This window comes from Monodelphis domestica, chromosome 1, assembly GCF_027887165.1.
Source record: "Monodelphis domestica isolate mMonDom1 chromosome 1, mMonDom1.pri, whole genome shotgun sequence".
In the NCBI taxonomy this organism is placed as follows: Eukaryota; Metazoa; Chordata; class Mammalia; order Didelphimorphia; family Didelphidae; genus Monodelphis; species Monodelphis domestica.
This window is the reverse complement of record NC_077227.1, coordinates 429,381,895-429,526,073: the sequence shown is the minus strand read 5'-3', so window position 1 is coordinate 429,526,073 and position 144,179 is coordinate 429,381,895. Positions and strand designations below refer to the sequence as shown.

The following is a 144,179-nucleotide window of genomic DNA, read 5'->3' as shown; positions in this document are numbered from 1 at the left end:
AGCAGTGATTTGATAGGGAATTATGCCAGCCATGTTTTAGGATCTCCTATCCACAAGTTTTCCTACATCAGTCTTTGCAGGAATTATCAAAAAGTAAGAAACACTGAACTCCACCAAATTAAAATTAAGATTTTGTCTCCAAAAGTTGAATTCTGGTCTTGCTCTTAAGTCATAGCAGAAGGAATTCATGCCAATGCAGTGTTTTTCAAGTTTGATTTTTCTATTTTCAAGAGACATGTCCAATAATTTCAACTTTTACAATCCATTCTTCACACAGTTACCTAACTAATCTGCCTGAATCATGAATTGGGCCAATTCTGTTCCTGCTTTAAAATGTTCAGTGACTCTCTTTGACTTTGAAAGCCCTCTACAATCTGGCTGAAACTTGCCTTTCCAGACTTTGTTTCATTATACTTACTTTCACATACTCTATTTTCCAGCCACAGTTCATTTCTTCCTGTTCTTAGATCTTGTCCAGTCCTCTCTTACCTCCATGTATTTTATAAAATATCCCCTCTGACTGAAATAGACCTCCTCTATGGCTACTGTTGAAATTTTCCTCTTCATTGAAAATCAGTTTCTCCACAAAGTATTCCCTAATCCCTACCCTCAGCTAAAAGTGATTTCTCTTCCCCTGAAATTTTCCCAGAAAACTTCATCTGGTTTGTTCCTTGTTTCATATTCACTTCTCTACATGGCATCTCCCATTCTTTAACAAAAAAAAATTAGAAATGTCTTAAAAGAATATATGGTCATTTATTCCATCTATATATATCAAGAGCCTAGTACAGTGCCATCTATACAGTAGGCACTTTAAAATGTTCAATGAGTGTTGAATCAATCAATCAAGTCAAGACCATTAATTTTATAGATGAGAAAAGAAAGACCCAGAGAGATAAAATAACTTGACTACAGTCACATTGCTAATGACAGCCACTATTAGTCTCCTGATTACCAATCTTTTACTGTTTCACTACACTAGGTGCTCTTAGCTAATTTTTAGAAGGTATACATTGAAAGCTACATTTTAAGGCAGACGTTTATTTTTATGTAAGGAATTTGGACATAAATTGTCTAACCTCTGAAAATTGATGGGGGTAGCCCAGGTCTTGCACACAGCAGGTATATGTGCATCTGCATAATAAGTATTTGCTAAATTATTTTTATTTGAAAATCATAAAATTCACTAAAAGTAAATTAACTCCAAGTCAAAATGTTAAAATGAGTACATGGATATTTTAGGGATGTTTTTATTACAGTGAATTAGAAAATCAATTCTCCTACATTTAACAACATTTAGATTATTTTATCTAAGACAAGCTTATTTACTTCTTGTATTTCTCTTCAATAACATACTTATAATTTTATCTCTCCTCACCACTAAAATGAAAGTTGTTATACAAGGTTTTGTACTTCACTTTATCTCCCAAAGTGGGTGTTACAGTGTTTTGCAGAATATAAGCCCTTTGAGGGAAGAGAATATATTGCTGCACTCAAAGCAACAACTTTAGCATCTGGCACATAATAAATACTTAAATGCTTGTCAATGGATTTTTATTATATGTGCGTCAGTAAATGTTTGATGAATGAATATCATTCAGTAGTAAATCCAGATGCTTGCAAAGTCTGTCAATTAAGTAGTATGACACTTATTATAGTTTGTCTGATGATAAAATCCTAACTTCAATAGATGAATACTGATCTCAGTACTGAAATGGGATTTTTTTTTGTTTTTTTCTTGGATTGGCATGACCAAAGAATTATCACATATTGATGAGCTTCTCTCTGTTCAGGTAGAGTAATCCTGAGAAAACTAGCCCAGTCTGCTACCAATACTGAATTTAAAGCATGGTCTTTAAGAACTCAGTCACCTCTATAACATGAAGAGACATCAGAATAGCATTTTATGGAAAAGCATTGTGATTATTGGCAAGAAAATGATCTGAAGATAATCTGTGACCTAGTGGATTAAAAGTTTTAGGTTACATGAATCTATGTTCTCAAGCATTATACAACTATGAGTGTCATTTGTATTCTATAATATATTTAAGCTTTATAGATTTCTAGAATGTTAAGGTTGAAAAGTGTTAGCATGGTTCTTAGAGACAAAAGCACCATGGATAGCACTTATGCTGTAGTTGCCTGATTCAGCACTGGAGTGGTGGATAGCAGCAGAATAAGACTGTAATGCACAGCCTATAATGCCCACAGGATAACATTACTAGAAATGTCTAAAAATAAGCATAACGTTGTATATTTAAAACAATATGGGTTTCAGGATACAAAATAAACTCACATAAATCATCAGCTTTTCTATATATTTTCAACAAAACCCAGCAGCAAGAATTAGAAAGAGAAACTCCATTTAAAATCACTCTTACAATATAAAATATTTGGGAATCTATCTGCCAAGACAAACTCAGGGATTATATGAACACAATTACAAAATACTTTCCACACAAATAAAACTAGATCTAAACAACTGGAAAAAATTAATTGCTCATTGGGTAGGATGAGCTAATATAATAAAAATGACAATCCTACCTAAATTAATTTACCAAAAAACTTTTTTATAGAATTAGAAAGAATTATAACAAAGTTTATCTGGAAGAACAAAAGATCAAGAATATCACGGGAGATAGTGAAAAAAATGTGAAAGATGGTAGCCTAGCAGTACCAGATCTTAAAGTGTACTCTAAAGCAGTGATCATCAAACCAATCTGGTACTGGCTAAGAGACAGAAGATTGGATCAATGGAATAGAATTGGAGTAAATGACATCAGCAACTTAGTGTTCAATAAACCCAAAGATCCCAGCTTTTGAAACAAGAACCCACTATTTGACAAAAACTGATGGAAAATTGGAAAACAGTATGGGAAAAAGCAGGTACAGATCAACATCTCACACCCTATATCAAGATAAATCAAAGTGGATAAATGACTTAAATATAAATGGAGAAATTATAAGTAAATTAGGGGAACATAGAATAGGGCACCTGCCAGACCTATGAGAAAGGGAAGAATCAAAGACCAAATGAAAGATAGAGATTGTTACAAGATGTAAAATGAATAATTTTGATTATATTAAATTTTAAAAGTTTTTATACAAGCAAAACCAATGCAAACAAAAGTAGAAGGGAAGCAACAGACTGGGAAAAAAATCTTTATAACAAAATTCTCTGACAAAGGTCTAAATTCTCAACTATACAAAGAACTAAGTCAAACTTATGAGAAATCAAATCATTCCCCAATTGACACATGGTCATATGGAATATGAATGATCAAGAGAGACATGAATAGATAGTTTTCAGATGAAGAAATCTAAACTATCAATAAGCATATGAAAATGTTCTAAATCCCTCCTGATTAGAGAAATGCAGATCAAAACAACTCTGAGGTAGCACCTTACATATAGCAGAATGACCAATATGACAGTGAAGGAAAATAATAAATATTGGAGGGGATGTGGCAAAGTTGGGGCACTAATGCACTGCTGCTGGTGGAGTTGTGAATTTATCTGACCATTCTGGAGGGCAATTTGGAATCATACCCAAAAGGCTTTAATACAATGCATACCCTTTGATCCAGCAATACCACTACTGGGTTTATATCCCAAAGAGATTTTTTTTAAGTGAGCAAGGTCCTGTTTGTACAAAAATACAGCTGTGCTTTTCATGGTAGCAAAAAATTGAAAAATGAGGAAATGTCTCTTGATTGGGGAATGGCTGAACAAATTGTGTTATATGGTGGTGATGGAATACTATTGTGCTATAAGGAATGATGAATTGATGGATTTCTACAACTGGAAAGACCTACATGAACACAGTGAAATAAGCAGAACCAAGAAAACATTATACACAGAAACATTGTGGGACAATCAAAGGTAAATTCCTTTGCTACTAATAGCAATGCAATGATCCAGGACGATTCTGTGGGACTTATGAGAACACTATCCACATCTAGAGAAAGAACTATAGGAGTAGAAATACAGAAGAAAACATTTGATTTATTACTTGTTTATATGGGAATGTGATTTGGAGTTTTGGTTTTTAAAAATTGCTCTTTTACAAGTGACTAATATGGAAATGGGTTTGAGTGATAATATGTATGTATAACCTGATGGAGTTGCTTGTCAACTCTGGGAGTGGGGAGGGATGAGGGGAGGGAGAAAACATAAATCATGTAACCATGGAGAAATTTTTTAAAAATAAATAAACAATTTAATGTAAAAAAATTATATGGGGCCTTAGAAATAAATCATTGAGTCCCACTTCATTTCACATACTATGAAACTAAGACCAGAGAGATTAAGTGATTTGTCAAAGGACACAAGATAGTAAGTCACAGAGTTAGGATGAGAATTCATTGCTTACTTAGAATTCTTTCCCCTCCATCCTGGAGTAAGTATGCTGATAGATTTAATTAGTCTGACCAACTTATTTGCCTTTTGGTAATTTAGGTTTAGATGCTAACTGAAGCCAGGTGAAAGTCTAGAAGACAATACTGCACCGTCTGGGCCTTCTGAAGTGAAGTACTGTATTTCTGATATGACTGTGTACTTATGCCTCTTCCCCAATGAGCTTACTCACAGGAGGACAGCCAGAGGATTGTATATGCCTGTATGCCTGTCCAGGGTGCCTGCTGTACAGTCCCTACATGGCAAAAAGTAAGTGCTTCAGCAATGATTGAGTATTTAGTAAGGGCTTTCTTTCAAAGGCAACTTTAACTACATTTATTATTTTTTTATGATATGGCATGACAGAAGGGAAAAGGGAAGAGACCTTAACAGTGAAATCTCAACAGGAAAACCAGCAGAGTAGACTGAAGTAAGCAAAAAAAATAAAATTTAAAACTTCCTAATGCAATAAAAAAATATGCTAGAGTAAAAAAAGTGAGAGTAGAAATTTCTAAGGGAATAAAATAACTCATTTATAACTACAATTAGAATCCTGGAAAAAAAAATGAAATAGCCACAAGAATCCCCAGAAAAGAGAGAAAGCCAAATGGAAAAACTGAAAGAAGAGAAAAGAAGTTATTTTAGAGCTCCTAATTATGTGTGTGTGCGTGCATATTAACCATGGTCATTTTCTACTGGTTTTGTCACAAATTCCTCTTTACTGGTTATCTCTAAGAACCTTTGGTTCTTATTAGTTCACAACTTTCTCCTCTTCTAATGTATGGACACTGACCACTGAGTATCCCATGTGGGTAGTTTGACATTGCTTTATAACTCCCAGTGGTCTGCTCTGTTGCTGGGAGCCATCAAAGACCATACTGTTTAACATGGTACATGTGGAAACCAGGGACTGCAAAGAAGCCTCCAGGAAGGATAGAAACACCCACTGAAACCCCATTAAGTGACTTTCCTTACTTAGTCCCAGGAAAAATAGATGAGAGCAACATGCTTGCAGGGTTAATACAGATATCCCACTCTGTCCCCCCAGGATAATAATAGGAGAGCCCACTTAGAAAATTAAACCTAAGGATTCTTATATACCCACTTGGATAGGACCCTCTTTTCTAAGCATAAAAACTTCTGGAAAATCTATGCTCTGAATTCCCAAACCTATATCTTGGTCATGTTGATTCTCCCCACTGATCTTGCCCTTAGCAACAGTGTTTCGTTGACTATCTTCCTAAGCTTCCTATCTGTTGTTAGGATCTATGGAAACATGTATGTTGAGAATGAAACGGTGTGCCAAGTAGATGCGTGATCATGAGGGTATAAAATAAAACCAGGCCTCAGACAAGGTGGAGCAGTTTATCCTGTGAAACCTGTGCTGTGGGTTGAATGCGGAAGCTATGTCCCATCCATCATTTCGCCAACACAGTCCCACCTATAAGACCCCATCCCCTGTGGGAGACTGGCCCACCCCACAGCACTCTGTGTTGATGCTATTTATTTTATCTCTTGTGAATAAAGTCTTTCTTGTTTTGTTTTTTTTAAATAGGGGCAGCTGGGTAGCTCTGTGGATTGAGAGCCAGGTCTAGAGACAGGAGGTCTTGGGTTCAAATCTAGTCTCAGACACTTCCTAGCTGTATGACCTTGGGCAAGTCACTTAACCCACATTGTCTAGTCCTCACTACTCTTCTGCCTTGAAACCAATATACAATATTGATTCTAAGATGGAGGTAATAAGGGTTATAAATTTAAAAAATATTTTATTAACAATCCCATTTTATTAGCAGTTAGTTCAAGATTATACATTAATTATGATGGTTCTCTTTTCCAATGAAACCAAAAGACTGGTGTAAGAGCACTAGGAAACAGGAGATGGGCTAAACTTTATCTCACTCCCCACCTCATCCCCTTTTCTTCTAAGAAAGGAAGAGATACTTCTCTTTCCCCCAATACAATTCTTCCCATCCCCCCCCATTCCAACATGGGCTGCTCCCTAGGAAGAGACATGGATTCTATTTGAAAATTGGCAAAAGGGGAGAGGGGGTCTTGAAGATAATAAAAGCAAAGAATTATATAAACTTTTCCTTCCCTTTTTAAAATTTTCTATGTAACCTCCCCCACTACCCCATCTCCACTAGACTCTTCTAGGATATATTTGGGGGTCACCAAACTAGAGCCAAAGAGAGAAAGGAAGATGGGGTAGGAAAGTTTTCTAGGGAGAAAATATAGCTAGTTTCACTCAGACTATTAAGAGTCAATTGCCTGAGATCCCACTCCCTAGTTTCCCTTTCCAAGGCCCAAAGGAACAGAACATATAGGAACATACTGGATGCCCATTTGGATCAAAAGACAGAACCAGAAACCATAAATGGAAAGAGGCAATAGGGCAAATTTAGACTTGATTTCAGGCAAAATATCCAAATGATTTGTGACAAGATCTAGGACTGTGATTCTATTAATATATAGAACTCTCAGGGGAAGAAACTACCCCTACCAAAGTAGACTGGCATTTTCACTAAAGCTTACCTTTTTTGTGTCATAATATAGCCTTTTCTTGCTTTATCAGTCTTCTTATGCCTTATATTTCCCCCATGAACTCTGCAATCCAGTGACACTAGCTTCCTTCCTGATCCTAGAACAAGAAACTCTATCTTACAACTCAGTATTTTCACTGACTGGCCTTAATGTCTGGAATACTCTCACTCATCATCTCCACCTACTGGCTTATGTAGTTTCCTTCAGCTCAGAACTAAAACGTCACCATCTACAGCAGTGGTTCTCAACCTTTCTAATGCCGTAACCCTGCAATACAGTTCCTCATGTTGCGGTGACCCTAAACCAAAAAATTATTTTGGTGGCTACTTCAAAACTGTAATTTTGCTACAGTCATGATTCAGAATGTAAATACCTGATATGCATTATGTATTCTCATTGCTACAAATCAAACATAATTTAAACATAGTGATTAATCACAAAACAATATTTAATTATATTTTGAGAAATATTAATCCAGCAGGAGGCAGCCTGAGCACTGGGGCGGGAGGTAAGTCCTGCCTGGGGAGGGGGTCCGCAGATGCTGCCTTCTTCTTCCTGTCATCTCCCTCCGGTTCGAGCTGAGGCTTCACTTTGCTGGGGTTACTCGGCTCCATTATCTGCTCAAGGAGTTATCCGCTCCAGGACTCGTTTTTAACCCCTCCAGAACCAGTGCCCTGGTGCTCTCTCTGGGTCTCTGTTTGAGTCCAGTCTCCAGGCAACAGGGTAAATCCATTGCCCCTCATAGGGGGAGGGCTGCTGATAAGTAACTAATATTAGTACAATGTGCGGGCAGCAGGGTCCCCGTTCTTTCCAAGATCTTGCTGTAAAGTAGCCCAATTTCTCAGCGGCTAAAGCCATTGGAAATATGTATTTTCCAATGGCTTTAGGCAACCCCTATGTTTTGGTCGTTAGACCCCCACCAGAGTCACGACCCACAGGTTGAAAACTGCTGATCTACATGAAGCCTTTCCCAATCCCTCTTTAATTCTAGTGCCTTCCTTCTGTTGATCATTTCCAACTTAATCTGTTGTTTATATGTTGTCTCTCCCTTGACACTATGAGTTCATTGAGAGTAGGGATAGTCATTTGCCTTCCTTTGCCTCTCCAGTGCTTAACAGTACCTGGTACCCAAGCACTCAGTAAATTTATTCACTGTCTGATAGGATAACTACTAACTGACTATTTTGGAAGTCTCTGAAGCCAATTAATCCCTTCTCAGAATAATGTTAAAATATATGAGATTTTCAATTATATTGAAATTCAGTTATCAAAATATTTTACATGCATGAAACCCAGTTTAAGAAACTCTTTCTTAGAAAATTACTTAGACAGAAATAATTTGCCAGGTTTATATGACCAATATGAGTCAGTGGCAGAACTTGAACTCTTTTATTCCTGGTTTCTAGGCTGGTTCCCTATCCACCATGAAATATTACCTCTCTAATAATTTTTGAACAGTTCAAAAGAAGAATGAGTTGCCTAGAAAGATCCATTCCCTCTCCTTTGAGGTCTGCAAGCAAAAGCTGGAAACCACTTGTCCAGAATGTATAGTGGGGATACCTTTAGTATAGGAGTTGTGCTAGCTATCCTTTCAGGTCCCATCCAAACCTCAAACCCTGTGATTCTGAGAAGGAACTAAAAAATACAATGATTCAACAAGAGTTATTAAAAAAAATATGAAAAATATAAAAAGACAACTAAATGGTAAGAACATATGAAATCTCTTTTAAGATATCTCAAAAAGAAGATGAAGATTCTGAAAGAGTAGAATTTCTTTCCAAAAGAAAAAGAAATCACAGACAACCTAATTCCAAAAACGGTAGCCCAAAGGGCATCAATAATTCCTGACTCCATGCATTCTTTCTTATCTTTAGTCTTTATGGAAATGGCCTGTATGTAAAAAGCTGATATCTTTAATAAAAGTGTGACGATACTTGCTTTGGCAGCACATATACTAAAATTGGAAAGCTACAGGCAAAATTAGTATGGCCCTGGCACAAAGACGACATGCAAATTTATGAAACATTCCATATTTTTGGTAGGCCTCCAACTCTGTCACTCTGAATATGCAAAGCCTTCCACCTAATTGACAGTGGCTGGCAATAGCAACTTTCTACTAGAGCTCTACCCAGGGACATACTTGCAGTTGTGTTGCCTAGACCCAAACTAAGATTCAGAGCCTGGAATATCCATGAGGGCAACAACCAGATCATTCTCTAGAATAGAAAAATTAGGGCCTATTGGTAGTTTTCAGCTCTCTGACTTGAAGTGCTCCTATAACCCTTGAAGAAAACAGCACTCCATTCCCAGAGAACACAAAAACAGGGTCCCTGATAATGCAGACCAGTTAACACAGACCCAGATAATACCATACAAGGCCATGATATTCCTTCCATAAGTTAACAAAGCCTGCCTCTCACACAAAGGTCAAATTAAGGATGTAACACTAGAAATATGCATTAACAACAACAAAAAAAGACCCTACACAAATAAACACATATGATGCCAGGGATTTCCAAGACACAAACCCAGACAAGCAGAATAGTTGCAGAACACCCTACAAGCATAATGAAAAATATGGCTTGGCCACAAAGTCAATTAGAATTCCTAGAAGAAATGAAACAAAAGTATTATAAATAATATGAAAAAATTAAAATGTAGAGAATAGAATTGGAAAGTAAATGGAAGCTTTAAAAGAAGGACTTAGAAGGAGAATAAAGCTTAGCAGAGGAGGTATAAAATCTTTCCCTAAAAACAGTCTCTTTATGAAGGGGTAGAGCCAAGATGGCAGAGTAAAGGTAAACCAGCTGAACTTTCTCAACATTCCCCTCCAAACAACTTTAAAATAATGCCTCAAATCACATTTTGGAGCAGCAGAGTCAGCAAAAGGTTAAAGTGAGACATTTTTCTGGCCTAAAAAAACTTAGGAGGTCAACAGGAGGAGTTTATGACACCAGAGTGGAAGCCTGTTTGGATCCTACACACCAAGTGGCAGCAATAGCAACTGCAACAGCAGCTTTGGGAGCTCTCAGCCCAGGGACAAGGGGGTCAAACAATAGGTCAGAAAGAGATCACATGAAACCTTATGCTGGTACTGGGTATAGCTGGCACTAATTGGCAACCCTGTTGCACACATGCAGTTCTGGGTCCCAGTTGTCCCAGTTCCAGGGTGGAGAGGAATCCTAGGGATTAGTCACAAGGGAAAAGAGGGCCCTGGTTATAGTTTTAAGGCAAAAAGAACACTAGCACTTATGGATACAGGGGACTAGAAACCCTTCCTAGGTAAAGACCAGAATGCAAACCAGGAGAGCAGTGACCCCTATTTCTCCCAGGATCACATCACCTTTGAAGCACTAAAAAAAAAAAACATGCAGACCTCCAAAACTAGCTCTGAAAGCAATAGCACAAAAATGCCTTAAACTTGAGAAAGTACCTTTCCTTACTCTCCAGGTGAGAAAAACCCAACTTAACATAAAGTTCAAGAAATAGACTGGGAAAATGAGCCAATAACAAAAAAAAGAATTTGACTAAAAAAGGTTACTGAAATGATAGGGAAGCTCAAGACATAAACTTAGAAGAAGACAATAATGTAAAAACAGCTACAAAAATAGTCTCAAAGAAAAATGTTAATTGTACACAAATCCAACAAGAATGCCTGGAAGAGTTAAATAAAAAGATAATGGTGGTAGAGGAAAAAATGGGGAAAGAAAGGAGAGCAAGAAAATTATGAAAAGAGAATTAGCAACTTGGTAAAAGAGACACACACAAAAATAACAATGAAAATAACTCCTTTAAAATTGGCCTAATTGGGGTGAGAGGGGACAGCTAGGTGGTTCAGTGTAATGATAGCCAGGCCCAGAGATAGGAGATCGTGGGTTCAAATCTGGCATCACACACTTCCTAGCTGTATGACCCTGGGCAAATCATTTAACTTCCATTGCCTGGTCCTTACCACTCTTCTGCCTATTGTTTCTAAAATGGAAGGTAAGGTTTTGTTTTTTTTAATTGGCCTAATGATGAAGAAGAAACAAAAATGTCACTGAAGAAAACAATATAAAAAATTTTGTCATTGAATAAAATAACTTAAAAATTAGAAATGGACAGTGTGAATTTTAAAACTATTCCACCCTAATCAGACCATACTTTAGCAGATCTGATTTAGCTATTTCCTGATCAATAACAATGGAGATACTTGGAATAACAGAATCAGATCTTGGAAACCCACATTCTCCACCTGAATCAGTTTAAAAAGATTTTGAAAGGTCTGCATCAAACTCAAGATTTAATTATCTAAGGAGATGGCCTTCAACAGACATGTGCAAAAAAAAAAAAAGGACAGACCTCTGGGCTGTCCTAAGTCAAGCTAAGTCCTCATTGGTACAGATGAGACACAGAAAAGTGATGTAAAAACATCCATATAAGGCATGTCATGGACTGCCTCTCTCTCTTTCCCTAGAGAGACAACTCTGGCTGGCAGCGTGCTAAGCATTCCGACATCTTGGAGTGTTGGGTGGTGTTTTGCCCTGGAGCTGATTTCAGGTTCGGGCATCTTAGCTGAACCCCTTTGGAGGTCAAGCTGATCCCTTCCTCCTTCATACTCCAAACCCTTACTCCCTTATCTCCTGATCTCCCTGCCCGATACTAATCAGGCAGGGAGAGAGGGAGAGAAAATACCTACTTCTTCTTCTTCCTTCCTCTTAATCTTCTCCACCATCAATTAAAATCACCATAAAATTTGGCAGATGATTTGGGTATTTTATTATTTGGGAATTCCCTTGGTGACCACTTAAATTTAGATTTTATCAGTCTCAACAGGTGGAAACTAATGAATCCATGAGACATCAAGAAACAATAAAACAGGGGGCAGCTGGGTGGCTCAGTGAATTGAGAGTCAGACCCAGAGATGGGAGGTCCTGAGTTCAAATCTGACCTCATACACTCCCTAGCTGTGTGACCCTGGCCAAGTCAATTAACCTCCACTGCAGAGCCCTTACTACTCTTCTGCCTTAGAACCAATAATCAGTATTGATTCTAAGAAAGAAGGTAAGGGTTTAAAATTTAAAAAAGAAAAAGAAACACTAAAATGAAGTCAAAAGAATGAAAAAATAAAAGAAAATGTGTAATAACTCATCAGAAAAACAACTGACCTGCAAATGATATTAATAGGCAGTTTTCAGATGAAGGAATTAAACTATCTATAGTTATATTTTTAAATGCCCTAAGTCATTATTGAGTAGAGAAATGCAAATTAACACAGCACCAAGATATCACCTCACATCTATAAGATTGGCTAATATAACCAAAAAGGAAACTGATAAATATTGGAGGGGATGTGGGGAATTAGGAATATACTGTGAACTGATACAACCATTCTTTTCTTTTTTTTTAATGCTCATCTTTCCATTTTATTTATTCATTTATATTAATTTGGTCAATTTCAAACATTATTCCTTGGTTACAAAAATCATATTCTATTCCTCCCTCCTTTCCCCCCTCCCCTCCCATAGCCAACACACAGTTCCACTGGGTATTACATGTGTCCTTGATCAGAAACCATTTCCATGTTGTTGGTGTTTGCATTAGGATGTTCATTTAGAGTCTACATCCCCAATCATATTCCTTCTACCCATGTAACCAAGCAGTTGTTTTTTGTCTGTATTTCTACTCCCATTGTTTTTTCTTCTGAATGTGGATAGTGTTCTTTCTCATAGATTCCTCCAGGTTGTTCCGGAACACTACATTGCCACTAATGGAGAAGTCCATTACATTCAATTGTACCACTGTGTATCAGTCTCTGTGTACAATGTTCTCCTGGTTCTGCTCCTTTCACTCAGCATCACTTCCTGGAGGTTGTTCCAGTTCCCATGGAATTCCTCCAGTTTATTATTCCTTTGAGCACAATAGTATTCCATCACTAACATATACCATAATTTGTTCAGCCATTCCCAATTGAAGGGCATCCCCTCATTTTCCAATTTTTGTGGCCAAAAGAGAGCAGCTATGAATATTCTTGTACATGTATTTTTCCTTTATTTCTTTGGGGTATAAACCCAGCAGTACTCTGGCTGGATCAAAGGGCAGACAGTTGTTTAGTGCCTGCCCTTTGGGCATAGTTCCAAATTGCCCTCCAGAATGAATTAATGTCCTGACTTTGCCACATCCCCTCCAGCATTCACTACTTTCCATTGCTGTCATGATAGCCAATCTGTTAGGTGTGAGGTGGTACCTCAGAGTTGTTTTGATTTGCATCTCTCTGATTATAAGAGATTTAGAACACTTTTTCATGTGCTTATTAATGGTTTTGATTTCTTTAACTGAAAATTGCCTGATCATGTCCCTTGCCCATTTATCAATTGGAGAATGGCTTGATTTTTTTGTACAACTAATTTAGCTCTTTGTAAATTTGAGTAATTAGACCTTTGTCAGAGGTTTTTGTTATGAAGATTGTTTCCCAATTTGTTATTTCCCTTCTAATTTTGGTTACAATGGTTTTGTTTGTACAAAAACTTTTCAATTTGACTTAATCAGAACTATTTATTTTACATTTTGTGACTCTTTCTAAGTCTTGCTTGGTTTTAAAATCTTTCCCTTCCCAAAGGTCTGACATGTATACTATTTTGTGTTCACCTAATTTATTTATAGTTTCCTTCTTTATGTTAAACTCATTCACCTGTTCTGAGTTTATCTTGGTGTAGGGTGTGAGGTGTTGATTCAAGTCTAATCTCTCCCACACTGTCTTCCAATTTTCCCAGCAGATTTTATCAAATAGTAGATTTTTGTCCCAAAAGTTGGGATCTTTGGGCATGTCATAGACTGTCTGCTGAGGTCACTTACCCCAAGTCTATTACACTAATCCTCCTTTCTGTCTTGTAGCCAGTACCAAATTGTTTTGATGACCACGGCTTTATAGTATAGTTTGAGACCTGGTACTGCAAGGCCACCTTCCTTTTCCTGGACATCCTTGATCTTTTGTTCTTCCAAATGAACTTTATTATGTTTTTTTTTTCTAATTCAGTAAAAAAGTTTTTTTGAAGTTTGATGGGTATGGCACTAAATAAATAAATAAGTTTGAGTAATATAGTCATTTTTATTACTTTAGCTCATCCTACCCATGAGCAGTTAATGTTTTTCAAATTGCTCAGATCTAGTTTTAATTGTGTTGAAAGTGTTTTGTAGTTGTTTCATATAGTTACTGTGTTTGTCTCAGCAGATAAATTCCTAAGTATTTTATATTGTCTAGGGTGATTTTAAATGGAATTTCTCTTTCTAATTCTTGCTGCTGAGATGTGCTGGAGATATATAGAAATGCTGATGACTTATGTGGGTTTATTTTGTATCCTGAAACTTTGCTAAAGTTGTTGATTATTTCCACTAGCTTTTTAGTTGATTCTCTAGGATTCCTTAAGTAGACTATCATGTCATCCACAAAGAGTGATAGCTTGGTCTCTTCATTGCCAATTTTAATACCTTCAATTTCTTTTTCTTTTCTAATTGCTACTGCTAGTGTTTCTAGTACAATGTTAAATAATAGAGGTGATAATGGGCATCCTTGTTTCACTCCTGATCTTACTGGGAATGCATCTAGTTTATCCCCATTGCAGATGATGTCGGCTGATGGTTTTAGATATATACTGTTTATTATTTTTCGGAAAGACCCTTCTATTCCTATACTTTCTAGTGTTTTCAATAGGAATGAGTGTTGTATTTTATCAGAGTTTTTTTCTGTGTCTATTGTGATAATCATGTGATTTTTGTTGGTTTGCATATTGATATGGTCAATTATGTGGATGGTTTTCCTAATATTGAACCATCCTTGCATTTGTGGTATAAATCCCACCTGATCATAGTGAATAACCCTCGTGATGACTTGCTGGAGTCTTTTTGCTAGTATCCTATTTAAGATTTTTATATCTATGTTCATTAAGGAGATTGGTCTGTATTATATTAAATTAATATATTATATTTATAATATTATTATATTACTAATATTTATTGTATAGTTCTATGATATTAATATAATTATATAATATAAATATAATTGATTAATAAAATAGATAATATTATATAATATCAATAATTAATATGTTATATTAAATATTTCTTTCTCTGTTTTTGACCTGCCTGGCTTTGGAATCAGTACCATGTTCGTGTCATAAAAGGAATTTGGTAGAACTCCCTCTTTGCTTATTATGTCAAATAGTTTATATTGTATTGGAATTAGTTGTTCTTTGAATGTTTGACAGAATTCTCTTGTTAATCCATAAGGCCCTGGGGATTTTTTCTTAGGGAATTCTTTGATGGCCTGTTCAATTTCTTTTACTGATATGGGATTATTTAAGAATTCAATTTCTTCTGTTAATCTAGGCAATTTATATTTTTGTAAATATTCATCCATATCACCTAGATAGGCCTATTCATTGCCATATAATTGGGAAAAATAGTTTTTAATGATTGCCTTAATTTCCTCTTCATTGGAGGTGAGCTCTCCCTTTTCATCTATGATACTGTTAATTTGGTTTTCTTCTTTCCTTTTTTAATTAGATTGACCAGTACTTTGTCCATTTTGTTTGTTTTTTCAAAATACCAGCTTCTAGTCTTATTTGTTAGTTCAATAGTTCTATTGGTTTCAATTTTATTAATTTCTCCCTTAATTTTTAGGATCTCTAATTTAGTTTTCTTCTGGGGTTTTTTTATTTGTCCGCTTTCAAGTTTTTTGATTTGCATGTCCAATTCATTGACCTCTGCCCTCCCTAATTTGTTAATATATGAACTCAAGGATATAAATTTTCCCCTGAGTACTGCTTTGGCTGAATCCCATAGATTTTGAAAGGATGTCTCATCATTGTCATTTTCTTCAATTAAATTATTGTTTCTATGATTTGTTCTCTAAATGATTTTGGAGAATCATATTATTTAATTTTCAATTAATTTTTGATTTGGCTCTCCATGTACCCTTACTGATCATTGTTTTTATTGAATTATGATCTGAAAAGGTTGCACTCATTATTTCTGCTTTTCTGCATTTGTTTGCGATGGTTTTATGATGTAGTACATGGTCAATCTTTGTGAATGTACCATGTGCTGCTGAAAAGAAGGTGTATTCCTTTTTGTCCCTATTTATTTTTCCCCAAATATTGATTAACTCTAATTTTTCTAAGATTTCATTCACATCTTTTACCTCTTTCTTATTTATTTTTTGATTTGATTTATCTAAATTTGTTAGTGGTAGGTTCAGGTCTCCCACTAGTATAGTTTTACTATTGATTTCCTCCTTCAATTCCACTACTTTCTCCTTTAGAAATTTGGATGCTATACCATTTGGTGCATACATGTTGATTACTGATATTTCCCCACTGTCTGTACTCCCTTTTATCAGAATGTATTTACCTTCCCTATCCCTTTTAATCAGATCTATTTTTACTTTGGCTTTGTCAGATATCATGATTGCAACTCCTGCCTTCTTTCTATCAGTTGAGGCCCAATAGGTCTTGCTCCAACCTTTAATTCTAACCTTGTAAGTATCTACCCACCTCAGGTGTGTGTCTTGTAGACAATATATGGTAGGATTTTGGATTCTAATCCACTCTCCCATTTGTTTACATTTTATGGGTGAGTTCATCCCATTCACGTTCAAAGTTATGATTGTCACTTGTGAATTCCCTAGCATTTTGATATCCTCTCCTAGTTCTGTCCTTTCTTCTTTTGCTATATTATTTTAAACCAATAGTTTACTTTTAATCAATCCCCCTAATCCCATCCCTTGATATACTTCCCTTTATGGTCCCTCCCTTTTTGTACTCCCTCCTCCCTACCCCCCCCTTAATTTTCCCTTCTCACTTACCCTGTAGGATAAGATAGAATCCAAGACCCTAATGGATCTAGATGCTCTTCCCTCTCAGAACTGATTTCACTGAGAGTAAGGATTAAGTATTACCTATTAGCACTCTCTCCTCTCCTTCTTATAAGATTGTGTGATAAAAAGTATCCTATATATTTTATTTCTTCAAATATCTTTTGGTGCCTTCTTTGATGCACCCCCCCCACCTTTTTTCTTTTTTGCATATCATCTTAAAGCCCTTAATGCCCCAATCTCTTACTGTGAATGATTCTTCTAATTACTATAATAATGAATATAATTTTTGAGAGTTACAAATAACATCACCCCATGTATTAATATATATATTTTGATCTAATTGTAGCCCTTAAAGAAGAGAGTTTGAATAAAAAGAATTTTCCCTTTTCCCTCTCTTTCTTATTTACCTTTTCATGTTTCTCTTGATCTTTGTGTTTGGATACCAAATTTTCCACTTAGTTCTGGTCTTTTCTTTACAAATACTTGGAAATCTTCTATTTTATTGAATGCCCATACTTTCCCCTAGAAGTATATAGTCAGTTTTGATGGATAGGTGATTCTTGGTTGAAGATCCAATTCTCTTGCCTTTCTGAATTTCATATTCCAGGGCTTGTGGTCCCTTAGTATGGAAGCTGCCATATTGATCCTGATTGGTGATCCTTGGTATCTGAATTGTCTCTTTTTGGATTCTTGTAGAATTTTTCTCCTTAGCTTGAAAGCTCTGGAATTTGGCAATTACATTCTTGGGAGTTGTCTTTTGGGGATTTTGTGTAGAGAGTATTCTATGAACTCTTTCAATGTCTATTTTCCTCCTTGTTCAAGAACATCAGGGCAGTTTTCTTGGATGATTTCTTGTAGTATGATGTCAAGATTTCTGTTTATTTCTGGCTATCAGGTAAATCAATGATTCTCAAATTGTCTTGTTGTAATCTGTTTTCTTGATCTGTCATCTTGTCAGTGAAATATTTTATGTTTTCTTCTATTTTGTCAGTCTTTTTAATTTGTTTTATTAATTCTTGCTGTTTTGCAAGATCATTGGTTTCCAGTTGCCCAATTCTGGTCCTTAAGGTTATAATTTTTGGTTTTCTCTTTGAACTATTTCCCACTTTTCTTGCCAGAAGGCTTCCATCTTTTTGATAAGCTCCAATTTAAATTCTTCCAGAGCTTGTGGACAATTTCATTTTTTTAAGGTTTTGGGTTTATTTTAATTTCCTCCTGTATTTCCTCTGTAGCCTGAGTTTTTCCTCCATAAAAATTTTTGAGGGTCAATGCCTTTTTTTTTGTTTTTCTTGGAGGTTATTTGTTGCTCCTGTGCACAATTTGCCATCACTGTGGAGGTTTTTCCTTCCCTTTTTAGTCAGAAATCTGAGTGAGATGGGCAGGCTCTCTGTGTATGGAGTTAAGGAGCAAGGATTTTGCCTGAGGCAAGCTCTTGAAACTCCGCAGCCTCCACTGTTCACTACCCTTCTCTGTGCCACCTTCCTGAGAGCGCCCACGGTCTGCGCTCCCCAGCCCATCTGGGTTTCAGCTGTAGCTGCTCTCAGGGGTTGGTCTTTGGTGGTCTTAGTCAGGTCCCAAGGACCTACAGGTGCCCCTTGCTCACTCTAGAGGTTCCCTTTGCTCACTTGTTAATTCTGGCGTGCGCCATCTCTGACTCTGGCTCTGTAGGTGGGGTGGGGGAGGGTAGATCATCTTACGTTTGGGTGGGCATTTTTTCACCCCCTTACAGTGTGGAAATGCTCAAATCCCAAGTATCTTCAATGCTGCACCCTACTGTAGAGTCCCTTCGTTCTTTTGAATTTGGTTGGGTTTTTTTTTTTTGTCTTTTGAGGTAGTTTATATCAGTGGGTGCTGAGGAGAGGGGGCATCCCACATCTAGACTGCCGCCATGCTTACCCAGAAGTCTGATACAACCATTCTGAAGAGCAATATGGAACCATGTTCAAAGGGCCATAAAACATTGCCCCCAAAATACCACTATTGTGTTTGTTTCCCAAAGGTCTCAGAAATTGAGGGGAAGGATCTATTTGTATGAACATATTTTAGCAGATCTTCTTGTAGAGGCAAAGAATTGGAAATGAGGACATGTTCATCAAGTGGGGAACGGCTGAACAAGTTGTGAAATGTGGTTGTAATAGAATATTATTGTACCATAATAAATGACAAACAGGATGAGTTCTGAAAAATTGGAAAGACTTACATGAACTGATACAAAGTGAAGTAAGCAGAACCAGAACAGTAAAAGAAATATACAATGATCAATTGTGAAGGATCAAACTATTACCAGTAAAACAAGACCCCAAGACTCATGAAAAAAAATGTTATCTACAGAGAAAGGAACTGGTAGAATCTGATTACAGATCAAAGCATGCTTTTTCACTTTATTTCCCTCATGTTTTTTTTATTGTTTATGTAATGTATGTCTTCTGTCATAGCATGGGGTATATGGAAATATGTATTGCTTGAAAGCAGTGGCATAACCTATATCAGTCTAGGTACTGCTTTGGGGAGGGCAATGAGGGAGGGAAAGAATGTGAATCACAAAATATTTGAAAAAAATCATCAAAAATTGTTTTTAAATGTAATTGGGGGGAGAAAAGAAAGTTTTTTATTGTTGACCTGGAAAATAGATCAAGGAAAGATAATTTAACAATTACTGAACTACCTGAAACTTGTGACCAAAAAAAGAGCCTAGATATCATATTGCAAAAAAATTATCAAGGAAAATTGCCCTAATACATTAGATCCAGAGTAAAATAGAAAGCAAAAGAATCCATCAATCACCTCCTGAATGAAATCTCAAAATGAAAACTCCCAGGAATCTTATGGACAAATTCTAGGACTTTCAGGACAAAAGAGAAAATACTTAAAGCAGACAGAATTAAATGATTCAAATATTGTGGAGCCATATTCTGGAACACACAACATTTAACAACTTCCATGTTAAAGGAGTTGGGGGAGCTTGAAATATGATATTCTGAAAAGCAAAACATCTAGTATTACAAATAAAAATTAGCTACTCAGCAAAACTAAGTATAATCCTTTAGAGGGAAGAAAGAATTATGTAATGAAATAAAGTATTTTGAAGCATTCCTGATGAAAAGACCAGAATCAAATAGAAAATCTGCCATTCAAATATAAGACTCAAGAAAAACATGAAAGAGTAATCATAAGGATCCCAATGAGGTTAAATTGTTTTCATTTCTAAATGGGATGATCCATGTAACTCTTTTTTTTTTTTTTTTAAATTTTAATATTATTTTATTTGGTCGTTTTCATACATTATTCACTGGAAACAAAGATCGTTTTCTTTTCCTCCCCTCCCCCCCCCCCCCCCGCCTTTCCCTCTCCCATAGCCGACGCATGATTCCACTGGTTATCACATGTGTTCTTGACTCGAACCCATTTCCCTGTTGTTGGAGTTTGCATTATAGTGTTCATTTAGAGTCTCTCCTCAGTCTTATCTCCTCCAACCCTGTGGTCGAGCAGTTGCTTTTCAGCGGTGTTTTTACTCCCACAGTTTATCCTCTGCTTGTGGGTAGTATTTTTTTTTTTAGATCCCTGCAGATTGTTCAGGGAAATTGCATTGATACTTATGGAGAAGTCCATCACCTTCGATTGTACCACAATGTATCAGTCTCTGTGTATAATGTTTTCCTGGTTCTGCTCCTTTCGCTCTGCATCACTTCCTGGAGGTTGTTCCAGTTCACATGGAATTCCTCCACTTTATTATTCCTTTTAGCACAATAATATTCCATCACCAACATATACCACAATTTGTTTAGCCGATCCATGTAACTCTTAAGAATATTATCATTATTAGGTGTAATGATTAAAATAGCTGAGGCCATAAACTGTAATGATTAAAATAGTGGAAGACTTAAATTGTGACTGCAGAAAATATGGTTTCAAGACAGTGTCTTGTTTTAAATCAAATATAAGGTGGTTGCCAGGGGAAAATTCCCAATTATTTAATATACCCAAGTCAGCTGGGTTTTATAGAGATTTTAATTAATACAAATGAGGAATTAAAGAAAAGGAGAGAGAGAGAAAGAGAAGGAAATAATGAGAAAAAGATAAGCTGACCCAGGCCAGCCCTGGCCAACCCAGGCCCAAGCCCTAAGAGAAAGATCAGTCAGTCTTTATCCACTCACCACAAGCTTTGTCCAAGCAAAGATTCTAGTGTTCAGAGAGACACCAGTTCAGCTTTGGCCAGCTGCCATCTCCAGAGAGAGTTCTTCTGAGACTCCCTTCAAGGCAGTTTTTCCTCTCCTTTTAAAGGGAATTTTCTCCTATGTCTCCTCCCCTAAGTTCTCACATCTACCAATCACAGTAGACGTTTTCCAAAGGACAGACCACTCTTAATTCACACCTAAGAAGGCTTGAACTTTTGATTAAGTTCACACCTGAAAAACCTCTGAGTAAGTTTCTCACCTCTTTGCCTTTTACAAGTTCACAAGTTGCCTACCTTTATAGGTACTTAGCACTCTTTTGTATTAGATCTGAAAATAGGCACAGCTTAAGAACTTTTGCCTTATTATAAGTATGGGTTTAAGTATTTTTCATTGTTCAGCTAGGAGTTTCTTCCTTTAAAGCAGGTTTAAGTAGGGGTGGAGTAGAGGTCTCACATTCCTAATCTAAGTTCCTTCATTGTTTAAAATGGGGAATGGTCTTAACCAAACCTTATGAAGTAGGGTCGGAGAATTTTTATGATTCACATAGGGTAGTCGAAAGTAATTTGTATAGACAGAGAGCATGAATGTGAATTGGTTATGTTAGAATGATCTCTCCCCCCCCCCAAAAATGAAGGAGTAAGAAAGAGGGATACCGTGAAAAAGGGGGAAAGAGAAAGGTTGAGTGAGGAAATTTTTCTCACATAGAGGTAGAAGGTAACTGCATACCCTTTGATCTGGTAATGCCACTACTCATTCTGTATCCCAAAGAGATAATTAAAAAGGGGAAAGGATCTACTTATACAAAAATATCTGTAGCTGTTCTTTTTGTAGCGGCAAAGAATTGGAAACTGAGGGCATGTCCATTGATTGGGGAATGGCTGAACAAATTGGTTGGTAATGGAATACTATTGTGCTATAAGAAATGATCAATTAGAGGATTTCAGAAAAAAAATGGAAAAGATCTGTGGGAACTGGTACAGAGTGAAATAAGCAGACCTCAGAGAATGTTGTATACAACAATAGCAACATTAGATTATCTGTGAAAACTTGGCAACTATCAGCAATGCACTGATCTGGGATTATCCTGGAAGACATGACAGGGAATGCTCTCCACCTTCAGAGGAAGAACTGTTGGAGTTGCCTTTCACATCAATGTATTTTTGGTTTTATTTTTGGGTTTGAGTTATGTTTGACTTTGCTCTTACAACAATGACCAATATAGAAGTTTGTTTTACATGATAATTTAAAAAAAATTTTTTAAAGAGGTAGAGGGGAAAATGGAAGGTTGGCAGGCAATGCTAGAACCTCGCTTTCATTGGAATTGGTTCAAAAACAATTGATTCTATACAGTCTCTGTTATGTATAGAAATCTGTCTTACTGAACAGAAAAAAAGGGAGAAGGGGAGAAGGGAAATGGGGAGGTGATAAAAGGTAGAACAGATTAAGGGAGGCAGTGGTTATAAAGCTCTTTATGGGGCAGCTAGATTGCTAAGTGAACAGAGAGCCATTCTGGGTTCAAATATGACTTAAGAAACTTCCTCACTGTGTGACTCTGGGCAAGTCACTTAACCCCAATTGCCTAGCCCTTACCATTCTTCTACTTTAGAACTGATTCTTAATATCAATTCAAAGGCAGAAGGTAAGGGGTTTTTTATCTATTAAAAAAGATTTTTGAGGAGGGATAGGATAAAAAGAAAATAAGAAACAGAAGAAAACAAGATGTAGAGAAATACACAATAATTGAACTGTGAATGTGAATGGAATGAGTTTAACTATAAACAGAAAGAGAATAGCAAGAATAGCAGAGTGTATTAGAAATAAAAATAGAATCTTTTTTTATAAGAGACACACTTGAAACTAAGACAGAATTAAAATAAGGAGCTGAAGTAGAATCTAATATGTTTCAGCTGAACTAAAAAACTGTAGGAGTAATAACCATCATGATCTGAGATAAAGAAAAAGCAAAAATAGACCTAATTAAAAGGATGATCTTGGAAATGAGATTTTACTAAAAGTTCCATAGACAATGAAGTAATGTAAGACATCATATGATAAGTTTCTTTGATGATAACCTTAGTTTTCAAATATATGCTGAGTATAGAATGAGTCAAATTTTTAAATAAGAGCCATTCCCCAATTGATAAGTGGCAAAAAGATATGAATAGGCAGTTTCTGGAAGAAGAAATCAAATCTATCTATAGTAATATGGAAAAAATGCTCTACATCATGATTAATTAAAGGTAAAAGTAAAACAACTTTGAGGTACCACTTCACACCTATCAGAAATGACAAATGCTAGAGGAGAAGAGGGGGGAAATAGGTACACTAAGGAACTACTGGTGGACTAGTGAATTGGTCCAACCATTCTTAAGAACAGTTTGGAACTCTGCCCAAGGGGCTATAAAATTATGCATACCTTTTGACCCAAAAACACTACTACTAGGTAGGTCCATATTCCAAAGAGATAAAAGGAAAAGGACTTATACACAAAAATATTTATAGCAACTCTTTTTTTTTTGTGGTGACAAGGAATTGGAAATTAAAAGGATACTTGGGATGGTTGAACAAGTTGTGGCATATGATTGTGATAGAGTACAATTGTGCTATGGGAAATGTCAGAGGGTGATTTCAGAAAAATATGACAAAACTTATATGAACTGATGCAAAGTGAAGTGATAAGAACTCAGAAATCAATGTGCACAGTAATAGCAATATGAAACTCTTGGCCACTCTGATCAACACAATGATCCAAGACATTCCAAAGAACTTATGATAAAAAAAAAATGCTATCCGCCTCCATGGAATAAACTGTTGAATTTTGAGTGAAAATTGAAATAGAATTTCCTCATTTTCTTTATTTTTCTTGCTTTTATGAAGTAGGGATGATAAAAACATATGTCTTATATGATTTCACAAGTATAATTGCTACCCTATTGCTTCTCAGTGGACAAGGGAGTGTTGAGTAGGAGGGAGAGAATTTGGTACTCAAAATTTAAAAAGAAATATGTTATATATATATATATTATAATGAAATGTTTAAAATAAATAATAATTTTGAATATATTAAAATAATTTTTAAAAGCTCAAGTAGAATGGATTGAATAAAAGTTAATGACTGCATGAGACAAGAAGAAATATTAAAGGCAAACATTTTTAAAAATGAAAAATGAAATAAAAAATGAAAATTTAAGGTATGTCGTTTCAAAAACAACTGACCTGAAAATAGATTAAAGATAAATAAATAGAGCCATCCAAACTACCTAAGAACCATGGCTCCCAAAATGAGCCTGAATATTATATTTTAAGAAATAATAGGGGGAAACTGGGTAGCTCAGGGGAGTTGAGAGCCAGGCCTACAGATGGAAGATCCTGGGTTCAAATCTGCCTTCAGACATTGCCTAGCTGTGTGACCCTGGGCAAGTCACTTGACTCCCATTGCCTAGCTCCTACCACTCTTCTGCCTTGGAACCAATACACAGTATTGATTCTAAGGTGGAAGGTAAGAGTTTTTGTTTGTTTTTTTAAAAGAAAGAATAGAAGAAACTGCCCAGAATTATTAGAACCAGAGAGCAAAGTAAAAAATTTGTTTAATTCACTGGTCATCTCTTGAAAGAAACCTCCTAAATGAAAACTCCCAAGAACCGAAATCTAGTGCCTCTGAATCAAAGAAAAAAAAAGTTTCAAAGTCAAAAAGAAAAAGTTCAAGTCTTGTGGTGGCACAGTTGGAATTAAACAATATTTAGTAGTTTCTAGTCTGAAGGACTAGAGAACATAGAATATGATATTTGAAAAGGCAAAAGATACAGGTAACCAAAAATAACTTTCACAGAAAACCTGAATATAAGAATATTTTATATTTATATATATATATATATATAAGCATAGAAGAGTTCCAAGTATTCCTGATGAAAAGATTAGACCTGAAAATTAAAATTATGAGAAGGGAACAGCTAATTTTTTGCTGATGATTCTTTCTGTAAAAACAATGGGGAGTGGGGCAGGCATCTAGGTGGCTCAGTGGATTAAGATCCAAGACTTAATCCTTGCTTAAGGAATTAGAGACAAGAGACCTTAAACTCAAATCTGGTCTCAGACACTTCCCGGCAATGTGACCCTGGGCAAGTCACTTAACCTCCAGTGCTTAGCCCTTACCACTCTTCTACTTTGGAACCAATAGACAGTGTTGATTCTAAGACAGAAGGTAAGGGTTTAAAAAAAAATTCTACAACAGGACATCTCCCATCCACATATCACAAGTATACAATAACCTTTGAAGTAAAAATGATTTTGATCAATAATTTTTTATTATTTTGTGAAATAAAATGACAAAGACACCAAAATTTTTTATTATTGTCATGCTGTTCTGTAAAAATCCAAATGGAAGACAGATTTCCTAGAAATGATAAAATTCACCAGATGCTTCTGTTTGGAAATGCCATGCTAGTTTCATTCTTAGTGAAATATTAAAGGGTCTCCTCGAGGAAAATTCTCAAGTGACCCAGCAACCTTTTTAGGAAAAAATAAGTGAATGGAGATGATAAACCTGCACATTGTTAGTAACAATTTGTACAAGAGAAGTAGTCTAGATAATATCATCTGTAACATACATGACCGGAAAGGGATGTGGATCAATAGTAAGGGATAACTGATTGTCAGGGCAGTGTTTCAATGACATTCATAAAATATCAAGACCCATAGGAAGGGCATTCAAAAGTGGACCTTTAATTTTCTCATTTTTGTCAATAAAAATATATCGATTACAAAAACATTGATTTCACTTTCAATGATTCTTCTCTGTCAAAAAAACAAACAAACCACTAACTCCACCCATGTGACAAAAGTATGGGGGTTCGCAAAATAATGCATTGGCCATATTAAGTTCATTTGAATAGATCCTTATGCCTCCCCCCCAACCTCCACCAAACCAGGAAATTCAACATATTATTCATTCTGTGGTCACATTGCACCTCACCTCTCAGCTGGAAAGAGGGAGGTCACTGCATTGATTTGAACTCTGATGTTTCTCAGTATTGTTTTCTTTTACATCATTGTGGTCACTGCGCACATTGTTCTCTTAGGTCTACATCATTTTTCATAAGTTTCCCCAGGTTTCTCTGGTATTCAGATTTGAGATTTCATATATTACAATAACATTCCAATTCATTCATATAACATGCTTCAGTCATTCTCTAACTGATAGACTTATACACACACCCTTTGTTCTGGGTGGGGGAGGTTGACTTTGTTGTTGTTTAAGCACAAAAGAGCAGCAATAATTTTGTACAAATGGGACGTTCCCCTCCCTCAATCCATATTCCCAGGTATGGTATTGCTAAGTCTCAAGTTTAGTGATTTTTCATTAAACTATTAAGTATAATTTGAAAATGCCTTTCAGAATTATTGGTCCAAATCATACTTCCACCAACAGTGCATTAGTACGCTCTATCTTCCCACGGCCTCTCTAATATTAATCATGCTCATCTTTTATCATCTTTGCCTCTCTGTTGGGTGTGAGCTGAAACCTCAAAGCTGCATTTCTTATTAGTGATTTAGAGTATTATTGCATATGACTGAGTTCTTGAAAACTGTCTATGTCCTTTGACTACTTATCTGCTAGTGAAAGCCATTTGTTCCTTTAGATTTACATAAATTCCTTATATATCTTAGATATAGAACTTTTTATTATAAATATTGGTTGGAAGTTTTTCCCCAATTAATACGTTTTTCATTGTTACTACCTTGACTATGCTCATAAAAAAGCTTTTATAATTTTATTTAACCAAAATTGCCTTGTCTGTTACAATGATCTCAAGCCTTTGGTTAAAAATCCTCATTTTGAATCATAATTGTGAAAAGTATCACCTTACATTGTCTTATTATTTACGAATTATCATACCCTTCCCCTTTACCTTGACAAGGCTTCAAGATTTACCTTTAGGAGCTCCCTACAAAAGACTGATCCAAAAGAGGTCATTTTATTTGTTTATTCATGTCTCCATGTGGATGCCTCCAAAAAAATCTCTAAAACAAAATTTGGGTTATAAGATCCTAATTTTAGGGTTGTAAGAGACCTAGGAAGCCATCTAGTCCAAACCTTTCATATTTTAGATGAGGAAACAGAGGCCCACAACAGTTAAGAAGCTTACCATCTTAGAGATAACAAGAGTCAGAGGTAGACTTGAAACCATGTCCTCTGACCAATATGCTTTTCACTATTTATTTGTTTAGGATTTCCGCCTAAACCTGCTAAAAATGCCTTTTCCACCCACAAGGATGCTGAATGTATAATAGAGGCATTTGTATGGGATATTTTTTTTTATTTCCTCTACTCAGAAATTGCTTAAGATACAAGATTCAAATGCACACACGAAAAGTACACTTTATATGAGTATTCTCTTACAACAGTGACCAATATGGAAGTATGTTTTGCATGATAATACATGTATAATCCCAATCAAATTACTTACCATCTCAGAGGAGGGGAGGGAAGAAAGGGAGGGAAACAGTTTGGGTCCTATAATTTCAGAAAATGTAAAAAATTATTATTGTAATTGGGAAAATAAAATTGAATTAAAAAAGAGAAAAGTACACATTACACAAATGCACATTAAATTGCCCCCAGAAGGTCTCCCCTTTGTGAGACTACTAAACAGATATTCCATATTCATCTCGGATCTGCACTGAGAAACTCACAGCAATTGTTATGGAAGATGGGCAAGTTCCACTTCTGCTTGACCTTTATTTTATGGCTTCAGTCCTCCAACTTCCCATTGACCATAATCTTTCCAATGCTCTTCTGGAAATCTTTCTCTGGGGAGCTGGCATTCAATGCTCCATCTTGGGAACTCTTCAACTCAAGATTATCCAAGAGGTAACTCTCAAGACTGCAAATGTCCACTTCGAATTATTGCTAGTTATTGGCTTGTGTTTAGAAAAAGAAACAAAAGCAAAAGGCAGTTAGGAACTCAGCATAAAAGAAATTAGAACCTCAGGCTTGACTGGGCAAGCACATATTTCTCATTGCTAAATGTTTCTGCTTTAAGTCATCCTGCTGCTGGGGAAATCAGGGTGAAGATAAAAGGAATCTTCTTCCCCCTCTCCCATCTTTGCTAGAAGTGTAAATGAGAGAAAAAATGTGGAAAGACCCACCCACAAAGGAAACAGCTGTTACTGTAACCCATCCTTATAGACCTGAGAGTGGGGAAGATTCCTCTGACAAGAATCCAATCTCCTTAACACTCAGTGGTCAATTGTAATCAAAAAGCCCCATTCATTGGAGACCAATCACCATGTGCTCACTACAGCAAGGAGTCAGTGCAGAGGTCCCTAAGCCAGACATCTAAGGAGACATCCAGCTCCCTGAGAGGTTCCTACTTCTGACAAAAGTCCATGACCTGTGGTCTCATCAAGTGGATTCAGGGGTTATCAAAAGGAGCAGAGCTTCTCCTGATTGTTCTTCCTCCATTTGGAGATTATTATAATATATGGTAAAAAGATGCTGATCTAAAACTAATATCTGCCAAAATTCTTTCCAGTTTTTCCAGCAATTCTTGTCAAATAAGACCTTTCTCCAGTAATTTTATGTGCTCATGGGTTTATGGAACATCATATATGATTGCTTCTGAGACTTACTAGATCCATTCCATTGAACTTTTCTGTTTTTTAACTGATACCAAGTATTTTTTATAATTACCTTATAATATTGTTTGAGATCTGATACTATTAGGCCCTTTGTCATTTGTTTGATTTTTTTGTCTCTCGCAATTCTTGAAGGCCTTTTGTTCATTTTGATGGACTTTATAATTTTTATTTTATATTATTATAGTAATAAAGTATTCCCATGGTGGTAAATATACAAATTAGGTAGTGTGTAATTAGAATGTTATCCTAAAAAAACCAATTCCCAGCACCCCACTCTCTTTCTTGTTACATGATTGTATACATGTATACATGATCTTGTTACATGATGATGTAGAGAGGATATAAATTCTGTGGAGTTCCGTCTCCCCCTCTCTTCTCTTCCAGTGGTGGCAGCTGTGGATGCGGGGTTTTTGAGCGGGTAGAAAAAGTTAGTCACATGATTCTATTTTGTTAGATAATAAACTTTATAAAAATAATATTTGAAGTATTGGACATTAAATCCTACAGTAGTATCATATTTATCAAATGGGCATAACCCAACCAAGAGGTAAATCTCTAGATTATCTGTGGAAGGACATGAATTAGAATTGCCCAGGAAGAGAAGGCACAGGTAGGTTGTAGTATGTATCAATGGAGGAAAATTGTGGAAAGACAGTGGTGTTTTAAGATCTAGGGTAAGAAGCAGCTGGGTAGCTTGGTGAATTGAGAGGCAGACCCAGAGATGGGAGGTCCTTGGTTCAAATCTGACCTCAGACACTTCCTAGCTGTGTGACCCTAGGCAATTCACTTGACCCTCATTGCCTAGCCCTTACCTCTCTTCTGCCTTAGAACCAATACATGGTATTTTTTCTAAGATGGAAGGAAAGGGGTTAAAAATTCATTAACAAAAAAAAAAAGATCTAGGAGAGTTCAAACCACCTACAAACATCCCCAGGGGAAAAAAAAAAACTCCAAAAATGCACCAAAAAGAATAATAATAAAGGAAAAACTCCTTCATCTAATCTGAAACTACACACAAAAACTATTCTAATCCCCCAGATTCTTAGAATAAAGACAAGCCTGGAACATAACCATAAAACCAAGGCATGGAAATGTTAAATGATGTGCTCATCACCACCAAGATAGAGTCAGAGGCAAGATTCAAAATGAGGTTTTCTTGACTCCAATTCCAGCTCTCTCTGTTATACCCCCTAATTGTAAGTATCAATATGTTGTGCCCCTCACTTTGAAACTACCCTCCCAACCTTTCATTTTTGTGTTGGTTACCTGGAGAATTACTATCCTAGATCTAAGGCCCTGTGAGTGTCTGTACTACTAAAACTTTAACTTGTGAGCCCCCTTTATTGAATTCTCCTACTTGAAATTCAGCTACTTGAAACAATTCTCCAAGGAAAAACAATTTACTAAAATGCATTGTATAAACAGTAGTAACAAAACATGCCTCTATAAGCTCAGGTCACACATTCCCTCTGTTTTTCAAACCATTTATTTTATTATTATTAGGAAAGAAAGAAGAAATGAAAAAGGAAGAACAAGATCATGGCAGCACACACTTCCAGAATTGCAAGACATCTTTTCTCCTGGTATCTTTGCACAGTCCCACTTGTGTGCAAAATCTCTTATCATCATCTTGGTCCACTGTAAGATGCTACTGCTGATATGGCAAGGGCATGGGATCAAAATCACCTTCCTAAAACCTAGAAGAGGAGCAAGGGAAAAGGTGAGGAGTGATTTCCTTTTAACAAATGATTTCTTCTTCCTCTACAGTTGGTTGTCTTCTTGCAATCAGAGATTCTACCTGTTGACTAAAAGAAATGACTCTCCTCTGGACTAATTCTTTAGAAGGGTATAATACAGAGCTAGGTAGCTTTTTCTAAACCACCAGGCATATAGTTATTAAGTTAGTCAATTAGGAAAAAATAGAAACAAAATAGATATCCATGAACTGAGGAACAGTTAAACAAGTTGTGGTACATGAATGCTTTAAGAAATAATAAATAAAGGGGGCAGCTGGGTAGCTCAGTGGATTGAAAACCAGGCCTAGAGACGGGAGGTCCTAGGTTCAGGCCTCAGACACTTCCCAGCTGTGTGACCCTGAGCAAGTCACTTGACCCCCATTGCCTAGCCCTTACTACGCTTCTGCCTTGGAGCTAATACACAGTATTGACTCCAAGATGGAAGGTAAGGGTTTAAAAAAATAATAATAAATAAGTCTAGTGAAATCTGGGAAGATTTTTTAACTAATGGAAAGAAAAGTATGGAGAAGCAAGGAAACAATATGCCCAGTGACTATAGAAATATTAAGTAGAAAGAACAAATCAATAAAATAATTGAAACTGAATGCCATAAAATTTTAGTAACTAAGATTAATCCTAAAGAAATATGAAAAGGTATCCTCCTTCCCTGCTCTGTAAAGAACTAGGGATATGGAACCCCACAAAATAATGTCACTTTTTTTGATGTGTCAATTAATTTTGCTGAACTGATTTTTTCTTCTTCTCTTTTCTTATTTATTATATGTGGAAGAAAAATCCTCTACTCTGCATTTTGAGCACAAGTCTGCCAGAGATGAATTTATTCATTAAATTATTCTAATTTTAAGCCTCTCTCCTTAGAGAAATTAAAAAACACCAGAGATTCATCCTGTCTTTGAAAACCTGTCTCTGCCACAAGCTATTTGTACCAACAATTTAAAGTATTCCTAAACAAAGACAAAATTCCACAATAAAATAAAGCACAATTACAGAGCTCAGATGAAAGGACAATCAACAGTATTGGGTTGAAACAGAACAACAACTTGATTTTCAGCATATACTGAAGAATCATTTTTCTAAACTATATAATCCACTCAAAGATAGAGACAGGCAATGACATTAATGAGATTTAAATGTTTTTGCTCTAAATCTGCTTAACACCATCATTCATTTTCCAGAAGCTTTGAGTCCTTTAACTTTTACTCTGCTTCCTCACAGAAGATGGCTAGTCCTTTGGGAAGAATAACATCCCATATTTGGAGGCACACAAAACCCCATCTCCTTTGCCTCTTTAGGTAATGAATTACAAAATAATATTAAGAAAGTACTGTTGTCTGAAGTCTTAGATCCTAATGGAATGAGAAGTCTGTATTGGTCTTCCTTTAACTCTCAGCAGCCATACCCTCGTTAAGTTGGTTCCAACTACCAAGCAGGCAATTGAAGCAGGTACTGAAGATTACCTAGAGCTTAATCAGAAATCAAAGAAGCCAGGGTCATTCTTTGCATCCAGGCCATCACCAGTCATCCTGACTTTTGTCTTGCCACTGGACTTTTTAATGACTCTGGAAGATAGCATGAGCTAATGATTTTGTGAAACTCTTACTTAAACTGAATAGCCACCTACAACAACTTGTTCAGCCATTCTCCAATTGATGGACATCCCCTCAGTTTCCAAAGTTTGCTGCCCTAAAAAGAGCTGCTATAAATATTTTTATACAAGAAGGTCCTCTTCTTTATCTTTTATCTCTTGGGGATACAGTCCCCATGTGCTTTTATTTCCAGTTGCCACTTTCTCTACCTGGAGTAGAGATGAGAGAGGAAAAAAAAATCTACATTATTTGCTGTATTCTGGCCTGGAATTCCAAGGAAGGGTAAGAGGTAAGAGAGAAAAGAAAAGTTGAACCTTTTTATAGATCATCTTTATGGGTGCTATTTCTTTTTTTTCCTTCTTTTTATCATTAATAAAAATTATCCACAAATATCCCAGCCCCCTCTCTCCTCCCCACATCACAGAAGGCATCATCTGGGAGACAGATGTGTTCATACAAATTATGTCTTTCATGTTTCCACCTTTCAGTTCACTCTCTAGAAGTAACATTCATAATTTATTCTTCAAGAATTAAATCTGGAGCTGTGTATGATGGTCTCTTCATTCTATTCATTTTGCTGTTTATTATTCTGTGTAGTTCTTTCCAAGTTTTATTAAAATTAGCCTGCTCATCATTTCTTATGGCACAGTAAAATTCCATCACAATCCTATATGACAATTTGTTTAACTATTCCCAATTGATAGGCATCCCCTCAATTTCCAGTTCTTTGCTACCAGGAAGAGGATAAATATGTCAGAACATATATCCTGTTCTTTTTTTCCCCAGATCTCCTTGTTGAGCCTCTAGGATTTTCCACATATACTATCATGTCGTCTGCAAACAGATATAGGAGTTTGTTTGCCACTTTGCTAAGGGCATCATTTCTTTTTTTTAAACCCTTACCTTCCATCTTAGAATCACTATTGTGTATTGGTTCTAAGGCAGAAGAGAGGTAAGGGCTTGGCAATGGGGGTTAAGTGACTTGCCCAGGGTCACACAGCTAGGAAGTGTCTTGAGGCCAGATATGGGCATCATTTCTGACAAGGCTCTGTCTATCTATCTGTCTCCCTTGATTCTTAGTTTCCACTCAACTTTGAGGCAGTCTATAACCCAGGACCAAGTAGAGAATTTCCTTGTGTCCAACAAGAGGATAGAACCCAAGTCTAATTCCAGGGTAACAGCCCTTCTGACAAAGGCTCATGCTTTGTAATCTCATTAAGTAGATAGGGAGGTGGGCCCATAAAACAGAGCCATCATTCCCCTGCTTGTTGAGGACATTATAGTAAGGATTCCTGTATAGATATGAATTAGATCAATAGCCTGTGAGGTCTCTTCCAGTTTTTAGATTCTATATATCTCAGTTTACCCTCAGGTGGGAATTAAATAATCATGTTAATTCCAGTTAAAATAATCTCACATATAGCTATAATGCTTTAAGATAGGTAAATAATAGATGATAGAGATAAATATATATTAAGTACTTCTTATGTCTCAAGCATTGTGCTGAGAAAGGAGAACAAGACTGAGTTCATGTTGAACAAGGAGCTGGATTAGCAAAAGACCTAGTTAGTGACTTCAGCTACCAAAATTGTTTCTAAAGCATTTTGTACCAGGAACTGTTTCTCCTCTTTGATCCAGGACAAAACCAAACCCAGAAAAAACATTCTAGTCATTGTTGATATTTTCCTTGTTGACAGGGTAACACTCACCCAGAAACCTGTAAAAATATGTCGCCATGCTTTGCACAACTGGAACAGCACTCAGAGTAATCTGACTCCATATCCCTTCCATGTTAAGTAAAGTCTGTTTGATTTCCATGGCGGAACCAGGTCTGATTCACTGTCAGTGTTAAGTGCAGGAGCTTCTATTCTTATGGGGGAACACAACACACAAAGGAAAACTAGAAAATTTGGAGGGGAAGTGTGACAAGGGAATCACTTTAAAAGACTGATATATATTAATTTAAGGTCGCCAAGGAATTCAGCTATGTAATTCCTAAATGAAAAACTCAAGTCAGCCGTCAGCCTTTTTTGGAGTTTAATTACAATAGGAGCAAGAAAGGAATTAGAGATAGAGAGAAAGAAAAAGGGAGAGAAGGGAATAGGGCTTAAATACCCCTTCTGTTTAGGCTGGGCCAAAAGGCCCAAGCCCTTAGATAGCTGGGGCAAAGAAAAGAGATCAGTCCCTATCACTCACGTGACCAAAATGGAGAAACAGTTTCAGAGGCCCCCACCTTCAGCTTCCTTCAGCGCAAGCTTCTCCGAGTCCACCGCAATCACCCCGACCAAACTCCTCCACCTCCTCAAGTCTCCAGACCCTCCTATCTTTAAGGAAACCATCCAAGTTCCTCCTCTCAGTTCTCCCATCTACCAATCACTGTTCATCAATTTCCCTGTGCCAATGGAGGCTCTAGCTTAACCCAGGACCGCCCAGAGGTTTCTGGCTTTTGCACATGTCTGTTGAAGGTCATATTTTCAAATGATTAAATCTTTGATCTAGGCTGCAGCCCTTACTCAATCCTGTTAGGACTAAATAGGGTGGAGATTTATTCCAAGTATCTCCATTGTATCAATTCTAAAATCAATCATGATTCAAAGAAATTCCTGTTCTATGCTTAAGCATTGGTCAAAGTCCTTTCCATTGTTCAGCAAAAGGTTTCTGTCCTAAAGTAATCTGAAGAAGGGAAGAGAAGGAACCTCCCATGCCAATGGGGTTCCCATTCCAATAGACTATCAGTAAGAAATTTTCCAAGTATGAAATATCCCAATGGTGAAATTTCCAACATTTATAAGTCTAAGGAATTTTGAGGTTTATAATAGGAAGGAAGGAGAGTATGCAAGTAGCATGATGTGGGAAAAGGTAGGACAGAAATTATTCAGCAGTGTCTGATTCTTCATGACCTCATCATTTGGGGTTCTCTTTGCAAAGATGCTGGAGTGGTTTGCCATTTCCCTATCCAGCTCATTTTACAGACGAGGAAGCTGAGACAAACAGGATGAAGTGACTTGCTCAGGGTCATACAGCTATTAAATGTCTGACACCAGATCTGAACTCAGGAAGAGGAGTCTCCCAGACTCCAGGCTTGACACTATCCATTGCACCACCTATTTGCCCCCTACAAAGCACTTTCTCACAATAATCTTATGCTGTAGATAGTGCAAGTATTATCTCTGTTCTACAAAGGTGGACACTGAGGCCCATCAAGGTAAAGTGATTTGCAGAAGGTTACACAGCTTCATGACTAGGCAAATCATTTAACTTAGCCATAACTAAGTTATTTAAAGCTGAAATTATCCTGTTTTGCAAAATTCGAATTTTCAAGGAAGCAGAAGCCAGGGAGTCAGGGGATGTTAGTATTTTGAAGGTGCTCCCTCTTACATGTTGCATGCAAATGTCATTGCTCAAAGGGAGAAAGAAGAGACATTTCTAGTCTCTTTTCTCCCTACTCATCTCCAAAGGAAACTATTTCCTGCCGGGGGGAGGGGAAGCAGGAGGTTGGGGCCAGAAGCTTGCCTTTCTCTTCTGTTCCTAGGCTAGAATTATATCTACCTGCTCTCTTAAATAGTATGTCTAAGTGATGTGGTTTTCAGAGTCAATCTAACTTCTGACTGCTATTTCATGATAGGGGAAAGGAAGAGCCCAAATTTATATCCAAGGTTTGACTCCTTTCCCACTATAATGAAAATACAGAACCCTAAGTCACAAAACCCATTTATCCAAATAGGTGACAAAATTGAAACCAAAGAAAGTATACATAGAAGTATACCAGATAATACCAAGTAAAGGAATTTTCCTATTGGGAGTGAGGAAATGTAGCTCGACTGAGAAAGTTCTAGATCTCAGTCAAGGAGAAGCTGCCCCAAATCTCCAGTGTAGCAAGCTGGGAACAGACATGATGGAGACTGGCAACATCTCTCACATAGGCTTCTCCTGAGAATTTTTTCCTTCTCCAAACTGAAGTGGGATTGGCATTGTCTCTCTCAAAGCTGGAGCCAAGAAGCACCTGAAGCCTGAAGAGACTTAGTCAAGTCAAGGCAGCCTTAGAGAAACCTAGAAGAATCTTTAGCTTTGGACAACTCTGCCCTGCTCCAACCTACTCTCTTCCCTCTCCTCCCCCATTCCAACCCTCACATAGGATAAGGCATTTATCTCCACCATTAAAGAGAGAATTCCACAGCAATGGGCCGTGGGACTACAGTTATATTAGCATTCAAATATTTTACATGAAGAAGCTTCTTTCCTCAAGGAAGGGAATCAGATTTCTTTTTGACAGATACAAAAAGCCCTAGTTCATTTGTCTCTTCCATAATGCTGCCCAGAGTCAGCAATTGGTGCTTACCAAAGGAATGGAGATCATATGTGCTTTGAAGAATCTTGAAGCTGGCCTGGGCTCTGTATAATTTTCATAAAATCCAAGATTTAAAAAATTTTGAGAGAAATTTTAGGAAAAGAAGCTTGTTAGCTCCTTGAATCAAGAAAGTGAATTGTTGGGAGAAAGTGCCATAAAGAAACCTCCACTGCATCAGAAGATCCAGAATGAACTTTAGGGTGTAATTGATTGAATTGAAGGGGGTTGAACACATTTATTCTGAATGTAAACTCTTATGCCAAAGGGGATTGCCCCCTAATTGGCTTTTTGTCAATGCACCTAGCAAACATTGGTTTTGCTCTCTCTCTTCTATTTCCCTTTTATCTCCAACTATTTTGGTTTCCTCTTGAAAAGTGCAATGTTGTATATACCTTTAGCTAGAAGATCTTTAGAGGTATAAACTAGTTATAATAAATGATTCATTGGGGAGACTAATCTCCCAAAGAATCACAGGGGAGATTGTGAAGATAGGATTAATTCTTCCCCTTGTCTATTTTTAGCTAAACAAATCAAGAACTTAAAGTGCCCCTACTTGACACAAAGTAAGAAAGTTCACAAGTTACTTACTAGAGTAAGTACACACCTCCAAGGGTCACTGCCCCCCCCTTGGGCAGTGCTAGACAAATTGAAAGACTGTGATGGGTTCCCATAAAGTGGGGGAGCAACAGGAAGTGACACAGAGAAAACTGCTTTAAAAAAGCCAGCTCGACTTCTGGTCAAGATGGCGGCTTAGAGAAAGCTAAAGTTCAGATCTCCGGAAACCCTTCCCTACCGAACTCAAACTATATGCTTCTAAGGCACTGAAATTCAAAATGAACAACAGCACAGACCCCGGGAATCCTCCTCCTGGACCTGGACCTGGATCAAAAGGTACGGCCCCCCCAAAAGTCAGAACACGAGATCACTCGGACCTAAGGGGTAGGCAGAAGGAAGGTCCCAGGACCCATCCCCCCAACCCAGAGTGCTGAGTCCGAGGCAGCAGAGGGAACCTCAGAGCCTCAGGGCGGGCTATCCTGAAGGCCCTCTGAGGTATCACCTCACACCTAGCAGATTGACTAACATGATAGCAAAGGAAAGTAATGAATGCTGGAGGGGATGTGGCAAAGTTGGGACATTAATTCATTGCTGGTGGAGTTGTGAACTGATCCAACCATTCTGGAGGGCAATTTGGAACTATGCCCAAAGGGCACTAAAAGACTGTCTGCCCTTTGATCCAGCCATAGCACTGCTGGGTTTATACCCCAAAGAGATAATGGAGAAAAAGACTTGTACAAAAATATTCATAGCTGCAATCTTTGTGGTGGCCAAAAACTGGAAAACGAGGGGATGCCCTTCAATTGGGGAATGGCTGAACAAGTTGTGGTATATGTTGGTGATGGAATACTATTGTGCTAAAAGGAATAATAAAGTGGAGGAGTTCCATGGAGACTGGAACAACCTCCAGGAAGTGATGCAGAGCGAAAGGAGCAGAACCAGGAGAACATTGTGCACAGAGACTGATACACTGTGGTATAATTGAACGTAATGGACTTCTCCATTAGTGGTGATGTAATGTCCCTGAACAATCTGCAGGGATCTAGGAGAAAAAACACCATTCATAAGCAGAGGACAAACTGTGGGAGTAGAAACACCAAGGAAAAGCAACTGCCTGACTACAGCGGTTGAGGGGACACTGTGTATTGGTTCCAAGGCAGAAGAGTGGTAAGGACTAGGCAATGGGGGTCAAGTGACTTGCCCAGGGTCACACAGCTGGGAAGTGTCTGAGGCCAGATTTGAACCTAGGACCTCCCATAAACAAACACTCTAATGCAAATACTAACAACATGGCAATGGGTTTGAATCAAGAACACATGTGATACCCAGTGGAATCACGCGTCGGCTATGGGGGATGGGGGGAGAAAAGAAAATGATCTTTGTCTTTAATGAATAATGCTTGGAAATGATCAAATAAAATATTACAAAATTAAAAAAAAAAAGCCAGCTCAAGGATTCAGTCATTCACTTTGCATTGGTGAGCTGGACTAGAAGAGGAGACTCTTTTCCTGGATCCAAATTGGCTTGTGGTGGTGAGTGTAGTGATTCCTTCCTTGATTCTTCAGGGAGGAGACTTTCTCTTTTCTTTGGTGCTTTGGTGGGACCCTTCAGCTCGAGATCTGATGAGATTCTTGGTGGTCTTAGCTTTGTGTGCACTGAAGGTTCTTGGTGGATTCTTCAGCGTATCCTGTTTCTTCGGATTTTGGCTTCCTAATTAAGACTTTGGATTCTGGTGAGATTCACTTTCAGATTCACATTTGCAGTCTGGAAACATTAGGATTAAACTTAGGGTATTTGTAGCTATGTAGTGCTTTCTGTCTCTTTATATTTTTCCACTTTCACTTTTTCCACCTCTCTGTAAATAAAGCTACTAAAAGTAATTTTGACTTAAGCTGTAATATTTTTAAATTGGTGACCACAATATTAATTTAGAACTCTCATATTTAGCATAAAACCTAAATTTAAATTCTTAAATTCCAATGAGGGACAAAATTATTCCAAAACTAAAAATTCCAGTTATAGAATATCAGAGCTGGAAGGTATCATAGCACTTTGGAAGAACAGGATTCATAGATGCATAGAATTTTAACTTTGGAAGGGACCTAAATACAACTCATAACCAGAAGGAATCCTCACTATAATATAGTTGGGAAGGCAAAGGAATAAACATTTATATAGTGTGTCATTTGATCTTCACAGCAATCTAGGGAGGTAGGTTCTATTATTATCTGCATTTTTCCAAATGAGAAAACTGGGATAAACAGAGGTTTAATGACTTGCCCAGGGTCACATAGCTAGTAAAAAAGTGTCTGAGATGTGATTTGAACGCAGGTCTTCCTGACTCCAGATCCAGTCCTCTGTCCAATGTGACACCTGGCTGCCTTACACTTGATAGTCATATAGTATTTGCTTGAAGACTTTTGTTGAGGGGGATCTTACTATAGCCCACCTCTTGCAGAAGCCTTCAACATTGAGGCATCAGTTCTGTTGCCTCTTTAACTTTAAGAACTTTAAGAATCAATATTGTTAGTAACCTAATCTCAAGTACTTCAACTGCCTTGAATGAAGACCAAATTAATGAATCTCCCTTAAATAAAACACTTAATTAAGAAATGGTGCATATTTAATTCCCCCCAGAAGGCTGAATCTATAGTCAGATCATAAGTAGTAGTTAGGGTGGTCAAGCTGAAAGTGGGAATATTTTTTCTTTTAACCAAAGAGAGAAATATCTAACTAAATATCCCTTTTATTTACCATTGATCAGACTTAAAGTAGGGTCATTAGTTTTGAGAAATATCTTCTCCTAGAGTGTGCCTACCTTAATATTGATCATTTTTTTAAACCCTTACCTTCCATCTTAGAATGCTCAGAAGAGCAGTAAGGGCTAGGCAATTGGGGTTAAGTGACTTTCCCAGGGTCACACAACTAGGAAGTATCTGATGACAGATTTTAACTCAGAACCTTCCATCTCTGGGCCACTAAGCCACTCAGCTGCCCCCAACATTGATCTTTTTGTTTAGTAATTCTAAAAATTCCAAATGAAAATGCCTTTTCACCCTTCCATTGTTATGGAATTTCATCCCCCTTTCCTTCAATTACTATTAAAAGTGATTTGGGGTAAGGAGTGTAGGATTTTTTTTTCTTTTTGGGGAGAAGGAACTTTGCTGGTTAAAAATTCTCCCAAACGAGAAGTTTGCTCATTTATCCACTTATATTTCTCTGACAGAACTGGCTAAAATGCAAAATCATTTTGTCCCAGGTAGCTAAGTGGCTCAGTGGATTGAGAGCCAGGCCTGGAAATGAGAGGTCCTGAGTTCAAAACTGACCTCAGATACATCTTAGTTATATGACCCTGGGCAAGTCACTTACCTAGTACGTAGCCCTTAAAGCTCTTTTGCCTTGGAACTGATACTTAGTATTGATTCTAAGACAGAAGGCAAGGGTTTTTATGTAATTTGTGTTTTCTTCTACACTTCTGGGGTAGTCCATTGCACTTTGGAGCAGCTCTAAATCTTAGAAAGGTTTTCCTGATGTTATTTACCCAAAATTGTTTGCATGTTGTCTTCCTTATTAGAATGAGAGCTTCTTGGAGGCAGGGACACACTTTTGAGTTGTACCCCCATTCCTTAGCCCACTCCTTAGTAAATAGTAAATACTTAATAAACACTTGTTGATTGGTTACCCAATTAGAAGTCTAAAATTCCTTCTTTACCACTTTGAACCATTGCTACTGATGGGAGCCATCTGGGGCTGATCCTCTTTATTTTTAATTAAAAAACAAAACCAATTCATCTTCAGTCTTAGAATCAATACTAAGTGTCCATGCCAAGGCAGAAGGGCAGTAATGGTCAGACTATTGAGGTTAAGTGATTTTGTTCAGGGTCACACAGCTAGAAAGAATGTGGCGGCCACAGCTGAACCCAGGTCCCCTAACTCCAGGCCTGGCTCTCTATTCACTGAGCCACCTAGTCACCCCCAAGCCCTTTCTTTGATAGACAGATAGATACATAGAAATATAGACAAATATAAATATAGAAAGACTAACAGGTAGAGAGTTGTTGTTCAGTGGTATCAGATTCTTAGTGACCCTATTTGAATTTTTTTGGCAAAGACACTAGAGTGGTTTGCCATTTCCTTCTCCAGCTCATTTTATGGATGAGGAAACTGGGGTGAACATATTAAGTGACTTGTCCAAGGTCACAAAGCTGATACGTGATTGTGGCCAGATCTGAATTCATGAACATGAGTCTTTCTGATTCCAAGCCAAGTGCTCTATCCAATGCACCACACAGATGACCTGGCTAACCCTCTTCTACCTGATAGCCTCTTAAATACTTGAAGACAGCTATTGGTTGGGGAGCTGGGTGGCTCACTGGATACAGTGTCAGGCCTGGAAACAGGAGGTCCTGAGGTCAAATCTGACCTCAAACACTTCCTAATTGTTTGACCCTGGCCAAGTCACTTAACCCCAATTGGCTCGTCATTATCACTCTTCTACCTTAGAACCAATAATCAGTATCAATTCTAAGAGAGAAGGTATAAAACAAAGAAATGGATATGTTGAATTTTTAAAATAAATCTATCAATATTTTAAGCATTCTGAACAAAAAGACAAAATTTTGTTAAAGGTTTAAAAAAAAAAAGGGAGAGAGCCCCACTGGTGAGTGAGTCAACATACATTTATGAGCACTTCTGTGTGCCAGCTGCTGTACTAAGCTCTGCCCAGGGAGACAAGGCTAATAAGTTTGGGGCCTGGATTTAGATTGGATTCTTCCTGGCTCCAAGATCAACATTTTATCTATACATAGAACCACCTGGCTGCCCCCCTCTGGACGTCTTCTATCTTATCAATGTCCTTTCCATGCCGTGCTGCCCAGAACTGACCTTGAGATCGCAGCTGTGGTTTGACCAAGGCCAAGGCCAGGGAGATGATCACTTCCTTGATCCAGGTTGCCCTGCTGCTCCCCATTAGATGAGCTGTTTTGGCTACCACATCATGCAGTTAACATGCACACTGACCCTTCAGGCCATTAAAACCCCCAGACCTTTTATCTCATCTCACACTTCGTAGGTTGAGCTTTTTTAACACAAGCAAAAGACATTCAATTGACTCCTATAAAATATTAATTTCCTTCTGATATCCTAGTCTGTCAAGTTATATGTTAGCTGTTCCTCCCAGCTTTGGAGTCATTTGCAAATTTGATCAGCATGTCACCTATATCTTTACTCAAGTCATTCAATGATAAAAATATTAAATAGTTCAGACCATATACAGAATCCTGGGGTCTCCACTGGAGGCCTCCTTCTAGTTTGGCATTAATTTTTAAATGATTGCTCTTTGAGAAGCACTATATATAACCAGGACCAAATCTATCTAATTGTATCAGTGTCTAGCCACATTTCTCAGTCATGTTCACATAAATGATATGAGATGGCTTATCAAATGCTGTGTAAAAAAAAATCTAGTTAAACTATTTTTATAAAAATCGCCTGGCCCACTAGTTCAGAAGCTTTGTCTAAAAGGAAGCAAGATTAATCGGACAATTTTTTTCAATAGTCAACAGCGTCTTTTATTCTGTACATCATGAACTGATCTCTCAATTTCCTATTTCATAGAAAACAGTTATGTACATTGAATTTAGCATATTCTAAGTTGAGGACCTGCTTACTTCCAAGATAAAGGGAAATTCTTCTCAGCGCCATAGATTTATCCAGGAGGCCAGGTCATCTGACGGCCTCCAAGCACATGGACATGAATATGTAAGACTGCTTGTCCCCCATCTGTACCTTCATTGATAACCATCCGGTATCCCTTCTTCAGGCCCACCTCAGAGGCACATTTCTTGCCAACAATGATTAAGTGTCCAATAAGACTTTCATCACAATCCTCTGCTTCCAACATGCAGGCAATGGGTTTCTTTGGTACCACTAGAAAATGAGTTGGGGCTTGGGGGCAAGAATCATGGAAAGCAAAACACGAATCATCCTCAAAAATTATGTTGGCTGGGATTTCCCTTCGAATTATTTTCACAAAGATTGAATCTTTCCGTCTGGAGACCAAATTTGTGTAGTCCTCTTCCATCTCTGAAAGTCTCTGTTGACCAGCTCCAAGAGGCTGAGTTAGGAAGAGAAAATGGAAAAAAGCAGCCACAGGGGCAGCAGAAAATGTACCTGTTCTTGATGAAGTCATAATGGCCTTTTGTGATCACTGCTTACTCTTCTAGATGTTCAAAAACCATCTGCCTCCACTTTGATGTATCCTAGAATTTTACTTTGAATCAAAAAATCAACCTCACTGGCTTGGAGTTTTCAAGATTGCATTCCTTCTCCTTTTTAAAGACCTAGTCAACATTGATCCTTCTCCAGTCCTGTTGTTCTCCTCCAAAGGTCTTTCAAATATCATTGCCTGTGGCATCGACAACCTATTGAAGCTCTTTTTGGAAATGTCAGACTCCAAATCAAATATATCCAGGTACAAAAATGGTGCCAAATCCCCTCTCTTCCTCTACCCCACCTTCAATGTGCTTGCTTAGGGATGAGCTGAAGGAGCAAATCTCAAATACTATGGGCCTGTAGCCCAACTAAGCAGCCCTTCCCAAGAGACAAGTCCCTACCCCAGAGTTCCCCTTCCCTCAGGCCTGAAGGTCCACCCCTCTTCCACATAATAGAGCAGCAGAGGATGTAGAACTGACCCCTCTGCTAAGTCAGGATGTAGCTAGTTTCTTCCATTATTCTTTTGTCAGGTTCTTGCCTCAAGCCAACTGGGGAACTAAGTATCCCGCCATATATCAAGGTGCCCTGGAACTTTCTACCTGAGAGCAGATGGATCCTCTAGGAAATGTAGCCTATTCTTTGAGAAGCCCCTTGGAAAAAAGTGGACCCATCCTGAAACAATCATAGGAGGTACTCTCTAGTTCCAAGACTTGCTTTCCCAAGATATGCACACTTTTTACACACGTATACACATCCTCCACTCTTTCAGGATAATTAATCATGGGCATGAATACAAGGCTAGCTGCCCTCTTCCCACAGCAACCCTTCTAAGAATGTAGCTTGTATTTGGTCTCAAAGAATCAGGGAGCAGTCTGCGTGCCTTGATTATGAACAACAATGGGCAGGACTTCAAACATGTCTAAATGACAACTAGTGTTCACTAGACATGCTGGAAATGGTTGTGAGGTCTTGTAGTTGCCTATTACACTGAAGACTTCTTGCTCTGGGCCAGCAGAGACTAGTTACTCATCTATTTCCTTGAGAAACCAAAGAAGCCAGCCCATCCACCATACTCCCCTTTCTGCCCCACTTAGGGAAGTGATGATGAACCTTTTAGAGACTGAGTGCCCAAACTGTACCCTCATGCCACATGTGAGTTATCTCCTTACAGGGGAAGGAAGAAGTGCTTCCATTGGGCTGCTGGGCAGAAGGGTTGGGGGGATGAGAGAAATGTCCTCAGGCCTGGTAGAGAGGAAGAAGGGAGCACATGCGCCATAGGTTCACCAACATAGTCTTGGGGCCTCCACTTCTCCCCTACCTGGCTCATTTATACTCGTGGCATTGCTCCCCTTATGCAGAAGGGCAGTCTTCCCCCAAGGATCACAAAACTAATCCAAGCTGGAAGGGAACTGAGAGACTATTTAATCCATAGGACCTGAAGCAGGAATGTCCCCTACAACATCTGGCATATGGTCATCCAGCCTCTACCGAGAATACTTTCAGTGATAGAAAATCCATCCTCTCCTAAACAGCCCATTCAATTTTCAATGGTCTTAATTGTTAGATGTGTAATGGTTTGAGGGCTGTCCTCTGCTACCACTGACCCATACTGGCTGTGTGACTCTGGGTGAGATGTTTTAATTTAATTAAAATTAATTTAAAAAATTTAAATTGAAGAATAGATCCTAACCTGCATTGGTAAAATACCAGTGAAATCACAATTCCCATACCAAAAAAAAAAGTGTTAAGTTTATCCTCATATTGAGTCTCTGCAATTTTCTCTGATTGCTTCTAACTTTGCTTCCTGGCATCCAGCAAAACTAGTTTAATATTTTCTTGATCAAGATATCCCTTGTAACTTTTTCATAAAATCATAGACTACCACAATTGTGAGAGACCCACCTCACAGAACATTTATTCCAACTTTTAAAAGCCATGATATCAATGATATAAAGCTGAAGAGGCCTTTGAGGGCATTGGGTCTAACCATATCCAACATCCTAAAACTGAAGAAACTTCAGGTCCAAAGAAGTTGTGACTTGTCCAGGGTCATGTATCTTGTAAGTGCTTGAGACAGGATTGAAACATCCGTCTCCTGACTCCAAGTCCAGCATTCTATCCACTGCACCGCATTACTTTTGCAAAACTCTTAACACATCCCCAACAAATGGTTCTCCAGGCTCTCTGTAAATAAATACCTCCAGTGAAAATCTAAGTGTCCATCTTTCTTCTATTAAATATTCGTCCCCTTCTCCAATCCTCAGGTACACACAGAGACATTCATTTCCCCTTTGTCCATTCCTACCCTCTTCTCCTTGACCAGCATAGACAGCCTCATATCTATAATGATAGCAATAATGGATAACAACAACATCTACTTAGTGCTTTAAGGCTGACAACATAATTTACAAATATTATTTCATTTTTATTCTCATAACAATCCTGGGAGATAGTGAAATAGTTACTACACTGAGTTTACTACACATGTGAACACTCAGTGTCCCTTAGTAATATAAGGCCAATGGACACTCCTATTGGGACCAGTGGGAGATCAGGCCTCCAAGCAATGTTGGTAAATAGGTAAAAGGATTTATTGATAATAAATCCAATGGATTAAGAAGGAGGATTAAGGAACAGGGTTTCCCTAACTCTAAAAAATCTCACTAGCCTCCCCTTCTACATTTCCTGCATGGAAAATTCTTCGTTTTTCTTGAAGCTCTTTAAGCCCTTACCTATCTCTGGCAAAAATCCCCAAGCCTCACTGTCTATATGTGACTCTAATTAATCCTCCTTGTTGGGTTTCATAAGATGTAACAATCTTTGGCTGGCCAAGGAATGAACTCTTGATGACTGAGTTCAACCCAGTTGGGTCAAGCCCCGAGCTTGGCCTCAGGCCCTCACACCAGCATGGTCTCTTGATCAGATCAGGCTAGTTGTTATAAGGATCTTCTTTCAATGTAATCTTCTTCGTGAGGAAAGGTACCCAGCAGGCATAAACACTTCCCTTCAACTTCACAATATATTTTATAACGGTAGGAACAACAGAGATCAGCTACCTCCTCTCCACTCAGCTCCAGGACCAAGAAGTAAAAAGCCTTTTCAGTTGGTTGGTGTCCCTTCAAATCCTCTCTGGATTCCAGAATCTGCTGTCATCAGGTTCCTAGAATGCGGCCAAACCAACTTCTGCAAAACCAACCTCTTACTTATATTTCAAGCCATTTCTCTCTTTCCTTTATTCCCACTACAATAGGTGCTATTATTATCTCAAATGTACAGCATAAGGAAAATAAGGCCAATAAAAGTTAGTAAAAGTCTAAGGCTGCATTCAAACTTCATCAGTTCTGAAGGCAAGTGGCATTTTCCATCATGAGTCTCTGGGATTGCACTGGATTGTTCAATTGCTGAGAAAAACTAGGCCACTCACAGTTGTTCATCAAAAAATGTTATTACTACTGTATAAAATGTTCTGATTCTGCTCACTTCATCTTGCATCAGTTCATGTAAGTCTTTCTATGATTTTCCAAAATCAACTTGCTTGTCATTCTTATTGCAAAATATTATTTCATTACAATCATATACCACAATTTGTTCAGTCAATCCCTAATTGATGGACAACCTCTTAATTTCCAATTCTTTGCTACCACAAAAAGAGTTGCAGTAGATATTTTTGTACAAATAGGTCTCTTTTTAAAAAAAAAAAATCTCTAGGATACAGACCTAGTAGTGGTGTTGCTGGGTTAAAGTTTTAGAGCCTTTTTCATTTTCTTCTTTTTGTTGTGTGTTTGAGATCTTTTCCACAAAATGACTAATGTAGAAAATCATTTTATAGGAGTGCACATGTAAAATCTGTATCAGGTTGCTTATCTCATAGTGAAGACGTGGGAAGGAGTGAAAAAGGGAGGATGGGAAGGAGGGAGAGGATTTGGAATTTAAATTTTAAAAAATACAATGTTAAAAATTGTTTTTATATAAAATTGGAGAAAAATAATTTTTTAAAAGCATCTAAGGCCCAATTTGAACTTGGGTCTTCCTGATCCCAGCCACTATTTGCCACTTTGCCCTCCAAGATCCCCCTAATTAAAAAAAAGAGTTCTCTGTTCACTTACAACCCCATCCCTTCCCCCCATAGTCCTGAGATTAGTTCAAATTGTACCAAGTGTCTTCCCATAGGCTCCTTATCAGAGCTGTTTTGGGGTCAGGAGAGGTCCTCTCAAATTTTTCTAGAGTACCTTTCTCCTTCATTGCCATCACTCACTACCACCAAATCCTAGAATTTTAGGGGGCTCAACAGCTCCAGCTCTGAAATTCCATCCATATTTGAAAAAAAGACCATTCTTTCTATATCTGAAAAAAGGATCCTTATTGCCACATTCCTGGCAAGTCATCATCCAGACTTTTCTTGAAGACTTCCAGTAAGGGGGAACCCTATAGGATTATAGCATCACAGATTTAGAATTGACAGCAACTTAGAGGTCCCTTATTTTATAGATAAGGAAACTAAAGCACACAAAGTAACTTCTCCCAGATCACACAGCGAGTAAGTACCTGAGGAGTCACCTGAACCCTGATCTTCCTGATGGCAAGTCCAGTTCCTTATCTACCACAATAGTGGTCTCAAACTCAAATTGAAACAGGACCACAAACTCATACTTAAATATTCCCATAAGCCACATGTGGACTCAGAAAACCAGATGTTAACATTATCTGTGTTTTACTGTTTTGTTTTTATTTATTTTGTTAAATATTTTCCAATTACATTTTATTCCAGTTCAGTAAACACTTGGGAGAGTCATGCATCACATGGACCACGTCAGACCCCTTTGCTTTACATCAAGCTGCCTCTCCCACTACCTCCTAAGTCAGCAGCTTTCATTCCCCTTGTGAAAAGTGCTCATCATTAGAGTTTTTTTTCTAACTCTTTATTAAGTCTAAAATTGCCTGTTTTCAACTTCCATCCACTATTCCTAGTTCTGTCTTAGGGGGCTGAACAGAACAAGTCTAAACTCTCTTCCAGGTGATCTTGAAGACTACTATCACATCCCTCTTGAGACTTCCCTTCTTTCCATTAAGCCTCCTCATTTCTTTCACCTATGACTTGGACTCAAAATTCTTTACCTTTGTGGTTGCCATCTCCTGGATTCTTCCCAACTTAGCACTATTCTTTCTTTTCTTTCTTTTTTTTTTAAACCCTTACCTTCCATCTTGGAGTCAATACTGTGTATTGGTTCCAAGACAGAAGAGTGGTAAGGGCTAGGCAATGGGGGTCAAGTGACTTGCCCAGGGTCACACAGCTAGGAATTGTCTGAGGTCAGATTTGAACCTAGGACCTCCCATCTCTAGGACTGGCTCTCAATCCACTGAGCAACCCAACTGCCCCCAGCACTATCCTTTCTAAAGTGTGATGCCTAGAACTGAACACAATCTTTAAGACATTCTCTGTTAGGAATATTTTGGCAGTTCTGTGAAAGATAGATTGGATACAGTAGAGAATGGATTGAAAGCTTACATAAGGCATTGTTTCACATTTATTGTGATCTATAAGGGACTTTGGATCACAGAATTTTGAGAGAAGTGACTTAAAACCATAGTCTTGACAATTAGTGCTAGAAAGGATATTGGAGATCATCTAGTACAAAAATAAAAGAAATTAATTTTGTAGATAAAGATGGAAGGATAAATTGTGAAGTAACTTTCCAGGAGTTATTTGTAGTGACAGAACTTGAACCGAATTCTTACAAAATCATTCTCACAGGACCTCAGTTAGAAGGCATCTCAAAAACCATCTAGTCTAACCAAGAACCATCTTTAAAATATTGTTGACAGCTTCTGCTGGAAGACACCTACAATCCCTTTCGTTTTTATTTTGTTCAAAAACTGGGAAATTGGGAGTCTGAAATCTCTGCCACTTTCAAACATTGCTCAAAAGTCTGCTCTCTTAGTTGAGTAAGTGTGAGCCACTGAGATGGGCCATAAGCCTGCTCAAGAGATTTGGTGTCTGAAGTACAGTGAGCACCATACACTGAGGAGGTGGGAATTAGATCCTGCTGTGGGGAGAATGACTGAGGGCACCAATAAAAATATGACGTGAGTATACGTAGGCTATTTCCTGCTGTGGCAGGAATCACAGGAAGGCCCCCAAAGCCTTCCCCTTCCCAAAGCCATAGTGCCTACAATTCATCTCCTTCTTCTGTTTAAAGCTTCAGAATCAAAGAAGCTCAAAACTGGATTCCTCTCTGTCAGGAGAACCACTGGATGACTGGATGATAGAAAATAAAAGAGATCAAGGTACTGAAAAAGGATTGAGAGGATGTAGAAAAATAGTTAAACTATCTAGGCTACTCCCAGCTTTGCCTAGAGATGGCCATTGCTCTGGAATTGGGATCAAGATGCCAATAAATGGTAAGGAATAGGATTTTCTCTCCTCTTCTCAAAACACAGAGGAGATGGAATGACTATTTGAAAGCAAACAGCGGATGTGGAATAAGGATTGCTTCATAACCACACAGATCTGTGCAAATAAACAAAGACAATGAAGAGCAGCCCTGGATGGAAGATAGGAATCTGACCAACTAGTGCCCCTATAGAGTTTGATTATTCATTTGACTCCTCAGGACCTCCCCCCAGCCCCATCTACTTTGTTAATAATGTGAAATGAATTTTGTATAATCCAATCTGGCACAACTTGGTTCTGTCTTGTTATAGCTTAAGGATCTGGCATCCTATTTTGTTCCTTGTTTTACATGTGTTTGTTTCTGCTAATAGTTATTAAACGTGTGTGTATACACACATATGCCCAGATCTATGTAATGGGGGAGACTGGCCAAAGCGGGTATAATCCTTGTAGCATGGATCATATGTTCTGCAGAGCATCAATCCCTGGCAAGGTTTGCTTCCAAAAGTACAGGATGAAAGTCAGTCTTTTACCTCTCTGATGACTCAGAGCTTTCAGAATCTCTGTTTCCTGTTGGTTTACTGTATGGAAATGAAAAACCTTTTAATTGGCTATCGAGCCAGAACTGACAGCACATATACAAAGGGCAAGAACAGATGAAATTGAGAGACTGAGCACTCTCTCTTCTCTCTCACACAGACATACACTTATCAGCAATTATCTCTGCTTTAAAAAGCTTATTAATCAGTTATTAATGATAACAAGGAGATCCCCACTGATCAAAATTATATTGGAGTGCCAAGCACAGTGGAGAGAGCACCAGCATGGAGTCAGAAGGATCTGGTTTCAAATGTGACCTCAGATGCTTCCTGGCTGAGTGACCCTGTGCAAATCACTTAACTCTGATTGTCTAGCTCTGGTGCTCTTCTGTCTTAGAATTAATACTAAAATGGGGGAAGATGGGTGGCTCAGAGGATTGAGAGCCAGGTGTAGAGGCAGGAGGTCCTGGGTTCAAATCTGGCCTCAGACACTTCCTAGCTGTGTGACCCTGGACAAGTCACTTGACCCCCATTGCCTAGCCCTTACCGCTCTTCTGCCTTAGAACCAATACACAGTGTTGATTCTAAGACAGAAAGTAAGGGTTAAAAAAAAGAGTTAATACTAAAACAAAAGGTAAGGGTTTCAAAAAGAAGAACCTCAAAGTACACCCCTCTGGAATCCTGAAAAGAGGAGATACAAACTTGCTTTGGGAACTCAACCTACCAGTGGAGTTAGGTTTGGGAGAGAAAGTCTAGAGCCTCAATATGCTACATAGATTTTTAAAATGAATTTGATTCTTGAATTCACAGAGAATGCAAACGAGAGGTTCAAGCAAAGACAACTCTAGATCAGAATGCACTACATACAAATAGTCCATTCAACAGAGGATGACAAGCTGACAATATCTGTAAAGCTGAGTTATGGTGCAGAGCTCAGAAATTTGGCAACAGGATAGAGGTTGGCAAAGAAGTGGGCAGAGAGGAAGGTGAGGGTGAGGGTGGAAAGGGGCAAGTCAAGTGAGGAGGCATGTTGTAAGCAGGAGGAGGAAGTGGTTTAGCAAACCCACTCAAGCCTCCTCCATCAGCTGCAAGAAGAGCAGATAAGACAAATGGGGCCCCATAAAATGAAGGGAGGACATTGTCATTAGTGGACTATCCCAACTCTCAGGAAGAGCAGGAGCTCCCAGTGGAAGACAGGATGAAGGAGAGGAGCCCACGAAGGAGCCTGAGCGAATGTGGGAGCTGCAAGGAGCAAGAGAGAATGTCTTTCTTCCTCTATATTCACATGAAAGAGATAAATGTGACTCCTGAGTTAGCACTAAGCTTTTGGTATAATTCAATTATTTCTATTAAATGCTTACTCTATGCAGAGCTCTGGGAGAGGTTCAAAGGTTACAGAAGTCTAGAGAAAGAACTGATGGCATGTAAATGCAATACGAAACATACTATTTCACTTTATTTTCATTTTTTTTTAAATATGTGCCTTCTACAACATGACCAAGATGGAAATATTTTGCATGATATCACATTTATCATATATCACATGATATCAGATATCGGATATCACATGATATCATATTTATAACCTATATCAAATTGCTTACTGCCACATGGAGTGGGAAGGGGAGGGAGAGAAAGAGAATTCGCAATTCAAAATTTTAGAAAACTAATGTTAAAAATTCTTTTTACATGTAATTGGAAAAAATAAAATACTGATTTTTAAAAAATGCTCAATGATAAAGCACCCATGTGCCAGGCACTGTGCTAAATGCTGGGAATACAAAAAAAGGCAAAAGATAGTCATTTCCCTTGAAGATTTCATAGTCTAATGGTAAAGGTCAAACCCTTTTAAGGTCTTCCACAGTCTGGCACTTACTATACTTTATCTTTCTAGCCATGCTACTCTCCAGTGTGCAGTCCATGCTACCCAAAAAACCCCAAACCCCCCCTTACCTTCCTTCTTAGAATCAATACTATATATTTTTGGTTCCAAAGCAGAAGAGTGGTAAGAGGTAGGCAATGGGGGTCAAGTGACTTGCCCAGGGTCACACAGCAAGGAACTGCCTGAGGTCAAATTTGAACCCAGGACCTCCTGTCTCTAGGCCTGGCTCTCAATCCACTGAGCCACTCACTTCCCCCAGCCCATGCCTTTTTTTTGCTGCTGTTCAGTTGTTTGGTTATGTCCCACTCCTTGCAATCCTGTGGACCATATAGCACACCAGGCCCTTCTGTCTGCTCCAAAAGTCTATCCAAGCTTGACACTTGTATCCATCTCTTCCTCCACTGTCCCCTTCTCTTTTTGTCTTCAATCTTTCCTAACATTATGCTGTAGCCCATATAAAATATTCATGCCTTTACCTTTTCTCTAGAAGATCCCAACTCCCCTTCTTCACCTGTTGAGCTCCTATACTCATCCTTTAAAGCTCAATTCAAATGCCTCCTCCAAGAAGCCTTCCCTGTTTCCCCTAGCCCAGTGTTGACGAAGACTTTCAAGTTCATGTGCTCAAACTACAACTTGAAGCTGCCTGTGAGCCCCCTGCATCACCCTAGAGAGGGGAAAGAGGAAACGCTTGCTTTGGGTGGCTGGACAGAGGGAGGGGTATGCCAAAAAACGTCCTCCTAGACTAGACTTCTACACTTTGCAAGGTAAGGACTTCTGCAACCTTTGAACCTCTCCCAGAGCTCTGCATAGAGTAAGCATTTAATAGAAATAATTGAATTGTACCAAAAGCTTAGTGCTAACTCAGGAGTCACATTTATCTCTTTTTGCATTGGGAAAGAATTAGAAAGTGAGGGGATGTTTCTCATTTGGGGAATGGCAGAACAAGTTACGGTATATGATGGTAATGGAACACTATTTTGCTATAAGAAATAAACAAGACGATTTCAAAAAAAGCCTGGAAAGACTTACATGAGCTGATGCAAAGTGAAATGAGCAGAACCAGGAGAACATTGTGCACAATAATAGCAATATTATACAATGATCAGTTGTAAATGACATCTATTCTCAGCAATGCAATGATCTAAGACAATTCTGAAGGACTTAGGAAAAACGCTCTCCATTACCATCATATACCATACCTTGTTCAGTCTGAAAACTGCCTGGTCATATCCTCTGGCCACTGATCAATTAAGGAATGACTTGCATTTTTGTGAATTTGATTTATCACCGAATTTTTAAGGAGAGCTGAGAAAGGACCAAATCTATACTTAAGAAATGTGATTTCAGAAGCATGAGGAAGATGAATTTGAAGGGGACATATGCATATCTGAGATAAAAGTAAAGTTAGCACTATTTCAACAGTCTGAGGGAGGTGGCAGTGGTCGTGAAGGACTATGCTGAATGCTAGCATTAGAGAAAGGTACAGATGCAAGAGATGTTGCTTAGGTGGTATTATTCCTTTAATTCCTGCTCCATGAAAAAAAAAATGAAATTTGAACAATAAAGAAGAAAAAAGGAAAAGAGTAAGAGAACAGTAGAAGACAGAGGTAGGCACATCTTAGAACTATTTCAGGAATCCAAAACTTGAAGCAAGTAATTTGAGAAAGAAGGAGCTGGTTAAAATATCGGCCATAATTGGTTTTCCAAAGAGATCAAAGAATGATGTCATCATCTTATCTTTATCTCTGAGCCTTCCTCACCGAGGACTGCCAGAAAACAAAGGGCAATTTTCAGGACCTAACTTGACAGAAATAATTTGTTCAGGTTCCACTGAATGTCAACATGAAGCAAGGTATAAAACAAAAGACAGATATTTGCTCAAAGTATTTACCTGTAAACCACTGAAGGTATTCAACAAGAAAGCCCCCAAAGAAAAGAACTTTCCTGCTCACAAGATCTTCCAGATCCACACTATTATCCAAGGATGAAATTGAGCTGATGACATCCATCCCTGGAGCAAGCACACATTCAGTCTTCTCAGTCCCTCTGTTGATTATCTCCAATTTCTCCTGCATGAGCTTGTTTGCACATACTTGTTTGCTTATCTCCATTAGTTTCTGAGATCCTTGAGAGCAGAGATGGTCTTTTGCCTTTCATTGTATCCTCAGAACTTAGCACAGAACCAGGTACATTGGCAGGTGTTTAATATTTTTATGGATTGATTGGAGGAGATCTACCTTAAGATCCACAGAGGAAAAATAAAGTGTGAAGGCCAATATTGCCCAGATTACAGTATGTGAAACTCAAAATTGCATGACTTAGAGCAGGCAGTAATCACAATGATCATCTAGGCTGGAGTCTCTTCACCTTCTGAGAGTCTGTGAGTTGAGTTGAGTGAAGCCTACACACCCTTCTCAGAATAATACTTGCTGCCTGCATTCATAACTGAAGGAAAGGCTTTTAAATTGCAATTAGAGATGAGTAAAAATAAAGATGTAAATTTTCCTGTCCAACTTTATGGGGCCCCCTGAAATCTAGGATCTGTAGATTTCAAGTTAAGAATTCCTAATCTATTTCACCCCTATCACATGGCAGATGAAGAAAGGGAAGGTTAAGTAACTGGTCTGAGGTACCTAAGTGGCTCAGTGGATAGTGTTGGAATTGGAAATCAAGAACCCCTTAAGCTCAAATCCCAACTCAGAAACACTAACTTTGAATGCTTCTGAGTTAGTTGTGACTCTGGGCAAGTCACTTAATCTCCCTCAGCCTCAGTTTCTACATCTGAAAAATGGGGAGATAACAGCACCTCACAAGGTTATTGTGAAGATCAAATGAGATGGCATATATAAAGTGCTTGGCAGACCTTAAAGTCACTGTTCAGGGTCACATAGGCAGGAAAATCAAAATTTGAACTCATATCAGGTGACTATTAGTGTTTCTTCCACTATACTACATAGGATGTTAAATCAGTTTATCAGCTCACATCTTGGACAAATGCTACCAATGATTAATGAACTGGGTCCAGAAATGAGAATATTGGGTTAGAACACATTTATATGCTTCCAATAATTCCAAGAACTTGCTGTCACAAAAGCCCTTCTCTTGAATACCAGTGCTATTTCCTTGGAAAGGCAAATTTAAGGGAGACCTCTAGCACAATGGGTAGATCATCAAATCAAACTTATGAGAGGACACACAGAAAAATTATAGAAGATGCTAGCTGTGTGACCCTGGGCAAGTCACTTAACCCCCAATCCTTAGCCCTTACTTCTGCCTTGGAAACTACATAGTATTGATTCTAAAATGGGAGGTAAGGGTTTAAAAAAAAAAATCATAGAAGATAAGGGAACATTGATGGATTCTGATCTGCATTTTTGAAGAATGCAAACTGAGGAAATAACATCCTATTTAGCATCTAAGTAAGTGTATCCTTGACTGGGTAGCTAAGTGGTTCAATGGATAAGAGTATTGGGCCTGGAGTCAGGAAGACCTGAGTTCAAATCCAGCCTCTAACATGCTTAGCTATGACTCTGGGCAAGTTACTTAATCTCTTAGCTTCAGCTTCCTTGGCTGTAAAATGAGAAAAAACAACAGCTCCTATAAGATTAACATGTGAAGTTCTGTATAAATGCTGTATGTCTACTGTAAAAATAAAAAAAATAATGATGAGCTACACAAAATAAAGTATTTAGATGGAAAAACTGTTCAATATATGTTCAAAACTTTTCAAAACTGTTTGGATTCTTTTGATAGATGTAATCAAAAGTATCCCCAGTGATGAAGTGAAGCTCAAATGTGAACTTCCCTTCAAGGCCAGGCGCAAGGATGCTAAAGAGACTCTTATTACAAACATAAAATATTTATTGCAATATATAAGGATAAAGAAAGGGTTTCTAATTCTAAGGGATTCTAAATCCACCCAAATAAACTCCCTGATTCTGCAAGGAACCGCTTCTCCTGTGTTTCACAGGCTACACTAATCCTCCCTATCTGACTAACCCAAATTTATACTATCTAAATAAAACTCCACTATTATCCTTATAAATCTTAACTTCGCCTTCAAATTGTAAAATAGCAAAGGCTAGTTGGTTAAGTCTCAACAAGAATCCAGTTAGGACCCTGAGCTAACAGACTCAGAGTCCAAACCAAAGGCCAGGTTTTTCTTTGATCTTCTCAGAGTTAAACAATTTATAAAAACCACAATAGATATTCAATAGTGTTTCCCAACTTGGGAAAGAAAAACACTGAGCTCCTTCAGATCTTTCCCTCAGACAGAGAGAGACAACGATGTTGCCTCCTCCAGCCCTGAAAGTTTCTGAGTGGATGTGTCTCTGCCAACTGCCAGAGACCAACCCCCAACCATCAGAGAGAGTAATTGACACAGAAAAAGTTAAAACTGTTAACCAATGAAATCAACAGCTCTCTCAGCTCTGCTTCAAATTCCAGTTCTTTCTCAAACCAGCCACTCTACTTTTTATCCTTAAACCAATAAAAAAATAGTTATTTTCTAATATCATCCTTACACTACAAATTATAGAGCACCACAATTTCTGTAGGATCATCATTATAGGTGACCCCCCCAAAACAAGGGAAGAATGTATGGTGGCTATAACTAGGCCATGCCTTGGACTGTAGAACATGGAATATTTATGGACACCTTGGAAAATAAATTGTCAGGGTCATTAGAGGCTATCTACTCCACTCTCCCATTTTACAGATGAAGAAACTGAGGCCCATGGAGGTTAGATGATTTGCCCAGTCTCTTACAGGTAATATCAGAGACAAAAGTTAAACTAGGGTCTTCTCACTCCAGTCAGTGGTCTACTCACTCTTCCACTTAAGGAAGGCACCTTAGAATATAAGCCATCAGAACTGAAAAGGGTATCAGGAGCCTTCTATTTTGACAGATGGAAAGACTGAGACCTAGAGAGGGGAAATGATCTGCCCACAGCCATTCAACCATTCACTGGCAGAGACAAGACTTAGATCCAGGTTTCCCGTCTTCTGCCCTTCCTATAATCCAACATGATTATTTCAAAGGTTCTTTATTAGCTTAATGAAAGAACTACACTGACCCAAAAGCGGGACTCTCAAAGTCTGGTGTGCTAAATGCCTGCAACTCAACTCCCTTAAAAAAGTCTATAGGTTAAGTCAGTCATAAAGCTGTATTATTTATAGATGGCACTCAATGTATCAAAGGATAGTTTATATGAAGCTTTTAATCTGACCTAGTTTTCCTAGCCCACTCAGTCACCACTTTCAAGGAATTTTAATATTTAGCCCAAGAATTAATTACAAAGTTCGACTTGCAAAAAAATTCAGTGATGTATGCCAAAGCTCTACACAAACTATTCTTCTACAGTTTAAATGCCATTTCCTCTCCTAAAGGCCTCCATCAATTCCTTCCCATGGAGTGGAAGGAATAGAGGACTTTTTGAGTTTTATAAGAATACACTGACTTGTTAGGTCTGTAATAATCCTTTTTGTGAACTTTTCTTGTCCTTGGCCCCAAACCAGGTACTGGCTGACCAGTACAAGCTGGAAAATATTTGGGCCCAGATTTAGCAAATGGACTGTCTTCTGAGGACTAGCTGAGCTGTTGGGATAGGTCTTTCTCCAGGCTCACCATCAATTGCTATTATTATCACATCAACTCACAAAACCTTAGGTGTGATAGGGCTTCTAGCTTTATGGGTAGTAACTACTGTAGGAAATTCTATAACTAAAATTATGGATTTATTCACAAATTCCTCTCAAATGACCCATGAATATATGTATTTATGTGTGAATCAGCAACTAATGCTCTGTGCATCTAAAATTAAATACCTACAGGAGGTGGGAGTGTCTGATTAGATATGAGCACAGAATTTTGATGTTTCAAGTAGTCTTAACTGGAAAGAAAAATTTTGATCATTGTTCTGTTGGAGAGGATCTGTCAAAGGGGGATGAACTGCTTGTCACTTGAGGCCCATGATCCAACTACCCAGGATACATAGGCCAAAGTAAAGTCAAGACCCTTGGCAAACAGTATGCTTTGCTAAACAGCAAGGTCATTGGACCTGAAAGTAAAAGAAATTGTTTAATACCCTCATTTTACACAAAGAAACTGGGGCCCAGAAAGGGGAAATAGCTGGTTAAACAACTGGTAGTTGAAAGAGCAAAGATTCAAACTGTTCTGATTTCACAACCAGTGCTTCTTTCTACTACATCATAGCAAGACAAACATTAAGGTCATGCTTCTCTTCTCTGTCCTAGGCAGTAGCTTGACCTCGAGAAATCACAGCCTTTCAAAAAAGTATCAAAGTGCTGCTAGATGCATTTTGTTCCATACTTCTCTCAACACACTTATGTAATACTAATAGCTCCTCATATTTCCATAGCACTTTAATGCTTAAAAGTTGTTTTCCATCATGATAAGCCCATGAGGCAAGTAGTACAAATGGCAGTATTACCTCCACTTTGGAGACAAGAAAACATTAGGACCGCGGAATGGAAATAACATCCTAGAATCGAGGCTAACATAAAAGCCAAATTTCAACAGTGATGCCATAGCAGATAGAACATTGGGTTGAAATCAAAAAGACCGGTGTTCAAATTTGGCCCCAGATATTTACTAGCTGGGTAACCCTACACTTGTCACCTAGCCCATTTGCCTCATTTTCCACCATTGTAAAATGGAGATAATAGCACTTACCTCACATAGGGCTGTTGTGAGAAACAAACAAGGTATTTGTAAAGCAATCGGCATAGCACTGGGAAGGGTCTGTATATAAATGCTTGTTTCTTTCCCTTTCTAATACACCAGGAATCAACAAATTCCAAATGTTATCTGAATGGTTTTTATATTGTTAAAGTCTTATATTTTAATCTGTAAAAACCATTCCTAGCTCAATTTGTCCCATCTTCTCCACCTGCCAATTCCACTGTCCACCCTCCTAACACAATGGAAGCTCCACAAAGTCAAGGACTATGCTTTACCAACACTTTTTATCTTGACTCTGGCAGTACAAAAAAACAACAACAACACAAAAACATGCTTGTTGAAGAGATACCAGAATAAGTGACACTTGAGAAAAATAGAAGGAATATAAAAAAATCAGCTCACACCATCTTTGCTCTATAAGCATTTTTATTTACAAACAGCAATTTCCATTGACTTTATTGATACCATAAAAAAAAAGCCATTTACAAGCAAGAACCAAGAATTCATCCAAACAAAATTAAGCAGCACTGAAGTATCCGTGTCACAAATCTAAAACCCAATGGATACAAGAGTAAAATAGCATTTGAATAAATAGTTTAAATTCATGCTTATAAAAGAATCCTTATGGCAAGTTACTGTCCTGACAGCATCAGCTTAGCTAGCTTCATTACTTCATGTGGCGATGAAGTGGGGACTTGTGAGGTTACCAGTTTATATTGCAAGATAATGACACTGAGAGTTAAATCATTCTGATTGTTCCACCATTTATAATGGAGAATGTTAGCCCTACCAAGAAAAGTGGCCAGAAATGCTTTTCACATTGATAAATGGTTATTCTCATAACAAACCAATTTAATTCACCTCTTACTGTATAGTCAGGGCAACAACCAAGGCCTTGGAAATAAATCCAAAGGCTGAATTCACAGCATACTTGTTGAGGAGCGAGCAGCAAGAGGTTTGTTTGCTGTGGCTGCCACTAGGGCAGGTGCTTAGGGGTCCTAAGCAAGGCTCATTGCTCCACTTGATCAAAATACTGGGACAGTGTGGGGTGTCCCAAGCTCCCTTTTGGCTAGGCCGAGCAGTCTTCACACAGATTCAAGAATCCTGAGAAAGCAGGTCATTGCCAGGCCTGGGGAGTCCCAAATTGGGTAGAGGCAGCTAAACCACACTGGCACTTTTTGAACAAGATATGTAAGAAATGCACAACAGCCATTATAAACTTGGAACAAAGTGAATGACTTTCCTGAACCTCTAGTTCAGTTGCACTGAGCAATTATGAAATCTATGATTTATGAACTAGATTCATATAAAGAATTTACACAATTCCCAAATACTTTTCATATATAAAATTTAATAAATAACCCTGACCAGTCTAGAAGCACCATCCAAGGGGAACACTCCCTTGGAAAATAGATTCGGTGTTGCATATTTGAGTCCCTTTCAGGAGGCTTCACAGGAAACCCTTTCAGAATACCGTAATAAAAGAATCACAGTAACTAATATAAAAAGCTATTCAAATAAAATACACTGATTTCTTTAAAGTAAAGCTCATTCACATAAATTCTCACCCTCCCCGCCCTAGCCCTTATTTTGTATTTCTGCAAGTTCTTCCCATGCTTTGGGCTTTTTTCTTTTCTTTTTTTAATTATAACACAGGCCTTACCATTTGGGCTAAGAGCAAAGTGAAGACTTGGTTACATTTTTGGAAAACATGACTTTCCTACTCATGTCTGGGAAGAATCCTAGAAATCAATTTAGTTCTACAGTATCTTTTGCTTAACAGTGAACTGACAGTATCCTTTCTGCTATTAAAACAAAAATTAAAGGCAGAATCCAATCTTGAGTCTTTCCACTGACTAAAATAAATGAAATATATAATGTATTTACAAATATAATTTCTAAATGTATTTACAGGTTTCGTAGAAATGATATGGTAGAGAACTGATTAGGAGAACCAAAATAATTGTTTAAAACCACAAACATTAGCAAAAGTATAAAATTCTTTGTTTTCACAGTTTGCAATAACAGGTTAAATATCTATAGAAAAGGACGCTGTCACTGTCTTCACATTGTCTATTTATTGAAAAAGGTAGCTCAAGAAGAGACTCAATTATGAACAAGCCTATATGTATTCAGGATATATTTCACTGTTAAAAGATTTCACATATCACTTGTTATCTTATTGACTTCTGCATCTGTTATAAATGAAAATGTATAACAGTACTGTGTTAACCCCAAACTGTACAGAAATAGGTACTGTACTTTTTTTAAAAGTTGCTTTAAGCAGTTACCACTCAGCATATTTCTTCTTTGAGGAGACATGGAATGAACTTCGGGTAGCCAAAAGTTTCTAGGTTGTGGTCATGATAGTCCCCCTGGCATATCATCATGTGACAAGGCACAATTTAACTGCTGCTGCCAGATCTGAAGTTCATCTTCCACCAGACTTCACACTGGGTAGTGTGACCTTAGAAATGCTCAAAGAGACAAGGGAGCCCTATGCTGGCCTAGATGTCTGCATTCTCCAAAGCACTGCTGAATGGTTACAGTACTGTGTTATGGCTTGAGAATTCATTCTTAACACTGCTAGCAGTGGAAAGGGTAAAGTGTTAGCAACATGAATGGGAGGCAAGTGGAACTTGCAAAAATGTTGAATCATGATTATTATTGAGAAAATGAATCAATTTCCTGCCCCTTAACAGTCCCATTACAATGTTTTGAACCTGAACTGTACAATCAAAGCAATGTATATATTTTTTTTGTCAGAGACAATTTTGGATAAGTCACTCTTTGGTAAACTCAAACCAGTTTAATAGATTTACAAATACAAAGAACTCCATTTAAATAAGGTTAAGACTGTGACACAATGACAAGAGCCAGGACGTACAAGGTGCTGCCCAAACTTCCCTTCTCCTAACTTGCTTCAGTTCACACAATATGTTAATGGAAACCCACCCAAGGGCTCCAAGCCTGAGAGGAGAAGGGGGTTCCCTGAGCCCAACCTCCTGTGTCCTTGATTTGGCCATTTCTTGTCACATACTTAGTTGTATCAAAACACAATTTTTTGCATTTAATTTCTTTAAAAAACAAAAACAAAACAAAACCTCATTCATGTAAGAAAAAACACCACAAACATTTACCTGAAACCCCAGAATGTATTTAATTGGGTAAACACTTAAGAGTCCAGTCTCCCCATGAGGCACAAGGCTTTAATAGGAGTTACGCAAGTGCTTCAAGGAGAGAACAAACCCCTTATTTAGGCAGTTTTAAGAGGAAAAAAGGCATATTATATACCCGATTTAGCTAAAAACTGCTCCTCTGGAGCAGCTAGATTTATAGTGTAATCTGTATGTAGTAACACTGATCCATAGTGCAGCTGGTTACAAGGTTAGCAGACACTGTGTTTTCAAGAAAGCAGCTACCACCCAGCCACACCCCACAAGGGGTCATTATGGACGAGGGCTTGATTTTTTCTTAAAACAAAACAAAACCCCCCCACTATTTGATATGAGCCACAAAAGCATTGCAAACCAGCAAACGTGTGTGTGTGTGTGTGTGTGTGTGTACACACACACATATTTTTTTTATTTTTTGGTAATCCTGTAAACTAAATCACAGCTCATTAAAAAAAAAAAAAAACTTTTATTCTTCTTCAACTGAGAAGTTTTTCCATAGCAAGTCTGCAGAGCTAAGTTATCACTCCAGAAGAGAGTTTATGGAGGGCTGGCCATCCTCATGGCAACCTCCAGAGCACCTGCTCATGACCTTTGCTGCAAACTCACTCTTAATCAACCAGAGTATACAGTAGCAAACCAAATTAACTTTTTTCGTGTAAAGAAAGCATCTTTTGGTACACTATCAGCACATATGAGCACTCTGTAGAGAACTAAAACATTTCCTAATGAATTTTTTTTTAAATAGGGATCACATCTGTTCTTATATAGTAATGTGTTTGCTAGCACAAGATTTTGAGGTCTCTTTTTCAAGCAAATTAATAAGAGAAAGAAAAAAAACCTGTTGCTTATAATTCACTATTACCATAAGGTTTCACATTTTCTATATTATACTGACCTAACTGATATTAAACATAAAAGTAGCACCACATAAAACAAAAATGGGTGACACACAAATATTTGGTGACACACAAAGTATCTTAAAGAGGGTTTCTTATGGTTGGTTTCATTAAGCAGGAAACACTGATTAGCCACTGAAAAAATGGGGAAGCCACTGTGGCTTTCTGTAGCACACAAGATAGACATATTGCTTGCGATTCCCATAGAATATATCTTTACAAAAAAGTACAAATTTCCAAGTTTCGCAGTTTCACAAGGAACCGCAATATAGAAAGTTACTATGCACCTGAACCGGCTGTTTGGAGAAAACAAAACAAAACAAAAACAAAAATATATATGTATATATATATATAGATAGATAGATAGATAGATAGATATATCAACACTGTGTGGAGATATAGTCAGAGCTACAACCCTCTCTTCCTTTAGTGAGAGTAGCAACTCATCATGTAGAGTGATTTGATTTAGTTACCTGGTATTTAGGTTTCTACAGTACGAAATGAAGGTAGATTCTTAGGCCAGTAAAAACATTTAAAACCACTGTTACTTTAGGGTTGGATAATTACATTACAGCTGTGTAAAAAAGGGCAGCACCACGTGTCATCCAGCTTATCTACTGGACAACTAACAAAATTTCCAAACAATTCTAACTAGAGTTGAATAGATTTATGGCATTTGGTTTATGTGTTTATGAAGTGGACTTTATAAAAAACAGTATCATTTGCTTTGCTGACTTTTGGACACTATGATTAATATATAAGAAAACCAAATAACATTCTTTGAGGGATAAAGGGGCAAGGTCTTAAAATATATTAAGTGGAGATGAGATTAAGAGTCAAAAAGCCCTGTACACACTATATTAACTTACATATTCCTCTTACATTCACCTCAACCAGAATAAAAGCAAATTTAAGAATGTATATATGTAATATATATAATAAATGCTTTATTATATATATAATATGTATAAATTTTCTAACTACCAAAAAAGTAATTTTCAACTCTAAAAGGTTATCATCAGATCATCTGGACACATCTTATTCTCTCTCCATGCCCATGCATAGAAGTCTACATGCACACTAAGAGAGAATATATGCCCCTGGGTAGTGAAGATAGGGTGAACCCAGTTGGCTTAGCTATGCTACTGCCAGAATTGGGATTGAAATAATTCATCCAGAGGAATAACATCAACCCATGTTTTCCCTGTATTTTTGGCCCGTCGGATTCTAAACTCTTTCAACACACATATACCCAGTCTCCTTGGAAGCAAAAAACAAAAATGGCAAAGTGTGCTGCTATCTAGAAACCATGGGAAAATTTGCTGTGCACCTACTAGGTTTCAAGGTGATCAGGAAAACCAAAGGAATAATTGGACTAAGGGTTACCTACAGCAAAATTTTTAGAAATGCATTGATGAGTGTGCTTTGTTTGGGGTGCACTTATATATCTTAGTCGGGGGCATTAGACACTGTGTGAATTTCCATACTGGAATCCAGGCCTGCCTCAGAGTTGGAGGCATCATTCTCAATTTTCTGTTCTGCATATGCATCTGTTCTTTCTGGGGACTCAATACGACTTCGGACTTCGGACACCCCTGGATGATTTTTCCGAAGATGCTGGTTGAGTGTTCCCTGAAAGGGAAAGCACTTCCCACAGATCTCACAACGGAAAGGCTTATCGTCAGTATGGCCCCGGATGTGGTACTCCAACTGGTCTTTTCTTGTGTACTTCTTACCACAGAACTTACATACGAAAGGGGTGATCCCCATGTGGAGTCGCATATGACGGTCAAGACTCCCCTTTTGGTTAAAAGATTTTCCACAGTAAATGCAGATCAACCTTTCATTGTATGGATACCAGTGACCTCGTGCACTCCTCTCCCGGGGGCTATTCTCATACCCGGGATTATTTACAAGAGCTTCACCATCTGACCCTTGAACTAAACTCTGCAGATCACTGTGCAGATGGACAGAGGAGGGGCGCTTTTGGCGTGCTCGGCCCCCTCGAAAACAACTTAGCATGGACCTTGAAGGGCTGGAGTTACTCAGGTTCCCAAAAGTTTCTGACATACTTGATGGCTGAGAAGCTACTTGGGAAAAGGAGTATGCATGCTGTAACACAGAGCCATAGGAGCCTACATTCACTGCCACCACTTGTTCACCATCTACCATTTCAGTGTGGTAGCCATCATCACCCAAGGAAGAACTGTCTGAACAGCTGGGTCGGTCTGATTTCTCAATTTTCACTTTCACCTCTGTGATCTGGCTCTCTCTCACAATCAAGTCCCCTTGTTCATGGTCACCCTCTATCTGAATCTCATACTCGGAGACACTCCCACTGCTTCCTCGGTCTGAATGGCCTTCTTCTTGCAATCGGCCACGCAGGGATTTGCTTGGAGTTGCCTCCATCCGTAGATCATTTCCAGCTGTGGGCTGTCGCACCTGAGAGCAATATGGAGGCGAGATCTCTACTGGGTTGGCAAAGAAGCTGCTCTCTTTAACTCCGTTGCGATTTTCTGAGTTCTCATCAGCACCAATGGTAACAGAGTCGACCTCCCCAATGCTGATTTTTGAGTGGATGCTCTCCAGGATCTGTGTGCACTTATCGATGACACATTGCATCTGAAGAAAGCTAGCAGCAGTGAGGAAACTGACAACATCCTTCAGCTGTAAGGACATTCTTCCAGTGTAACAGAATGAGAGCAACTGTTCAAAGACATTAGGATTTTTAATCACGGAAATGGATAAGCCACTCATGGTACTTAATGCTGAATGGTCACGAAAATAGGGAGAGCTGGCAGCAAGGACAGCTTTGTGGGCTCGGAATGGCTGGCCCTGAATGTGCACAATGATGTCACACAGTTTTCCTTGAAGGCGGAGTTCATTTAACTGGCTCAGAACTGTGTTGCTGTACTCGGGCACATCAAACTGAATAAAACTGCTGCTGTCCATTTCTACTGACATGAAGCGTAATCTGGAAAGAGAAAGAATAGAGGGACAGAGACAGAGAAAAGGTGAGAGAAAGAGAGAGAAAAAGAAAGGGGAGTTTATAATCCATTTACATTCTATATCATGTGATAAAAGTGGCATGGGCATAAGTTTATGAGTGTGTGATGTATAGCTGCTAAACTTCTAATTATCAGCCATATCTGAACATTCTTCTACTGATCATAGGATTATGAGATTAAGAGCTAGAAGAGAATCATGGGAGACTCAGATTTAGAACTGGAAGTAACTTTATTTAAGAAAAAAATTTTTAATGTTGAACTTAAGACACTAAAAAATGAGCATTTCATATATACAGAACATAAATTGCATATCTGATAACAGCTTGCTTTTAAAATATGTGTGTATCTATCTATCAAATAATTCCACACATTACTTTCAAAACTGTCTGGTTTATCTGTACTTCCTTCTTTGTTTCCTTCTGCGCATTTTAAAGTATTTCAATGGTCTGCTTTTTTGTGACATCACTATTGCTAACCTTCCTTATGTCCTGCCGAAACCCCACTGAAAACCAAGAGAAGAAAAAAAAGACATATAACAGATAAGTATAGTCAATCAAAACAAACCTACAGTGGTCATGTCCAAAAATGTATGTCTCTGTCTGCACCTTAAGTCCATTACTTCTGTCAGAAAATGGGTAACATGCTTCATCATAAGTTCTCTGGAGGGACTGCATTGTACTAATCATAGTTCTTAAGTCTTTAAAGTTGTTTTTCTATACAATATTGTTCTTAATGCATTAACTGTTTTCCCAGCTCTGTATACTTCATATTGAAGTATGAACTCATATCATACTACACAGAATTCTCTGAAATCATCTTTTTTGTCATTTTTTCTGGCACAATAATATTCCATCACTCAAAAATCACTATTCAGCAGCAATTTCTTAATTGTATTAATAGATCATCCTCCTTCTTTAGATTCTAGTCATTTGCTTTCTTTTTTTTCCCTTTTAATCTCCCTTTCCAGATCAGGAACTTTGTTTAGATTCCAACTAGTCCCTCCCCAGTATTACCCTCCCTCAACTCTCCATCTTTTTAGTGCTAAACTGTGCTGTGTGATCATCTTTTGTCCATTTCAGGTTGTGTGAGATTAATTTCATAACCACTCCTTCCATGTTTATAGATGCTTCTTCTCAAGCACCCTAACTATGAGAAAAAGCAAATTCTGCCCACCTCTCCCTTCTGTCTACATTACTGTAATTCTTTCTCCCTTCTCTTTCCCTGTTTAAATCTTCAGAACAATCAGTGAATAAACATTTATTAAATGTTTTCAATGTGCCAGGCACTGTGCTAAGTGCTGGGGATACAAAGAGGCAAAAGATAGTCCTTGACTTCAAGGAGTTCACAATCTAACAGGGGGAGGGGAGGGCATGGACACAAACAATTAAGTATTTATATAACTCAAGTAAATGCCTTGAGTAAAGAGATGGAGCATCTTATGCCAGGAATAACAAGAAGGTCCATATCAATACATGAAAGAGTATGTGGCAAGAAATAATGTGTTGGTTATGAAGGACTTTGAATGCCAAAAAGAGAATTCTGAATTTGATCCTGAAAGTGATAGGGAGCCACAGGAATTTATTTAATAGAGGAGCAAATGGTCAGACCTCACTTTAGAAAGGAATTTTGGTGGCTAAATGAAGGATGGATTAAAGTAGGGAGAAACTTGAGGCAGGCAGACCCACTAAGAGGCCATTGCAATGGTCCAAGTATAAGGAAAGGAGAGCCCACATCTGAGTGGTGGCAGTATAAGAAGAGAGAAAAAGGTTGTATTTGAGAAGTACTGCAAAGGTGAAAGTGACAGGTCTTGGCAACAGATTAGATATGGAGAGTGAGAGAGAGGGAAGTGCTGAAGATGACTTCTAGGTTATAAACCTAAGGGAATGAAATAATGTTGCCCTCTACATTAACAGAGAATGCATTTGTGTGTAGGGAAATGTTTAATGGGAAGAGACAATGAGTTCTGTTTTGGACATGTAGAGTTTAAGATGTCTACTGGAATTCAGTGTGAAATGTCTGAAAAGCAGTTGGAGATGTGAGGCTATAAGTCAACAGAAAGGTTGGGGCATAATAGGTAGATTTGATAATCATCAACCTAGAGATGATAACTGAATTCATGGGAGTTGATGAGATCACCAAATGAAGTAGAATAGAGGGAGAAAAAGAGAGCTCACAACAGATCCTTTAGGCTACAACTATGGTCAGGGGTATAACCTGGATGAAGATCTAGCAAAGGAGATTGAGGAAGGGTCTGATAAATATAGTGTAGAGGTTCTTAAAAAAAAATTATGGTTTTCAGAAGTCCAAAGATTCTTAAATTCTCTCTTTGACTTGGTCTCCAGGTTGTTTTTGAAAACATATACCTTCATTTTCTTCTATTTTTTCAAAGTTGATTTTGTAATATTTCTTGTGGTTTCATGAAGTCAAAGATTTCTGTTTGGTCTATTATAATTTTCAGAGATTCTTTTTCCTTGGAAAAGGTTTACCATTTTTCTCTTCTAAACTTTCTATTCTTTCTTGAATTCTTTTCTCCACTGCATAACTTCACTATTTATCCACTGCTTCCTTTTTTGTATATATTCATGTAGTCCTTGAGGAAAATCCTTTTTTTTCCCTCTGATTCTGCTTAGAGTTGTTACATAGATACTTTCTCCTTCTAGAAAAAATTATTGTGGATCTGCAGATCTACAATCATGTTTTATAATGGTCCATATCAACTTAAGTTCCTTAAGGGGCTTCAGGTTGGGATCAGGTTCTACACCCTATTGGACTTATGAGTGGGTAGTCAGTTTTTCTTGGTCTTCTTTGGTTCATCTGGGTTTCTGTGCTAACTTCTACCTCCTGAAGTTAGGCCCCACTGGCTTTCTGAGGTTCAGAATCCTGGCTCTTCAGGGCCCTTTATGGTTTCTCATAATAAGAATGCTAATGACTTCAAAGCCCCTGGATGTTTGGACTGAACACTGTCTGTCATACCATGCCAAAAATGGCTGCTGTTCCTAGTGCCTTCCTAACCACCCTGGGGATTTCTCAGGGAAACCTTCTCTTCTTGTTACTTCTGGACACACAGCCTTGCAGACTACATATCTTTAGTTTTACTGGGAGGCTAGTGACTTGTTTGTCAGTATTGGCTCTGGCCAGTACTGAAGGCTTCTTTTCCTATAGTCCATAGACTTTTGGCTGACAATTCTGTATAGTTCTGAGGTGAAAAAAAGTCATTTATTGTAGTTTCTTGTTGAACTTCTTGATCATTATTTGGCCTAGTATAAATTTCCAGTTTCTCTGCAGTAGTTATGAGGAAGCTGAGCAATTGGCCTCTGATCAGGCAGCCATCTAGATTTGGCAGTCCCCTGGAAAGAACTTTAGAAATAATTTAGACCAATCCTCTCATTTTCTCAAAAAAGTCCAAAGGAGGCAAGTGAGTTGCCCAAAGTCACAAAAGTGATAAATAACAGAGTTTGATATTTGAAACCTGGTCTAATCATTCCAAACCCAAATCTTGTATTCTTTATATTAATTTATAGTTGTTAAACTGTTCTTTTGCTCTAGCCTTGAACCCTACAGAAAGGTCATCTATGCAACTCCTTTGGATTAAAATGAAAATGTCCCATATGGACAATGTCTCTAGCTTCACACCATCCTTTCTAAATCCAAGTTTGGCAGATGTTTTCCTTTTACTTTAATGGCCAAATCTATGCTTCTCTGATGAGACAAAAAGACATTCTCATTCAAAGACAGAATAAAATAGCTACATAAAACTTCATTATGGGATCATAGCAAATTACTTCTCCTTAACCTTAGTTTTTTATACTGTAAAATGGGAATAATAATATTTAATAATACCTAATTTACAGGGCAAGAATTTTGTAGAAGAAAGCACCACAGAAACTTAAGTTGTTAATAATTTCTTAGCGTTGTGCTTTGTGAAGAAAGTGCTTTGTAAACAAAGTCCAGAGGTTGTCTTCTTAAAGCTCAGGTTTTCTTCTCCTGAATGGTTTTAAGAATGAGTGCTCTTTTGGAGTCTTGTGCTACATACAATACCCAAGACAAAGCTTAATCTGAGGTTAATGTGAACTATCTGTACCTCTGTCAGTTATATCAATCACTGAGAAGTCAAACTACATCCAAGATTAAAGGTAATAAGGCTATATGGCCGCCCAAGAAAGAAAAGGCTATCGATGGCTATCCTACAAAGAACTCTTGAAGCTAGTTATAAGACCCCCAAATTATATAATACCTATGTCATGAAAGATAAATCAATCAGCCTTGATGGACTTCAGATTCCTCACCTGTAATATTGCACTATGTATGTTGCTGGGTGACTAGGATTACTACTAGTTAAAATGAGAAAATGAGGAGAAAAAAATTTTGCTAAATATAAAGTACTAAACAAATATGAAGTTTTATTATGATTATTTGTTAAAGCAGAAAAGAAATGTGAAAGATGCTATATAATCACCTATTATATGGAGGCATATTTCTTCTCAGTGAAATGGGGAGTGACTTAGATGATTTCTAAGGTCCCCCTCAGCTCTTCTAAGTTATATCAACCATTTATACTATCTTTGGGAGTAAGGGGTAGGAGACAGACCTCTGATTTCATCAGTAGGAACTCCCTGTACAGGGAAGGTTGGTAATTCAAACGGAATTTATAATCCTAGAGGGCTGCCTGGGGCACTAGGTGGTTAAATGACTTACCAAGGTGGCAAAGCTAATAAACAACATGGTCTGTTCCTGAATTCAAGATTTTGCCTCTATCTACTACAACATATTGCCTCACTTATATTTGTCTTTGTTGCCAAAAATAGCAAGCTAATTTTTCTTTAACAAACACATTTATTTTTAACAAAACAAATGTTTATATTTTTGCCTATTTTCATTATGAGACCATAAAAACAACAAAAAACTCTTCAAGAAAGAAGTAAAAAAAAAATTTCAAAGCTACTACACCTTCAATTTATTTTTCCTCTGCATTAACCCACAAATAAAGAAAGCTTCTAAGATGTTCAAGTCTCTCAAATAAGAATAAAATTGTGTGGTGGGGAGCAGTTAGGTGGCTCAGTGGATTGAGAGTGAGGCCCAGAGATGAGAGGTCCTGATTTCAAATCTGCCCTTAGACACTTTTGGGCTTTGTGATACTGACCCTTAGACACTTTTGGGCTTTGTGATACTGGAAAAGTCACTTATCTCCCATGTCTAGCCCTTAATGGTCTTCTACCTTGGAATCAAAACACAGTATTGATTCTAAGATGGAAGGTAAGGGTTAAAAAAAAATGAATGAATTATGGGAAATGGTTGAAACAAATTATGGCATATGATGAAATGGAATACTATTGAGTCATAAGAGATGATGGAAGGATGAATTTCAGAGAAACCTGGGAAGAGTTGCACATATGAATTAGAGTGCAAAGTTATCTAAGCAAAAACAGGGGAAAATGTATACAATAAAAACTACACTAAAAACAAGCAACTTAAACTTAAGAACTTCTAACACTGACCAACCATGACTTCAGAGAACAAAATACAAGCATTTTACTCACTTACTGACATTGAGTTTATCAACTCAAGATGGAAAATGAAACATATATTTATTGTACATAGACAATGAAGGAATTTGTTTTGCTTAAACTATGTAAGTTTGTTTCAAAGGCTTTATTTTCTTTCCATTGAGGAGAGAGAAAATAAGATTTTTTTAAAACTCTTACCTTCTGTCTTAGAACCAATACTATGCATTGCCCAGGGTCACACAGCTAGGAAGTGTCTGAGGCCAAGTTTGAACCCAGGACCTCCTGTCTCTAGACCTGGCTCTCAATCCACTGAGCCACCCAACTGTCCCCAGAAAATAAGATTTTTGTTAATTGAAAAAAATTTTAACAAAAAAAATGAATTAGCTTGAAGGGAAGGAAAAAATTCCTGTACCTAAAAAGTCCTGATTTGAATCTAGATGCTTATTGTCCATTGATATGACATTCTTTAAAACTCTGTAAGCAAGCATGTTTCTAAATCATTTGCCTTTTTACCCTAAAATGTATTATGGTTAATATCATAAAGGTATGATTATTGCATGTTCACATCATTCTTCCTTAAGGATTTTAAAAAGTAACATTTTTCTTTACTCATCTCATCTGTAACATTAATGAGTTGAACAAGATGATTACTATAAGGTCCCTTCCCAGCTCTCATACTGAATCTATGATTCCACAATGTGTCTTTTTTAGTTATGAATTTTAAAATAAAAACAAAAAGCAGACTTCCACGGCAGAGAACAACATGAGAAATTAAAAATATTTGACTATGTAGCTATTTTCAACTTTTATTTTCTTTTTATTAATGCAAGAGAAAAGGATGTTTCTCTTTTCTTCAGTTCCAAATAGAAAACTCCCATTTATCTGGAATCTAAACTGAAAAAGCTCAAGAACTCAGGATATTTCTTAAAAACAAAAATCTGAAAGATTAATATTGCTGAAGGCTTGAGATTCAAATGAAAGCTGTGATTGTTACCAAGACAATCACCAGAAAGAAAATAGCTAATACATTACCTGATGCTAACTCAGCTTCATGAAGATGAGTTGGAGAATTCTCTGTTATCAAGTAAACTTATACTTCTAAAACATTCTTTCCCTGCAGATACAAAGACAGAATGATACAAATTAGAGGGGGAAGGGAAAATACTATATTCATCCTTGTACTTTGTAAGCAACAAGTTTGACCTTTGAAAGTTCCAGGGCAATTTATATTCTCCCAACTCACTAGAGATTTAATTTTATGAGTGGGAATATCATTAGACCACATAAACTTATTTTCTTAAATTCTAGCAGCACTGAGTCACTAAAACCCACCAGGTCTTGATTATAAAAGCCAACAACAATGTCTGTGGTCAAATTGTTCAGTGGAGAGACAATGTTGGTTATCAAAATAAAATTATTGCATTTTAGCTCCACTACTTGTGAAGGAAGGGAGAAGGCTAATATTAATAAGAATTTACTTTCATTCACATTTATATTGCTATTCATACTTTACAAAATTCCTGTGTTAGGACAAGTATTCTCATCCATTCATCTTTTATAAAAATAAAACAGAGACTCAGAAAGTTTAACTGACTTAATGTTACAAAACTATAGCCAGGAAGTGATAAGAGTCTAAGCTCATATCCAGGCCTTCTGCCATTAAATCCAAGATTTTTTCTATTTAAAATGCCAATCATTGATGTCAAAATATGAAAGCCATCCTTCTGAAAATTCATTAATAGCAGTAGTAGTGCCACCAAGTAGTAAAACTTGCATTTGGATAGTGCTTTAAGGTTTACAAAAATCACTTTCTTCACAACCAGCTTGAGACAGAGAGTATATGGTTTGGTAAAGTGCACTGCTCCTAAAAATTTGGTGCTATGATTGGATGGTCTGTTTTGGGGAAACTGAAAGCATTTGTTAAAATGCTTTCTTTCAAACCAAATTAGCAAGAATTTGATCAGCTGTCCTTTCTGAGCCTTGATATATCACAAATAAGATAACAGTATATAATTTCTATGGCCCATACTAACACTATAAGCATAACCCTATTCTTATATCAATATATTTCTCTTGATCCCTTCAAAATGTACACAGATATTCAGAAACATTATTATCACTGACCCTTCTTTAGTTTGGCATAACTTTAAGTTTCAATTCCTTTGTTTTTCACAATAGCTATTTTGAAAGTCATATAGGTGGACATAGTATCCATACTATGTATACATAGAAATATTACATATTTATATTTATTTATTTTTATTATCATTTTATGATAATTTATTTATTATGTATTTATTTATTATCATTTACAGGAAAATATAGCTTTACCTTGTTTATTACTATTTTCTTCTACTTCCCCCATAATGTAACTCTATTTTACTCTTCATTTGCAACTACACAGATAATGATGACTTAAGTGGCTCATGAATTTCATGGATTTGTGGCCAAAGAGGGGGAAAGTGATGACTCAGCATAAGGAATATTACTGTAAAGCCAGGTTTAGACTTCATGAAAGCAGTCATCATAGCCTTTGATAGTTAGGCTGAGAATGCTATAATAATGAAGACAAAGGGTTTATTTGTGTCTATGCCGTAGATAAGGCAGCTTCCACCTTGATATCAAGAGCATCAAATGTGGTGAGAATCCATCTGGCTATTCCATGCAAAGCAATTAGCAGGGTCTTTGCTTTATGTGTCCAATTGATCCATGTGTCATGTCCCAACAAAGCTTGTTCCCTCCCTTCTCCAAAACAACACCAGGTACACTGTATATTGATTTATATAATATTGACTTCTCTTGCCTCCCCCTCAGTTTCTTTTCCTTCATTTACCTCAAATGACTGTTTACCTTCTCTCCTCCCTTGCCACTTTCCTTCTTCTGCCTTCCTCAAATCACATCCTTTTCCCCATTCTCTCCACTTCGGCACTAGCAGCATCATTGGCCTTTGGCCTGTTTAACAAGAAAAAAAAAGTCATAAACATTTATTTGAACTTTTAATTCTCCACAGGGAGCTCTCCCCAGATTTTGCCCATTAATAAAATTCTGATGTGTCCAAATTGCCCACTGTTTTGATTCCAGATAAACAACACTAGATTTTAAAAATAAAATTGCACAACCTTCATATCGTCATTTAACTGACATCCTTCATGTTAAATGCTGCTATTCAAAATGATATTGTACATAAAGCAAAATGAATCAACAGAAGGATATGGTAGTTGAAAAGATAACATGATCTTAGGCTATATTCCACTGCAGAGGCAGTTTCCAAAACAAAGGTGGTAATATCCTACCATACTTTCTGGTCAGAACATATCTGGAGCACCATATTTAGTTCTGAGTAATACATTTTAGGAAACAAATTCATAAGCTTGAGTATATACAAAGGAAGGCATCCAGGACAATGACAATGCTGGAAACCATGCTACAAGACCAGGGAAGAACTTGGGGATATATAGCCTGGAGAAAAAATGACTTGGGACATGATTACTAGTTTTTGTATGTTCTGAAGGACAATCCTGCTGAAAAATTGAAGTTGTTCTAAATGGTCTCAAAAAGCAGACCCCAATCCCAGCTGTGTGATCCTGGGCAAGTCACTTGCTCCCCCCCCCCCCCCATTGCCTAGCCCTTACCACTCTTCTGCCCTGGAGCCAATACACAGTATTGACTACAAGACAGAAGGTAAGGGTTTAAAAAGGCAGACCCCAAGCTATAGTAGATTTACAGGATCATAGATCTTGAGCTAAAAAGAACATAAGAGACTATCTGGTCCAATTCTCATTTTACAGATAAGGAAACTGAGACTTGGGAAAGCTAAACAATTTGCCTGAGTGAACAAACTACGAACAATGAGTGAAAACTATAGTGATGGGCTTTGTAGGAAAAACTGTAACATAAAAGTTTTTAAAACATAGAACAGGCTGCCTTGGGAGGTGGTGAGCAATCAGTGGTGATCACTGAAGGTCTGTAAGAAGCAATTGAATGGGAGACAGCAAGGTTGCTCAGTGGATAGAGTCAGGCCTGGAGAGAGGAGGTACTGGGTTCAAATATGTCCTCACACATTCCTGGCTGTGTGACCCTGGGCAAGTCACTTTACTCCTGTTGCCTAGACCTTGCTGCTCTTCTGCTTTGAACCAAACTTAGTATAGATTCTAAGATGGAAGGTAAGAGCCAGCTCCATCCCCCACCACCAAAAAAAAAGTGCAGTTGTATGATCATTTGTCAGAGATACTATAGAGAGAATACATCTTATTGGGATTAAACTAGATGATCTCTAGGGTACTTTCTACCTCTGAGAATGTGTAAAATCCATCTCTGAAAATGTCATATTTTAAGTGAATCCATTCAGGTTGAACATGCTTCAACCAAATTCTTATTTAGATTTAGTCATTTTTTCCAGGGCCATTAAGAACAGTTTCATAATAGTATTATCTTTCTTGTTTGCCTATCTCGAAAAATTAAAGCTGAAGTAAAAGTTCAAATTTATTCATTCAAATAATTATTGAACACATAATAGGAACTTATAGAAAAGTAGGAATAATAGTGTGGTAAATAAGACATGGACATAATAAACTATAATAACTCTTCAAAGTAGGTAGGACAAATATAATTATTTCTATTTTACTTAAGGGGAAGTTAAGTCTCAAAGAGGTGCCTCACCCAACATACTGTTTCTAGGGAGAGTTAGGCAGGAAGTCAAATTTAGGTCTTTTGAATCTAAATTTCATCCTCTTTCCACTATACCACACTAAATACTGACAATAACACTACTGTTAAAATTAACTCTATCTCCTACTTTTACAATATTTTAAAGACACCAAAGTATTTTCTTAATAACATTGCTGCCAATTATGCAGTATAAGTGTGAAGACTCAAACCTGGGTATCCTGACTCCAGATGCAGTATTTTTTTCATCATACGGAATATCAGTAGTTTACTCATAATTCAAGTGGCAATGGAGAGTCAATGAGTAAAAGAGGAACATGCTCAAAGAAGATGAATCTGGAAGCCTGTGTAGTGTAGGCAGGACAGAGAAACACTGGAAGTAGATAATGAAATGAAAACTCTACCTGCTTAGTCTTCTCAAGAGAATTAGCAAAAAAAACCCAAAAAACTGAACACTACCATTTATACCTACTGGAGGCATTCTATTTTTCAGTAAAAATGAGAAAGGAAGGCCACAATTCTCTTTTGCTTACATTACCACTTTCCCATCAAAGTGAAAATTAGATACAAAGTTTTTTCCCCTTAAAGCTGCTAACAAGTAACACTCTTTAATAAGAAGGTTCTAAGTTCCAATGCAGTGAACTTACACTTAATATTTTAAATTCTAAGCACACTATCAAACTAATAGGTCCAAGAGACACAATTTGCTCAGACTTATACATAACAACTTGATGGTGTAGGATCACAAGATTTATAGCTAGGAGGGATCTCAAACTAGCTGTCCCATAGGTACCTCAAACTCAACATCACCAATACAGAACTTGTTATCTTTCCCTTTCAGTTAACTGTCAAATCTAAAAGACTTCTTTCTATCTTTATCCTTGACATTTTTGCAGTCTCTGAACTATGATTATCCTCTTCTTTACATCCTCTTCTTTCTGAATTGCCTTGAAACTACTCTATCCTAGTTCTCATTTACCTGTCTGACCATTCTCTGCTCAGTATTTAATCAAGGTCACACCTGCTAAAGGTGGATATATCCCAGGTCTCTGTCCTGGGTCTTTTCTTTGTCCTCTATAACATACTACTTCACTAAATTACTAAAAATAGATATTTAACCTCTAGACTTACACTGCCAACTGCTTATTTCAAACTGTATCCTGTAGACATCTTAAACTCAACTACTTAACTCATTAACTTCCCCCCCCCAAATCTTCCCCTCTTCCTTACTTCACTATTACTTACTGTTGAGGATCCCTCAATCCTCCAATCTCACCTCTTCATTTTCTCTTGGTTCCCAAAACCTGTTTTCAAGGCCAGGAAATTTCACCTTTCTACCATTTCCACCATATGATCAGCTGTAATATCTCACTCCTACACCAACACCACCCTTGTGCAGGCCCTGATCCCATGACATGGTTGCTGCTACAACAGCCAGGGTGATCCTCCGCTTAAGTTCTCTCCCCACTATAATCCTTCTTTCTCCAAACTGCCAAATTCATCTCCCTGAAGTGCAGGGTCTGTCCATGTCAACCTCCTATTCAATAAACTCCAGTGGCTCCCTATCACCTTGAAAATCAAAGATAAACTCTTCCTTTTGACATTCAAAGCCCTTCATAATTTGGCCCCCTCCTGTCTTTCCAGTCTTCTTACAGCTTATTCCTCTCCACACCCCCTGTGATTCAATGGCACTGACCTTGCAGTTCCTCAAACAAGACACTCCATTTTGTCAAGGGTGTCACCATCCTCCTTAATCAACCTGATTTGAAAGCTTGGTGTAAACTTCACTCTCACTTATCATCCATAACAAAGCAGGTGCTAAATCTTGTCCTTTTGATCTCTATAGCATCTCTTACAAACACCCCCTCCTTCCCACTAATAGCCTAGTGAAGGCCCTTTCCACTTCTGGCCTGAAGAGTCTTTTTGGTCTCTCTGCCTCTTCTCACTCCAGTCTACTACCTACAAATACTAGGATCCTTTCCTAAAGTGAAGCTCTGACCACATGACCACCCTGCTCAACAAACTCCAGGGACTCCCCACTACACCTTGAGGATCAAATTTAAATTCCTTTGTTTGGCACTGAAGGCTTTTTACAACCTGGCCTCTTCCTATCTCTCCAGTTTTGATAAACACTCTACACTCTCAACCCCCCACTCTCTGATACAGGTCTACTTGCTCTTCTGCATACATGATCTTTTCATTTCTCATCTCTGTGCCTTTGCATGCACTGGCTATCCCCAATGCCTCAAATACATTGCTTCTTCACCTCTTGAAGACTAAGTTCACTTTCCACTTGAAGTCTTTTCAGATTCCCCTCCACACCTAGCTAGTGTCCTTGAGTTAATTTTGTATAATACACACACAGGCAGATGTTTTCTCACCATCTAGAATGGAAGCTTCCTGAAGGTAGAGACCATTTGTTTGTTTGGTGTTTTGTCTTTGTACCCCCAATGCTTAGCCTGTCCTTTACATAAAAGTAAGCACTTAATACATTTGAGTTGTCTGATTACTGCAGAGGAATTTCAGAAATGGAATGAACTATAGAGATATCATTACTTGATCATGAGTTCCCAAGACCACCCCCAAAAATTGGTCACTTAGTCTCTAGCTGAAGATCTTTAGTGACAGAGAACTCACTACCTTCCAAGGCAATGCATTTCATCTTTTGAACAGCTGTTTTTAATTTCTTCAACCTCTTTGAAAGTTTACCCAAATGTTCCTAATTTTTCCTTCTAGGTCCAAGCAAAGCAAACCTCATTCCTCTCCATGACAGCCCTCCAAATAATTGAAGAGAAAAAGATCAAGAATTGCCAAAGAATATTAAATTCTCTAGTAAGGCAAAAAAAAAAATACAGATGTATTTCAGAAGAAATTTTGACATGGGTTTAAATAAAAAAGATGGGCCTTTAAGCTTTTGGCTAAACAGATATCAGATTTGTTGCATTCCCTAAATACTATTGTGTTGATTCCAAGGCAGAAGAGTGGTAAGGGCTAGGCAATGGGGTTAAATGACTTGCCCAAGGTCACACGGCTGGGAAGTGTCTGAGGTCACATTTGAACTGAGTACCTCCCACCTCCAGGCCTGACTCTCAACCCTCTAAGCTACCCAGCTACCCCCCCCCCAAAAAAAAAAGCATTCTAAAGAGCTGGAAATTTCCTAAGTAAGGTTTGAATTGGGAGGTGTTTTTTTTTTTTAATTTTAATTCATTTTCCTGATTTTAAAAAGAATTGCTTTTCTGTTCATTCCTGTGTATGTGTTTATAGTGAGCACATTATATCTATCACCTTTGGAGAAGGAAATCTTCCTTTTAGGTAAAGGAAAGCAATATGATCTTCAATACTATGATAATATATGTATGAACTCATTTCTGTGGCATTTTAAGTATTACAAAGCCTTTCTTCACTACCCATAAGGCAGGTAGTATATGTATTATCCCCATCTTACTGGTGAAAACTGGGGTCTAGGAGTTCAAAACTTGCCCTAAGTCAGAGTTAATTGGTTTTAGAGCTGGAACTAAAATCCTGGCTTTCTGAGTAAGCCAGTGAGCACTGTATCACTATGCTACTCTGCCTCTCTACAGTAAATCAGAAGAGGCAAAAATTACATATATATCTATGTGTGCTTGAACTTGTGTATACATACATAATACATACATACATAAATGGAAATGCTAGTACCTAGGGGGATTAGTTAGGGTTTTATGTAGAAGGTGACATGGGCTGAGGCTGGGAGAAGCAGTATGGGTGAAGGCAAGTCAGAATTTGAAGTGTTATATAAAAAGGAAAAAAAAGAAAGCCAGTTTGGCTAGAGGAGGCTGCTATCTTATCAACCACAAACTCAGTTGCATCCATGCCCCAAAGAGAGCATTTTAGAATTCTTCATCTAAGGACATATCTAAGTCATTCCCAGCTCCTTGTCCCATCCCCTGTCTCTTAAAGCCAAAGGGTCCAGATCTCTCTTTAGTCAAGAATATGTCCAAGTTTCAAGGATCTGTAATTTCAACCATGTGAGTTTTCCACTCATTGGTGCAGCTCATGGATGATCCATGACTTGGTCAAATTTCATAAGCAGCTGGAGCTGAAAAAAAAAATCATCTACTATTAGTTAACTGCCTCATAATGAACTTCTCTGCATTTATTTAGGTTAAGTTCAAAGACTTTCCAGCTGGGAAGAATCTATCAGAGCTTAAACTTCATTGACCTATCTTTCAAGACTCACTGCTATGCCACAGAAGAGTTTTAGTGAAGGTTAGCCAAAATTAGTCTTTTTCAAAAGCTTCCCCTTTTCTTCTTCTTCTTTCATCTGTGCCACTTTAAATTTAGAAAATAACAACTATTATAGGTTTAAAATCAGTAAGGAACCTTAGAGAACAACTCCTTTTGGAAATTAAATTCAATAAGCATTTATTAAATATATAAATAGTGAAAACCAAGAAATAGGATAAAAATGATTATGGTGAGTAAAATGTAGCAAAACTGATCTTTGAACCTACGTCAACTGACTTCAAATTTAGTGTTCTGTGTCATACTATGCATCATTGCAATTCCTAGAGTAGATGTGGTCCATGTAACTAAGCAGTTTCTCCCTACATTCTCACACACCCTTTCAAATTTATCCCTCCTCATCCTTCTTTTCTAAGGCATGTATTTGTAAAAAGGAACCCTTAGGCATCTTCTGAAAAAGAAAGAAAGTGTGTAAGATGAAGTTTGGAGCCCACGCCCAAGATCAAACAAAATGTTACAGCAATAACAGAATGAGTACTTCAAGGATATCTTGACTACCTTTTCTAAATACTCAATTTCTACTGCTATCTCATGGATTTGATAGTGCAGTGCAGTTACAGGTGTCTTCTCAGCAATAAGTAGCTCAACCCATTTTACCTGCACTTTAAAGTTCTAATTTGTGCCATGAAAATACTGTACTTAATAAAAATTCCAATTATGTTTACAATAAGGATATATTTGGCAACTGGTTTTTAAGGAATTAGGAAATATTAATTATATGTAACCTCTATGTTTTTCATCTTCATTTTCTGATCCATATTATATATACTGGCTGACCTCAGAGAGTTAATCCCATCTTCACACTTCTACTCACTTGCTGACAGACACCTAATAATACAAAATATTCTGCTCAAAGAATTCATCTTACTATTTGTATTAACTTGATGAAAGGGTCAAAGATCAAATGAGAGAATGGATTTTATTGCACTTTACAATTACTTAAGTACTATCAAAATATCAGTTATTATGATTTCTATAAATAAAACCTGAGGACACTAAAATTTCATTCCTACACATAATGCTTATTTTAAAAAGAAAAAAATCTCCAAGGCAGAAGGGTCCAAGAGGTTGAGGATCATACATGTAACTAGCAAATGTATAAAAATAACTTTTCCAGGTATTTTTGCTCGGGCCTACCTAAAAATTAAAATGGAGTGGTCAAAAACTGCAACCTAACACTTTAGAGTTAAAAAGAAAGAACAGTTTGCCACCAGGGCTGCATACAACAATCTGATTCGGCCCAACCCAAAATGCAGCAAAAAATAAATAAAATGGCATGCTGTAATGGATATTCATGAAGAGCTTATCCTAATTTAAAAGAAAACAAATCTAGAGTTCTTACTGCATTAATTCATGTGCGCCTGAAAGAACATTTTTATCCAAACTGTTATATTTTCTACTAAGGTGTTAACATTTTTCAGGTCTGTTCAGAAATACTGGAAATTTAGAGAGGGTATATTTTTCAAATTAATGTGCAGCTTAAAAGTCATATTCTAAAACTCCTAATTACACAAAAGACCAGTAACTGTAACTGATTTGGGGAGATAAGGAATATTACAGCAATGTAGTGTTCTGGGATGTTTCACATGCAGGATTTTTAATCAATCATGTTTTCTAGGATTGGTGACTTTCATATTACCAATGTTTCATTGCATTTCATGGACAAAAAGAGACTTGTTTTAACAAAGTCCTAATTAAAGGTCCTATATACCACAGTTCAAATGGTTTGCTACCATTTAACCCCCCTACTCACCCCCTAGGTATTTATAAATAAAAATATATAATTAAAAAATATGAATGATCATCACAGTTGGATAGGAAAAGTGATTTTACACTTTGAAAATTTATTTTTACTAAAGAATGGTACTTGTTTCAGGTAAAAAAAAAAAACAAATACCATTTCTTTCTTAAATGATTGTCAACTCAGTGCTCAAAATAAAAATAAAAATGCTAAAGAGTTTTTTTTTCCCCATTCCTTATGACAGCTGGCACTTTAGGAGTCATTAGATTTAACAAATATAGCAAGACACTCATTCCTCTTATGACAAAGACCAGAAAGACTCACCCAATAGCTGTTCACCTGCTAAGACTATGAACCAATTAGGTGACAATACCCCTATAAATCAATGTGGACTTCTACTAAAGATACCTTTTACTAAGCTAAAATCAGTATCTAAAGGCACTGGGCTAGATGATCTCTAATAGCATGGAAAATAGCACTGGCATTAGAGTCAGAAGACCTGGGTTTAAATCCTAGCTAATATCTGTGTCATCTTGGACAACTCACTTCAACCTTCCAGGTTTCAATTTCTTCTTCTGTAAGATAAGAGATTGGATTAGCTGGACCTCTAAGAATCCTTTTAGAATTTAAATCCTATGAATTATTATTACTAAAAAACATTAAAGGGGCACATGTAGGAGTTTCTAAACAACTCAAAGGTCTCAGACTGACACCGGTTTTAGAAAAGATGAAAAGTGATTAAATAAATATTAAGTTTGTGAAACTGAATGTTTCTGGCATTACTTGATAAGCAGTCACACTTGCTGAAAATTACACCTTAATGGACAAGCAAGTGGCTCAGGTATTCTGAGTCAATCTATTCTAAATCTACATAGGCATACCTTTATGACTCAAAAATTATTTATCAAATATTAGGCAGGCAAAAGGGAAAATGTTTTCCTAATACGTCACCTGGTAAAAAGCCTTTTTCTGGTATTTAGGGGAGAATTTCTGAAGTTGAAAGGGATCAGGAAAATCTTTTAGTCCAACTGTTACTTGAGCAGAGCTCTCCCTTCCATTCCCCCCACAACATCCCTGAATTGTAGTCATCTAATCTCTACTTCAAGATGTCCTATGATTAGGACATTCCAAGGTCCCATTCCATGTACAGCTTTAGCTTTTTGGAATTTTTTTTCTTTATGTAGGGTGGAAATTGATGATGGATCTAAATGAATGAACCTCTCTTTGTAGCCATCTTCAACTGCTGCTAGAACAAAATGGATACATCTTGGCCAGGTATTTAAAGCGCTCCAAAATACCTACTATCTTCCAGGCTTATTGCTCTCCTTCAGTCAAAGTGGGATGGTAATAGTCCTTGTCCATTACATTTCATGTGTTATTTCTGTGTATTTGCCCAAATGATTACCCATTATCTAGAATGAAGTCTTTACTCAGAGAAACTCTCTTCAGGGCACAGTTCAGGCACCAGCTTCCCCACTCTCCTAACCTACACTTGTCAGCATTCTTGCCCTTTGAAAATTATTATGTGTTATTTTGTATGTACTTTGTATTTACCTATATGTATACATGTAATATTGTATCCTCCTGCAACAGTTCCTTGAAGACTGAAGTTATTTTGTTTTTTGTCTATGTATCCTCCCTTACACATGAGGGACTTAGTGGGCACTTGTTGAAGTGACAGACCATGCCTCAAGATATTGCCTATATCATGAATGACAATGATTTACTTAAGCATCTCAAGCACTTAATTTTGATAGTCACTGTTGCCATAAAGTGTGAAAACTGGAAGAAATAGCCTCATGATCTTTAATGCAGAAGAATGAACACTAGCAACATTAAGTAAGAGATCTAATACTAGTTGGTTTTTCTTTTAAAGGTAAGAAAAGAAAGGAGTTAAATATTAATCAATAGGTATTTCCTAAGGTCAACTATATGCTCATCACTGTGTAATGAGAGAAATTTCCTCTAAGCAAATTTCCAATCTAGTTTAGACAAGATCACATGGAACAATAATGGGAAAAAAAGCCACACAAACAGATTTAAACAAGTGGTACTGGTGGTAATCTCTTGATAAGAAACGGGAAATAGATTAATGTGGACAGAGTAAGATACTTCAGTAAGAATACATGAACAATTTAAATAGTTCTGAGGTTAAAAAGGGAAATTCCAGAAAAGAGAAAAAACAAATTTAGACAAATTTCAGAGGTAGTAAGAATACTCTCTTACATGTGTATGGTGTTTTCACATATAATAACTCACATTTCTATACTGCCTTAAGGTTTCACAAAGTGTTTTCAACACAATAGATTCATTTATTTATTTATATGGGCATACATACATACACTTACCTTCTGACTCAGAATCAATACTAAAGTATCAGTTCCAAGGCAGAAGGACAATTAGGACTAGGTAATTGAGTTAAGTGACTTGCCCAGGGTCATACAACTCAGAAGTATCTAAGGCTAAATTTGAACCCAGGACCTTCCATCTCTAAGCCTGACTCTCTATCCAGTGAGTTAAATAGGTGAAATAAAGCTCTAATAGGATCTGCAGGAATAGATCTTGGTTTATATGACTTTTTTGCATAAATGTTTCATCTGTCAACTAGACTCTATACTTCTTGAAGGCAGGAATGGTATACTATTTTGAATACCACAATACAGCTAATAGTAATAGCTAAATGTTTTAAATACAGTATTTCATTTCATCCTCACAGTTCTGAGATAGATGCAATTATTAGACTCACTTGACAGACGAGAAATCTCAGGCACAGAAAGTAGCATAGTTCTTTTATTCCTTTATTAATTCATTCAATAAGCAAGAATTAAGAGCCTGACATTTTTTCTATTTTTCATATGAGGAATTGTGCATGCACACTGATGTTTGTCAAGTTCATAGCTAAAAAAATTTTTTTTAAAACTAAAAAAAAAAATCTGAAGGGTAGCTAAATGACTAAGAGGATAGAGAGGCAGGCCTAGAGAGAGGAGGTCCTGGGTTCAAATTTAGAATCAGACACATCCTAGCTGTGTGACACTGGGCAAGTCACTTACCTCTGACTGCCTGGCCTTTACTGCTCTTCTGTCTTGGCACTGGTACTTAATATTGATTCTAAGACAGAAAGTGAGGGTTTAAAAAAAAAAATCCTAGATTGCTCAGTGGATAGATCACTAGTTCTATAACTATGGGCAAGTCATTTGATTTGTCTCAGTTTCCTCATCTGTAAAAAAATGGGGATATAAAATAGCATCTGTCTCCCAGAGTTGTTTTAAAGATCAAATGACATCAGATTTATAAATGCTTCATTTTGTTCCTGTGTGCAGAGAACTACACTGGGCTTTGGAAGGAAACAAATGAAGGTTTGTTGATGGCCCAAGTAGGACTTTGGCAAATACTTGCTAATTAACTATAGAAACCCTGGCATTGTTTTAAAGGTGAGATTAAGGAGTAGGTTATATAAACAAAGTAGGTCAGAATAAGATAGGTTACACATATAAAGATTTCTAAGCAGCTGTTACAATAAGTTAGATGTTAAATGACTGAATATGGACTAGGGTTTATGACAACAAGCAAAAAGAAGGAATCATTTCTGCTTCCAAAAAGGACCTAACAGGATAAAAGGTGATGAAGGGGAAGGATGGACTAAAGGCAAGAAAAATTTTGTGTAGAAAATTTCTAATAACTTTTACAGTTTGTTTCAGAGCTGTCTTGGAACAAAGTACAGAAAAAGAGTAAAAATACCAAACTCTAGTAATCTAGAATTCTCTGATCTCAGAGAATTTTTTTGTGATTACTGCTGAGTCCACAGTACAACTGTCTTGAGTAAAATTACACAATTTTTCTTAACTGCACTATGTCAACCTCTGGCTTAAACTGCACTCATAACAGCCATTCTTTCAGGCACTGTATATACCCAAAGGGTAGGATTCACAATAAAATAAGACTCATACCAGGGGAAAAGTGATTATATTAAAGTTGTCATAAGGTACACCCAATCCTGGACAGATTTTACTCAGAGAGAATATGATTTTACGTTGTAAAAAGTATCAAGACATAATGGCCATCCTGGACAATTCTGCTAAAAGATGTAACATACTGACCTTCAGTACAGGCTGAGTCTGCAGGAATTAATATGTAATTGAAATGGGTCTTCCAGCCTTTCCAAACAAAGAATCACCATACCTCTAAGAAAACAGGAGATAGATGACTAGGATTATCTTCATTTCTGAGAATTACCTTATATCTGTGCCCTGGGCCAGGAGTAAACATCATCTCTACAAGTGACAAAGATGAGACTGCTAGTAACCAATATATCATCCTGATCTCTGCATATATCTGGCAGTGAAAGGAAGAAAGGAAAAGAGGGATTGCAAATACATTATAGCATTGGTTTTCAGAAGGGATTTTAGAAGAACCTAAAATTATAACCACAAAAACCCCTGTGTCATTTGAGAACTCTTGTTCAGGGTACAGTAAGAACAATTAGCCACCCAGTCTACTTTCAAAGATATGTCAATAAAGGGGGGGGGGGTTCAGGGGGACATGGTATAGTAGAAAAAATACTGTACTTATAGTCAGAAGACCTGGATTTGAGTGGTAATTCTGATCCATTAGTAAGTCACTTCCTCAGTTTCTTCATCTGTAATAATAAGGGATGGAACAAGAACTCAAAAGTCCCTTTCATAAAGGTCCATGATCCTATGGATTAATTTCCAAAGTAAGGCTACAGATTTCAAAGGGGGAGGAGAAGACTGCTGAATTTTCCCTTTCAATGTAAACAGCTGCCTACTTGGGTAACTTCCTGGCCACCTTGAACAAACTAGCCATCAAAGCTAACTTACATCTCTAGTCAAAGAAGCCAACTGAGTTCAGTGAACTGCCTGCCATATCAGTTGCCAGTATTTTTAGATTCTACCTCCACAACATCTCGAGCCCACCGTTCAGTAATAATGGTTGTCATAATTTCTTTGGTTTCTCCACCCAAAATGTCAACTCTATGCCTAAAGCACAAGACAGACTCTGAAGATTCCTTGCTCAAGAACACGAAGTAGCCTCTGGGATAAACACCCCAAGGCTCTCCACAATCTGGCCTCAACTAGCCCTTTCTGACTTATTTTACACATCACTCCCTTTCTCCCATTTAGGTTCCAACCAAACGAGTCTCCTCTTACTCTCTTGCAAGGGATTCATCTCCTGCTTCCGCACATTTGCACAAACAACAGGTCCCTCTCTTCGTCTCCACCTTTCGTCATCTTCCCCGTTCTCCAGGGTTCAGCCAGGTGCCACCTCCTCCGAGTAGTCTTCCCTGGCCCTCTAGGTTCAAAGTCTTGGTACTCTCCATCTCTGCTCCGCTCTCAACCATCACTCCCTACCTAGGTATTCGAGCTTCGGCCGAGCAAAGGCGCCTACTCTTCCTCATTCTCCTTGCCCTGAGGACCGCTGGGGCGGGCGAGGAAGTGGAGCAAAGTGGGGAAGCGGCTCGGGCCCAGTCCCCAACCCCACCCCTGGGGACGGACTAAGCCAGGACCCAAGCTCCGGGTGCACTTCGACGGGGGCGGACCCGGAACCCCAGTCAGCCAGTGCGGAGCCCCTGGGGGTCCTCGCCAGCCCGGGAGAGCCCAGCCAGGCCAGCGGCAGGGTCCGGGGCCGCTCCCGTCTCTCCGGGGCTCGCGGGGCTCACCTGGGCGCTGGCCTCTCACATCGCTTCCTCGGCTTCCACCTCCGCCAGGCCCGGGGCCCGTCCCAGTCGCTCCCGCCGCCGCCGCCGCCGCCGCCACCGCCGCCTCAGACCCGCGTCCACCCGGAAGCGCTTCCCCTGCGCCCCGCCCCCTCGGGCGCCACCGCTTCCGGCCGGAGGGTGGGGGCGGAACGCGAGGGAGCTCCCAAGGGGCCCCTAAAGCGCGCGCCCGCTCGGGCTTTTCGAAGCAAAACCCAGACCCCCCCCCCCCCGGCTGCCGACCCGTGGTAGTAAAGATAAGGAAACTGTATGGAGCCCTACAGAGGAGCAGGGTCTGGATTCGAAATGGTACGCAGCAGTTCTGGAGTCCTAGGACTGGTACTCTGCAGGTTGACTGCCCCAGAGGTCGGAAGTCTCCGAGGCTCCTTCCAGACCTGCTTCCCAGGCTCGGATAGCCCCGAAGGCACGAGCGGAACCTTCGGACTCAAGTTCAAGTTTTGTCTCATTCGCAGACCCGGTGGGGGCTTGGTCGAGCGCTGAGCTTCCTTATAACCTTCCCTTCCTTTGAAGGGCCCCAGCCTTAGCAGATCTTAGAAAGAGTAGGACAAAGTGCCCCTGGAGCCCTGCCAGGTCCCCGGGGGGCAGTTGCAGTAGAAAAGTGCCTGGACTTGGGTGCTCTCCATCTGGCCCCAGCGGCAGCATCCTTTCCTGCAGCAGTTACAGCAGTATTTCAGAGGGTCGTTTCATGTTCTTAATATCTTTTTCTTTTGCCAAAATTCAACACACGTGCAAAGTGCTTGGTAAGCGCTAGGGAGGCTATTAAATGTCAAGGATGTAAGATTTTCATTGGTATGAATACTCCCTTCTAAATCACCCCCTCCAACTTAAACAACGGACTTCCAAAGTTGTTGTGGCCAAAAAATAAAATAGTCAGTGTCCAAACTATCGACAAAAGTCTCTTGAACTTAACTAGGGCAACAGAAGGTACTTTATCACCAAACTCATGACTGAGTTCTTTCCAACTTGGTAGGAGTGCCAGAGGCTGAGGAGATGAAAAATTATAAGCAGTTTATCTAATGGTTGTGCATGGGAGGAGGAGGAGAAGTGTCCCTGGGAACTCGAAGATAAAGATAATACAGGGTGATAAGATGAAGATAATGTAGGGTGAGGTAAATAAAAGAGAAATGCAAAGAAAGTGCTGGGAGAATTTTAAGGAATTTGGGGTTAGGATTAATGAATGGAGCACTGGGCCTGCAGTCAGAAAGACATTCAGACCCAGGACATGTTGACCAATTGCCTCAGTTTCCTCATCTGTAAAATGGGAATAATAAGAGTACCTACCTTCCAGGGTTGTTTTGAGGATTAAATGAAATAATAACTAAAGCACTTGGCACAATGCTGGCCTATAGTAAATGCTATATAAATGTTAGCTATTATGAAAAAGAAGACTTCTGACTGAGGGGAGAAAGAAGGTGGGTAGTGGTAAAGAAGTAAAGTTTAAAGAAAGACTCCATGGCTTCCAAAAAAGGCTCCCTGAAATGAGCCCTGTGGAGAAAAAGTTCAACAGACAGAAATTCTTATTAAGAAAAGTTCAATTTCTTTATTTAATGCCTTTTACAATATGGCTGCCACTTTCTAATTTTGTGCCATACTATGGCCTCCTGTCAAACTGGGGTATCTGACAATCCTGGTACACGTGCTTGCTCTTTGTTCTCTGTACATGAGAAAGATCTGTACATTGATAGATTTTTCTCTTCCTTTGATTTCACAAAGCACTCTGCATTTCTATCTAATATACAAATATTGTGTAACATAGTTATCTGTAATTGTCTCTTCCTTACTAGACTATAAGCTCCATAAAGACTGGGCCTATGCCTTATCTAAATTGTGCAATAGAACTGTGCTCTGCACAGAGCAAATGCTTACTATATTTGAGATGAATTAAATGACAAGTTCCTTGGTCAGCAGAACTTCTGAAATCAATGAATAGCCTCACATCCTCCAACTCTTGTAACTCTAACACTGTATAAGCCTCCTCTCAGCTTTCCTTACCGGTATAGAAATGACAGGCATCTATATAGAAATGACAGGCATCCATAGAGAGAGCTAGTTTGTTACAGATGCAATAACAGTTGGGTAATAAGTAAAAACATAATTTTGGAGAATTCAACAATCCTGCTGTAGCCCCCAAGTCCTTCTAGGGCCAGTGGCAGAAGTGTAAACACTGACATAACATAAAACAAATCCACATATTGAATGTTTCTGAAAATGCATTTTTCATTCTGTACTTCTCATCTGTCACATCTTTTAAGAGGTGGGAATCATGCTTTATTATTGGTCTTCTAGAGTTTTGTATCTGATCAGAGTTCTTAAATTTTTCAAAATTGTTCTACTTTATAATGTTATACACCTTAGACAAATTGTACTCTTAGTTCTAATCACTTCATCCATTCATAAAGTCTTCCCATTTTTCTCTAAAACCACCCCTTTTGTTGTTTCTTATAGCACAATAATATTCTATTACATTCTCATGCCATGATTTGTTTATTCATTTCCTAACTGATGGGCACCCCTCTTCATCTGCAGCTTTACTACCAAAAATAAAGTTTTACACAGTTGTTTACCTCTTTCATTTATTTCTTTGAAGGATTAAGAATGAGTAAGATGGGCTATCTTGGAACTCTATAACCCTAAAGTACTGGATATAGACTCATGAGGACATACGTTTGAATTCTGGCTCTCCTGGTTAATACCTGTGTGACATTGAGTAGGTCTCTTCTTATTTCCTCTCTTACTTTTTTCTATTCTATAAAAGATATGATAGAACTAGTTAGACCTCTTAGGTGCCTGCTAGTTCTAAATTTCACAATCCTAAGAATTTTCCATTCTTGAAATCTTAAAATTCATCAGCAGAGAAGAGACAATAAGTGATATCTAGAGTTCACTTCCATTTCCATAACTTCATTTTCTGTTTAACTAAAGGGAATTTTCCTATCTCATTCCAATAAGCCTGGTTTAGTGGACTTGGAATCAAGAGCAGGAAGGGATCTTAGAACACAGAATAATAGAACTGAAAAGGGATCTTAAAAGATAGAATATTTATAATTTAGAACAGAAATGCTAGAAGGAATCCAAGAGATAGATTTGTCTAATTCTTTCATTTCATTTAGAAAGAAGACAAAGAGGTATGTTCAACTACCTTATTTCCATGCCCTAGTGTAAAGGGCCAAAAAAGCACACAATCCTAGCAATGATAATTCCCATATAACATAATATTTAAAGAAAACAAAGACTTTCTTTGATCCTGCTCCACATAAAAATCTTTCTTCAAAAAGAAAAGAACCCGACTCTGATACATGAACTGCAAACAGGGGGAAAGGAAATCTAAGTTCATTACCAAACTTAATACAATAGAAAAAAGACTAAATTTATTGGACAGAGAATCCTAGAATGTCATAGCTGGAAAGAGCCTCAGTCCTTGAGTATCTATAGTTCAATCCATACCTCAAAGGAAAATCTTTAAAGGGCATCCCTAATAAATATGATAGACTGCTTGAAGACTTGCAAGGATGGAAAGAACTCACCACTGGTTGAGGCAGCCCATACTATTCTCTTGCAAAGCATTAAATGTTAGGAAGATTTTTCTTTACATGAAACCTAAATCGGCTTCTCCTTTCAACTTCCACCCATTGATCTCAGTCATGTCCTTTGAGGTCAAGCAAAACCAGTCTAATCCCTATCCACAAAATGACTTCAAATACTTGAAAATAGTCATCATGGCACCTCCTGGGGCTTCTCTGAGTTAAATATTCCAAGTTCCTTCAACCAATCCTCTTATATTCTGATTTCTCTCTGAGAGTGTCCTCATCATCCTGGTTGGCCTCTCTGGACATTCTCTCATTAATCAACACCTTTCCAAAAATGTAGTATCAAGAACTGCACATAGTATAGATCTAGAGCTGGAAGGAACCAGAGGATTGTTTAATAGTTCCAGTCCTCTTATTGAACAATTGGAGAAAGGGGGCCTCAGAAAAATTAAGAGACTTACCAATAGTCATACAAATAACAAATAGCAATGTTTAGATTCAAATTTCAGTCCTGTGATGTTAAATTTGACACTCTGCAGTATTAGAATGGTTTGCCATTTCCTTCTCCAGCTCATTTTACAGATGAGGAAATTGAGATAAACAGGATTAAGTGATTTGCCCAGAGTCACATACTAGTATCTGAGGCCTGATTTGAACTCAGAATGATGAGCCATTATAACTCCAGGTCAGGTACTTTATCTACTGTGCCACCTATTCTTTTCATTATATTAGGTTATAGCCCAAGACAGCATTAACTTTTGGACTACCACATTACATTGTTGATGAGGCTTTGGCCTTGACCAAATGTGAATTCCAATTGACCTAAAAGTATCTAATGGTCATAGCCCAGTACAAGAACTTCCTGCTACCTACACTCTTAGTTCCCCGCTATCTGAGGTCATAGAAGCTGATTCCCTCACCTTTGAATCAAGGCCAATCTTTCTTTTTCCATCCTTTGATTAGCAAACTCTTTGCTTGTTGTTTCCCCTCTAAGGTTACTTTGTATCTACCCTCAGTGTCTTGAATACACAGATATATGTACACATCTAACCCACTGAAATATGAGTTTCTTGAGCTTTGTGGAAAATGGATGGATAGGAGGAAATCTAGATGTAGAGAGAAAATTCATCATTTTAAACTCTGAAATTCTCTTTTCTAATAATAACCTTCTACCATTCTATCTTTCCTTATAGCTCTCTTCTCCTAAACCCATTTTTCATCATCACTGCAACATCCCATCCCTCCTCAGCCTGTTCTCCTAATCTATTTCCTTTGCCTTGGCCTCACTTTCCACTCTATAGTCTTGACCCTACAGTTGCCCAGTTTAATTATACATTGTCCTCATTCTCTTTTGATTAACAATTTTTATCCCTGTGTAACCCCTATGATCCACCTCATTCAGTTCCTTCTGTTCTATGGAGCATCACTAAAAGGAAGGACTACAACTGCTTTGAACTACATATTCTTATTGTCAATTTTCAATTGGATTCTCATTGCTGTATAGCAATCCTTTTTCTTCTTTGGCTCTTTAGTCTGCTCTCCTTAGCAACTGTTTCAAATCTCTAACCCATGTAGTGTGCTTCCCCTCCCCTCCCACCAAGGAGGGTCATTCGCTTTCTAATTTGCTGAGGAAATAGAAGCTATTCATTGAGACCTTCCTTCACTCCCTCATTCTACACATCTCAACCCCCCTCTCGCCCCCGCAAATCTTAACCTTTACTTTTCCTTTGTTTCCATCTCTAAGAAAGAGGTAGTCTTTCCTTTTAGAAAGGCCTATCCCTTCTGTTGGTGCCCTTGATTCATCTCCCTCCACCTCCTCTAGGAATTTTCTCTAGAATGCTTTCTTCCCAATAGCTCATCTATCTCTTCTCATGTAGGATCTCTGTCTTGGTCCCTTTGTATTGGTCACTCCTTATACCTGGAATGCAGCCCCTCCATATGCTTCATAGAGTCCCTCTCCTCAAGATACATTTCAAGTGGTAAGCTAGGTGGCTCAATAGATAGAGAGCCAAACCTATAGACTGGAGGTCCTGGGTTCAAATGTGAGTTCAGACACTTTCTAGCTGTGTGACACTGAACAAGTCACTTAAGCCCAATTGCCTCACTTTTATTGTTCTTCTGCCTTGGAACCAATATGCAATATTGATTTTGAGATGGAAGGTAAGGGTTTTTAAAAAGTATAGTTCAGTCACCAGCTTCTACATGAAGCCTTTCTTGATCCCAAACCCCCAACTACTAGCATTCTCATCACCAGAGTATCTTATCTTTAACTACTTTGTGTGTATTTGTTAACTATATGCTGCATACATTCTATGTGCACTTGTATTCTCCTCTATCAGAAAGTAAGCTCATTGCAAGAAAGGTTACTTTCATTCCCTATGCATGTAGTCACAATACCTGGCATATAGTAAGGAAAAGATATAATTATTGATCTTTATTCTTTCCTTTTCTACGGGGTTCTTTCTCGTTATTTACAAACATGTCCAAGTCTCTCTTTCTTCCTTAAAACAAACAAAAACCCCAACCTTTCTCTTTCCCCTCCTATCCACTCCAACTCTTCTCTTCTCCTTTTCATGGTCTAGCCTGCATATTGTCTGTTTGCTGCTTTCACTGTCATTTGCTAGATTCTCAGCCTCTTACAGTCTTCCAAATATACCCTCTTCTGAGCTCTCCATGGTTACCAACGATCTCAATTGCTAAATCCAATAGCCTTTTTTCAGTCCTCATCTCTTGACCTCTTTAAGCTTTAAACACTGATGACAATTTCATCCTTCTAGGAGCCCTCTTATCACTTGATTTCCATGATACAACTCTTCCCTGGTTCTCCTAACTACCTAACTGAACTATTTCAGTCTTCCATGCTTGTTACTATTAATTATTTTCTCTCCCTTATCATTAGTGGCCCTCAAGGCCACCCCAGCCTTTATTTTCTCATTTTACACACTCCATAGGGATCTCATCAGTTTCTGTAGGCTCAATTATCATCAACACACAAATAACTAACAAACCTACATAACCTTCCTTAATTTCCCTCCTGAACTCCAGTCTAATATAGCCAACTGCATGCTGGTATTTCTACCAGGATGTTCCACTGGCATCTTATATTCAACAGGCTCAAAACAAGAAATGATTACTTTCCCCATTCTCCCCCACTGCCCCCAAAAAACCTTCCCCATTTCTGGTGTGTGTGCTAATATCCTCCTAGTCAATTAGGTTCATATCTCAGTCTCCCTTGACTACTCCCTCCACCTCACTCACTATGTTAAACCTGCCATGATCCCTCACTTTTAATGCTTTTTCCCATTCCTCATTACTTTATATTTATCTATATATATAAATTTCCCAGTCAAATGCAAGCTCTTTGAGGTCAAGGGCCACTTTCATTTAAGTTTTTTTAAGCACAAAATTTTGCAAATAATAGATACTGAATAAATCTGTTTAATTGTTGGAAAAAATCAAAGGTAGGTTTTCCTTTAATAAGTTCAAGTTTCAAAAAGAAGCAGGAGGGATTGGGCTCAATAATTTCAAAAGACATTCTGTATTCTAACATGATTTCAAAAGACAGTTTTATGTTCTGTGAATATTGTCAGGCTTTGAAAACCTTAAAGCAAAGGCTAACTGTTACTATAGTATTAAAATCCCTTCTAGCTTAAACTTTCTATATTCTAAAAATCCTTTTTCCTCGTGATCTAATACCCCATGGTTCCAATTTCCTAAGTTTTAAGGTTCTCTCCAGCTCTGCAATTCCATAGTCTATTGTCCCTTCCACTTCTGACAGTTTATATTCAATAATACTTTCTTTACTCAAGGAAAAAGTCAGCAAACAGAACAAGTTTTCTACTTTGTAAAGTGGCATCTGAACTTTACTGAATGCAATTTTAGCATACCTAGAAAGGCAAAAGAAGTATTATAAATGGTTTAACCACAGGATCATTCAAATGTAGGCCTTCAAGACTCAAAGGTCGGCTTTCTATCCATGGTGTCTATTTTACAGAACTCTGAGAGTCTTGAAGGCTATGCCAGGTCATTCCATATCACCATGAGACCCCAGAGGACAGTGGAAAAAGTAAATCATACAAGGAAGCAGATAGGTGGCTCAGTGGATTGGGAGCCAAGACTAGAAACTGGAGGGTCCTGGGTTCAATTCTGGCCTCAGATACTTCCTAGCTGTGTGACCTTGGGCAAGTCATTTAATCCCCATTGCCAGCCCTTATTCTTTTGCCTTGGAATCAATACCCAATATTGATTCTAAGGTGGAAGAGAAGAGTTTTAAAAAAAAGGTAAATCACAGAGTTGTAGAATTTAGTACTTAGAGTAAGAGAGAGACACTAAGGATAAAGAGCTAGTCTTGGAGTCTTGAAGAGCTACATTCAAGTGCAGTTTCTGACAATGGTTGTGTCACTTTGAATGTATTATTTAACCTGAGCTTCTCAGGCAGCTCTCCAAGACAATAAGTTGCAAAAGAACTGCTAATCTACAAGGATGAGGGTTTCCTCACTTTGAGTTCACTACACTAATAAAATGACAGGTCCAGACCCTTCCTTCTCTTCACCAAAAAATGATTTCTGTAAAATAAAGTTAGCAATCATTTTGCTCTTCTGTCACAAAGTATTTTGAAGATGTGATTAAATTTTGCCTAATGCATGGCACAACTTCATATTAGGGGAAAGGGCAAAAAAATTTTTTCCTAAAAATAAGTTTTAAATGAAAACATTCTTCCCAATCACTCTAATGCCATGTGCTGGGTCTATAAGAACAAACAGACTGTTTATTCTTTCAAATAGAGAGAACTTTTCTGATTCTAATTCTAATTCTAAGAGAATCTCAGAGCCACAGGTTCTGAGTTTGTGTCACATCTAAAACCTGAGCCAGAGACCCTTTTCAAATATACCTGACAAGTGGCCACTTGACTTACTCTGATTTCTAGGGAGAGGAAATGATTCCCACCTGAGGCACTTTCCTTGTGGACAACTCTAGTTTTCCTTAGGAATTCGAGAATGATTGTTAATCTTGATAAAACTGGTATTTTTTGAAACCACTAAAAAGCATTTATTAAGCAACTACACATCTGAAACTGAATGTATCTGTTCTCAAGGAGTTCCCATTCTAATGGAGAAGATATGTATATCTATTTGTATATACAAGATGCATAGAGGGTGAACACAAGGTAACCTCAGATGTGAGATAGGGTAAGTCAATATCACTGGACCAAAGAGTATAGGGAAGTTGTGTGCAAGAAGACAGGGAGGCAGGGGCAAAGTTTGTGAAGAGCTTTAAACACCAAACATGAGAAGTTTGTACTTGCTCCTAGTGGTACTAGGGAGCCATTCGAATTTACTAAGTAGGAGGTAACAGTCAGACCTGAGCTTCAAGAAAATCACTTTGATGGGTGTGAGATGGATGGACTGAAATAGGGAAGAGACTTGTTGGAGGTCTCCAGGGATTCTGGTCTATCTAGACTATTGCAATAATCCAGGTGGGAGGTGATGAACTAGAGTATCGGCTGTAAGAGTGAAGAGAAGGGGCCAATGTGAGGAGTTATGGAGAAAGAAATGGTAAGATTTGGTCACTGACTGGATATGTCTAGTGAGTGAGAGTGAGGAGTGATGCAGGTCACTGAAGTTTCTAACAAGAGTAATTGAGAAGATAGTAATGACCTTGACAATGATAGCAAAGTTTAGAAAAGGGATGAGCAGGAGAGGAAAAATAAAGATATTTTAGCCATTATGAGTTTGGGGTACCTGTGGGAAATCCAATTCAAAATGTCCCAGAGGCAGTTTGTGACTTGGGCCCAAGTTCACGAGAGAAGTTAGGGCTGAATATAAAGATCTGTATAGTCATCTGCTTAGAGATAGATGATAATTGAACCCATGGGAATTGATTAGGTTATCTAGTGAAAGAGAATGCAAATAGGGCTCAGGATAGTATTCTGGAGTACACCACAGTTAGTTGGTATGACACAAATGAAGATCTAGCGATGCTGAGTTGGTCAGACAGTCAACTAGCATATGTGCCAGGCACTGTGCTAAGTCCTGAGGATACAAACTCAGGCAAAAAATAGCCTTTGTCCTTATGGAGGTCACAACTTAATGTGGAAAGCATGCAAGTATCTCTGTACAAACAAGATACATATGAGGTAAATTAAGGATAGTCTTGGAGGAAAGGCATTAAGATGAAGGACTTCTTTTAGAAGATAGTATTTTAACTGACACTTGAAGGAAAGTAAGGGAAGCCAGGAGGCAGAGATGAGGAGAATACTAAGTATGGGAAACAGACTGAAAATGTTAGAACTGGATTGAAAAGTACAAAAAGTATAAGAAAACCAGAAAGGGGAAAAGGGGCCAGGTTATAAATGGATTCAACAGCCAAATAGAGGGTTTTATATTTGACTCTGAAGTAACAGAGAGCCAATGGAGTTTATTGAATGGGGGACTAGGGAAGAGGGTAACAGGATAGAAAGAGCAGGAGAGAAGAATGTCACGTAAACTCAGAAAAGAAAGAGCATATTCAGGAGCAGAGGGTGGTCAACAGTATCAGATGCTAAACAGAGAACTAAGAAGTCCATTAGATTTAACACTTAAGAAATCATTGGTAACTTTGGAGGAAGCAATTTTTGTTAAAGAATGAGGCTGGAAGTCAGAATGTAGAGTTTTAGGAAGAGAATCAGACAAAGAGGAACTGAAAGTTTTCTTAATCAGTGTTAATTTATTTTACTAATTACAGAAAATATATAGCTCATTACCATATGCTTCAATTTTTCAAGGGGACAGAGAAGTGTGAAGCAGAAAACCAGAGCTGCTGTGGATGTGGGTATTGATTTTCCCATGGAGCTACTGATGAGTGACCTATTATACACTAAAGCTGGTCTATACTTTGTTTTGAAAGCAAACATTATGTTTCTTATCTTAAACTTGCAGAATCAGTTATGACAGTTGTATGAAAGCCAATGGGTTGGGTCTTGGTTGTTAATGTTTTCAAGAGTTTTACAAATGCTGCAACCATTCAATATATTGTAGAAAAACACAATATTTGAGGTTGAGGAAAGCTGGGTGCACATCCTGCTTGGATACTTCTCTGGATAAATGCAAATCACAAATCACAAAATAATAGCTAACAACAATGAACATTTATATAGTGCTTACTATGTGCAAGGTACTATGTAATCATCCCAATTTTATAGATCCTTAATTTTATAGATTATAGAGGAAACTGAGGCAAACTGAGGCTAAGTGACTTGTCCAAGATCACACAGCTATTAAGTGTCTGAGGCTGGATTTGAACTCAGGTTTCCCTTACTCTAAGCCCAGGGTTAGAGTACCTTGCTGCCCAATGATGGTTCAAGTCACAGAATAATGGAATTTCAGAGTTGGAAGGGACACAGAGGTCATTTTATCTCTTTGGGCTTCAGTTTTATCACCTGTAAAATTGAGAGTATAATGTATAGAACATTTGCCTCAGCAAGTCTGTTGTGGAGAAATCCACCTAGTAAACCTTAAAGTACCACAGGATAGAAAATACGGTTGTAATATTAGAGGGTAGTAGGAATGATGAATGGGAAGTAGGAATGGGGATTCTTAGCCCACAGAAATATATTATGGTATGATTTTCATCTCTAGGAAAGTATGGTATGAGTCAATGATGTAATCTAATAGGAAAAAGCTATCTGATTGCTTTAATTGAATCACAAAGTATAACAGGGAGATGATATCTCACTATCCTTTACTTACATCAGAACATATTGGTAGTATAGACAAACTAGAGTTCATTTAAAAAAAGTAAGGACTGGGGGGCAGCCAGGATGGTAAGGGAATTGGAGACCACACCATGCAAAGAATAGCTGAAGGAAAAAGGACAAGATAAGTGTCTTCAAAGATGTGAACAACTCTAACACAGAAGAGGGCTTTATTTTGTTCTGCTTGGTCCCAGAAGTCAAAACTACAAACCATTGATAAAGGTTGCAGGAAGGATTTCAAATCCATATAAAGAATACCTATTATAGGAGTCCTAACAAAGAGAGCTGTCCAAAAGGGAAAATGGGTTACTTCAAGGCAATCTAAGTTCTAGTACAGGCTACACTGCCACTTGTCAGGAAAGGTGGAGATCACTGCTCAGGATGGGGTTATACAAAGTTGCCTGTGAGATCCATTTCAACTTTGAGATGCAATTCTGTGATTCATAAGATCATAAATTTAGTGCTGTCAGAGGTCATACAGGTCATCCCTCTCATTTAACAAAGAAGGAAATTGAGACCAAGGGAAATTAAGGAACTTTCTCAAGTTCTCAAACATAACAAATGGCAGTCAAAATTTGAACTCAGGTCCTAACTCCACATGCAGTATTCTTTCCAAGCTACCAAAATATTGTGGCTCTGTTAATTGCCTAGATAATAAGAAGAGGTGGTTAACTCTTCATACATTTCAGTATTAAGTATTCTGGAGTTCCTGGTAAATTCTCCATATAAATGTGTAGGAATTCTTAGCCTAAGAAGAAATGTTCTTGTACACTTCCTGGTCTAACCAGTTTCACTTTCATTATCTGTTTGCCTAAGACTGGCAAATCAGTCTCAATGATGAATTCCATGGGGCTGAGTGCCCGTGCACATGGATGCATGCATGCACACCCACATTCCCTTCAACTTCAGACTTCTAACTTTGTTTCTTTCATGACTTAGGAAGGTTGTGCTGAAGCCAAAATAAACAGAACCCTTAACTGATTAGAACAATAATAGTTTACGTTTTTTATAAGATAAGCACCCTATGAGGTAGGTCATGTACAGATTATTGCCTCAATTTTACATAGGAAAATATTGAGAATCCAGGGGGTGATACGTAACTGACCCAAGGACACTCAGGTAGTAAATAACAGAGCTACAGATCTTTGGGCTCTACATCTAGAACTTTACACCACAGATACCTCCTCACACATGATTAACTTTTCCTGATCCTCATTTCCTTATTTGAAAAATGAGAGAGTTGGATTAGATCAAGGGTCTTTAACCTTTTGGGGGGTCATGCATGGACTCCTTGTGCAGTCTGGTGAAACCTATGGATCCCACTCCTCAAAAAACTGTTTTCAAATGTACAACAAAAAATGCAAGAGATTACAATGTAAGCTAATCGTTTAAAAAATAATTAAAATTCTTTGTTTATACACCCCAGGTTAATAAACCCTGGATAAGATGATCTCTTGGGTCTCTTTAAGAAGATCTTTCAGATCCCTTCTTGCTCTGGCATTCAGTGTGAATCAATTATTCTGATTGTGGGAGTGGAGATTCACGAGCTTTTCCTCTTATCATAATAAATCAATATTTGTTGAGCATCCATTATGTATGTAGAACTGTGTTAGGTAATGAATAATTTTAAGGCAGTCTAAATGGCAAATACACAGATTACACATAACACCAGGTTTAACAAGAGTGATTTTCCTTATGCTGGGGTTATTTGGCTATTGAGGCACTCAACCAGGATGATTTTATGACATTGATTTTTATAGAATTGTAGAATGTAAGGGCCAGAAGAGGCATTGAAGATCTAGTTCAATTCTTTTTTTTAGAGTGGTAGGTCCAGAGAAAAGCAGTGACTTGTACAAAATCACACAGTAAATAATGGGCTTGACTAAGAAAACGGATTCATTTTACTTCACAGCTATTTCTTAGAGGGATGGGGATTGCTTTGATAGGCACTTAATACCTAGGTGAAATACTAGGGGAATCCAAAGTATAGTAAGTACACTTGTAGTTGATTTTTGAGTAACATTGAACAGGGGCTATAAAAATACACCTCTTACCAAAAAGTGAGTAAATATTGAAAGCCAAGATTGAAAAATCTTATTTATGGAATTAAAGTAAATGTATGCTTCCACAGAAGTCATTTAACTCCTATGAGCCCATTTCTTCATCTGCAAGATGTGGACAATAATCCATGTATTAACAACTTCATAGGACGGTGGTAAGGAAAGTGATTTGTACACTATGTTACATACAGATGGGCTTTCCTCTATTATCTCACTAGGGCATGATGATGACCTTACATTCTCAAAGGCTATGTGAGTGGAATATAAATTCTGGCAGATCCTATCACCAAGCTGAGAGATTTTAAAGATGAGCCTATTGACAGACTCCATCCTTTGGAAACGAGTCCAACTGCTGAGAAACTCTTCACTAGATGAGCCTGCACTATAAAAATCCTAAATTTTTTTGAAGTGTTTAAGATAGGAAAAATTTAGCTATATATTTGAATTGTGCTGAACTACAAGGAGCAGGGTAAGGCAGGAGTTATAATCAGAGAATATTAAAGACTAACAAATAACAAGGACATGGTTTTTGAGGAAGAATTCTCTTCACATTTGGCCATGGCAACAAGAAGTTCACCCAAAAGCCAGCAAGCAACAAATAGGAAAATCCTGATTAGTAAAATTCTTAATCTGAATGGATATTGATTAGTAAGTAGCAAGGAGTCAATAAACTAAGCGACAAAGAGGAAATTCATGACTAAGAACTCTGCTCTTCACATACCATTACATTGGTTTCAAAGTCTCTTACAAAGTTGGTGGTTAAACATTGCCTACAGTACTTTATTCAAAGCTTTAACCAATTATGTGAAAACAGCAACAATTGCTGTGAAGGCAAAATCCTATGATTCCTGTAGAATTCAGTCCCCCGCAGGACTTCCACAATAGTTTCAGAAATTTCTTCAATAAGAGGCTAAGCTGAGGTCTGTGAACTTGTGTTTTGTTTTTAATATTTTAATAACTATTTCAACATAATTGATTCCTTTGTAAATTGTAGCAACTTCTTCAAAAGTTTTTTTTTTTTATTGTATGAATTAGGGTGATTGAAGGATATGAACAAAAGGCAGAGAAGATGGGAAGGCAAAAATGAATGTGATCTGGACCACTGGACAGAGATCCCATATTGATGAAACCTATTGAAATCTATTAAATATTGAAACATGTATTTTATTTTATAAATATTATATCTAATCAGTTTTAGGGAATAAATGGAAAAGTGTATTGAAATGGTATAATGGAAAAAAGCACAGCATTGAAGAGTCTGGAAACTCTTGGCTCAGATACATATATCATCTGTGTGATCCTGAACATTTCGACAAACATTAAATAAAAATTAAATGCAAGGAATTGAGCAAGACACTAGGGATAAAAAGACATTATATTGGGGGAATAGATTCCGTTTCACACATAGAAAGCAGATGGAGTAGAAATAGGAGCAAAAGGGAAATTGAGTATGGTACTATGGGAATATCTGAAAGCACACTAATGCCTAGCAAAAGTAAAGTACAGTGGACAGAGAAGGGTTTATAAAATCCAGGGCAATTAAGCTGGGGCTTGAAGTAATAACTGGAATCTTAAAGGTAGAAGTGAGTAGGTAACCTATTCTAGGCATGGGGGACAGCCTCTGTGAATGAACAGAGGCAAAACCTTTTGGTAGAATGATGAGATTCAGGAACAGTTGATAATCCATCTGGGTTGAAACAAGGTGTATAATGGGGAGTAATGAGTGGAAAGGTAGACTGGAACCTGATTGTGAACAAGGAGTCACTGAAGGTTTTTGAGCCGGGGCATGACATAATCAAAACTATGCATCAGAAAAATTGGGGGAGTGGCTATATAAAGGTAGATTAGAAAAGGTGAGAGATGGTATTGAAAGAAGAGAGAACAAGTAAGAGTTATTCCAAAAATCTAACTGATTCCAAAAAAAGGGTAATGTTGAAGGCCTTTACTAGGGGGTTGGCCGCATGGATATAAAAGGAGTCACAAGAGATGCTGTGAAGAAAGAATTGAAAGGCCTTGGCAAATGATCATAGATGACAGGCCTGTAGTATCCGTAATAGAGTTCCAGAAAAGATGATGAATTTGGTTTGGGCAAAATTTCGTTCGAGCTGTCAATGAGACAACCAGCAGAAGATGTACAACAGGCAGTAGAATTCCAGTTGAAAAGGAGTTTAAAAGAAAAGTTAAAACTGGTTATACAGATGAGTCATTTATGTAGAAATAATAACTGCACTTAGTAGAGCTGATGAAATCACTAAGGAAAAGAATGTAGAGATGAGAAGAAGGTTGAAGACAGACCTGAGGGACACTCAGACCAGCAAAGGAGATTTGGAACAAATAACAAGACTACTAAGAGAACCAAAAGAAAGTTGTGACATGGAAAGGTAATGGATGAGAAAAATATCTAGGAGGAGCTGGTGGTTAAGTATTGAAAACTATAGAAAGGTCAAAGTTAATAAAGAATGTGAAAATATCATCAGGTTTAGAAATCAAATTATAAGAGGTGTGAAAAGGAACAGGTGAGGAAGTAGAGGCAAAAACTTCTTATGCAATGAGCAATGAAAGAGAGAAAAGAGATGGAATGACACTTCAAGGGGGCAGCAAGGTCAAGTGAAAGTTTTTTTTTTTTAAGACAAAAGAGACTTGGTATATGCACAGGCAAGGAGACAGTAAATAGGGTATGAATATGAGGCAAGTCACTTTCTTTCTCTTGCTCTATTTCCTCATCCATAAAATGAGGTTGTTAGATTAGGTCAGGGGGTAAGCAAACTGCAGCTTGAGGAGCCATATCCAGCCAGCTGCCTGTTTTTGTTCAGCCCATTAGTTAAGAATAGTTTTTACATGTTTAAATACTGGTGGCAGGCTGGCTTTGGTCTGCTAAATCCTGGATTAGATTATTTCTAAGATCCATTTCCACTCCCAACCTATGGCCCTAAGATTCAATTTTGACATTTACTAGTTTAACTCTTTGAAACTCTTCACCATAATAAAATAAGAATATTTGCACAAATCATACATCTCACAAGATTGTTTTAAAGAAACCATTCAGGAAACCTTAAAAGTACTACAGAAATGCAAATGATACCTGTTTTATGAGATTCATTCTACTTGTAGCTATTTTGCAACTAGATATTATTATACTGCCTTTTAAATTTTGGCTGAAATACTTCCAAGGTAAACTCCAAGGTATTGTTCCCATTATTGCAGCCAATTTCAACTTCCCATTACAAAGTAGGGTTCCATGAGTATTGGGTACAAGAAAATCCACCCCATTGGGTAGCCAACTTCCTGGTGATGAGCCTCTTTGTATTTAGTTTGGCCAAGTTACTCATGATCTCTTAATTGCAAAATCCAATGGCCTTTTCTGAATCCTTATCCTTCTTGATTTCTCTGCAGCCTTTGTTACTGTCAATCACCCTCTTCCTAGTTCTCTTTTCTATGACTTGTCCTTCTCAGTCTCCTTTACTAGATCTTCATTAAGATCATGCCTGCTAACCATGGGTGTTCTCTTCTGGGTTCTTTTCTCTTCCTTTATACCACTCTACTTGGTGATCTCATTGGCTCCCATAGATTTAATTATCATCTTTGCTGATGATTCTCAAATTTACTTATCTAAACCTAACCTATCTGCTGAATTTGTATCTCCAAATGCCTATTAGAATCTCAAACGGTAGATCAATTCTGTGGATGTCTTAAACTCACCATGTCCAAAACTGAACTCTACCTTTCTTCTTAAACCCTACCCCCTTTCCAAATTTCCAACTATTGAGGGCACCGCTACCCTCCCTGTTCTCCAGGCTTATAATCCAGGCATCATCTCTCTCTCAATTCCATATTCAATCTGCTGTAAAGACCTACTGATTTCACCTTTGTAACATCTCTAGAATTTACCCACTTCTCTCATCTGATGCTACTACCACCCCTGGAGCAGGCCCTCATCTCCTCAATCTAGACTCCTGAAACAGTGGTGGGTCTGCCTACCACAAGTCTCTTCCCATTTCAGTCATTCCTCCATTCAGGCACAAATTCCTAAAGTCCAGGTCCATCCATATCACCTCCTTACTCAATAAACTCCAATGGCTCCCTATTGCCTTCAACAAAATCCTCTGGCATCCAAAGACAAATACATACATACACCCTTCTCCAGGCTTCTTACATCATTCTCCCCTCCCAAAACAGGCTTTTTGATCAAGTGACACTGGCCTTCTTGCTGTTCCTCAAATAAGATACTCCATTTCCCATGCCTGGAATAATTTCCTTCCTCATCTCTGCCTCCTGGTTTCTGTCAAGTCCCACTTCTAAAATCCCACCTTCTATAGAAAGCTTTTCCCAATCACTCAATACTAGTGCCTTCCTTTTCTTGATTATTTCCTATTCATCCTTCATATAACTGCCTCCTTCCAGGCACATAGTGGATACTAAATACTTTCTGATTGACTGACTAGTCTTTAGACAACAGTCACATGGTGAATTTGGGGCCTTATACTTTAAGTATTTCCATTTTAGTAGGATCTGCCAAAGTTTGCCCTTTACTACATTAACAAGGAAGAAATGAGGGACATGCTCAATATTGAGGCATGGGAGGAAGACTTCATTGTAAACCATTATCAAACCTTAATCCCAACACCTTCTTAACACCAAATATAAAAATACCTTTTAAGTCTTTTTTTCCCCCAGATTAGGCAAAATAACCCATTTGTATCTCAGTGTTAACTCTTTCTTACACACTAGTAAACTCCAGCAATATCAAAGCAGTGACATTTTTCTGAAAGGCAGTTTTATAAAACTGATAAGACATCCAAATAGCAATCATATTCACTGACCAGGGTTTATACCCTTCAATACATGTTTTCTTAAGTAGTGTGAATTAGAAGGGGGAAGTTTAAGTGAATATCACTAACTTCCTTCCATTTCTCAGTGTGGCATGGAGGGAACATTGGTTCTGGACAGCTGTGCCTAGTGGTATAAAGTCTAGCAAGCACACTCCAGTTGGAGACAGTCTGAATTTGGGCTTCCAAAAGCAAAGGAAGGTTGTCAATACTGGAATTGTTTCAATGAAAGATTTAAGGAAAGCTATGAACAAGAACCACAAAGCATAAGGTGATATGCAGCAGTGGAGGGAGTATCTATGCCAAGGGCATGAGTCCATCAAAGCATCAGAGATTTTCATTTAAATTTTGCTTGTTCATAGCAACGTATACTTATGTATGTAGGGCTTTAACATTTACAGCAACCTTTCTTTGTAGATGGTGTAACTTTCCTTATTTTTTAGGTGAAGAAACTGAGCTTCTGAACAGCTAATAACCACCAGAGCTGGTTTTATAATTTAGGTCTTGACATCAAATTCAGAACTCTTAGCCACAAACCACACTACCTCGCATTATAATACTATGTGTAAGTAATTTAGACTTACACAATTCTAAACTGAAGTGCCTGGAATGTCTAAATCTTTCTGTTTAGTAGGATTTCCTTTTTTTTTTCCTTCATCTATTGATGGTGAATTGAACTCGATGCAAGTTTCTGTCCTTGCCCATCTCATTTCTTCCAATTACTTCAATTACTGCTTTTAGAAGATTCCCAAGTCTGTTTCTACCTCTAACTTCTAAGCCAAGTCCTAAAAAGCTAGGAAAGGCTTTAAAGTGTATGTTTCAACAATCAGAGGAAGTCCTGTAATGCATTGGGCAATTTTTCAAGAGCTCAACTCATGTCTACAACTGCTCATAGAACATTCAACTTCAACCTCAACATGCACAAAATGGCTTATCATTTCCCCAAATCTGCTTCTTTTTTCACTTTTCTTTCAAGTGGTCCTGCCATTTACTCTAGTCTCCCATTAGGAAACCTTATTTTTATTTGCTCAATCACCTCTCATTACTAGTTAATTCTCCCTCTTCAACAATTCTACCTGTCTCTCCAATCATTCATTAGTCCCTACCACTCTAAATACAACCTCACTATCACAGGGCAAGAACCATTGCAATAACTTCTTAACAAATCTTCCTACCTTTAGTCTCAACACACCAATCCTTGATGCATTGTCTGAATTAAAGCATACATCTGGTCAAATCACCTTTCTACTCAAAAATCAAATGAACTTCCAACTCTTTTCATTCAAGATCCTCCATAATTTGGCACTAGACTACCTTTCCGGTTTTATCTCAAATTGGACTACATTAAAATCTCTTGTCCTCTGAATATACTCTACTGTATTCCTTCTTCCCTGTCTTTGTTCCCTATGCCAAGAAAACTATCTCTTCCTCTCATCTGCTGAATTCCTACCTTTCAATCAGTGTTTCTTAATCATCTTTGTGCCAAGCACTGTACCAAGTGCAAAGACCCACACACCTTCCCTGACCGTCAGCAACAATTCTTCTTGTAAAAACCTCATTATATCTCTTTAATGCACGTATCACAAATGTGTATTATAGTGATGTTACCTATCTTATTCCCTTACTTGACTAACTTCACAAGGGCAGAGGCCATGATTTAACTTTGTACCTCCCCCAGTAGCTAGGGCATTAACTCTGTACACAGAGGTGTTTATTGAACTGGAAGATTCAGGATATACAATCAAGGTAACCCAGAATTGAAAAGGGCCATGGAGATCATGCAGTCTAAGCCCTTGCCAAAAGAATTACCCTTGATCAATGTCATCATCTAGCCTCTGCTTGAACAGATTTAGCAACTACTTTGGATTGTTGTTAAAACATTCCAGCCTGTCATTTTCCAAAGTCCTGAGAGACAAAGATATAACTCAATTTATTAATGTCATTTAACATGACAAAAAATAGTATGCTGTATTTTTTTAAAAAAATGAATAAACATTGCCAAATTCATATATTATTGAAAAATTCCATTCTTAGTCAGTTTTATGGTAAGTCTTTTTTTTTTAAACCCACACCTTTTCTCTTGGAATCAGTACTGTGTATTCACTCTAATGCAGAAGAGGGTTAAGGGCTAGACAATGGGGGTTAAGTGACTTGCCCAGGGTCACACAGCTGGGAACTGTCTGAGGCCAGATTTGTACCTACGACTTCCCATATCTCTAGGTCTGGCTCTCAATCCACTGAGCCACCCAGCTGCCCCCCTTATGGTAATATTCTATTTTCTTCATTTCTTACACTTTCTATTTCTGGAAATTGGGCACTAAGGTACCTTAACATAAAATTTAACTTGTTAAAGGTTTTATCACTGCTAACTACAAATTAGCCATACAGGGTCATTTCTAAGAGGAAGGGCTCTCCGCCTGGGGCCATGGCCTCAATTAATGGTAGTTTAGCTATAAAATTTAGGCAAGCCTCAGCCTAGCATGCCCTAGAGGGTGACTAATATCTTATTAAGTTATAAATACATTTAATAGCTTCAGTACTTGCTTCTCAGTTTAGAATATTACAAGGGGAAAAAATAGTACTTGACCACTATAATAGAAATGCCACTAATTTTGAAAACCTTACAAAAATTCTCCCCTGGAATTATATTATTTTCATACTGCCTATGTACTTAATTCCCTCAAAGGCTGGTTGTAATTCTCCTGCTTCATCATTTTATTATTTGTAGTCTATGGCTGGCTTGTCCATTGGTCTATTAAGTGATGTTAGATTTTAAATGGAATCAAATACAAGCAACCAATGACTAAGACCAGTTTGCATGGCCACTCAAACCAGTGTGACAAAAACTAATATTGGAATTTCTTCTGTTTCAGTTATGGCTTTTCCTCAAATATCTCAAATAAACACATTTGTAGAATAGCTTATATCATATCCTTATTTTCTAAAATCAACAGTCCAGGAATGTCAGTGTTTCCAAATTAACCAGGATTTCATTAGAAAAAATAAGTTTTGAGAAACAATGTCAAATAGAAACTCTGAGGATACATATATAAAAACCAAGCTCAATACTAACTAAACTTTCTACTGATATAGCCTGAAGCAACTATATTAGAAATTATAGGGTTTTAGAGTTGCAAGAAACCATAGAGATCTAATCCAATTCCCTCATTTTACAATAAAGGAAACCTAGGCATAGAAAGGGGAAGTAACTTATTCAAGGTCTAAGCAGAGAGGATTATGATGTGAACCTAGTTCTGATTACCCTTTTCACTATACTGTGCTTGGCTTTTATTTTCCTTTACTAAAGTTGCTGTTAGGCAACTATGAGCAAATTACAGAGCTGTGAGTTCTCTGCCCATAACATTGTGTATCAAGAAAAAAAGACCTGGTCATGAAATATTGGGTTTAAATCCTAGCCTAATTTACTAGTGATGTAATTTTAGACAAATCACTTTATCAGGTCCTCAGTTTCCCTTTCTGTAGCATGAGATGATCTCTACCTAGAGATAGATGATCTAAGATGATCTCTATCTATCCCAGTTCTTGATTCAAGTTCTTACCCTCCAACAGGGCCACATTTTTGTAAAGTGAGGTTTTGGACTGGAAGATTCAAATTGTCTTTAACTCTAAGAACTTCTGCTATCTTTTACCAAGTGATAACCCTCTGGGAATGAAGATTAACTTTGAAGTGGCCAATGAAAGAACCCCCAGGGCACCTAAATAAACTATGCCCTTCTTCTTCTGCACCCAATATTCTGATTTTTCCCTTATTTACTGGGAACAGGTAGTTTGAACAGCTTCCAAACCAAATACCTCTTTGCTTTTATCTTTGTAATGTATCATCCTACAATTTGGGGCAATCTGTGGCATATAGTATTTTACCCAGACACTGGTCTGAGGGCTCACGAAGGCAGAGTTCTTGTCTTATCTCAATGTATTTATCCCAGACTGGAGCAAAGAACTGAATACAGAAGGTAGTTAATAGAAATTTGTTCTTGTTAACAGTTTACTTTAAGATGTGATTCATTTAGATATGCATTACCCCTACTAATAGAGATTGAAGCCCCTGTACAAGCCTCCAAGACCAAGGCTCATATACCATCCCTTCCCTACCCCGTCCCAGCCACACCCCCTTATATCTTCTGGTGACCAACCTTCTAGTGATGAATCTCTGCATTTAAGTAGGCTGTAGACTGGTCTTTGGATGACAAAACCAGAATCCACCAGGTCTGCAGTTGAAGCCTCTCCAGATTACATCAGGCTGTCAGAGCTTGTACTCTGCCAGCTAATCAAACTTTCCAAGTCAACAATATCATCTCCATATCATGATTAGTGGTATTTCCATAGCCTAGGGGAAAAGCAGGTTTCTTACCGACCTTTTCAGTGTTTTTCATATTATTCCCCTTTAAGGTAATACCACATCAGTAAAATTGACCAGCTGGTTACTCTCTGTACCCAACATTCTGTCTCATGGTTCTATGTATTTTCACAGGGAATCAGACCTGCATATCCAAATGCCCTCTCTACCTCCCAGAATCTCTAGCTTCTTTCTAAGTAATTCAAATTCTGCCTTTCCACAAAAGCAGTTAATTCCGTGGGGGTGTTAGTACTTTCCCTTTTGAATTTTCTATGTCTTATGCTTAGTGTTTACTATGACTCAGTAGAATTTAAGCTCATTAAGGGCAGGAACTCATCCTCATGGCCTAGCAGAGTGGAATGTACACAGGAAGCGTTTAATGTCAGTATACTTGAGATATGAACATCTCCAACTGGCCAGAAGCTTCCTACTTGTAAAAAAGAGATCCTACTATGTTATATTGTAAAGGAATGTATATGGAGAGAAAGAAAAAGGCAAAGGGTGCATGCTAGCCTGTCTGAAAGATTGTGGTGCATGTCAGAAAAAAAAGCTATTCACTGACCAGACAGCAAAGAGGAAATCTATCCAATTTCCATCTTTATCATTCACTGCTTAGGCAATCTACAGCCCATTAAAAAAATTCAGGGGGTGGGGAGAGGTTTATAACAAACAACAGTGATAACAGAAGGTTTGTGTGGGATGATGATAAGTTTAGGTCTAAAATGAGCAGTGTCTCTTGTAATGAGCTGTTGCTGGGAAGTAGGGCCCTCTCAGTGCTATAATTTGCTGGTTCACCAGTCTGAACCACATTTAAAGAACAGTGCTTTTTGTGATAAGAGGTGAAGAAGGAGGGTTGAAATAAGTGGAGAAGCATACAGTCCAAGACTGGGAAGGAAGGAGAAAAAAAATTAATATAGCACCTACTATATGCTAGGAATTGTGTATTTTAAAATTCTCAATTGATCCTTACAACAACCCCGCAAAGTAGGTGAGGTTACCCCCGCAAAGTAGGTGAGGTTATCATCCTCATTTTGCACTTGAAGGAACCGAAGCCGAGGTTAACTAACTTGCCCAGGGTCATACAACTATTATCTGAGGCTGAATTTGAACTCAGGTTTTCCTGACTGGGTCCAACACTATCCAATATGACCAATGGCTGCCTCCAAGAAAGGTGCCTGGGAGGAGGGTAAACAGGACTTTGAAGCATTTAATGGGTGGGAAGAGAGGTGTATTGGAAATGGCTAGGAAAGGTATTATGGGGGCTAGGCAGAACTGAAAGGGTTCAGGTAGGATTATGGCAGAAAGGTTTAGAGAGGGGGAAGAGTTGGAAGGACTAATTGGAAGAGGCAAAAGGAGATATATGTGGTCTTTGAGGGAGGAGAGACTAGCCTCTATCAACTTGGCACTTTTCAAAGGAATCTTACACATGGCAAAACCCAGAAAAATAACAAAGGTTCACCAAAGTGAAAACAAAGCTTTTACGAAGTTGACAGATAACATTTATTAAAACATGTCATACAAAAGGGCATGGTCTCTTCTATAAGAAGAAAATATTAAACAGTAACATTAAATTAAGTAAAACCATGCTGTACAGTGAAGACAGCAATATTATATAAAGACAAAACTATTCAACCTTTGCAATACAGGCATAACATTTCACAAAATATCAATAAGATATGCAACCTTAAATGACAATTTCCTTAGAATAAAATTATGTTTGTAGTTCAAGGAAGATTCACCTGACTTGCATAAATAAAAGTAAATTTCTGGAAGAAATATTGAAAACCCCATAAAAAAAAGGAAACAAAGCAGCAACAACTGACATATGACACAAGCTTCAAGCAAGGAAAAAAAAATCACATTTTAAGAAATGTGTTCCAGCATTTTCCCTCAGGGCACTGTTCAGTATAGTTATTCTAAATTAGAAACAGATTCATTGAAATAGTTAAGTAGCAAATACTTTGCCATTTCAGAGAAAAACTCTGGTTTCGTTGAAAGATGGAACCTTCTGAGTTAGTAACTCAAAAAAGCATCTTCAATAAATATTAGTGGCACAAATCAAATAAAATTCACTTAAGATTATATTGGAGGAGATCCTGCATGTGTTTAGTCTCATTCCTTGCTACTCCCAAGTCATCAAAATGTGGACCTTATGAAACTAAGACCCTGATTTGGCAGTATCTGAACTCTTTCTATTCAATCTTGATATGTGGAGTCTGTAGCACCTCTTGCCCTGGGGGAAGAAAAGGTATCGCTGTTGTTCTTGTGTACACATGTTCCAATTTTGCTTCCAAAGTACCTGGCAATGCACACCATATATAGGAGGAACTAGACCCTAAAATTTTTAGGAGTATCCTAATGAGCTCTTCAAAATAATAACCTTAAAACTTGGTTATCACCCCTAAATTGGGGGAGGGAGAATAAGGGGACTAGTTATAAATTCTCTTCCGTTCAGTCTGAACTGGTGACCATAAGAAAGGAACTGAGAAAGGTCTGGTCTAGTAGTCAGAATCAAAGAGCTGGGACCCAAGAACTCCTGAGGTTAATCCCATATGATCCCAGGGTGGCCTTGGGAAAAGGCACTTAACCTTAGCCTCAGTTCCCTTCTTTATAAAATGGTGATGTCTAACTTATGAAGTAGATGATTTTCATGTCCTGTCAGTGCTTCTAAAATTAAAAGCATGATATAAGTGCTAGCATTAATAATGTCATGTAACATTCACAGTCCTCATTAAGTGGAGCCTTTTTTAAAATCAGGATGAAGTTAAAGCTTAAGCTAAGACTTGGATAAAAACTGGATACCGGAGGGGATGATATCACCGCCATTATCTACAGAAGGCTTTGTAAGTGTGACCTCTCCCATTCCCTTCTGCACAATAATTTTGAAAATAAAATAAAATAAAGATTTCTAAACTAGTGCCGAGGCTAGAGAACAGAAAGAGAGCAATCACCCCCAATACAAAGGTGATAACTGAGAAAGGATTCTAAAGGGGATAAAATCATTTTATCTTTAAAAGATAGAGTTGGAAAATTTCTCTTAACAGATATATTAAAAGCCCTCTTCTCCAAGCCTCTGCCTGTCGCCTTTCCCCACCCTCCTTAACTGGCTCAATTCATGCTGGGAGAAGAGTTTGTGCTATCTGAATGTAGTAAGCATTAGAGTGGTCCTGCTAAGAGTATCTGGGGTTAATTTGCTTAAACATACCATTTTTTAAAATGAAACCTTAATATATTATATAAACAGCATCAGACAACAGACAAGTTGAGCTTGGATTATAAAAATAAAGAATGATAAGTTAGCAGTTGGCATACACATCAAGATTCCAATGTACCAATCTATTTGAATAAGGTAAAACTGTACTTAACATAGAAAATCCTTGTAAAACTGATGTGAGAGCCCATCACAGACTGGGGGCTTAGAGATTAATTAAGAAAGTAGTGGAATAAACTAAAAAAAATAATCTTCAAATTACTTGTGACAATTTTGTTTCATTGAATTTAACAGCTGAAAGATAGACATTCCCTATATTTGTATTTTCTAGCTCAAACTCTTAAAAACTTTCCAACCAAATTTTTTTAAAGGAAAGCTTTCACATAGGTAAGAAATATACTTTGTTAACACCTCAGCAGAGAGTGAAGTTATTTGGCAAAAGTAAATTGTTTCACAACATCATTAATAATGTCATAAAGCAATTTCTCATCACATAGAAGGACTAGGACCACTTCAAAAAGTAAGAAAAAATTGAATTGGATTGTATAGTCACCTCTACACAATTCCAGTCATGTAAACAAAGAAAAGACTGGCAACTGGCAGACATTTCAATATTAAGAAAACAGTATTAATGTGGCAATCAATCAGGAGGTAATATATAGCTTCTAAATTAAAAAACAATATATGTATAAAGAGATTTAAATACAAAGTGCTTTCTATATTGAGAAGGATACAGTGTTAGTGAGTAGATCCCTGTTAATTACGTTGATTACAAGAATGAGCTACTTTTCCTTTGTCCATATACAGTGTTAAAGAACTTGAATTCCTAGGAGTTAGCAGTTTGAGTAAGTCCATTGCCAGCAATGGCAAAACCATATTTGTGCAAAGCCAATTTTTTTTTAAACCAAATTTCAGTTAGAGTCCAAGGAAAAGCTATTTTCCCTACAAAATGATAATATTCAGACTTAAAATTTGGAAGCAATCAACCAGTATGTCAAAAGAAGTTAGTATAATTATAGCACCCTGTCCCACCCCAATGATAAATCTAGGTATATCACAGAGCTTACAAGTATTTCAGAATATGATTTACTTCATTTCTAAAAAGCAGTCTTCAGTCCAGTACATCAGACTGAAAGGGAGGAAAAAATCTCAGAATTGTCACTTTCTTGTTTTCTATATGTACAGATGTGTGGACTTGTTAATTTATGCTGCAGTATAATTCAGGAGCTTGACTCTCCAAACTGCTCTGCTAAAATTGGAATTTTTTTCTTCTTTTCCATTCTGAAATATTTTCCAGCCCCTAAAAAGATTTACATCATGGGCTCATGTGGATCTTATTTTCAAAAGCTACCACCCCCTTTTAGACAGGTACCTATAATCAAGTTGGATGACATTGAAGCAGAGATCCCAATGTGCCACCCAAACAATTTGTTACCAGCTCTTCTCTACTGCACTCACACTGCATTCTGCTTCTAGTTATTTGTGGCTTCATAACTACAGGGCTATACTAAATCCAACTCCTGAAATACAAGGGCTCCTTTCCTCTATCTGTAAGCTTTATCTCTGTTTTGTTTTGTTTTTTTTTGTCCCAGTTACCAATGAGTGACAGATTTTTATTAGAAAGTTCAACTTTTTGCAATAGGCTCACAACTCTGAGCAGCAACATATAGGACTTATATTCAGGGTTACTATCAGGACCAATATGAAGAAGTTAACATAGGGATTCTACTAGAGTGGTAGCTTCTAGTCACTCACGTGAATAGGAACAGGAACATTAAGCCAATTAGAAATACTAATTTCTGGTAACTAGTTCTACAGCTAGTGAATTATAATTAGATATAATTTTTCAAACTGCAGTATACTAAAATATAAAACCTTGTATGTACTTGATAAACATTACTGTAGTATATCACCAAAAAAAAAAAATGAAGCTTGTACCATGTTACTATTGAACCAAGTTAGACTGTTACCTACTTTGCATCCTCCTTCATGGTTTTAATGAAAATATCCTTTAAAAAGATAAAACTTAGATCAAAAGAATTCTATTTAATTTCTCCTTCTAGGAGCCATATCATTTGAGCTTTTTACACAACAGGATTTGTTTGGTAAAATAGCTATTTAACTTAAACAAATTCAGATATTAATAAAGGCAAAATAAAAAAGGAAAAATATTTCAACAGGACTAAGTTCTGAGTGACCAAAGGTTGTTTACTATCTGGGAAAAATAGAACAAAACCAAAAACTTACATTTTCAGTCCAGTTCTAAATGTAGGTGGCTACATTAAAAACAAACAAAAAAAATAAAATAAAAACAGCCCACCTATATCACAACTGGCCTGAAGTTTTGAAAATCAGCTGAGAGGTGGGTTAGCAGAGACTGAACTCAGGGCAGGACTGAAGCATATTGACTTGAGAAATTAGACTTTTAAAATTGGCCTACTTACATACAGTCTTTCAGAAATATCCTCCAATTTTTAAGCTAGTCTCATAATAGCAAGTACCACACATCATCTGTGCACACAATTTGCATAATTATAATAGTTTATTTTTGTGCACACCACTAAAAAAAATTCACGTCCTATTTTTAATTAACATCAGTAGTATTTTGTTCAGCCTTTGCAGCTTCATATGACTTGGTACAAGAAGTCACATGCCGATGAAAACTGTCCCGCCACATAAATCGTTTCCCACAGATATTACACTCATAAGGCTTTATGCCTGTGTGAATTTTCATGTGGCCAACAAGGTGATGTTTCATTTTGAATTTCTTACCACAGACACCACAGCCATAAGGCCGAAGACCAAGATGCATGCTCATATGCCGATCTCTCTGACTCTTGTGAGTGAAGCTTTTCCCACACTGACAAGGGTACAGCTTGTCAGCAGCTGAAAATCCCAAGTGGGAAGCTTCTTCTTTAATGCCTGTCACCATTTCAATGCTATCACTATAGCCTGCTGCTATAATAGTATCCTGTCTGTGGCTACTAAGATTCCCATCTGCTCTTTCTCCAGAAAACTCTTCCATAGAAGAGCCATAGAAATCAACTTGCTCATCGTAATTACTTTCATCAGCTTGTTCATCAAACTCAGCTTCAACTTTTTTTTCACCAATGTGAAAGTCCTCATCCACACCTGAAGATTGTATAGCGTGATCTGTCTGAATAGTATTGATTGATTCAGTGACCTGGTGCTCATCATAAGCAGCATGCACATCAACACCTTCACAGTCCTGTTCAAATCTTTCTGGCTTAACATGGATCCAACGTTTGTGAGACATGATGCTGGGCTTGCTATACATGGGCCTTGTATAATGATATTCAGCACTATCACTGGCTCCTTCTTCACCATCCTGACTGGTCATTTCAGTACTTAGTCTATCATGTTCTGTTGAGGAGTTGCTAGGAAGATATTCATGTTCAGTTAGCTGAGATGACAATTCATCTTTGGAACTCTCTTCTTCATTCTCTCCATCTCTCAGTTCTTGGGTTTTAGGGAAATCTGGGTGTCCACTAGAACCAAGCTCAAAGTTTTCAACTAGGCCATTGTAGCTACTGCTACTTGGTGATTGATGGTCACTGCTATGATTTAACTTTTGACAAAGGACTGTAGGATTTCCTTCTAAAACCTCAGTGCATTTGTCTACCACATGCCACATCTGGAGGAAACTGGCTGCTGTCAGATAACTGACAATTTCTAAAGCAGGCATTACTAGTCGTCCTGTATAAGTAGAGAGAAGGATGTTTTCAAAAACTCTTGGGTTCATAACATCAGGCAAAACTATTCTTCTGCTGTTTTTCAGTAGCACCTGGTCACAAAAGTAAGGTGAGCTGGCAGCAAGAACAGCCTTGTGAGCCCTGAAAAGGTGTCCTTGGACTACAATGGAAACATCACATAATTGTCCTTGTTGTCTCTGCTGGTTTAGTTTCTGCAAAATGGTGCTGGAAAAATCAGGAAATTCCACTCGAAAAGAGCTTGTTCCAGACTCCATTTCATTACAAATCTAGTTCAGTACTGCAAGAGAAAGAAAAATTATTACCAATTCCAAGCTAATAAGAAACTTGCTCTACCTCCTTTTCACTTATCATTTTAAATCCCTACAATTAAAGAGAACTCTTTTCCCAAAATCACCACCCTTCTTTCCAAATGCCACTGGAATAAATAGCTTAAATTTTTGTCTTTCCTTTTACATATATAGTACAATCAATTTTACCATAAGGTCTATAATAGGACTAAGACCAGTCACTGTGACCAAAAAGTCTTAAATTAAAAAAAAAAATCTACATTTTGTGTGGAAATAACCCAGAATGAATTGCCTGTCAACTTTGCGAAGGAGGAGGGAAGAAAGAAAGGAGGCAATATGGATCACATAACTTTGGAAAACTTATGTGGAAATTTATTAAAATAAAAAAAATCACCTTTTGGGAAGAGTTGAAGCTATCTAGTGTCATTTCCCAGGATCATCTGGCTATTCATTATCCAAAACTACTGGGAGAGAGGAAAAATGTAGAACACTGAGAAACAGATTTTACAGCTTGTACTCTTATCCTTTAATATGAAAATAACCCAGAACAAATAACTTAGTCATCAGTTAGTACTTCATAAGAATGGGAAAAGGGCAAAAATGATCCATTAGGAATCTCTTGGTCTAGAATGATTGCCTACAACCTCTTTAGCAAAATTTACTAGGACCTAGTTTAATACCCATTGAAGTCTCTCTACAAAGGAATGAGTACTCAATGGCAGATGCAGGAGATGAGACTTGACTAACTTTTAACATCAAATTCTAACACTGTGATCCTATAAGAAAAAAAAAAAAACCAGAAGATCAATGAAAAAAGTAAGGGAGCAGAGTTTCATTCACTCCTTTACTTAAAAAAAAAAAAACTGTTAGTGTCTTTTTTTATATCAAGTTATTTCTGCATATATTATCCCACTCCTTCAGAATCAAAATCCCCTGTAAAAAAGAAAAACAATTAATAAAAACAACTGATAGGGTGATCTTGTCAATTTACATTGTGACTCTGCCATGTAGTCTTCTACTGCTCTGAAGAGGAAGCTTTCATTATTGATTCATTGAGGAAAAGAATGGCTATTAAAATTATTCAAGAGTTTGACTTCCTTTTAATATTCTTTTCATTTGCATTACTGTGGTTTCTGGGTACATTATTATATTATTCTGGTTTTATTTCACTTTGTATCAGTTCAAATAAATCTTCCCATGATTCTCTGAACCCCTATTTGTTCTTACTATACAATAATATTCCACTTATATAGTTATATATTCTAATATATATTTATATGTATTACACATTTCTATATCTATGAAGACATATAGTTTGCTTGCCTATACCCCAATATGAGTATCCATTTTGCTTTCAGTTCTTTACTGCCACAACCAGTGATGCTATGAATATATTATTATATGTTGGAACTTTCTGTCTTGGGTGTACTTGGGGTATGTGCCTAAGCCAAGGCTTAGTAGAAACATAAGAAGATCAATCATTCTTCTCATAAAATTCCATAGTTTTCCAGAATATTTAAACCAATTTACAACTCTAACTAAAGACTATTAATGTACCTGTCTTCCTTCAGCTCCTTTAACACGAACTATTTCAATTTTTGTCACCTTTATTGATTTGCTGAAAATAAATCTTGATTTAATTTGCATTTCTCTTCTTAGTGATTACAGTATGACTGCATAGTCATTAATAATTTATCATTTTTGTTTTGAAAAACATTCATTCATATCCTTTGAGCACTTTTCTGGTAATGTTTAGTAATATATTTGTGTTATTTTCCTATATACCTAACAAAACACACTTCTATATTGGCCACTGTTTTAAGAGCACACTTATACAAAACTAAAACCTCCAAATAAATCATAAATACACTGACATGAAAAGTAGTATGCTTTGATCTGCATCCATCTGACTCCAACATTTCTTCCTCTGGATAGTCTCATTTATTTTGATTTATACAAGTAAATAAGTCTTATTCCACTACTCTGGGTTAACTGTATTTAAGCAATTATACTCTGAAAACAATTAAAGAAGAACTATGATTAATATTTCACATAGCACAAACAACAGGAAGTGGGGAGGGGAGTTCACAGTAGACAATAACCAAGAAAAAAATGCATATATATTTAAAAAACTAACAATCTCAGGAAAGTCACTTTACCTCTTTGGGCCCTAGTTCCTTCTTCTATAAAATGAAGAGTTTGAACTGAATGATATCTAACATCTCTACCAGATCTAAATCCTATGATCTTAAATATCACCAGGCAAAAGGATTTTTTGCCTTTCCAAAATCTTAAGATCACCTTTTTTCTTACTTAGGCTTAATTAACTTTTACAACCTTCTACATATATTACCTAAATGTAATTCAAATGAATAAAAACATATAACCTTCTACAAATCTATAAAATATAGGGGTAGATTATATCTTACAGATATGATGTATAATGATCCAATTATTTTATTAAGCTTTTACCCTGTGGCTGCTCTAAGTCAAACTGCTCAGAGGGTTTTAAGACTTATCAAAATTTTGTCCTTCTTTACCTAGAAAAGTGCCACAGTGAAGATCTAGTCTGAAGGTGTAGAATAAACTCCTAAGTATATCAAGAAACAAGTTAAAATGTAATTGAGAAATACTTACCAAAATAAACAAAAATACAACAGAACATAAATCTTAATATCTAAATTTCTAGATCAATATGTGCTATAGAAATCCTTAAGTACACTTTGGTAAATGCCATTTCTATTTGACTTTGTCACCACTGATACAGTCCACCCAGCCTTTCCGTTCTAGTGATATAAAATTGGCATAGAAACTAAGGCAAACTAAAGTTCCTTGCCTAATGTCCAAGAGCAAGCTGGTGTCAGAGCTACTAAAGACTACTCCTGACTAGTAATCCAGGGTTCTCTTTCCATAATATCAAAGCTGCACTTTACTAAATGAATGTATTCCTAAAACACATTATCAAGAATTACTATTACTAAACAAAGAATCTATCAGGGATGAATGAATATAAATTACTTTGGGGGTCCACATTTTATTGTGTACTCTTAAGTTAACAACTTGAATATTAAGAATCACACTGTCAATCACTGAAAACTAGAATAAAAAGAAATTGCCAAATTCATTATTTTGGACAGGCTACAGAATTTTAAGAATCTGCAAAAGTTTCTTTTTTTTTTTAAACCCTTACTTCTGTCTTAGAAGCAATAAGGGCTAGGCAATGGGGATTAAATGACTTGCCATGGGTCACACAGCAATGAAGTGTCTGAGAATAGATGTGAATTTAGGACCTCCCATCTCTAGACTTGGCTCTCAATCCACTGAACCACCTAGCTGCCCCCTAAAAGTTAAGTCTTAACTACTATATTTCATATGCTTCCACTAAAAAAAATCAATTTCCCCAACAATTCAGAATAATAGTATCATAAGTAATATACTATAAACACTCCTTCAGATAAAGCCTGAAATAAATCTTGCATTGTCAAAAGTCATCAAAATACCAGCTTATTAAATTACTACTGTTAAGTAAATTATCATTGTTGGGTAAAGCTAGTATCTAGGATTTGTAGAATAAATTATCAAGCTATAGTTTTATCCATGTTAATATAAATACTTCTTTACTACTTCAAAAGATCCATAATTTTATATACTGATGTGGGTACTCCCTCTACTGACACACATTATATTTCTAACACCTTTAGTAGATGGTTCCTTAATTCAACAGACCTCCAGTTCATTGCCAGGCACATAACTCAAGCCTTTCTAGCTTATTAGTAGGGCCTTGCAAGAGTTTCCTCTTCTGGCAGAACAACTGAAGCAATATTCCAGGTTTACCTCGATGTAAGGCACTGCAAGATTTTAGTTCTTTAGGGTAGTAGTTGCATTGTACAAGTATTAATTTCAGAAGGAGAAGTTAGTATATGAAATCACAATCCAAAGAGTGGATGCCAACTTTTTATTTTTAAACTTAAAAAAAAAAAGTCATCTGAGTGAAAATATCCTTTTCCAGGTCTCATTATTTTATATCAGAAAATATCCAGGAATCAAATTAATAAACAAGTTTAAATGTTAAAAATTACTGCCAGTTTGACAGCTGGCAGAGTAAGTCACATAGTATTTTATCAAGCAGCTGTCTTTTCTTAACTGTGGTGAGTATGGCATTTTTATGTAGTTTGTACATTTAGCAACATCTAGTCCTTGACCTCTCCTTTATGGTTCCTTCTGACAAGTGAGACAAATAATGATACTTACCAAACCAACACCCCCACCCTACTGACCTAGGCAGAATGGCAAATATGAATTTATTTTTTAAGCAGAAACTTATTTAATATAATTTAATGACTTCTTTTGTATCTGTTATTTATTAAAACATTAAACAATTTATTCACCTACTATGTGCAAGAGATTATGAGAAATACAAAGATAAATAATCAGTGCTCCTTTTCTTCAGAAGCACAAGAAGGTACATTAAAGATCCTTTTGTCCAGCTCCCTCCTTTTACAGATGAAGAAGGAAAATGATAAGCTCCCAGCCAAGGGTGAAAAGCACCTAACAAAAGCTGGTAAAAATATATTTTCCTGGACTCTTGCAAATCTAGTCAAAGAGAACTTAAAATATAAAGGAAACCAACTGTCTACCTATATTTAACAAGCAAGGTAATACAAACACTGCATACAATTTGTAGGAAGAAGAGTCTACTTTTCCAAACTTCTTTACAAAACACTCTTATATTCACATCAAATAGGCCTACTCACTGGGCCCGAGACAGCACATTCCACCTGCACTTTCCTTGATTCTGTGAAGACTATCCTGCAGGTCTGGAATATCTCCCACCTCACTTTTAACTCTTAGAGATTCCTTAAAAGCTCAGCTTGTGTCACTTCTTATAAAAGGCCTCTATTAACACTTTTAGTTGCTGGTGTCCTCTCTTGGAAATTATATTTATTTTGTATCTTATATATATATATATATATATCTGCCCCCTAAAATATAAGCACTTCAACATCAGGAGTGTTTCATTTTTGCTGTTGTATCCTTATATAATCTCAACTGTGCTCTCACTGCAGAAGATAATCTTATTACATTTCCCTAACTGATTCCCTATCAAATTCACTACAACAGCTATTCCAAACCTTTTCATTACTCCTCATAGTACCCTTACCCAGAGTTGCCTCTGCTGAAGCCTTTTACCATATACTTCACAGAAAAATTGAGGTCATTTTTCGAGAGCTAGCTCCCTCTTCTCCCTTTTCCTCATCTCACATCACTCAAACATCTTTCTCTACTATTTTCTCCTTTTCCTAACACACAGAAGTAACCCCTTTCTTTGCCAAGGCAACATTTATATGTGTATCCTTGAACCCATTTCTCTGGCTGATTGTTCCCAGGATCCTCACCACAATTTCTCCCAGCTACTGACTACTTCCATATTGCATACAAATGAACTTTCTCTCATCTTTAAAAAAAAAAAAAACACCCTCGCTTGATCTCATCATCCCCACTAGCCACTGTCCTTTCTCCCCTCTTAACTGTCTACATTGTACACCTCCACTTAACTCACTCACATCTGAACTCTGCTATCTACAACTCATATTTCTACTAAAATTGCTCCTTCAGCCTTTTCCAGTTTTCATCCTTCTTGACTTCTCTATAGCCTGTGACACTGCTGTCTCACTTCTAGATACTCTCTTCTCTATAAGTTTTCTATATGGCACTGAGCTCGCTTCTGGTTTTCCTTCCCAGTGTTCATCCTAGTCACTAAATCCTGGGTGTGTCCCAAGGCTGGTCCTGGACCCTCTCCTCTTTTCCCTCTATGCTATCTCACTTGGTGATCTCATCAACTCCTAGGAGTTAAATTATCATCTCAATGCACATGATTCTCAAATGTATACATAAAGCCTTGATCTCTCTGGTGAACACCAGTCCCACATTACTGCCTGTCATCTGGTCACCTTGAATTAGATGTCTAGTATGCATATTGGACTCAAAACATACTCATCATCTCTACCCCACCCCCAACCTTCCCCTCTTCCCAACTTTCCTATTAAAGGCAAGGAAACTACTGCCTTCATAATCATCCAGGTTCACAACCATAGTGTAATCAAAGCCCAATTCACCTCATATATCTGTTGTTAAGAGATAATTAAGGGTGTGAAATGATCCAACCATTCTGGAGGGCAATTTGGAACTATGCCCAAACAGTTATAAAACTGTGCATATTCTTTGATCCTGTAAAACCTCTAGTGGGTCTATATAACAAAGAAATCATGAAAAATAGAAATGATCTACTTGTACAAAAATATTCATAGCAGCTCTTTTTGTGGTGGCAAAGAATTGGAATTTATGAGGATATCCATCAATTGAGGAATGGCTGAACAAATTGTGGCACATGTTGGTGACAGAATACTATAGTACTGTAAGAAATACTATTATGCTATAAGAAACTTATCGATAAGCAGAGTGATTTCAGAAAAAGCTAGATTCACATGAACTAATGAGTGAAATAATCAGAGAACATTGTACACAATAACAGTAATATTGTACGATGATCAATTGTGCAAGACTTAGCTACTCTGAGCAATATAATGATCCAGGACAATTCTGAAGAACTTATGACAAAGAATGTTATCCATCTCTGGAGAAAGAACTGTTGGAGTCAGATGCAGATCAAAGCAGATTATATTTCACATAGTTTATTTTATTTTATTTAGGGGTTTTGGTTCTATGAAAGTATTTTCTTACAATAATGACAATATGGAAGTATGTTTTGCATAATACATGTATAATCCAGACCAAATTGCTTACCATCTCTGAGAAGAAGGAAGGGAGACAGGGAGACAATTTGGATTTTATAACTTTGGAAAATGTATGTTATTATATATAATATATAATTATATATGTGTAATTCTATATAATAATATATATAATAAAATAAAATAGCTTTGAATAAAAAAAATTTTTTTAAAGAAACAACTAGGTGGCACAGTGGATACAGAAACAGGCCTGAAGTCAGAAAACCTGAGTTCAAATTCTGGCCTCAAACACAAATTAGCTGTCACTTTGGGCAAGTCAGTTAACATCTATTTGTCTATTTCCTCATCTGTAAAATGAAGATATTAAGAGTGGCCACTTCCAGGGGGATGCTGTGTGGGTCAAATGAGGAACTATAAAGCACTCACCATAATACCTGGCAGAGTAAACGTTATGTAAATGTTAGTTATTACTGTTGGTATTGTTAAATCCTTTCTTTCCTATCTTCATGTTTCCCTTTTGTTTTCTCTTTCCCAAATCACAACCTAAAACTGTGGTACAGGCCCACATCACCTCTGACCTAGACTATTATTAATAGCCACTGGCTGGTTTCCTTGCCTCAAGTATCTTCCAACTCCAAGACTATCCTCCACTCAGTTGTCAAGGTGATTTTTAAAAAGTACATGTCTAATCATATCACATACTCCTACCATGTCACATCACTATCTATAAAATCCTGTTTGGAATTTAAAGACCTTGACAACCAGGCCCCCTTCCTAATTTTCTTCTTATGTTTTATTCCTCCCTTGATGTTCTCTACAATCCAGTGATATTGGCCTACTTGCTATCTATTACATAGGATACTTTTTCTCCCAACTCTTTTTCTCTTTATCTCCCAACTCCCAGCCTTTTGTTGGCTGTCCCCAATTCCTGGAATGCTCTCCCTCCTCACCTTCAGCTTTTAAGAGTCAGCTCAAATCTCACTTTGTGCAGGAAATCTTTTCCAATTCTCCCTACCCCTCCCTTCCTAGAGCCTTCTCAATGAAGATTAACTTCCATTTACACTATATTTATCTTGTAGGTAGTTTAAAAAAAAATTTTTTCCCTCCCATAAGAATGTGATACTATGTTTTTAAAACCTTTCTTTTTATCTCTGATGCTTAGGACAGTGCTTGTGAACTGACTGAGACATAGTAGGTGCTGAATAAATGTTTGAAATTAAAGAATAAATAGCAACAGAGCTTCCAAGAAATATATAAAACACAAAATCCAAGAAAGGAGCAAATAATAAAAGCCCTTGATCTTAGATGCCTATGTACAAAAGAACAATGTATGAGTGATATGCAAGATGAACTAGAAATTGTAATTCAAGGAGGCAAATTTGGCCTGCTCTTTATCACAGAGAATTGATAGGGATATGGCCAAGTCTAGAATGTTTTTGGAAAAACTGTGCCTTATTCAAAAGCAATAGGACAAACAAAACAGGTCAAGTACTACTATATGTGTATTAAGAGGTCATGTGAGGAAACTCCAAAAGATGGTATAAAATCGGAAGAGCATATTGGAAAGCATTTGGATGAATATTAATAGAGGCAAAAGAGTTATCACCATAAACACCTAGCCCAAAAGAGGAAAGAGATGAGAAATGAAGGAAACAAATCATAAGCCTGGTCCTGAGGTATAACAATGGGGGTGGACAACTTCAGTTTTTTCAGTATAATTCTCTCTGCCAAAAGTAGTGCAGCTAATAATTTCTTGATTTACCTTATTGATAATGCCATGCTTCAAACAATGGAGGAATCAATGTGGAGAAATTTTATTCTGGATTTGATTCTCATCAAGAAGGAAAAACTGGCTCCTTGTGATAGAAATGATAGTTGTAAGGGAAGCTGGTAGCTCGGTGTATGGGGAGCCAGGACTAGAGATGGGAGGTCCTGGGTTCAAATATGACCTCAGACACTTCCTAGCTGTGTGACCCTGTGCAAGTTATTTAACCCCCATTGCCTAGCTCTTATCACTCTTCTGCCTTAGAACCAATACATTCTATTGATTCTAAGGTAGAAGGTAAAGATTAAAATAAATTATAATGATGGTTGTAAATTTGGGGTAAATGAACACTCCATCTTAAGAGAGAACAAGAAAAGTCAGACAAGACCTAACGTGTTGTAGATTTCTTTCTCCTTAATAAAAGGTATTGGTGCTTTTTATTTTTCTATCACTTTCATTTCTGAATATAACCTTCCCTACTCAACAAGCCTCCCCATCCTATATTCTAGGATAGTATTGTTGAAGATGTGGCATTCATACAGAGCCAGGACTTGGGAAGCTGCTCATTCCCCCTTATCTCAGCATGGAAAACCTTTTTTTCAAGCCTGGCTCCTCTGTCCAGCCTCCCAAAGCTAGTACTTTCTCCCTCAACTCTTTCCAGTAATCCAGGGGCTCAAGGACAGCTTAAATTTGCCCTCTGGGCTCTCAAACTCAGAAAAGGTTCACCAACAAGGTTGGAGAACAAATTTCTTTAAAGAGAAATAATAGGTAGAATGCAATAATCAAAAATTCTATAAGAGTAGTCAGTCTAGGAGGGATGGCAAAATCTTAATAATTAAATTTCAAAAATACAAAAAGAAAAAAATTCTGATGAGGTAGAAAGGGATATGCCTAAAAAGACTGAAATGGATATACAGGGAATTCCACAAACTTAAGATTTTTGAAAGAGAAGTTGGAGGAAAGGACAGACAATGAAGAATACAAAAGTGGCATGGTCCTTTAGGAATGATTAGGAGTGCTACAGTTCTCAATGTATGTAGGCTGGAAAGGAAAGAAAAAAACAACAAATGTGAAAAGAGGACAATAAAGTGGCTGGAAAATATGGTGGCTGGACAACAAAAGGGAATGGAGAAAGGGCAGAGATATTAGAATCTTATTTTGTTTCTTTTCCCTATGGCAAAGAATGATTTCTAGAGTGGAAAAGAGAGAACAGGAATGGCTAACAGAAAGATAATGAAAGCAATCACCTACCCTTTATAAGATCTAGTCACAAGCAGAAATAAACTACATTATTGGGGAGCTCAACACCTATTAAGTGCTTACTATGTTCTAGGCACTATGCTTGACACTGGAAAAAAAGAAAAAATACCCCAAACACCTGACGCACAATAAACATTAAATAAATGTTTTATCTATGTAAAATTCTCTGTCCTTATGGCACTTACATTCTAGAAGCCAATGAGAGAATTATATATATCTGCTGAGTCATAAAAAATAAGACACCTACAGAATTAAAGAATGACAAATATTGTATCGATTTTCAAAAAAAGGGAAGATAGTAAAACCTGAAAACCATAGACAAGTTAGTTGATTATATTACCATACTCAAGGTATGATTAGTGGATAAAGAAACAACAGTCACAAAGAACAAACATGGTTCCATCAAAAACAAGTCATGTCAGGGGGCAGCTAGGTGGCTCAGTGGATTGAGAGTCAGGCCTAAATGGAAGATCCTGGGTTCAAATCTGACCTCAGACACTTCCTAGCTGTGTGACTGCAGGCAAGTTACTTACCCTCCATTGCCTAGCCCTTATCACTCATCTGCCTTGGAACCAATACACAGTATTGACTGTAAAACACAAGGTAAGAGTTAAAAAGAAAAAAAAAAGTCGTATCAGACTAATTTCATTTGTTTTTTTCTGACAGGCTTAATAGGTTTGTGGAAAAGAAGGGCAGTTAAGTGGCACATGTTATGGCTTACAAAGCACTTTTAACATGAGGTAAGTAGAAGATAATTCTTCTATTACAAATAAGATCAAAGAGAAGAAATAATCTATTGATCTACTCTCACTCAGCCACATTGTGACTTTACCATTCTTTTTATTAGTAGGTTTCCCAATTGTCCACATAGTAATAGGCACCTAATAAATATTTATTGACTATTTGTGACAAAGTCCCAGTAACACATGAGAAAAATTCCTTCTGTACCTTCTCCATGATGAATGCATATATGTTGTTTGTCACTGGATAGTAGCACCAAACCTGGAGTCAGGAAGACCTAAGTTCAAATTTGACCTCAGATACTTACTATCTGTGTAATTCACCACCTGTGTAATTAATTAGGCAATTCACTTAACCTTGTTTGCTTTAGTTTCTTCATCTGCAAAATAAAGGAGAAGAATACTCCTGTACCTTTGCCCAGAAAACTCCAAATGAGATCACAAAGAGTCAAACACAACTGAAAACCACCGAACAATGAAATACTATAAAATATATTTTAACTAGATTTGGCAAAGTAATTGGTCAAGCCTTTCATGTAATTCTTAAAAGATGAGTAGATAAGATTAGATGACAACCTCATTTAAAGAATTCAGAACTAGGTAAGTGCCTGGGCCTAAAGAATAATCATTAATGATTTGATATTACCTTGGGAGCTCTCTAGTGGAATGATTTGGAGCTCTACATACACTTGACCTTCTGTTGTTTAAAAATTCTTATTAATGACTTAAATAAATGGTATCCTTGTCAAGGCTGAAAATACACAAAGCTGAGAGGGACAGCTAACATACAATATGACAGTATCAAGATACAAAAAGATCATTGAGTCACATATAGTCACTCAATAGATGAAATTTAATAAGATGAAATGTAAAAGTTTTACATTTGGTTTTTAAAAACCAACTCCACAAGTTCAAAATAGTGTATCTGAAAAAGAAAAGGGTTTTAATAGACTGAGATGACCGAGTCAATAGTGTGATAGAGCAATAAAAAATGCTAATATCTTGGGCTGCTTTAAGAGAGCAGTAGGGTGCAGAAACTGGGAAGTCAAAATGCCACAAACTCTTTCCTGGTCAGATGATATCTGAAGTCCTGTGTTCAGTTCTGGTTGTTAGTCTTTTTTTTTTTAACCCATATCTTCCATCTTAGAATCAATACTATGCCCCGATTCTAAGGCAGAAGAGTAGTACAAGCTAGTCAAAAAGGATTAAGTGACCTGCCCAGGATCATATAGTTAGGAAGTTAAGGCCACAGTTGAACCCAGGACCTGGCCCTCAATTCACTGAGCCACCTAGCTGCCCTCTGGTTGCTAAGAGTGAAATTTACAAGCTGGAGGACAATCATGATGGAGAAAGACCTTCAAAACAAGCAATTCTACAGAAACATAAACAGGGAAGTGAAGTGGCCTGTCCCAAACCACAAGGACCCAACTATTAAAAGGACCATAATCCACTTTGAATGGGAGGTTTTTCCAGTTCTAAGAACTATGATCCTTATAGATGAGATAGAGAGAAGGTAGGAGGGAGAGTCAGAGAGAGGAGACAACACATTCTACTAGACTGCTATCAGCAGCATAGATAGATGATGCTTCTATCTACCATTCCCCTGCTTAGACTCAAAACTCTAATAAACTCTTACCCACCCTTATATTTCTTCCAGCCTGGATGACAATGACTATCTGGCTGCCTAAGAGTAATAATCCTCACCCCAACACTCAACTCAGACTTCCTAACTCAACCCCTATTCATATTGGATACTTACTTCCAATACCCCACTCCAGATCTAGAATTTCTGTTCTGTTATTAAAAAAAAAAAAACTTCCCCCTCCTTCTTTGCCCTTTTTTCTCTTGTGCTCCTCCTAATATCTTCTGTTTGATACTATTCCTGACCACTCTTTGAGGTACTGGTTGCATTTTTTCTCATATGCTATATAACCCAATGATCCTGAAGTAGGAGTCAAACACTCTTTGTTACCCATGGACAGTTATAGATTCTCCTGGTGGCAAAAGCCAACCAGCAAACTCCTTTGAGGTTCACTTTTATTGGCATTAGTCACCCAATCAAAATTCTGATGACTGTCATTTACTGACTCCAAGGTTATTCTCCTTCCTTTCTCAAGAAATAAAGTACCAAGACCACAGTCTGCCTTACCATACTTTTGCTCTTATGTTAAGGGACTTCAGCATACAGGCTGATAATCTCTTAAACATCCTAACCATCCTCAATCAACTGAGTATCCACAGTTCATTCCTTCACTCCATTTCAGTTACAACCCAAAATAGTAACTGTAATCTTACCAGTACAAGTGCTTGGCTTCCATGATCAAAAAAACTGAAATTTCTTTAGCCAATCATAATGTTATGCTCTAGGTCTCCTAAACATACTCACTGTCTTCACTATGAATTCTCATTGCTCTAGACCTAAGTACTTTTCTAGGCTAATCATCACTGCTTTGGTTTCAGTCTTCTCTTTCCCCAACTCTAAAATATCTGTAGTCTTGACTCCCTGTCCTATATCTTGTTGCCATTCATGGTTTGCCAGACCCCTATCTATCTGCCTCCTCTGTTCTTTTTCATGTGCTATTGAACAGTTGGAAAGTCCTGCAACCATGATGATTAGATATAACACAAACAATTTCAATTTGGCCCTTCATACACAAAAGATAATCCTTTAACTTCTCTATAATTGCTTCTTGCTCCCACTCACAACAGGACTGTAACAGTTATTCCAACCCCCACCCCCCTGCCTCTCATACTACCCCCTCCCTTTCTGTTGGGTAACTTGCCTCCTTCCTTAATGAGAAAATCAAGTCCTTTAGCCACAGGCTTCCTCTCTTCTCTATATGTAACAATCCCCTGACATCATTCTCTCCTTCTCTACTCCTTTATATCTCTCTCCAACAAACAGCTAGTTTTCCTCACCAAGACCAACATCTCTTCCCTTGACTCTGTCTCCTCGCCCTCTCTAAAAGACTGCCCCCACAATCATACCCCTTCTAATCTTTAGTCTCTCCATATCTATTAGTTCCATCTTTATTGCCTAAGCACACCCAAATATTGGTGTTTCTACTCTGCCCTGAGACCACTTCTTTTTCTCTTCTCTACTGTTTTGTTTAATGATTTCATCAGATCCCAAGGATTCAATTATCATCTCTCTCTGGATGATTATTAGATCTACTTATGAAGCTCTAACCTCCAGTCTTCACATCTAATAATAACAACAACAATAATGATAGTTATGGGGCAGTTAAATAGAACAGTAGATAGAATACAGGGCCTGAAGTTAGGAAAACTGTTCTTACTGAGTTCAAATCTGGCCTCAGACACTTATTGTTAGTTATGGCCCTGGGCAAGTCACTTAACCCTGCTCTCATTTATAAAATGAACTGGAAAAAGAAATGACAAACCATTCTTAGCATTTTTGCCAAGAATACCCCAGGTGGAGTTCCAAAGAATCAGAAACAAGTGAAAAACAACTGACAAAGCATTTTATATAGCACTTTTAAAGTTTGCAAATCACTTTACAAATATCTCATTTTATCCTCACAATAATCCTGGAAGGTGTTATTATTATCCCCACTTTACAGAGGAGGAAACTGAAGCAGATAAGGATTAAGTGACTTGCCCAGAGTCACCAAGTTATTAAGAGTTTGAGGCAGGATTTGAACTCAAGCCTTCCTGACTCCAGGCCTAAGTTTTCTATTGAGCAACCTAGATGCCTCTATGAGGATCACATATATCCACAATTTCCTATTGGACATCTCAAACTGGACAACCCATAAATATCTTAAATTCAACATGTCCAAAATGGGATTAATTACTTTTCACAAGCTATTTCTTCTTCCTAACTTTCCTCTTAAACTGAAGGACACCGTCTTCCTAGACACCCAGACTTGAAACCTATGTGTCATCAACTTCCAATTTATTCTGCTCTTCTTCCCCATATCCAATTTGTTTACAAGTCCTGTTCAAAATATCTTTCAGATTGGCTTTCTAATTGTTCTTTATATATGGCACTTTGCTGTTCCTTGTATATCACATTCTGCCTCCATCCCTTTGCCTGGGCCATCCCCAATCCCTGGAATACATTTGCCACTTATCTTTACCCTTCAGGATCCCTGGCTTCCGTTTATACTTGATTCAAATGAAATTTTCTACATGAAATTTCTCCAAAATGCCCAAGTTCCTAGTGCCTCTTCACAAAATATTATTACCCTGTAGGTAATTTGTATATATGTACTTACTATCTCTATCTTTCCCCAAAATAATGGAAGCTGGATAAGGGCAGAAACTATTTTGCTTTTACCCTTGTATTAACAGTACATTGTACAGCACATATTAAATGTTTAATAAATGCCACAAATAGCCAGTTATTTGGTCTTTTATTTAGCAAAAAAAAAAACCACTTTCCTCCAAAGGCAGGCTATTTCACTTCTAGATAGCTCTAATAGGTAAGGAGTTCTTCCTCATATCAAATCTAAATTTGCTTTCAAGACCCTCTGTCACCAAACTAAACTAACTCATCTTGTCCTCTGTGGATTTGGCCAAGTCATTCCCCATGCCCAGAAGAGATTTCCTCTATATTCCTGCCTGCTAAAATCATGCTTTTCTTTCAAAACTCAGTTCAAGTGGCATGTCCTTCCTCTGCAATGTCACCCTCATTATTCTACCTAGAAGGGATACTACCTCATCCTCAAATCTCTCATTTCTGTTGAAAATCTCCTATGCACTTATCATGTTAATTTGCATAAGAATTACTTGTACATACATTTTCTTTCTACCATGACTATGGATTAACTAATATTATGACCATCATCGAAAGATCCTTGTAAATATGATAGACACTGCACAGTTTTTCATCTTTGTCCTTCACAGAATGGGTGTTTAAAACATGCATGTTGCATTGAATTGATGAGTTAGCAAGGCAGTATGATTAAAAAAAAAGAGCTGGTCTTAAAAGCCACAAATTCATGTGGAATGCTAACCCTACCCCTTATTTCCCTGCCTAAGTCACTCTCTCTGGACTTCAGTTTCCTCTTTTGTAAAATGAGAAAACAGTATGAGATAATCCCTAAAGTCTCTTCCAAACATCATGGAAAAGTTTATATAGATTAAAAGGGAAAGGGGCTGACATAAGAGCTACTGCAGAGACATAGTCAAAAACACTTGATGTCTGATTAAATGTGGGGGGCAGAAAAAAAGTCAAAATGACTTGTTCAGTGACTAAGAGAATGGTGATATCCTATAACAAGTACAGAAGATCTGACATTTGAAGAGGGAAAGTTAAGTGAAGGGAGAAACAGAAGGGAAAGAATAAAAGGGAATTACTGAATTTTGTCTGGGAATCATCTATATGCATAATACAGATATATACATTACTTCGGAACAGTAGCTTCCAAGATGAGTTTTTCACCATTGTCAAATTTTATAAGACATTAATGGTTTGATATGTGTCTATCTGGTCCTATCCCAAAACTGGCCTCCCCATACTTATATAAGGATTAAAATTAATGGTTGGACTAAATATATAAAAATGTGGTTGCCAAAAATATGTTACTCAAGTTAGGATGACTTTTTAATATAGTTTATTTACAAAAAGAGAAAGAGTAAAAGTAAGGGAAATGAGAGAGATTAGACAATTACTCTGGCCAGGTCCAAACCAAGCTGGGCTTCGGAGGCCCCAGTAAATGGGGGTCCAGAGGTAAATTAAACAAGGGTTCTAGCCATGAGGCCTCCTCCAAGACGAGGGGCTTCTTCAGAGGCTAGTACCTCCAAAAAAACCAGGAAAAGGTAGTCCTAAGGGAAGATCCAAGTCCCAGGTCCATGAAGCAGATCCTCCACAAACCTTGAAAATGCTCGAAGAACTGCCAAGAACTGTGTACAACCCCTTCACAGGAAGTTGCAACTGTTTTTAAAGATGCTTCTTTGTGTCACTTCCTGTGCATTTCTTCCACTTTACGTGGGCCAATTTTAGCTTTAGCTTTGCTTAGGACTGCCCAGGGGGCAGTCAGTCGTTTCTGATTTGTCATCCACTATAACACACATGGGTCACAGACCTTCTCCTTACTTAAGGCTAGGTGTATGCACTTCTAGTGATTAAATCTAAAAATAGCTAGGGGAGACTTAATTCCAACTACACAATTCTCCCTGTGATCCTTTGGGAGACTAGTCTACCCAATGGATCATTTGACATAATCATCTTGTACCCCTAAAAATCTTCTAACTACAGGTGCATACAATATTGCACCTTCTAAGAGGAAACTACAATATTTAGAGATAAGAGGGAAATAGAAGAGAGAGAGAGAGCAGATAAGTTGGATGTATGCACTTCTAAAGAAAAACAGCTAGGGGAGAGTTAATCCCATCTTCACACTTACAATACTCACAGTTCCTCCTACTGCACACCTTATCACTAGGTTAAGGAAATACAAGCACATCTGAAGCTATGTACTCAAATTTTACCCAAACACAAATTTTTATAAGACCTATTTTAAAAAGCAACAGTGTAATACAGATAAGCAGAATTGTCAAACTTTTTACTGACCTACAAACTGTCTTTTCTTCAATTGATGATGATAATTTGGTATGGATGTTCTTGAAGCCATATTTCCAAAAGAAAATTTAAAGATTGGTGGAAAAATGTACAAAAATAGCCACAGTATTAGAATACAGAACATATACCTTGGGAAATGTTAATTATTTCATGGTTTCATAGAAAAATACCAGGTAACCAAAAGATTTAATCTCCAGTGAAATGGTCATATTCTAATTCAAAGTGCAGATAGCTATCAACAACCAATACTTAATAGATCTGTAATTTCATTGTAATGGGCACTCACTTCCCTCCACTAATGTAGATTACAATCCTCCCCAAATCTTTGAGAATTGCTAGGGGGAAAAAACAAAACAGAACAAAAAAACCCCCCACAAACCTTTCAATCTCCAAATAACCTAGTGATGAGCTTCCCAGAATTTAGTAAGATTGGTGCTTAGACAACAGACCTGCAGTGCATCATTAGGCCCATATATAAAGTTTCTAGTAAAATTTGACAGGACAGCTATGAAGCAAAGCAGATAGAGCACCTGGCTTGGAATCAGTAATATCCGAGTTCAAGTCTGGCCTCAGACACTTACTAACTGTATGACCCTGGGCAAGTTACTTAACTCTATTGGCTTTACTTTCCTTATCTATAAAATGAGCTGGAAAAGGGAAATGGCAAAACCACTCCAGTATCTTTTCCAAGAAAACCATAAATGGGGTCATGAAGAGTTGGAAACGACTGAAAGGAATGAACAATAAAACCTGCTAGACTTTGTACTTCAAAACACTAATGAAACATTATGCTAGAATTTCAGTAAAAGACCAATTAACTGTACAGTTCAAAATATAAGTGGCTACCAAAACTTTAATTAACTTTAAACTATGAAATTTAGAAAAGGTCTTCTAGGCCAGGGCTGAAACCAAAAAAGCTGAATCTTTGGACAAACTTTGATGACTATTCTCAATGAATGAAAAAGAAAACATAAGCTATTTTATATTAGTAAAATGTGAATGCCATATTGGCATATTTTTACCTTATATCTTACAAAGTTCTATCCGTGAGAGAGTGGTTCTCATAGCTAAATTTCAATAATTCAAGGAAATGTGCTTCTTGAATCCCCAAAGGGCATAATAAGAAGCAGCGGGTGAAATTTTCAGATTTCAATCCTATACAAGGAAAATTGTCCTTAAAATGAGAGCTATCCAAAAGAAGAATGAGTTGGTTATGCAAGTAGCAGTTTTTCTATCACTAGAGGTTTCAAATGGTGACTGAATGATTACTTATTGAACATGGTATATATGGAGGGGTTCCTGGCTGGATCAGATACTTGAGATCTTTTCCAATTCTGAGAGTCTATGTGATCACACTAGTGTGGGTACCCTTAACTGCACGGATTGTAACTCTATTATATCATTAATAAAAATGTCTGGCTGTTACCAAAAAAATTCATATAAACAAACAATAGTGTTATCTATTGTGTTGTTACCAACAAAAATACTACAGATATAAAAAGTAGTCAAAAAGAATTTAAGAGTACCTCAAGAGTTCCTCTATTCACTTTCTATTTCTGCCTGTGCATCCTTGCAGAAACATAAACTCCATCCTTTAAAAAATTGTTTGTAGGTTTCTGGCTATGATCAGAACATATGAAACTATTAACAGTTATAAAACTTTAGCCAATGCACAAAATGAGGGGCTCCATTCTTTGCTTTTCTTAATCCTTTTTTGGTTAGCTGAACCTTAATAGTAAACAATAAGTACAAACTATAATTTTAGAAGTATTTGCCTTATAAGCTTTCTACTGTTAAAACTTCAATATTTAGGAAAAATCTATTCTACATTCCAAGTATCAAATTAAAAATCAACACATTTATTAAATCTGTAACTACATATAAGGAGCTAGCTATACTAGATGCTCTCAGATTAGACTTAATGACAATGATGTATGTAAAACTAAAGAGAACATTTTATTTTAGTATTTTATATATACAGGTATCCCTTCTACACTACTTTCCCAATCCTGGTGTCAATATATCACCATTTGGCATAACAAATTAAATGGGAATTTGGGAAGAGTTTTGTGGAAGCTACAGATGACCCTTGAAGGCTAGCAGATGACAGAAAAAATTTAGAAACTATATAGCCTTTGACCAAATACTTAATCCAAACTTTAGAATAAGGTACTGGAAACACCCTAGACAAGAAAAAAAAAATCAGACTTCTCTGATACTAAAAAGGCCAAAAATTTTTACGTGTATTTTCCAGATGGTGGGGGTGCCATTCTCCTAATTCCCATGCCTCTAACCCCAACAATGTGGAAGGGACACCTGCATATTTTCAGTATGTAGAAGTTTAAAATGTGTATCTTTGCATTCATAAAATTCAAATATGAAGCAAAAAAATTTTGCTTATAAAATTAAAGTACAAAATTATTATTATATAAAACTATTTGTAAATCTCAGTGATACTTTGTCAGGATCACATCCCTGTTAATATTCTTTATCCTAAATCATTATGAGAAAACCAATGATAATTTTAGTTAGGAATGATAATGATAGCATTTATAAAGCTCTTTAAACAATAGCTAAGCACTTTACAAATATCTTATTATATCCTCACCCCATAAAAGTAGGTGCTATTATTATTATTCTCATTTTACAAATGAAGAAAATGAAGTAGACACAAGTCAAGTGACTTACCCAGAGTTGCAAAGCTAGTATCTAAAGCTGGATTTTAACTCAGGCCTTTCTAAAAGTGGTCTATCCCTGGGCCACCTATTCACCTCAAATAAATATAAAACAAAATATAATTTAGGAATATCGGCCCTAAAAACAAGAATGCAGGAAATACCATTCCTAACTCCATACAAAGTACATAAGCATAAAAAAAAGTAAAATTAGAAACTTTTCACTATTTCATAAGATATAGGCACTATCATAAAATCTCCATTTGTAAACATAATAATTAAAGATTCAAAAAGAAAAGTTAAAGTGATAGTACTGTGGCTGCTGAATCTGATATTAAGGCATTTTGAAGAGCTTTCTTAGAGCAACTACTAGTTTAAATTAAAGAACATAAAACAAAATCCTTATTCCCTACCATGGTATACATTTTGAATGTCAGTACAGTAATAAAACATTCATTTTTCAACTTCAAAATTTCCTTTGCTGGGAAAACAAAGCTCTACTAAAATTTCTAACAAAAAGCAAAGTTTTACATTGAATCCCAAAAGACTGCGTGGGAGAGAAAGTTATAGGCAGAATTTCACTTTGTTTTGTTGCATTAAATCCACTGAAGTCTTGATCGTTAAGTGCTTTTATAGGTACTTAAGGAAGGTTTACGGTACTGACTATAGAGATATGCAGTTTTACTTTGCTTATTTAACATGATGTCTAAAGGTGAAAAATAAATTTTTATTTCATCTTTAAATGCAACATGCGAAACAAAAAAAATCACCTTTTATTTTAGTAGCCTCATTGTAAATTGGATTTGTACATACTAAGTTTGTTCATAATAATGTCCATATAAAATATTCTATATGTGAGTTTGAAGGCAAGTTGGAAGTCAAGTTGCCAAAAAAACATGTTAATTGTATGAGATGAAATTTAGTATCTTGTGTACCTCTGACTTTTCCAGAAATCTACCTCTGGTCAACCACCTTGTGTACAGCTTCTATTCTAAGACCCTATGGTTAATCTATAGTAACACAAGAGAAAGTTTACTGAATAGGGGGTAGAGAAGTGTATATTCAGAAATGAATATGATGTTTAAAAAAGGCATCTACAAATCTAGAGCAAATCTGTAAATGGTTCAACTGAAGCAGCAGATTTTAATGACCCAGGAGACAGTTAAATTTTTTTCTTGCTGGGGAGGTTATTGTTATCCTGTAGTAATTGTCCCTGGACATACTACAAAGGGATGAACAGATTCGATTCTACTTATGTATTTTAAGATGAACACAGACAGAATTAAGGATTTCCAGAGGATAGTTTCATGTTGAAAGACCTGAAGGTCATGCTATGATATGATATTATAGTGGTCTATGAGTATTTTAGAGAATCGGAAGAGGGCTTGGATTAGTTTTGTTCTGCTACATCTCAAAAGGCAGAATTAGGACCAATAAAAGATTTAGGCTCAATTTAAGGAAGACTTCCCAACAATTAGAAATGTCCACAGAAGGAATGGGTTTCCTCTCACTGGAAATCTTCAAGTAAAGGCAGAATGACCAAATACTTTTGGGTATAGAAAAAATTCCTGTTTAGGTCCCTTTCAATTCTGAGATTTTATGATTCTGTTATACTTTTAAGATTTCCATTTAAAAATACTTGTATAGAGTAGGCACTCAAGGTAAATATATATAACTCCACCACAAAATAAAATTAATGCCTTGGTTATCAAAGGCAAAGCTACATTTATGTCATTAGGAATGGCAAGTTAGCAAACTTCCAAAAGCCTCTTTTTATTTGTTTTTAAAACCCTTACCTTTCATCTTGGAATCAATAGTTCCAAAGCAGAAGAATGGTAAGGGCTAGGCAATGGGGGTTAAGTGACTTGCCTAGGGTCACACAGCTGGGAAGTGTCTGAGGCCTGATTTGAACCTAGGACCCCCTGTCTTTCGGCCTGGATCTCAATCCACTGAGCTACCCAGCTGCCCACCAAAAGCCTCTTTTTAAAGAAAAATATGTTATAGTTTTATCAATCATAAGCTCACTTTCTGTTTTGTATAATCTCAGATCTGTACAGAACCTTGGAAATAATAATTTAACCTATAATTGAACCACAATTCCTTCTAAAACATTCCCAACAAGTTATCTAGCAGCCAATTGAAGATTTCCAGTGATAGAGAGCATACTCCACTTTTGAATAGCTCCAAATTCATGCAAGTAGTAAAGTTCTGCATATAGCACATTGTCACTTGCAAAATACTTTCCCCATGAGGAAGGTAATGATGCAAACATTATTATTACCCTTTCACAGAGGAGGAAACTAAGATTGTGGGAGGGAAAGAAGGTTAAAATCGATTTCCCATGCTCACAAATCATTCCAGGTTGCCTATACTATTTGTAGTACCCAGTGACATTTATCAAAAAGCTGAGGATTCATATTTACTGAGTCATTAGGAAAGTCAGTGTCTGGGGAAAAGATTTGGATTTGGAGTCGGGAGATCTAATATCAACTCTTAGTCCCAATATTTAATAGTTAAAGCAAGCAGCTTAATCTCTCTGATTCTCATTCTCCTTACCTGTCAAATGGAGATCATAATACTTGTACTAACTATCTCACAGGGTTGTTATGAGGACATCTGTAACACTTTAAAGAACTATAGAAATATGGATTGATATATGATATGAGTTTTACAAGAATTAGGTCCTATATATTCAGAATTACCTACATGAACACAATGAATTTCATATATTAGTTTCTTTATCTGTACAATAAAGACAGGAATACTTGGTATAAACAATCTCACACAGTTCTGAGGAGAGCACTTGGTAAACCTTAATGTGCTAAGGAGATTGAAGTTATTATTACTGCAGACGATAATTTCAAAAGTGTATATTCTTTTTTTAACCCTTAGTTTCTATCTCAGAATCAATACTGTGTAGTAGTTCCAAGACAGAAGAGTGATAAGGACTAGGCAATGGGTCACATAGCTAGTATCTGAGGCCAAATTTGAACCCAGGACCCTCCTGTCCCTATACCAAGCTTTCAATCCACTGAGCCACCAAGGTAACCCTTTGAGAGGTAGTTTTCTGGGGAAGTTTCTATTCATAATGACCTTTTCCTTTAGACTTCTCACCACTCATATCTTTATGTAAAATATACTGCACATTTTAGTCACCTGCATTTGGGTTTTATCTCCCATGTAAATTAGAAGCTCCACTAGAGCAAAAATAATATCCAACTCAAATTTTGTATATCTCCCTGAATAGGAATAGTGTTCAGCATACCATAAGTATTTAACATAATTATATTGAATGAAACTATATGGTTAAAAACAGTAATGCCATTAGTTATCCTTTTAGTCAAATCCTCTTAAGACTATCAATATAAAACATAGCATTGAATTCAAGTCCCCAAAGCAAATTTCTATAGATGATCTCTTAGACCCTTTCCAAATGTTAGGATCCTACAGGGAAAAGAATAATAATTTATTTACATAGGGCACTGAGATTCACAAAGTGCTTTTTTCACAACAGTCCCTGTGAAGTAGTTTAGTGCAAGCATTTTACCATTTGACCAAGATGAGGAAAGTTTTGAAGATCTTACATGACTTGATCCTGGGTCAAACTACAGGTAGATCCAAGAGCTGGGATACAAGATGAGGTCTTCTGATTCTAAGTCCCAAATTGATTGACTGATTTCCACTATGTACACGGTGGTAGTAATTTTTAATATTTTTCAGCTTTTATCTTCTCTGCTTTCGAGTCACATTAAAGGCAGGAAAAGTCCCATGTCTGTTATAAACTTCCACAATACTCTTTTTCCAGTGCAGCTCCCAGGTTCAAAATCTTAGGTCAAATCTTATCCCATTATTGTTATGTATTTATATAGCTAGTTTGTGTCAGGAACTGAAGCTCTCCCTGTCAGAAGTTCTGAACTAACCTTTTCCGTTTATGGACAGTGGAAAAGACTTTTCTATCATTAGCAAAAGTTGGGCCTTGGAGAAAATCTAGTCAATCTCTTGTATCTTACGAAGAAACTAAGACTCAAAGTAAGTAAAGGGATTGATTTGCCCAAGATCAGTTACAGGCAATAACAAGTAGAGGTGGGAACTTGAACTTTGGTCTTCTGATTCCAAAATCTCTGCTTCTTCTACTATATAAGAAATATGCCCATACACAAGGCACACACACACGACCAAACGTTACATATCCCACTCAGGGAAGAACACTGCACACACGCACAAGCTAAGCGTTCATACAGTTCTTAAAATAACGAAATCACGGAACATTAGGGCCGTAAGGAACCTGAGAGACTATCTTAACTACCTTTATTTTGTAAATTAAACTAAGCCACTGGGATTGTAGATGACTTGAACAAGGTCACACATTAGTACCAGTCCCAAATCGAAGCCCCAGAGCTTTTGCCTCCACCCTGGGCTGTCTCCGTGTTTGGTGGCCTCGTCGGGGCGGAGGGCCCAGTGAGTCAGGGCCTCTGAGTCAAGAGGTTCCCGGGCCGCTGAGGGCCCAAGTCTCACCCAGTCCTTGCCCCACCGGAGGGTGGCAGTCCTGCTCCCCTCCACCCAAAAAACCCCACCGAGCCGGGCCAAGTTCCGCAAGGACCGTGGACTCCGTGTCCACAGCTGAGAGGCAGCTGCAAAGGCCAGAGAGAGGAGAAACCCCTGCCCCCGCCCCCACCCCCATCCCCGGTCGGCCTCGAGCCAACTTCCAACCGACTCTAGATCGGCCAGGCCTCTACGAGGCTGGATCGTTGGGGTTCCGTTCCCCGACCCGACCAGCGGGCCTCACCTGGGCGTTGGCCTCTTACATCGCTCCCTCGCCCCGCGGCAGCCTTTCCCTCGCCCTCCTCCACCTCAGCCGTCGGCGAATGGCCCCAGTTTGGCCCCGCTGCCCCCCTTCAACAGCCCCAGCAGCAGCCGCTGCAGCTGCCGCCGCCTCAGACCCGAGACTACCCGGAAGTTCTTTCAGATACTTCCGGCAGGAGAGAACGAGGGAGGCCGGGAAGCAGACAGAAGGGGTGGGTGGGGTGAAGTGGGGGCGGAGTCGGGGGCGGGACTAGCAGAGATTTATCGGAGAGAAGGCGGACCAGACGCGCTAGTTCGCACGTCCACCGAAACTCATGCTCACGCCACACCTCCCACCTTACACGAACACAGCGGGGAAGGGCGGGGAGAGGTAGAGCGGAGCTGGGCAGAGAAGACCCTTGTGGGGCCAGAAGTAGACTGGAAAGCGCACGTGCACGCACGCTCTGGGGTTCGTCGGGAGCGCGCCTGGATCTACCAGATCGGAGAAAAGCTCGTTCTCGCAAGATCTCGGAGTCTAGGTCAAGGAGAGGGCGGGGCTGCCTGTCGTACCCCACTTGCAGACTGGTCACCTTCTACCGAGTGTGGGGCGGAGTTCATGGGTACAGGGGGCGGGACCGGGGCGGGACCGGAGCGGGCTGAGGGTTGGGGAGGCGGGGCCAGTGCGAGCATGGGTGGGTGGAGGAGTGAAACAAACACCGGCCCCTACACTAACTACGTACGGCGCACGCTCACACACACCCTGTACGTTCACAACTCTTCTCTCCCTCTTAACCCTATGCCGCTGATCCCACATACCTGTATACATGACTTTCCCACCCTGACCCTGTTCACCAAATTACACGCACACACTATATGTACACAATTCTTCCTCCTTACTCCTACCATTACCTTACCATGAATAAGAATTTCAGACCAGGGGAAAAGAAAACCATCTACAACCTGCTTAAAAATTGTTATCCAGCCTCTGCTTAAAGATCGCCAGTGTACATGTAGGAAGTGAAAAGAGCATTTGTCAACCTTGGGTCAGTAGACCTGGTTCAAATGTTGCTTGCTAACCTTGTGATCTTTGGGGGCAAGGCACAATCTCTCTTGGACTCAGTTTCCTCATATGTAAAATTAAGGAAAAGGATTGCACCTGAAATGCTTTCCAGTGTCAGATCTATGAAGCAGTGTATTCCACTCAACTAGCTTTTATCATTAGAAATTTACACACACACACATCATGCCTAAATTTGTGTCCCCTCCACTGCTTTGGCTTCTGCCCTAAAGGGCCAAAGAGAACAAGTCTAATCCTTCCAATTGGTGTCCCTTTAAATACTTGGGCAACTGTTATGTCATTCCTTAAGTTTTCTCTTCTTCAGGTTAAATAAACACCCCCAATTTTTTTTAACAGGTCCTTATTAAACCCGGATTCAATGCTTTTCACCATTCTAGTTGCCTTTTATCAAGTTAAGCTGGGTAATCCAGAACTTTACATTAATGCTTTAGATACCATCTGATCATAGCAGAATGTAGATATCACCTTCTTATTCCTGGGAATCATGCTTCTTAATGAGACCCAAGATAGTAATAGTTTGGTTTTTTTTTAAGACTGCCATATCAGTCACCTAGCATTTATTAAGCACCTACTATTTACCAGGCACTGTGCTAAGTGCTGGGGATTCAAAGAAAGAAAAAAAAACCATCCCTACTCTCAGGGAGATCACAATCTAATGGAGAGGCAACCTGAAAGCAATGGTGTGTAAATAAGATATATTTATGTGACAAATTGAGAGTACTCTCAAAGGGAAAGCATATAAATAAAGGACTAGGAAAGATTTAACTGACATTTTAAGGAAGCCAGGGAAGTTAAAAAGTAGAGATGAGAAGGGAGATAATCCTAGAAATGGGGGATAGCCAGTAAAAACACTGGAATGGGTACATGGGAGAGTCATAAGTGCAACAAATAGAAAGCAGGCCAATGTCCCTGGATTGTTTAAGAAGACTGGAAAGATAGGAAGAAGTAAGGTTATGAAGACCTTTGAAAGCCAAACAGAGGGTTTTATAGAGATCCCAGAGATAATAGGGATCCACTGCAGCTTTCCGAATAAACTGTTAATATATATTCAATTTACCTTCCACTAATCTCTCAGATTTGTTTAGGCAGACTGCTTTCTAACCATGTCTCCTCCATCTTGCACTTGTGAAGTTTTTTTTTTTTAACCCAAGAGTGAGACTTGTGTATTTATTCTTATTGAATTTCATATTAAGTTTCTAGCCCAACATTCTAGAATGACTGTCAGGATCCTTTAGGGTATGATTCTGACCTCCAGT

General features: G+C 37.6%; 3 protein-coding genes and 1 non-coding gene across 13 annotated transcripts; 1 reads left to right on the top strand and 3 right to left on the bottom strand.

Moving 5' to 3' along the window:
• Positions 1-8,870: 8,870 nt before the first annotated feature.
• On the top strand, positions 8,871-8,973 carry LOC130456628 (U6 spliceosomal RNA). Its single transcript, XR_008915697.1, has one exon. It is a non-coding gene; the product is annotated as a U6 spliceosomal RNA (small nuclear RNA).
• Positions 8,974-30,077: 21,104 nt separating this feature from the next.
• ZBTB34 (zinc finger and BTB domain containing 34) lies at positions 30,078-87,685 on the bottom strand. Of its 8 annotated transcripts, none has more exons than XM_056812166.1 (5): positions 87,531-87,673; positions 85,951-86,034; positions 73,997-74,115; positions 72,196-72,277; positions 58,988-65,625 (listed from the first exon to the last, which is right to left on the bottom strand). In XM_056812166.1, exon 5 carries the CDS (start codon positions 65,613-65,615, stop codon positions 64,101-64,103), a length of 1,515 nt encoding a protein of 504 aa, XP_056668144.1. In that variant the 5' UTR covers positions 65,616-65,625; positions 72,196-72,277; positions 73,997-74,115; positions 85,951-86,034; positions 87,531-87,673; the 3' UTR covers positions 58,988-64,100. The 8 variants fall into 8 exon arrangements, 7 of the variants coding, with proteins under 7 accessions (XP_056668144.1, XP_016281692.1, XP_016281691.1 ...); XM_016426206.2 differs by lacking the exon at positions 87,531-87,673 and adding an exon at positions 86,419-86,985 and having other exon boundaries at positions 74,014-74,115; XR_008915280.1 differs by lacking the exons at positions 58,988-65,625; positions 85,951-86,034 and adding an exon at positions 30,078-30,302 and having other exon boundaries at positions 87,531-87,685.
• LOC100020380 (adenosine 5'-monophosphoramidase HINT1-like) lies at positions 42,396-44,074 on the bottom strand. The gene has a single exon (XM_056812170.1). The coding sequence runs from the start codon at positions 43,039-43,041 to the stop codon at positions 42,559-42,561; it is 483 nt and encodes a 160-aa protein (XP_056668148.1). The 5' UTR covers positions 43,042-44,074; the 3' UTR covers positions 42,396-42,558.
• A 23,880-nt stretch (positions 87,686-111,565) lies between the features above and the next one.
• ZBTB43 (zinc finger and BTB domain containing 43) lies at positions 111,566-142,027 on the bottom strand. Of its 3 annotated transcripts, none has more exons than XM_007474664.3 (3): positions 141,850-141,988; positions 117,716-117,785; positions 111,566-117,311 (listed from the first exon to the last, which is right to left on the bottom strand). In XM_007474664.3, exon 3 carries the CDS (start codon positions 117,286-117,288, stop codon positions 115,885-115,887), a length of 1,404 nt encoding a protein of 467 aa, XP_007474726.1. In that variant the 5' UTR covers positions 117,289-117,311; positions 117,716-117,785; positions 141,850-141,988; the 3' UTR covers positions 111,566-115,884. The 3 variants fall into 3 exon arrangements, with proteins under 3 accessions (XP_007474726.1, XP_007474725.1, XP_007474727.1); XM_007474663.3 differs by having other exon boundaries at positions 117,716-117,782; positions 141,850-141,982; XM_007474665.3 differs by lacking the exon at positions 117,716-117,785 and having other exon boundaries at positions 141,850-142,027.
• Between the last annotated feature and the right edge of the window lie 2,152 nt (positions 142,028-144,179).

Coding starts and splice junctions, on each gene's coding strand:
- ZBTB43 (XM_007474665.3), bottom strand. CDS start 117,288: ATGGAGTCTGGAACAAGCTCTTTTCGAGTGGAATTTCCTGATTTTTCC.
- ZBTB34 (XM_016426205.2), bottom strand. CDS start 65,615: ATGTCAGTAGAAATGGACAGCAGCAGTTTTATTCAGTTTGATGTGCCC.
- LOC100020380 (XM_056812170.1), bottom strand. CDS start 43,041: ATGACTTCATCAAGAACAGGTACATTTTCTGCTGCCCCTGTGGCTGCT.